This window comes from Palaemon carinicauda, chromosome 1, assembly GCF_036898095.1.
Source record: "Palaemon carinicauda isolate YSFRI2023 chromosome 1, ASM3689809v2, whole genome shotgun sequence".
Taxonomy (NCBI): Eukaryota; Metazoa; Arthropoda; class Malacostraca; order Decapoda; family Palaemonidae; genus Palaemon; species Palaemon carinicauda.
The window spans coordinates 249363673-249507851 of NC_090725.1; the positions used below are offsets into that span (position 1 = coordinate 249363673).

Here is a 144179-nt window from a genome sequence, read left to right on the forward strand (position 1 = left end):
GTCGACTTGGGGTGGCTGAGGAGTATATCTCTCACCCATAACTAATTTTTGAAAAAATTAAGGCCTTGTATAATGCCTAACAGGCGAGTGCCGAAAGGGGGACTTGCGAACTCCCAGAGAGAGACGTTCCCACGAGTCCTAGGGGCTCGTTCGGGCGAGTGACGCTGACGTGTCTGACGATCCCGCAGATTATCACGCCTCAAGTGAAGATCTCTCTGATACGAGAGATGATCACACATCACCTGATGAGGAGGTGACGATATTTCAGCCGAAGACGAGTGACAAGATGGCGTTGGGTCACGAGCAGGTGAAGTTTAGTGAACAGCTGACGCGTAGCAGGTCACTGGAGAGATATGCGCAGCTGTCAATAGAAGAGCAGTTGGTGAGTCACTCGTAGCTGTAGCATAGTGAGCAGCTGATGAGTCACGCACAACTGAAGCATGGTGAGCAGCTGGTGAGTTACATGTAACTGACGCTTGGCAAACTGCTGATGTATGACGAGAACCCGAAGGCTCAGCGTGGTGGGAACTCGAAGGCTTAGCGTGACGAAAATCCAAAGGAACATCGTGACGAGAGCCCAGAGGCTTAGGGTTTCGGTCCTTTGCAGGACTGAATAGGCGTCTCCTTAACGCAGAGGGAGGTGATCACCCATGGTGACAAGGAGTTAAAAACTTCTCAACCCGACGAACCCACAAAGGGGAACGTCGGCGCGGTTCCTCTGGATAGGGAACCTGTCCTAACTGAGTCAGAGAAGAAAATAGTTGGTCTCTTGAAGATTTCTGGATCCAAGTCTCTCTGGGGGGCCTCGCTTGCGGACGAGAGACGACCACCCACAGGAGAGACTCACCTCGGAGTTTGCTCCACCCCCATCGGAAGAGTTGGCACAGCATGGGGGTGAGTGTTGTCTTTGGTGACGAGATAGCAGCTGCTGATCTCCATCGAGCTGTCAACAATTCTCCCGGGAAGCGGGAAGGTTGCTAAACAGCTGATGAGGGGAAGTTCTCTCTCGGAAGGGAGAGCAGCCCAACACCCGGGAAGGATAACTCTCCCTCGGATGGGAAAGTTGTCCAACCCCTCGAGGCGGACCTCCGGGCAGTGCTCTCTTCTTCCCGTCAATAGGCATTCTTCAAGTTGAAGGTCGGCATCGAGCATTACCAGTGAAACATAGCCAAGGCTAGTTTCTGGCTTCACCCTGAAGGGATCCCCAAACTGGAACACTTGAAGGAACCCAGTATGCCACTGCCCTTGTTCATATGCTTGAGCATGAGGAACGAAGAAGTAGCAGTAGTGTGTTGCAGAGACTGTACTACTCTAAGCAGGGACCTCGTCCTCGAAAGGGAAAGGTTGTAGACAGCGTGCTGATCAGGAGCTGGAACAGGCACAGGACTGTGATGAGGCAGATACAGCAGATTCCACAGGAACAAACGGCTCTGCTCTTCTACGTCAGCTGACTTAGCAGAACGAAGAAGTAGACATCGCAAGTTGAGGAAATATAAAAATTATGAAAGAAAAACTACATCGGGAGGATCACCTAACCTGCGGACAGGAAAGGTGTCACCTAAGTAAACAGAAACATACTAAGGACTGCACACTCCCTTCGCTGGCCATCATAGTTGTGTGGAGGATAGCGGCAGCGTAAGAACTGTAAAAAATGAATTACAATTAATTAAGCCACTGATGAAATAAATTACCCAAGAGAACCACTCAACCCTCCAGTGGGAAAGGGGTTTCACAAGGGGGAGCGTACAAGCTAAAGATTATGCACTCCCTCCGTCGGCTAAGTACTGTATGGCCGTTGACCCATCACCTCATGAAGGAGTGCAGAGTCCAGAGCTGAAAATTATAAATTCATATATAATTTGTATTTTTCCTAAAGATACAAACCTTTAGCTATTTATTAGGGGTATTACTTTCGGTGAAAGTGAAAGGATGAGCCATTTATATTTTAGTGAGGGTTAACTACCCATCCTGTTAGTTAGCAGGGGGTAGCTTGCTACCTCTCCCACTCACCAGTGATTTAGCTCACTTTGCTTGGAGGTAGGACTTTAAGGGGGATAGGGTCGGTGGATAAGTTTATATAAATAGCTAAAGGTTTGTATCATTATGAAAAATAATGATGTTATGAACAGGACGCGATATCCCTGACTGATTACGGAAATCGTCCATGAATCGACCCCGAGTTGCTGCCACCTGTCTGCACAACTTTGAAGGCATCCCCCCACTGGTGGACATGCAGGGGGACTGCCAATCCTAGCGTTTGCGGCCTCGGCCGCTCCCTCTAAGATTCTTTCCTCCCCTGGAGGACTTTTTGCCTTTCCTGTCTTTGACAGGAAAGGGCTTCGACACCGTTGCCTTCGCTGCCACAGCCGGTTTCGTTGTCTTGGACGGGCGAGGTGTTGAGGTGCCGGAGGTTTATAGGGCTTCGATGTAAGAGCCCAATGAAGGAGGGAGTCATGGTTGGGCTTCCTCCATCTCTCGGCTGCCTGTTCCAAGTCTTTAGTCTTGAACAGATTCTTCCCTAGAAGGGAAGAATGTCTGAGCCTGCTGACCTCGACGGCTCGGACCTTCGCGTGGAACCTCTCTCCCACCGCATCACGACGTTTCAGGATTGAGTTGGCCCACAAGTTCAAGACTTGGTGGGCCAGAAACTCAATGGTGCGGGTGCCCGAGAGGAGGAAGGTCTCCAGGGCCTTCCTGGTGCTCTCCTTAGACAAATCTTCGGATCCCAACAGGATGGCAAGAGATCCCAGCCAGATGTCAAGCCACGAAGTAGCCTGCATGGCACACTTCGCAACCTTCTCCTGGCTTATGATCTCTGTCGCCGAGAAGGTCACTTGCCGGCTAGAGAGTCTCTCTAGCCGAGAAGGTCACTTGCCAGCTAGAGATTCTCTCAAGAGGGACTCCCTTGGTAAGCTCTTCCACAGAGTGGTGCAGGGGAAGAGCTAAACAAGCCTCCTCCGTGATCTCTAAGTACCTCTGTTGGACGCGACGAGGCGGGAGGAGTTTGTTGCCAGCCATGGAATGGCTGGAGGATGCGAGCTCAGAGAGCTGGCCCTCAACCTTATCCCTGGCACTCTTCACCCCTTGGGATCAGGGCAAAGCTGCACTGGCCTTAGCAGGTTTCTGAGTGCCAAAGACTCGGTCCAGGACCGTGTCCTTGCCCTCGCGAGGAGGAATCTCAGGATCGGGAATCCTGTTGAGAAGCCTCATCAGGGTCAGGACTTGCCAGAAGGCATGCTCTGACTCTTGTGGCTCCCCTCCTGGAGAACTGGCAGCGAAGTCTCCCGTCCCCAAAGGCTCTTCTTGGGGGGACACGTGGACGTTCTCCGCGGGTCTTATAGGTTCTGGACGGATCCTTGAGGATGACTTGGGGACTGTCTTGGAATCCTTGGGTTCCCTCCTGGGAGGAATACAGGACTCCAACAACGACGTCTGAGGGCTCTTCTCTGCTCCAACCTGGGACGATTCTCCAGCGCGAGGTGGGGTTTCTCCCATTGGTGCAATGGGAGAACGCCTCACCTCGTAAGACTCCCCTGAGGACGGAAAATGCTCGTCCATAGGAGAGGGAGAAAACATCTGGGGGGGAGAAGGAGCCTTCCCCAAGGATGTCCGAGGAGCCAGCTTGACCCTCGGAGTAGTTACCACAGTTTCTACTCCTCTCTTTCTCTTCAGTGGGGTCGGAGCCGCCATAGTTTTGTGACCCATCTCAGAGAAGGCAGGTTTGACAGCCTGCACGACAGCTCTGATGAGGGATCCAAACCATGGATGCTTACTAGAGACTCCCTCTGAAGGGAAGGGGAACGGGCGATCCTTTGGAGTAGACACGACTGCTGGACCTGCCTAGAAGGAAAGGGAAGAAGAGGAAGGTTGGTTCCTGGACCCATCTGATGATTTCCCTCCCTCCTGTGAGCGCGCTGGTCTGCGCTTGCGAGGGGGGGGAGACGTGAGGATGACCTGGCTGCTCTCGTTCCTGTAGGCTCGCGCAGTGGTTCGCGCGGTAGCTCGTGTTGTTCCTCCCGATGAGAAATGCGCTGGGGATCGCGCTGGCGTTCGCGCGATAGTACCCTACTAGGATCGCGCTCGGTCGATCGGTTGCACGCGCGCGTGCGGGGATGATGGCGAGGGCGCGCGGGCGAGCGATGGCGCGCAGGCGAGCGATGGCGCGCAGGCGAGCGATGGCGCGCAGGCGAGCGATGGCGCGCAGGCGAGCGATGGCGCGCAGGCGAACGATGGCGCGTAGGGTGTGTAGGTGAGCGACTGCGCACAGGAGAGGGTGCGCGTCGGTGCGTAGGAGATCTCAGACGCGCAGGCGATGGAGCGCGCAGGCGCTCAGGAGATCGATGGCGCGCAGATGCGTGATCTGAAGAAGCAGGAAGCGCAGGCGGGAGTGCAAGCGTTTGCACGCGTGGTGGAGATTGTTCGCGAGTACGTGGGCGCGCAGGATCTCGGCGAGCTCTAGGCGAGCGCCCACGCGCAGGGGTGTTACCCCTAGCGCGTGGGCGTGCAGGAGGGCGCACAGCAGGATCTGGTGTCTGCGCGCGATGGCACGTAGGCGATGGCTGACGAGCTGGCGGGGTTCTATGGCGCGTAGGCCAACGCTGAAGAGAAGGAGAAACTCGGTTCTTCCTTCTTGCGCCCAGATCCGGAGATCGTGGGCGCGCAGGCGAACGATGGCGCGCAGGTGAAGAGAGCTGGCGAGCAGGAGATCGTGGGCGCGCGGGGCGCGCAATTGTACGCTGGAAAAACGGAGACCGCTGGCGAACAGGAGAGAGCTGGTGAGCAGGAGAGCGCTGGCGTGCAGGTGAGCGCTGGCGAGCAGGAGAGCGATGGCGAGTAGGCTCAGCTGCAGAAGGTCTCAGGGGCGTTGTCTCCGAGGATGAAGGTCTGAGCAGAGAGGACTTCACCGCAGACGAGCGCTTGCGCGCAATTGCGTATGAGCGCGCAGGAGAACGTTGGAGCGCAGGGTATACCTGGCGCTTAAGGGACTTGCTCATATTGTGAGAAAGCCCCTTTTGCCCCAAAGGGACCGGTGCCTGTTGGAAAACGGGATGCGTGGGCGCCCAAAGCGCGTCAGCAGCCAGGAACGGAGACGGCAGGTCCGAAGGTCCGGCAGGCGAAGGAGAACGATCAGCAGAGAGGTCCAAGGATGCAACTGCAACGGTCGGTGCACAGCGAGGAGGATCCTCTGCGGGGGACTGCGACGGAGAAGAGCCAAAGAGGCGCCTCCTAACTCCCTTGTGAGGAGAAGGAAGGCCACTACAACGAAGAGGAGGGCGAGCCTTCCGACGGATACGTCCTCTGAGGGCAGCAGGCAGACCATCGTCAGTCCTCCGAAGAGGAGTCTCTATCAGTGAACTCCCCCGAGGGGGAGAATCACCTGCAGGAGAGACCGTAGGACTTAGCTCCTCCCTCGAAGGATGTTCGGAGGGAGGAACTAAGCCTTCAGCTGCAATGGGAACCAAGGCAGGGATTTGACCTAACTCGTCGGAGGGCCCTGCCACAACAACATCGACGATAGACAGAGGGTCAACCTCTGCTACCGCCGGCGACTGTTTGACAGCAGCCCCCAACTGGATTAAGTCAAACAGGGCTTCCCTGGAGGGCGAGCCCTTAAGCCCCAAGGAAGCCCAAAGCTGCAACAAATCATCATTAGCAACAGTGTTAAAAGATAAATCCTCCCTTGGGGAGGAGGAGGAGCTGCCTCGCTATGGGAGGCAACTCCCTCTCCCGAACCCCGAGGTCGGTCAACAAAAGAACGGCCTACGCTACCACTCGACGGCCTCTCGGAAGAGACCGCTCGAGCGGGAGCTTCGGAGGAGCTTCGGGCTACGGAAGAAGAGTCCTTGGAATTTTCTTTCTTCAAGGAAACCCTTGAAGAAGAAAGATCCCTTTTGGACTTCTTCTTCCGGCGCCGGGAAAACCTCTCCCACTGGGAAGTAGACCACTCCCTACACTCACTACACACTTTGTCTCTATCACACCGTTGGCCCCTGCAGAACGGACATAAGGTGTGAGGGTCCGTTTCGACCGCCAACATATAAGTACCACAAGGGCGGTCAGGTAATCCGGGGCACTTCCGCATGATGGTAGAGGCTAACTTCCAAGCACACACTGCAAAGAAAAAGCAAGAAAGATTAAGGCTGTCAATAAGCGCGGTGGGAGCAGACAAGTTTGTTCATCACCCGAGCCAAAAGCAAAGTGAGCTACTCACCGGTGTGTGAGGGGGGGAGGGGTAGCTAGCTACCCCTCCCCTACCCCCTCGCTAACTAGCGAGGGGGTAGTAAACCCTTGTTAGAAATCTAATGGCTCATCATTTCAGCTACGCCGAAAGTAATACCCTAATTAAATAGCGTGGTTTGTATTTCGGTTACGGAACAAATCCCGCTTCGACTTCTTCCGGCGCCGGGAAAACCTCTCCCACTGGGAGGTAGACCACGCCCTGCACTCACCACATACTTTATCTCTGTCACACTGTTGGCCCCTACAAAAAGGACATAAGGTGTGAGGATCTGTTTCGACTGCCGACATATAAGTCCCACAAGGGGGGTCAGGTAAGCCGGGACACTTCCGCATCTCAGAGGCCAACTTCAAAACACTCTGTCAAAAAGAAAAAGCAAACAAAGATTAATGGCTGTCAGTGTAGGCGAGGGTGATAGGGGACACGTCCGTCTAGCACCCGAGCCGATAGCAAAGTGGGCTCAGCACAGGTGTGTGAGGGGGGGGTGTAGTATACTACCCCTCCCTACCCCTAGCTAACTAGCGGTGGGGTAGTAAATCCTCGTTAAAATTCTAATGGCTCGTCATTTCAGCTACGCCGAAAGTAATTACCCATATTAAATAGCGTGGTTTGTATTTCAGTTACGGAACAAATAGTGATTTGCTACACTTTACAATTGGAACACATAGTGTATATGAATATACGACTAATACTAGAATTCCCAATATCGAAAAGAAACTAAACAACGATACCAAGACATGTTGGGACTGCATCGATTGTCATGAGAACTACGCAGCGTAAAATTAACAATACGCTAGTTCTATTTAATCTATGGAAATAGATAGATGATTTAAAGAACGAATACTAAAAGGACAAATTTCCTTAAAAAAATTTTTACATTAAAAGTTAAAAACTTATTGTAAGATAGAATTCCTTTTCATTCTTTACAAGAAAAAGCAAATAAAAGAATTTTGCAAGTCATACTACGTATGTACTATATAGAGTACGTCACATGACTGTGACGTCACAGAGTTGGCGGAACGTATCTCCGCCATCATGTTTTAAAAAAGTAGGTTCGTCAGTTTTACAGCAGGGGGAAAAAACTCCCAAACCTACTTCTTTCAAGATACGAACAAAATTAAAACACTAACACTCAGTGAAAATAAAACCCAACCAGCAAAGGCTAAAAGTAAATTGTACATCACCAAGATAACTGTAATATACAGATTACAGCGAGTGAAAATCCAACGATGTTGCCGCTACAGCGGCAGAGAAAATATGATGGAACAGGGGATGGTTCTAAGGTACCTTGCTAGGTTGCACAGGTAGTACACCTGGCTATCCAATCAGCGATTGGCGTAAGTTTTGAATTTTCTGCCGTGACGTCAGAGACGTAAGCTATATATATAACTACCAGGTTAGTCTTATGTTTAAAAATGACAAATTCGTAGATAATTTGTATTTTTCCTAACTATAAAAACCTTAGCTATTTACATAGGGTAATCACTTCGGCGTAGCTGAATGACGAGCCATAAGAATTTTAACGAGGGTTTACTACCTCACCGCTAGTTAGCGTGGGGGTAGGGAGGGGTAGCTTGCTACCCCTCCCCCTCACACACACAGTGAGTACTTTACTTTACTTAGAGGTAGGACTTATCCCGGGGGACAAGGCTGGCGGGCAAATATGTGTAAATAGCTAAGGTTTGTATAGTTAGGAAAAATACAAATTATCTACGATTTTGTCATTTGTTCCGTAACTGAAATACAAACCACGCTATTTACATAGGTTGACTTAATCCTTAGGAAGGGTGGTAAGTCCCTGCCATACTGGCTTTGGCTTGCCCGGGGACTCCATATTCGAGTATCTACGTACTCAGACAATATGGAGTCCCTGCTCCTCGCTAGCAGCTGTGAAACTGCTGCGGCCTACATAAGGTGTGTGCGAAGGTGAAAAGTGACTCGTCCTAGGAAGTTGACCTGGAGTTCCTCAGATGGAAATCTAGGCTAGTACTCTCCCAATACCAGCTCGTCAGGGTATAGGGACATGACAGTATTACACTTAATACTAGGAACACAAGGGAGCATAGTTTACCTGCAATGGTTTGAGGTCAGCTGTGCAGAGAACCCAGGATGCTGCTTTCTCCAAGGGAGGAGAGGATGAAGAAAAGAATAAGGGCCAGACATACCTTTTCATTCATGCAGACTAAGACCGGGTAACAATGCCCTCAACCTTCCATTAAGGAGCCTGAGGTTTAGACCAGCTGTTGTGCAGCCACCACAGGGCCGATAGAAAACGTATTGAGCCTCCTGTGGGTCACGTCTTGCAGGTAGTGGGCTGTGAAGGTGGTCTGACGCTTCCACACCCCAGCTTGCAGGACCTGCGTTTCCGAATAATTCTTCTTGAAGGCCAGGGACGTAGCTATGCCCCTGACATCATGCGCTCTAGGGCGACGTGACAGAGAAGGGTCAGGATTCAAGGCCAGGTGTATTACCTTACGAATCCAGGCTGAGATGGTATTCCAGGTGACCCTTCTCTTCGTTTTCCCAGTGCTCACGAACAAGGCTTGAACCTGGGGGCAGCTGTTCTCTTAAGATACAACCTCAGACTCCTTACTGGGCAAAGTAGGAGATGGTCTGGTTCATCTGTTACAGAACGTAGACTCGAAACCTGGAAAGAGTGGAACCGAGGGTCCGGCACTCCCGGGTTCTGAGTCTTGGCAACAAACTCAGGGACGAACCTGAACGTTACCTCCCCCCATCCCCTTGAATGGGCGATGTCGTATGAGAGACCATGTAGTTCGCTGACTCGCTTGGCCGAGGCCAAAGCTAGCAGGAACACCGTCTTCCAAGTAAGGTGGCGATCTGAAGCCTGGCGTAGTGGTTCGTAGGGAGGTCTCTTTAGAGACCTGAGAACTCGAACCAAGTTCCAAGGAGGGGGTCTCACTTCCGACTGAGGGCAGGTAAGTTCATAGCTTCGTATGAGGAGAAAGTTCCAGCGAGGAAGAAATGTCCATTCCTTTGAGCCTCAAGGCAAGACTAAAGGCTGAGCGATAGCATTTCACTGCCTAGACTGAAAGGCACATTTCCTCCCGCAAATACACGAGGAACTCCGCTATTGCTGGAATAGTGGCATCGAGTGGAGAGATACCCCTTCCACGACACCAACCACAGAAAACTCGCCACTTCGCCTGGTAGACAGATGCGGATGACTTGCGCAGGTGTCCAGACATCCTGTTCGCAACTTGTTGCGAAAATCCTCTCTCAGCGAGGAGATGCTGGATAGTCTCCAGGCGTGAAGTCGAAGCGAAGCTACGGCTTTGTGGAAGATGTTGGCATGTGGTTGTTTGAGTAGCTCGTGACGTGGAGGGAGTTCCCTTGGAGGCTCTGTAAGGAGTTGCAGAAGGTCCAGGAACCATTCTGCGTGATGCCATAGCGGAGCTATGAGGGTCATTGAAAGGTTGACCGATATTGTGGTCTTGTTGAGTACTCTTCTCATCAGACAGAACGGGGGAAAGGCGTACACATCGATGTTGTCCCACCGTTGTTGGAAGGCATCTTGCCAGAGAGCCTTGGGATCCGGGACTGGGGAGCAGTACAGCGGGAGCTTGTAGTTCAGCGCTGTAGCGAACAGGTCCACAGTCAGGGAACCCCACAAAGTCAGGACTTTGTTGGCTACTTGAGGATCCAAAGACAACTCGGTATTCACTATCTGTGTCGCTCTGCTCAGACTGTCGGCGAGCACATTCCTTTTGCCCAGAATGAAGCGAGATGCTAGTGTGATCGAGTGGACTTTGGACCATCTCAGTATCTCTACTGCAAGATGGGATAGCTGTTCTGAAAAGGTACCTCCCTGCTTGTTGATATAAACCACTACTGTGGTGTTGTCGCTCATCACTACCACAGAGTGGCCCGCCAGGACTTGGTGGAACTTCTGAAGTGCCAGGGATACGGCCTTCATTTCTAGCAGGTTTATGTGGAGGTACCTTTCTGATTCTGACCACAGGCCTGAGGTCCTGTGGTTCAGAACGTGGGGCCCCCACCCTTTCTTTGATGCGTCCGAAAACAACATCAAGTCCCGGGGGGAGGACGAGAAGATCCACTCCCTTTCGTAGGTTCTCGTCTGCCACCCACCACTGGAGATCCCGTCTGTTCCGGTTGCCCCATAGGGATCATGCCGTCCGGGGAATCGTGTCCTTGATTCCACCGCGACTTGAGTCGCCACTGGAGAGATCCCATTCTGAGGCGACTGTTGGGAACCAGACGGGCCAGGGAGGAGAGATGGCCGAGGAGACGTAACCACGTTTGGGCTGGAAGTTCTTCTCGTGTGAGGAAAGGTCTCTCGACCTTCCTCAGCCTTGCTATCCTGTCGTCTGATGGGAAGGCTTTGTGGAGATTGGTGTCTATGACCACGCCTAGGTATACCAGTCTCTGAGAGGGCTGCAGAGAGGATTTCTCGAGGTTTATCATGATCCCTAGATCTTGGCAAAGTTCGAGAAGCTTGTCTCGGTGGCGAAGAAGGGTTGTCTTCGAGTCTGCTAGGATCAGCCAGTCGTCCAGATAATGGAGGAGACAGATGCCGATCCTGTGAACCCATGATGAAATCAGGGTGAACACCTTGGTGAACACTTGGGGTGCTGTGGAGAGACCAAAACACAGCACCTTGAACTGGTAGATCTTGTCGTCTAGGCAAAATCTTAAGTACTTCCTTGAAGACAGATGGACTGGGATCTGGAAGTACGCGTCCTTCAGGTCCAGTGTACACATGAAGTCTTGTGGTCTCACTGCAAGCCTGACCGTGTCTGCCGTCTCCATACTGAACGGAGTCTGTTTGACAAACCCGTTCAGTGTCGAGAGGTCGATGACTGGTCTCCAGCCTCCAGACGCCTTTCTCACAAGAAAGAGTCGACTGTAGAAGCCTGGGGACCCGTCCACAACCTCTTGGAGAGCGTCCTTCTTCAACATGGTCTGGACTTCTGCCCGTAGTGCCTGTCCCTTTACCGATCCCATGGTAAGGGAGCTCAATGACACTGGATTCGCTGTCAGGGGAGGTAGACATGAGATGAATGGGACGTGATAACCCTGACCGATTACGGAGATCGTCCAGGTATCTGCCCCTAGTTACTGCCACCTTGTCGCGCAACTTTGTAGGCATCCCCCCACTGGTGGACATGCAGGGGGACTGCCAATCCTAGCGTTTACGGCCTCGGCCGTTCCCTCTAGGATTTTTACCTCCTCCCCTGGAGGACTTCTTGCCCCTTCTGCCCTTGGCAGGAAAGGGCTTAGACACCTTCTGCTTCGCTGCCGTTGTCGTTGTCTTCCTAGTGTCCTTAGCTGGACAGGGTTGCTGAGCTGCTGGAGGTTTGTAAGGCCTCGATGTCAGGGCTTTGTGGATGAGGGAATCCTGATTGGACTTCCTCCACCTCTCAGCGGCTAGCTCCATGTCCTTTGGCTCAAACAAGCTCTTACCGAGAACGGAAGAGTGTCTGAGCCTGCTAACATCTGAACTGGGGACCTTCTGGTGGAACCTCTCAGCCACTGCGTCCCGACGCTTGAGAATCGTGTTGGCCCACAAGCTCGAGACTTGATGGGCCAGAAACTCAATGGTTCGCGTGCCTGAGAGTAAGAATGTCTCCAGTGCCTTCCTGGTACTTTCTTTGGACAGGTCCTCAGAACGTACCAGGATGCCCAGAGATCCCAGCCAGATGTCCAGCCACGAAGTTGCCTGCATGGCACACTTCGCAACTTTCTCCTGGCTTAGGATCTCAGTTGCGGAATAGGACACTTGCCGGTTGGAGAGTCTCTCAAGAGGGACTCCCCCAGTGAGTTCTTCCACCGAATGGTGTACTGGAAGACTCAAACAAGTCTCCTCTAGGATTTCAAAGTACCTCCTCTGATGTACTCGAGGAGGAGGGAGGAGCTTGTTACCGGCACTGGATCTATTGGAGGAGGCAAGCTCAGAGAGCTGGCCCTCGACTTCGTCTCTGGCACTCTTCATCCCCTGAGACCAGGGCAAAGCTGCACTGGCCCTAGAGGGTTTCAGGGTGCCGTAGATTCGGTCCAGGACCGTATCTTTCCCTTTACGAGGAGGAATCTCTGGGTCTGGAATCCCATTGAGGTTCCTCATGAGGGTCAGGACCTGCCATAACGCATGTTCTGACTCCTGGTGCTCTCCTCCTGACGGACTGGCAGCGAAGTCTCCCATCCCCAGAGGCTCTTCCTGGGGAGACTCACGGACGTTCTCCAAAGGTCTATCTGATTCCTGTCGGGTCCTTGCGGAAGACTTGGGAACAGTCTTCGAGTCCTTCGGCTCCCTCCTAGGAGGGATACAGGACTCCAGCAATGAAGGATGTAAGGCCTTCGCCACCTCTATAGGAGGAGACTTCTCAGGAAGCGGCGGAGTTTCCCCCATTGGTGCGATGGGGGAACGGACCGGATCTTCCGACTCTCCTGAGGATGGGTAATACTCATCCGCAGGGGAGGGAGAAAAAGTTTGAGGTGGGGTAGGAGCCTTACGTAAGGACTTGCGAGGAGACAGGATAGTCCTTGGAGAAGTTACCACGTCTGGGACTCCTCTCTTCCTCTTCAGGGGGGAGGAAATTGCCACTGATTTGTGACCCAAGTCAGAAAGCACAGGCTTCATTGCCTGCATAATCGCTCTGACAATGGTACCAAACCAGGGCTGCTGGCTGACAGTCGCGCTGTCAGATACTCCCTCTGGAGGGAAGGGGATCGTTCGATCCCTTGGAGGAGTCGACACATGAGGGTTCGCCTGTTGAGAATCTGCAATGAAGGAAGAAGAAGAGTCCTTAAACCTGTCCGGAAACCTCCCCTCCTCCGGCGAGCGCGCTGTTCTGCGCTTGCGGGGAGGGGAGCGCGATGATGACCTGTCCGCCTGTACCCCTGATGTAACTCGGGCGTGATCGCGTTGGCGATCGGTGCGCCGATCACGCTGGTGATCGCGTGAAAAGCCCTGTTCTGGATCGCGCGTAAATGAATCATGCGCAGCAGGATATTCGCGCTCGCACGTGGGCGTGCGAGGTTGAGGGCGCGGGTGCGCAGGAGAGGGCGCGCGTAGGAGGTGGCGAGGGCGTGTGGCGCACAGGAGCTATCTTATGAGGCGGGGTAGAAGGCTGGATGCGAGGGCGCACCGTGGGCTGATAGGCTACTGATGAGCGCAAGTGCGCAGTAGCATGCTGGCGCGTGTCTGTCACGACCAGGCGTGGGCGTGATTGCGCAGCCTGGTGATAGCGCGAGGGCGAGTTCGCGCGTTGGCGTGCAGACGAGAGGTGCGCAGGTTGCGCAGTTGCCTTAGGCGATCGTGAGATAGCCGGGCGAGCAGCATGCGCAGGTGCCTTGGGGGATCGTGAGATCGCCGGGCGCACAGGGGATCATGGGTGCGCATCAGGATGTGGGCGCACAGGTGTGCGCTGTTGCAATGGGCGCGCAGCAGGAACTGACCGTGTAGGTGTGCGCTGTTGGGTTGGGCGTGCATCGCGCGCAACTGGAACTGGGCGCGCAGCTGGAACCTTGCACGCTACTGGAACATTGCACGCAGATTTTATATTGCGCGCAGTTAGCAGAGAGTCCAGGGGAACCCGTGAGCGCCCGTGCGCTATCTTGGGAACCTCCGGGACTGCGCGTTGTGATGTAGAAGCGCGCTGGTGTGTTGGCGAGCGCGTTTGGGCTATAACAAGAACAGCACGAGGTTGGCGCGCATCACTCTTAGTAATATAAGAGAGTTGGGGGTCTAGAGACACCTGTGAGCGCCTGTGCGCTAACTTAGGTTCCTCTTACACAGCGCGTTTATCAGGAACTGCCGAGTGCGTGTGCGCAGGCGAGCGTGTGTGCGCAGGTGGGCGCGGGTTATTTCAGGAACTGCTGATGGGCGCAGGCGCGCCGAAGGTTGTGGGAGCGCAGGGGAACCCTGGCGCGTAATTGGAACATTTGCGCGCACGCGCGCAGGTGAGCGCAGTGGCGCTAAATAAGGATCAACAGCAACAGCAGAAGGGCGCGCCAGTATAACCTGGCACGCAAGGGTTTGATGCGCAGTATTGCGCTCATTACCCTTTTGCCCCGAAGGGACCGGTGCCTGCGCAATGACAGGTTTAGATGGCACGTAGCGCGAATCATTCTTGAAAGGAGATGGCAGGTCAGCATGTCTGGAGGGTGACTGGATACAAAGTCCCGAAGGACGACCATCCTCCAACGGGGATCGCGAACGATCCCTGGAGAGGTCTAAGGTGGTAGCTGGCAGGAACGGTGATCGGCGAGTTGTCTCCTCCGCAGAGGACTGCGGGGATGACGAGCCGAAGAGGCGCCTCCTAACTCCCTTGTGAGGAGAAGGAAGGCCTCTACAGCGAAGGGGAGGACGAGCCTTCCACCTTATACGCCCACGAGGGGCCGTTGGATCAGAACTCTGACCTTCTTAGGGCCTCCGCAGAAGTCTCTCAGTTAGTGAACTCCCCCGGGGGGGGAGAATCACCGGCAGGAGAGACCGTAGAACTTAGTTCCACCCTCGAAGGATGTTCGGAGGGGGAACCCAAGCCTTCAGCTACCTCAGCAACAACAGGCACAGGTGTTTGAGCAGAAACACTCGATGCCTCCGTTACAACAACGTCAACGACCGACAGAGGATCTATCCCCGCTGTCGTCGGCGATTGTTTAACAGCTTCACCCAGTTTGATCATGTCAAACAGGGCTTCCCTGGAGGGCGAACCCTGAAGCCCCAAGGAAGCCCAAAGCTGTAATAAATCATTGTTATTAACAGACAATTGAAAATCAATATTCTCCTCCGGGGGAGGAGGGGCAGCTGCCTCGCTATGGGAGGCAACTATCTCTCCCGCACCCCGGGATCGGTTAACAGCAATACGGTCTACGCTACCACTCGCTGGCCTCTCGGAAGGGACCGATTGAGTGGGAGCTTCGGAGGAGGAAAGGGCTACGGAAGAAGAAGCCTTGGAATTTTCTCTCTTCAAAGAAACCTCTGAAGGAGAAAGATCCCTTTTAGCCTTCTTCTTGCGGCGCCGGGCAAACCTCTCCCACTGGGAGGTAGACCACTCCCTACACTCAATACATACGTTAGTCCTATCACACCGTTAGCCCCTACACTGAGGGCATAAGGAGTGAGGATCGGTGTCCAAGGCCGACATAAAGGTACCACAAGGGCGGCCGGCTTGTCCAGGGCACGTACGCATGATGAAAGAATAGAGGCCAACTTCAAACACACACTGAAAGAAAAAGCAAAACAAATTATGGCAGTCAAATCGGAGGAGAGCGCAGACAGGTCTGTCGTCTCTCCGAGCCAAAAGCAAAGTGAAGCACTCACCGTGTGTGAGGGGGGAGTGGTAGCATAGCAAGCTACCCCTCCCTACCCCCCCACTAACTAGCAGTGGGGTAGTAAACCCTCGTTAAAATTCTTATGGCTCGTCATTCAGCTACGCCGAAGTAATTACCCTATGTAAATAGCGTGGTTTGTATTTCAGTTACGGAACAAAGTTTCTTTATAGCTAATTGCCAGGAGCGTCGCACTACTAACTAAATAATTTGCATTTATGACGTGCGACACCGGTCTGAAAATGGCCGCCTCTGGGGTTGGCTGCGTTCCATTTAACACACTTAAATTATACAAATTCAACTGTGACAAGGGAGCTGTAAATTATACACAGGAAAGGTCAAATACTCAACTTTCCAGAGGATAAAGATGCTGGAGATTGCATGATAATAATCCAATAAACCGTAACAACACCGAGAGAAACGTGGGAGCGGACTTAGCTTAAATGCTACAGTTGAAAGGAATGATGGGCCGTAGTAGAACGGGGAGAGGGTCCACCGGGTACCTTGATAATGGCTCCCCTTTCGTTCGCCACTCTTCCCCCTCAAAGAGTTAAATCTACTCGGGTTGAATATTGCAATCTGTCGTATCAAAAAATTTGTCCCCTGATTTTATGCGATATCCTTAAAGATATATTAAGGATACTCACGCCAGGAGTTAGAATTCTGGATACCTATGGTTAATTCTCTGGGAGTATCACTGTAGCAAATATCCCTTAGAAAGCTACCTAACGGAACCTTCCATCAGGACGACATGGCCGAGCCCAAAAAGCAGGATTTTCCCATCCCATTTTCTATGGAGTCATTCGTAGCAGTATTCTATATTAACAAATACCTCCTTTCTTAATTGAGCTAATAGTTTATAAATTTTTGCTGTGACATAGCTCGCTTCGCTCGCGAGTAAACGTTATCTCACTGCTTCTAGTTCTGGCAAGCGGACTATGTTTTGCTATGTGCGTTAGCCACGCAGGCTAATATTTTGGCCATAATGGGGTGAATACACACTTAACAAAGGGGCGAGATGTAGCTTTGCACTTTAGCATATGTTCTAACATGGACTAGACTTCCATTTCCAATGATCAACCTAATTATATCAAACACACGTTTCTATCAAAACCTTTCACTACCAACATGATCAATAAAATAAGAGCTATGATCATATTGCCTTTCCCAACATTGAAAATAAATAATAAATATGGGTAATATTACGGTAGAGACCTACCCAGCGCGATTACTGCTTGCCACTACACAGGAGCTGTTTCTTTTTCTTTTTTCACGAGCACATGGCGGAGGAAAAACCATGGGGTGTATGTACGATAGCGGCCACCTGTATGTATTAATATGTCAAACTTAGAATATGACAGCGTAAAGGGATTGGCAGGGGGCGTTGGCCCAACCCCCCCCCCTTTACGTAAGTATGTAAGGACATGGCTTGTAGGTTAGGTTAGTTGATGTCCATTTTTAAATCAATGCGTGAGGAACTGGCCGCTGATATACAAAGGCTCCAAAACCATTACTCTATCAAAAGATTACCAAAATCTAAAGGTTTTTGCTCTGCCATGCGCTAGTGAATAAAGAAAAACATCAAGCCTCTGTGTACTGGAGAGCTGTAATGGCGCTGGGTGGGACTCTACTGTAATATTACCCAAATATGTTTTTAGAATATAAAACGTTGGGCCCTTTATTCTGTTGGAATAAGTAACTTACGACAGAAGCCCACTTCTCAGTGTTTGTCTGAACTACAGGGTGAAAAGAGGCGTGTGCTATAATGACAAAAGGAGCAAAACGGGTATTTTTTAATAAAACCACAAGTATATGGAATTCAAAATAACATATCTGCAAAGATCTATTCAATTATAAGAGTTTTAATGTTCTAACTAACATTTCGTCACTTTGTAATTGAACCGTTTACTCTAAGCTACTACTCAATACAATGGGCTATTCTAAGTAGAGGCAAGTGATACAAATAATCTCTCATGCCATGACAATAACTTAGAATTTTACTGGCTTGCTCCACAAGAAATACAAAATTACCAAATCCCCGTTCTTCCCAATCTACGGTAACCTTGAACTCTCTCTACATTACATCTAATGTTATGAGGGCGACGCCTCCCAAAACTCTTTTTGTTCCAAACCAAGCAATATTTCCTGCTTTTAAAAGCAATTGTCATATATTGCTTCCATAACTATGTCGCTAAGAACGGTCCAAAAACTTACCATGATAGCAAAGCTTATATTGAGTAAATTCCAGGCTATTATAAATAAGGAAAGACCTTGAGGGATTACACCAAGTTAACTTTCAACAGCTGACGAGATAAGTCTGACAAGTGACAACTGAGTGAGTAACAGGGTTGCCAGATTATTTCGACTGGACTATCGTACATGAGCCTTAATCTTATCTTTTTTTTCAGCCAAAATTGTCGTTCACAGTTTCAATATGATTGTTAAGGAGTTTAATTATTTCAAAATATTTTAGTATAATTGTTTAATTAAACGCACACACATATATGTATATACCCAAGGTATGTATCGTATATCGTACTGAACCTAAAATAATCGACATGTATGATAATTATCGTACGCATAATACCCCCTGGTGAGTACTGACAACAAAGCTTCTACCTTTTCATAGATATCTTATAAAAATAGATTATTTCTGTAAGGTTTCATTCTTCTGTCGCCAAGTTCTTTAGTCATTTGTTTAAAATAGAAAATAAGAGAGAATGGTGCAATCTAGCAAAATTTGTAAAAATTATAATGGAACAGTTTTAGTTATATATTAGTTTTTTATCTAGTCCATATGGGCTCATGTCCCCATTATACATGGCATATATGGGGATACGAATAAATGTGTAGTCATGTATAGATATGTGAACAGAAGTAGTTTTGCTTCTTTTTACTACCATCTTGTACTATTATTGTAAGTCAAATTATAATTTTGTATATTTTGTAATGTACTCCAAGAGTTGATGGGAGAAGTACAAGAGGAAGGCCAAGGTTTGGGTGGATGGATGGAGTGAAGAAAGCTCTGGGTGATAGGAGGATAGATGTGAGAGAGGCAAGAGAGCGTGCTAGAAATAGGAATGAATGGCAAGCGATTGTGACGAAGTTCCGGTAGGCCCTGCTGCTGCCTCCGATGCCTTAGATGACCGCAGAGGTAGCAGCAGTAGGGGATTCAGCATTATGAAGCTTCATCTGTGGTGGATAATGTGGGAGGGTGGGCTGTGGCACCCTAGCAGTACCAGCTGAACTCGGTTGAGTCCCTTATTAGGCTGGAGGAACGTAGAGAGTAGAGGTCCCCTTTTTTGTTTTGTTTCTTTCGTTGATGTCGGCTACCCCCCAAAATTGGGGGAAACGCCTTGGTAGGCCCTACATGTATGTATGTATGTACTCTCATACTCTGAAAGGGGTCGCTGGAGTTAATAAAAATCCTTAAAATTTCTTAGATCTTTTTGGTTAAATCTTGAAAATCATTACTAAAATTAGATACCAAACAAATCTTATAAATTTTATCATTTTCATTATACAAACATCATTATTCTTATCTTATATATACCATCTGACCTAACTGGGGATATTTTGCCCAAAATATTTTTCATACAGAAATGGTATCACATCACAAGATTGTATTTAGATGACTTTTTCATCTCCATTAGAGCGATGATTCAATGGTTATGTTTGCTGGACCTACAGGCACTTTGACATATCTTTCAAAGACTGTTTTTGAATATCTATGCTACTTAGTCATGAAGTAAAATTTTAAAATCATGGAACTTTCCTGGTTATTCAAAAAGCTAAATATTACATGGTAAAAGCTTAATCAAAAATATTTTTCTTGATAAATCATTAAATGACAAGATTGCTCACACTTCATAATTACCTGGAGTTCCTAAACTAAAATTCTATGTGATTTTTCCTTTTTTGTGTGATGATTATCTTAGGCAGACATTCGCGAATATCGTCCAACACCATTTACCAAAAGTTGCTATAGAATTGACCTCTAAAAATCTTTTCACAATTAGCTTGTTGTTTCGTTTCGAAGATCGATTGAGTCACGTGTGTCCTTTAATATGATGTGTAGACATAATTATCCAAATTAGAAATCTGGAACTTACGTACGATCTACCAGGAGTTGATTCCCATTACAGACCATGGTACATAGGCTACGGCGCTACATATACAGGTATATATATAGAGAGAGAGAGAGAGAGAGAGAGAGAGAGAGAGAGAGAGAGAGAGAGAGAGAGAGAGAGAGAGAGAGAGAGAGAGAGAGAGAGAGAGAGAGAGAGAGAGAGAGAGAGAGAGAGGATCCAATGTAGTACTGTCTGGCCAGTCAAAGGACCCAATAACAGTTGACCGACAGGTTAACATTTCCTGTCTCCAACCGTGGAAAAAGCTGGCCAATATTCACACAGCCGAGGTCAGACATATGACAAGACTTTACAAAGAATTGGAATGAAGGAAAGGATTTGGAGTGAATGAATGGGAATAAGCAATAAGTAATATTAAATGATTAATGAATAGGGCAAAATACTAATAATGCATTGTCTAGTTTGCGTACGTATCTGCCTCTGTTACTACGCCTCAACACAAATGGAAAAGTGGCCTCCAATCGTCAGACCAGCCATTTCATATTGAAATTAAAATAATCTTCCCATTGCTTGGTTATTTTGATACTGTCGGATGTCGCTGGTCTTTGTGAGTTCTATGAGTAATTATAATTTATAACCTAGTTATTATTATCATAAGCCAAGGTGAATATTTCTTTTTCCATTACGTATGTAAGCAACTGTGTTATGTATGTATATATGTCGTTATATATAAGATTTGTGTTTCATCATAACAGTAACTAGTATAAGCAAACCACGCTCTTCATGCCATAAAATACCTAAAGCACCCTTACAATTCCCTTTATAGATTTATAGAGCTGTATCAAACTCGCCTTTCCAATCATTTATCGATCGTTAACTTGACAGCAAGCTACATTATAACCTACTATCTGAAGCCACCTCTCCCATAGGTTAATAAGGATCGAAGGCTTGATTTCACTCCTGTAACCTGTCGAATTGTTAAGATTTTGAATATTATGGGAAAAAACATCCTATGTCGATAAGGTCTGGCTAATGTTTTACATGTTTTAAAATACATGTCTTAAAATACCCTACAAATAATAAAGATTGAAAGTCTAACCTAAAAGGTTGTCAGAAAAATGAAAAATATAATTGGTTCAATTTACTTTACCATAAGGGCTGCTTTTCTGGTCCTATACAGCAGGAGAACCCTAGCTACTCTCCACAGAACCTTCACAGTGATTTTATCATATGCATTCTACGGCATTTGGCATCTAACACCGCATATTGATCGTTTATTGTTAGTTCCACATCATCGAAGCACTTAGAGAACAAGAAAGTCTTCAGTTTCCTCTTGAAAGTCTTAATACCCCTTTTTCTTAATTAGATAAAGTATGAACCATAAGGACAGCAAGCTTAGTGTAAAATATCTAAATGGTAATTACTCGGAATAAGAATACTAATAGCCAATTGGAATTGCCCCAGCTTGGCAATCTATTGGACTCGGATTCGAGACCCACCCAAGCTCGATAGTTTCTTACAGTTCTTGCAACCTCACCATCATTGTGAGCTAAGGATGAGGGGCGGGGTTGGGATAGCCGATATGTCTACCTGTTGAATCATTAGCACCCATTGCATGGCCTTCCGTGGTCCTAGCTTGGGTGGAGAGGGGCTTGGGCGCTAATGATATGTATATATGGTCAGTCTCTAAGGGCATTATTATCACTCCTTGCCTCTGCCATTCATGACTAACCGTTGAGCTCGAATGAACTTTTGGTGAACTCTCATGATAAGAAATTGAACATAGTTAAATTAGAGGAAAAAAATATAAGCAATCATACAGAAAAATCTATAAAGATGAAATAATCTGAACTGTGTAGCTTGAAAAGCGAAAACTAAAGCAAAATACGTCAGAGATGTCAAAAAGCATGTAAATCTTGAGATATGTTTATCAAGTTTCTGCTGTCAATTACTTTCGATAAAAATGTGAATTGTCTTTTATTTTTTCTCATTATTAATCATAGACACAATAGTCTCACCTTTATTATTGTTTTCTTTTAACTCCCTTTATATACATCCCTTTTGCTACCTTTTTATTGCGTTTTGTTCTGCTTTGACGTAGCTGCTCTTCAAATCTATCACAAATGCTTAACCAGAGAAAAGGAAAAAAAATATCATGACTATGGTAGCATATAGCCATTGTCTCTCTATTCGGCCTAAAGCGATCTTTGTAAGTATTTTATATACAGTATTACGTAGAGTAAACTTATTGGGCGGTATTTTTTTCGTGTTCATGAGATACTTTATTCAACACAATGGAATTTTGTAATAATATTTAAGTAGTTAATACAGCAATACACCCCGATTAGTATGTTGTTATGCGAAACCTTTTTAAAGAGGGCAACAAAGAAGGTTAAATGGCCACCAAATCTTTATGAAAGACACAACAAAGCGAGTCGATTATAAAGATTTAAAAGGGAAAAATTATAATAACATTGACGTGATCAATACTTTTAAGATATTGATATGTAATTTCTAGCTAATTCCTGGATATTGCAAAAATCTACCGTCTTCCGCATCGATCTAATTATGATAAAAGATACCTATTTTTGTTGCATTTGCTAAAATTTGTCTAATAACGTGATTTCTTTACAATGTATTTTTCTTCTTTCTGGGATATTGCGTATTTTCCGCTTTTTACTATTTCTTTCTTCGCTGGTCTGACGGAAAGCCTTACTTAGAATGCGATGTGCAGTTACGTAATATCCCGACTCTTCCCATGATGAAATTAAAATATTCAATCCTACTAAATAATATTATAGTATGAATAAGACTACTAAGATAAATTTGAAACGTTTACCATGATACTCTTGTTTGTTTTATACTTAAATGAGTAGGCTACATACAGGACTAGGCCTATATGAAATGTTTCACATTTTACAGGAAAATATTCGAACAAAATATTACATAGCTTGTAATGTATTCATTCTTTACGCAGATAATATCGATTTTCATTAACATAATGAATGCAAAGTAAATTATGAGATTAATTAAATTTATCCTATCTCAACACAGATTTTTTCACTCTCAGTTTAGATTACTAGCAGCAGAACATTCAGAAAGAAAGGTCAGCCACTCAGCCCCAATGTTGCCAACTTAGCGCAAAATCCGCTAGTTCTAGTGCATTGGCCTATCAAACAGCGCATAGATTTTGTATTTTGAGCATAGTGCCGCATTCTCTAACGCAAATTTAATAGGTTTGGTGCATTTTCTAGTGCATTCCTGAAATTATATATATATATATATATATATATATATATATATATATATATATATATATATATATATATGTGTGTGTGTGTGTGTGTGTGTGTGTGTGTGTGTGTGTGTGTGTGTCTGAAGGTTAAGGTGCTATCAATTCTTTATAACGTGGAGAAGTTGAATATCCAAATTCAACTTGTTCTGATCTCTCTCTCTCTCTCTCTCTCTCTCTCTCTCTCTCTCTCTCTCTCTCTCTCTCTCTCTCTCTGGCAGTGATAACCAAATAAAGGGTTTACAAATATATAGATCAGACAGAACAAATAGGAATCGGGGTGGGGGGACGCAGTATATGGAAGAGACATAAATCAAGGAAAAGTCTGTGAAAAATACAGCAACACAGAATGTGAATTGATTGCAGTAGAATTTGAATATGAAAAATTAGTAAATATTGTAGTTTACAGACCCCCAAATACTAAGGAGTTTGACATAATAATAGAAAAAATAGATGATATATGTAGAAACCATAAAGACTGGAATATACTCCTATCCGGAGATTTTAACTTTCCTTGCGTGGATTGGAAAGAACGGATAGAAAAACAGGGTTAAAAGAATACAGAAAGTGGTTGTATATATACATATAAAAAAGGGTGTAATAGTAGCACAGAAGATAAGAGGCAATTTGAAAAGCTTCAAGATATACTATTAGAACATGATATGTAACAAAGAAACCAAATTCCAACAAGAAAGGACAATGTCCTAGATTTGGTATCTGTGAATGAGGTGAATTATGTTAAAGAAATAATTGTGTATAACACGGGAATTTCAGACCACAATGTCATAGAATTGATAGTTCATTCCAAAGCAAGTGATCACAGAATTAATAAAAGCACAAAACTTTGGGAAGGATATGGAAAATATAACTTTTACAGTAAGAATATAAAATGGTCAGAAATAAATGAAGAACTGAATAAAGAATGGAAAAATGTATTTATAAGTGATAATATACAGGTAAATACGGATATACTGTACAAAATACTGGAGAAAATTGTTGAAAAATATGTACCGAAAAAAAAACAATAAACAAAAGACGTGCATACCAAGAGACAGAAGAATCTTATTTCAGAAAATTAAAAAGTGGAAGAAAAATCTTGCAAAAGAAAAAAATGTGTGGAAAAAGAGGGAAATAAAATGTAAGATAGAAAATGCAGAACAAAAGATTATACAGTCGAAAGAAAATGAAAAAAGGGACTTAAAAGAAAGGACACTTCAAAATATAAAAAGAAACCCCAAAGTACTTTACTCCTATGCAAAAAAGATGAATAAAAGGAGAATAGAAATAGGCCCTCTAAGAATTGAAGGACGGCTAACGAATGAAAAAAAGGAAATATGCAACATATTAGCAGAAAAATATAAGAGTGAGTTCACGCCAAGAATTGCGAATGAGAATAATGAAACAGAAATGAGAGAAGAAAATGTTGAATATCTAACGGATATAGATATTAATGAAGCAGATATTGTCACGGCTATAAACGAAATTAAAAATGGATCGGCAGCCGGACCAGATGGAGTTCCAGCGATTTTGTTAAAAAAAACTGCAAACACTATCGCGAAGCCACTTGCAATACTGCTAAGACAGAGTATAGATATGAGCGAGATATATGTTAAACATAAATTAGCTTATATAACCCCTATCTTCAAAAGTGGATCAAGACTAGAGGCAAGCAATTATAGACCTGTTAGTCTAACATCACATATTATGAAAGTGTATGAGAGGGTAATAAAAAAGAAAATAATGAACCATTTGGTCAAAAATAATTTCATAGAATTAATAGTCCATTCCAAAGCAAGTGAACGCAGAGATAAATAAAGCACAAAACGATGGGAAGGATATGGAAAATAAAATTTTTACAGTAAGAATATAAAATGGTCAGAAATAAATGAAGAATTGAACAAAGATAAGAAAAATGTATTAGTAAGTGATAATATACAGGTAAATACGGATCTACTGTACAAAATACTGGAAAAAAATTGTTGAAAAATATGTACCGAAAAAAAAAATAAACATCAGACATGCATACCAAGAGACCGAGGGATCTTATTTCAAAAATTAGACAGTGGAAGAAAAATCTTGCAAAAGAAAAAAAATGTATGGAAAGTGATGGAAATAAAAAGTGAGATAGAAAATGCAGAACAAAAGATTATACAGTCGAAAGAAAATGAAAAAAAAGGGACTTAGAAGAAAGGACACTTCAAAATATCAAGAAAAACCCCAAAGTACTTTACTCCTATGCACAAAAGATGAATAAAGGGATATTATAAATAGGCCCTCTAAGAACTGAAGGACGGTTAATGAATAAAAAAAAAAAAAGGAAAAATGCAGCAGAAAAATATGAGTGAATTCACCCCAAGAATTGCGAATGAGAATAATGAAACGGAAATGAGAGAAGAAAATATTGAATATATAACGGAAATAGATATTAATGAAGCAGATATTGTACAGGCTATAAGCGAAATTAAAAATGGATCAGCGGCCGGGCCAGATGGAGTTCCAGCGACTTTGTTAAAAAAACAACTGCACACACTATCGCGAAGCTGCTTGCAATACTGCTAAGACGAAAGTGTAGATATGAGCGAGATATATGTTAAACATAAATTAGCTTATATAACCCCTATTTTCAAAAGTGGATCTAGGCTAGAGGCAAGCAATTATAGACCTGTTAGTCTAACATCACATATTATGAAAGTGTATGAAAGGGTAATAAAAAAAGAAAATAATGAGTAATCATTTGGTTAAAAATAATTTATTTAATATAGGTTAACACGGTTTTGTTCCCGGAAAAAGTACACAAAGCCAACTGATAGCACACTATGAAAACATATATAAAAATATGATAAATGAAAAAGACACAGATGTGGTCCATCTAGATTTTGCAAAAGCCTTTGACAAGGTAGACCATAATATATTAGAGAAAAAATGAAAAAGCATAATACTATGGGAAAGATAGGAAAATGGATAAAAGAATTTCTACAAAACAGAAAACAGATAATGGTTGCAAATGACAAGAAATCAGATGAAGCTCAGGTAATATCTGGCGTGCCACAGGGTACGGTATCAGCTGCACTTCTGTTTGTTATTATGATCTCAGACATAGACTGTAATGTTAAAGACTCTGTAGTGAGAAGTTTCGCCGATGACACAAGAATAAGTAGAAAAATTACTTGTGATGAAGATAGGAACTCATTACAAAGAGATCTAAACAAAATATATGAATAGGCGGAGATAAATAGGATGGTATTTAGCTCCGATAAATTTGAATCAATAGATTATGGAAACAGAGAAAGAATGGTATATGCATACAGGGGACCTAATAACGAGACAATCACAAATGAGGAAGCAGTTAAAGACCTTGGTGTAATGTTTTACAACGACCAAATAGCAACACTGTTGGCTAAATGTGAAGCAGAAAATGGGAATGCTATTCAGACACTTTAAAACAAGAAAAGCTGAACACATGATTATGCTGTACAAAACTTTTGTATGTAGTACACTCGAGTACTGCAATGTGATATGGTACCCACACTACCAAAAGGATATTGCACAAATAGAGAGTGTACAAAGGTCCTTTACTGCTAGAATAGGAGAAGTTAAGGACCTTGACTACTGGGAAAGACTGCAATTTTTAAAATTGTACAGTCTAGAAAGGAGAAGAGAACGCTATATGATAATACAAACATGGAAGCAAATCGATTGGAATTACTGAAAACATCATGGAGCTAAAAATATCAGAAAGAGCAAGCCGAGGTAGATTAGTAGTGCCCAAAACTACATCATGAAAATTATGGAAGGCATACAGGACATTAATGCACTACGCACCAGCACCAATAATGCAGCGGCTATTTAATGAGCTGCCAGCTCATCTAAGAAACATATCTGGAGTTAGCGTAGATGCGTTTAAGAATAAGCTCGATAAACACCTAAGATGCATCCCAGACCATCCAAGACTGGAAGATGCAAAATACACCGGAAGATGCAGTAGCAACTCTCTGGTGGATATAAGAGGTGCCTCACACTGAGGGGCCTGGGGGAACCCAAACATAGAATAAGGCAGGGATAAGGCTCTCTCTCTCTCTCTCTCTCTCTCTCTCTCTCTCTCTCTCTCTCTCTCTCTCTCTCTCTCTCTCTCAAACCATGGTTGTTACCAAAGACTATATACCTTCAGTATATAGTCTTTGGTTGTTACTCTACACAATGATTTTAGGGCTCCTAGTATTGTAATATTTACAGTAGTTTTACATAATATATAACTGTCGTTTATTTTTCATTACAAATTTTGACAAAGTATATTCTTCAAGTCCGTAGTTAATAAAGTTTGAACCTGTGTAGCAATTCTTCTACTAGGCAATAATTGTACCTGATTGCACTGTATATCATCTGTATCATTTGTATAACAAACCCGTATCCAACATTCGTAATACTTGCATTGTTGCAACTGACTTTATTGTTGTTCGTTCATCTCTTGTGCAAAGTATATACTCTATCATCACCAAAATCCATATACAGGGAGAAAACTCTTCCTAGCGCATTTCTAGCGCATCTCAGACCTTAATCTAGCTCATTTATGTATAATCTAGCTCATTTATGAGTAACTCAGTTGGCAACACTGCTCAGCACTGTCTGCGACATTGAGTGTCTGCCTTAAGCTCTGCTAGCAGTCCACAGAATCGGAAACAACATGGCCACCGTTGCAAGAAAAGTTGTTACATTTGGTGTAAAATCGGTGAGTAAAAGCTTCGAACTAAGTATCATATGCCTGAATATGAGAGATTTTTTATTTATTGTTGTTAGGCTCTTATAAGTTTAGTAAGAATTTGTGTTTGTGTTTTATAAATCTTAACTGAAAGATCCTCTTTGATGTCCTATGATGCAATCAGCAAACGGAACAGCTGATTTCCCCTGAAGGTGAAATGGGTTTATTATCATAAGATTGCTTATTATGTAGAACTGAAATGTTGTTATATTAGAATTATCACATTGTTTAGACTAAATACGTAATTTATGAGACTTTTCAAGGTCTAAAATGTCTTATTGACGTTGAGGCCTACATTATGCAAAACACCGGTACGCTAGGCCTAATTCATGTGGGTATTGTTCATAGATATAAGGCGAATATTTATAAAATCTAATGCATTTACGGCGTTCTTTTGGTATTTTACTGTATTACAGGGCAATGTAACCTAGTAAGAAATGTGCCTAAAATGTATGATATTTTAGGATAGTCGTTCCGGGGGTTAGATTGATTGATTGATGGATATAAAATTTTCCAGCATCCTGACCTGGGGTTAGAACCCTGTGATACCTGACGGTAATTCTCTTGTAATATCACTCGCAGAAATATTATACAGTAGGAAGCTGCCGGAAGGACCTTCCATCAGGTCAATCTGAGCAAGGAGACTCTGATAGCAGGCTCTAAATGGTCCCGGAGACAACAGATAGCCAACAGAGTTTGACTTTGTAAGGTTCGCCGACAATTGACCTGTTGCGTCGTCCCTAAACCAAAATCTGGTGTACTGCCCACCAGTACCCAGTGCCCAGGTAATCTAACAAGATGACTTTCAACATCCGTGGGACAGGACAGAAGTGTACATGTTCCCCTCCTTCGACACAGTAAGGAGGTTTCTAAACATTTAGGGCAAAGCAAAATCCCTCGATGACCTTAGAAGCTCAGTGGTGGCAATATGCAGAAGAATTTCAGGCCTTCTGCATCTGCTCACAGAGGCATCTAGAAAGCTCCCTACATTTACTGATCTACTCGGAAAACCATATGGAGACCTTGCATCAAGTTATTCAGCAACCCCTCGGAAAGAAAGGCTTTCGAGATTAGGGACAAAAGAGTGCAAGATACCTCCAGGGAAACATCTGCTTTAGTAGTCCAGGCAAAGAGGACTATCCTTTGTGGTTGATGTCATAGACAGAGTACCGCTCCCCTTAGTGCCACTATACCAACAATAGCAGAGAGGAAAACTATTTGATATTAGCAATGGAAGGCTATCACTTGGCCTTACCCTTCTTTTTAAACTGAATTGAGTTAGCGTTCCCTTTTCATTGGAAAGATCTCTACTCGTACAGAATTTTGAAGGCTTGTGGCCTTGGTCGGGAATGAGACATACTGCTCTCACTGAAAGGAGCACTGTCTTCATCAAGCATCAGATCGTGATTTGATCCAGAGGTTTTTCTCGTAGCTGTGTTCTCTGCAAAGAGAGTCTACAAGCTATATGGTCTGTCCTCTGACATATTCACTCGCGAGGATAGGGCCAAGTGACACTCGGATTCGTGCCAGAGTCATAGCCAGGACTCAAAATCTAGCTTTAGCGGATCTTAGGATCAGGCCCTTCCAAATTGCGAGACTCAATTCTGTAACAGGTAACCCAGATCAACTGTTACTCTGCCCTGTGAGGGGAAGGAGGAAATGCTTAAAAAGAACCACCTGAGCCCACCATCAGATCAGCTGGCTCTTGGTGAGTATGGGGGGAACCAGATGTAGATTACAAAGAACTTTATATCTTCTGGAAATAGAGAGAGCCATGCATCCAGGCTCCTCATCTTCCAATTGTCGTCCCCGTGCTCATGAAGCCAGGAGAGTCAGCACATTCCTAGTGTTCAAAAGAGTTTCTCTGTGACGCAGGTTTGTTCCGTAACTGACATACAAACCACGCTATTTAATAGGGGCTATTACTTTCGGCGTAGCTGAAATGACGAGCCATTAGAATTTTAACGAGGGTTTACTACCCCACCGCTAGTTAGCGGGGGTTAGGGAGGGTAGCTTGCTACCCCCCCTCACACACACCTGTGCTTGAGCTCACTTTGCTCTCGGCTCGGGTGGTAGTCGGATGTGTCCGCTTTCACCCTCTCCTTTCTGACAGCCATTAATGCTTTTTGCTTTTTCTTTTACAGGTGTGTTTGAAGTTGGCCTCTGCCATCATGCGAAAGTGTCCTGGATTACCCGACCGCCCTTGTGGTACGTTTATGTCGGCGGTCGATACGGACCTTCACACCCTTTGTCCTTATTGTAGGGGCCAACGGTGTGATAGAACTAATAAGTGTGGTGAGTGTAGGGAGTGGACTACCTCCCAGTGGGAGAGGTTTTCTCGGCGACGGAAGAAGTAGTCCAAGCGGGATATTTCTCCTTCGAAGGTTTCCTTGAAAGGAGAAAATCCCAAGGACTCTTCTTCCGTTGCCCAAACCTCCTCCGAAGCTCCCGCTCGATCGGTTTCTTCTGAGAAACTGCGGAGTGGTAGCGTAGGCCATAATTCTGTTGCGCGAACTCGGGGTTCGGGAGAGGGAGTTGCCTCTCATAGCGAGGCAGCTTGTCCTCCTTTCCCGGGGGAGGATTTGAATATTAATTTGTGTACTAATGATTTGTTTCAGGTTTGGTCTTCCTTGGGGCTTGAGGGTTCGCTCTCTAAGGAAGCCTTGTTTGACATGATCCGGTTGGGGGCCGCTGTCAAACAATCGCCGACTGCCAAAGTCGGCGATTGTTTGATCCTCTGTCTATCGTCGACGTTGTGGTGGCAGAGGCTTCCGATGCGGTATCTCCGACCTCTGCACCTGATCAACCTGCTGTAGCTGAAGGCTTAGTTTCTCCCTCTGCTCATCCTTCGAGGGAGGAACTAAGTCCAACAGTCTCTCCTGCCGTTGATTCTCCCCCTCGGGGGAGTTCACTCACAGAGACTCCTCTTCGGAGGACTGCTGACGGTCAGCTCGCTGACCCTACGGCCCCCAGAGGGCGCATACGGCGTAAACCTCGCCTTCCTCTTCGCCGGAGAGGCCTTCCTTCACCTCACAAGAGTGTTAGGAGGCGTCTCTTCGGTTCATCGTCTCCGCCGCAGAGGAGCCTCGCCATCGTTCTCCGACTCTCCCAGCTACAACCCTGGACCTCTCTGCGGATCGTTCGCGATCCCCTTCGGTGGAAGGTCGTCCTTACAAAGGACACGTCGACCTTCCACTCGTCAGACCTGCTGACTTGCCATCGCCGTTCCTGGCTGCTGATGCGCTGTGGGTGCCGACACATCCTGTTGTTGTGAGAGGCAACGGTCCCTTAGGGGCAACAAGGGTGTACAGTATGCGCAAATTGGCGCATACGTCCCTTACGCGCCAGTGCTCACCTGCGCGCCTGCGCTCTCCTGCACGCAAGCGCTCATCTACTGCCGATGATGTTCCTGCTAAAGCGTGGCAGCGCTCACCTGCGTGCCAGCGCTCACCTGTGCGTCATCGCTCACCTGCGCGCCAGCGCTCTCCTGATAACTAGCGCGCTACTGCGCGCTATTGTTTTCCTGTGCGCTAGCGCTCACCAATGCGCCAGCGCTCTCCTGCGCGCCAACGATCTCCTGCGTGCCCACGATCTTCTGATCTGGGCGCATTAGGAAAGTTGAATACTTCCCCTGCTTGTCAGCGCTCGCCAACGCGCCGTCGATCTCCACCTGCGCGCCATCCCTTGCCAGCACGTCTTCGCACACAGTCTCCCACTCGCTCCTACGAGGATGCGCGCCCACGCCCATTTCCCCAGCCTGATGTGCGTACTCATGCGCAAGAGATGTCTCTCCTGCGCGCGCGCCCAACGGTATCATCGCCCACATGGGCTCTTCAGCCTGACCCTGCGCGCCTGCGCGGGCGCGAACTTTCACCCTCGCGCTCGCGAGCGTGCAACCTTCCTTCTGCGCACCCTCTGCTGTCTCCGGCTCGCGCTCCTACGCGCCATCGCTTGCCCGCGCGCGACCCAGGGTAGTCCCCATCGCACGAGCGCCAGCGCGATCGCCAATACCACCCCACGCGCGAGGTTGCAGCACAGCGCGGCAAGGTCGTCATCGTCGCATTCCCCCCCCCTACAAGCGCAGAACAGCGCTCTCGCCGGCAGGGAGGAAGGTTCCAGAAAGGTCCAGGGACATTTCTTCTCTATCATCCTCTTCTTTTCAGGCGAACCCCCCTTTGGCAACTCCTCCCAGGGATCGGTCGATCCCTTTCCCTTCAGAGGGAGTATCTGACAACGCAGCCTTCAGCCAGCAGCCATGGTTTGGGACACTGGTCAGAGCGGTCATGCAGGCATTTAAGCCTGTTCTCTCTGACCTGGGCCACAAATCCTTGGCAGCTTCTACTCCCCTGAAGAGGAAAAGAGGAGTTTCTAACGTGGTAACTTCTCCGAGGGCAAAGCTGACTCCTCGTAAGTCCTTGAGGCAGGCCTCCTCACCCCCCCAGACTTTTTCTCCCTCCCCCTCGGACGAAGACTTCCCGTCCTCAGGGGAGTCACGTGAGGTGAGGCGTTCCCCCATCGCACCAATGAGGGAACCCCACCTCGCGCTGGAAAGTCTTCTCGGGTAGGGGTGGAGAAGAGCCTACCACCGTCGTTGTTGGAGTCTTGCATCCCTCCCAGGAGGGAGTTGAAGGACTCCAAGACTGTACCAAATTCTTCATCAAGGCTTAGACCGGAGCCAGCCAGTCACTCGGAGAATGTCCGCGAGTCCCCCCAAGAAGAACCTTTGGGGACAGGAGACTTCGCTGCTAGTCCTTCAGGAGGAGAGCTGCAGGAGTTAAAACACGCATTCTGGCAGGTTCTGACCCTTATGTGGGGTTCCCCGACTGTGGACCTGTTCGCGACAGCCTTGAACTTCAAGCTTCCGCTGTACTGTTCCCCAGTCCTGGACCCCAAGGCACTCTGGCAAGATGCCTTCCATCAACTGTGGGACAACATCGACGTTTACGCCTTCCCACCGTTCTCTCTGATGAGAAGGGTGCTCAACAAGACCAGACTATCGGTCAACCTGTCAATGACCTTAATAGCTCCGCTATGGCATCATGCAGAGTGGTTCCCGGATTTTTTGCAGCTCCTGACGGAACTCCCGAGAGAACTTCCTCCACGACACAAGCTACTCAAGCAACCACACTGCAACATCTTCCACAAAGCCGTAGCATCGCTTCGGCTTCACGCCTTGAGACTATCCAGCATCTCCTCACAGAGAGAGGCTTTTCGCAACAAGTTGCGGAAAGGATGTCGCGACACCTGCGAAAGTCATCTGCAGGGGTCTAACAGGCGAAGTGGAGAGTCTTCTGTGGTTGGTGTCGTGGAAGGGGTATTTCTCCCCTCGATGCCACTATTCCAGCAATAGCGGAATTTCTTGTGTATTTGCGGGAAGAAATGCGCCTTTCGGTCTCGTCGGTGAAAGGCTATCGCTCAGCCTTAAGCCTGGCCTTCAGGTTGAAAGGAATGGACATTTCCTCCTCGCTGGAACTTTCTCTACTCATACGAAGCTACGAGCTTACCTGCCCTCAGTTGGAAGTGAGGCCTCCTCCATGGAACGTGGTTCGTGTCCTCAGGTCTCTTAAGAGACCTCCGTTCGAACCATTACGCCAGGCTTCTGATCGTCACCTGACTTGGAAGACGGTGTTCCTGCTCGCTCTGGCCTCAGCCAAGCGAGTCAGAGAACTTCATGGTCTCACGTACAACGTCGCCCATTCAAGGGGATGTGGGGAGGTAACGTTCGGGTTCGTCCCTGAGTTTGTTGCTAAGACTCAAAATCCTGGAGTTCCGGACCCACGGTTCGACTCCTTCATGATTTCGAGTCTCCGTTCTGTAACAGGTGACCCAGACCATCTCCTACTGTGCCCAGTTAGGAGTCTGAGGCTCTATCTTAAGAGAACAGCTGCAGTTCGTCCTCGAGTGCAAGCCCTGTTTGTGAGCACAGGAAGGACGAAGAGGAGGGTCACTAAGAACACCATCTCAGCTTGGATTCGCAGGGTCATCCACCATTCCCTGAATCCAGACCCTCCTCCGTCACGTCGCCCTAGAGCACATGATGTCAGAGGCATCGCTACATCCTCAGTGACGCAGGTTCTACAAGCTGGGGTCTGGAAGCGTCAAACGACCTTCACAGCCCACTACCTGCAGGACGTGACCCACAGGAGGTTCGATACGTTCTCTATCGGCCCTGTGGTGGCTGCACAACAGCTGGTCTAACCTCAGGCTCCTTAATGGACAAGTAGCAGAAGGTTGAGGGCATTGTTACCCGGTTTTAGTCTGCTTGAATGAAAAAGTATGCCTGGCCCTTACTCTTTTCTTCATCCTCCCCTCTCTTGAGGAAAGCAGCATCCTGGGTTCTCTGCATAGCTGACTTCAAACCACTGCAGGTAAACCATGCTTCCTTGTGTTCCTAGTATTAAATAATACTGTCGCGTCCCCCATACCCTGACGAGGTGGTATTGGGAACATCCTAGCCTAGAATTCCATCTAAAGGACTTCAGGTCAACTTCCTAGGACGAGTCACACTTCATTCCTTCACACACAAGCTTATGTAGGCCGCACGTTCCTTGCGGAGCAAGAAACTTGCGAGGTGCAGGGACTCCTTATCTTGAGTGCTACACACTCGGATTCTGAGTCCCCGGGCAAAGCCAAAGCCAGTAAGGCTGGGATTTACCACCCTACCTAAGGGTTAAGTCACCCTATGTAAATAGCGTGGTTTGTATTTCGGTTACGGAACAAATGACAAATTCAGAGATAATTTGTATTTTTCCTAACCATACAAACCTTAGCTATTTACACATGCTTGCCCGCCAGCCCTGTCCCCCGTGAAGTCCTACCTCTAAGCGAAGTGAATCAGTTCACCGGTGTGTGAGGGGGGAGGGGTAGCTAGCTACCCCTCCCCTACTCCCATGCTAACTAGCGAGGGGGTAGTTAACCCTCGTTAAAAATCTAATGGCTCGTCATTCAGCTACGCCGAAAGTAATACCCTATGTAAATAGCTAAGGTTTTTATGGTTAGGAAAAATACAAATGATCTCCGAATTTGTCATTTTTAAGTGCTGTATTCCAGCCTTGCTGTTATCCATTCTCCTATGGTAAAAAGATTTGCGTTTGTATTGTTAGGAAAAGTGTAGATGGGTTTGTATGGTTAAGAAAAATACAAATTGGTTTGTATAGTTAAGAAATATACAAATTGGTTTGTATAGTCAAGAAAAATACTAAGTGGTTTTTATAATTAAGGAAAGAAAAAATTGGTTTGTATAATTAAAAAATTAATATAAAATATTTGTTTAGCATTTTGTAAAATTTTAGATAAAGTATTTACAATATTATAATTTCAGGTTCGGCCTTTAGTGACTGGAACACAGTTACAGGCTAGAAGTCTGCATGGAGTTGCACCTCTCACATCTGCACTCGTAAGTAGTTTATTGTAAATCTTTATATTAATTTGTTCCGTAACTGACATACAAACCACGCTATTTAATAGGGGTATTACATTCGGCGTAGCTGAAGTGATGAGCCATTAAAGTTTAACGAGGGTTTACTATCCACACCGCTAGTTAGTGGGAGTAGGGGAGGGTAGCTTGCCCCCCCCCCCCCCCCCCTCACACAATCCTGTGCTTGAGCTCACTTTGCTCTCGGCTCGGATGGTAGACGAACGTGTCCTCTCTCTTGGCAGCCATTAATGCTTTTTTGCTTTTTCTTTGACAGGTTTGTGTGTGAAGTTGGCCTCTGAAATTATGCGCACCTGTCCTGGATTACCCGACCGCCCCTGCGGAACATTCATGTAGGCGGTCGAGACAGACCCTCACACCCTTTGCCCTTACTGTAGAGGTCAACGGTGTGAAAGTGATAACAAGTGTGGTGAATGTAGGGAGTGGTGTACCTCCCAGTGGGAGAGGTTTTCTCGGCGACGTAAGAAGTCCGGACAAGCGGGATCTTTCTCCTTCGAAGGTTTCTTTGAAAGGAGAAAAACCTAAGGACTCTTCTTCTGTTGCTCAAACCTCCTCCGAAGCTCCCACTCTAGCGGTCTCTTTCGAGAGGTCGTCGAGTGGTAGCGTAGGCCATGGTTCTGTTTTCCAGACTCAGGTTTCGAGAAATGGCGTTGCCTCCCATAGCGAGGCAGCTCCACCTCTCCCCCCGGGGGAGGATGTGTCATTAACCAATCTTTTTCAGCTTTGGTCTTCCTTGGGGCTCGAGGGTTCGCCCTTCAAGGAAGCATTACTTAACTACATCCGATTGGGTGCCGCTGTCAAGCAATCGCCGACTTTGGCAGAGGTTGATCCTCTGTCAATTCTCGACGTTGTGGTGTCAGAGGTATCCAATGCGGTATCTCCTAATACCTCTGCCTCTTCACATCCCGCAGTAGCTGAAGGCTTAGTGTCTCCCGTTCCTGCGCAACCAATGAGGGAGAAACTAAGTCCAACAGTCTCTCCTGCTGGTGTTTCTTCCCCTCGGGGGAGTTCACTTACAGAGACTCCTCTTTGGAGGCCTGCAGAAGGTCAGCTTGCTGATCCAACGGCCCCCAGAGGGCGCATCCATCGCAAGGCTCGCCTTCCTCTTCGCCAGAGAGGCCTTCTTTCACCTGTGGTGAGGAGGCGCCTCTTTGGTTCACCATCTCCGTTGCATTCCGCCACAGAGGAGCCTCGTCAGCGTTCATCGACTGTTCCTGCTATGGTCCTGGACCTCTCAGCGGATCGTTCGCGATCCCCTTCAGTGGAAGGTCGTCCTTGCAAAGGACACGTCGACCTTCCACCCGACAGACCTGCTGACCTGCCGTCACCGTTCCTGAGAGCTGATGCGCGCTACGCGCCTACGAAACCTGACTTACATGCTCATCAGGCATCGAACCCTGTTACGGGGCATCAAGGTCGTATGCGCCATCGCGCGCATACGTCCCTTCCGCGCATGATGGACATGCGCCCCAACGTTCTCCTGCGCGCCAGGCTTTGCTTGAGGTAGCGCACCAGCGCTCACCTGCGCGTTAGCGCGCCACTGCGCGCCATCAACCTCCTGCGCGCCAGCACTCTCCTACGCGTCAGCGCTCTCCAACGCGCCAGTGCTCTCCTGCGCCCGCACGCCAGGGGTATCTCTCCTGCGCGCCCGCGCTCTACGACATCTACTAGGGCGCGCGAACTGTCGCCCGTACGCCCGCGTGTTCAACGACCAGATCCCACACGCCTATGCGCGTGCGAACATCTCTCTCCTACGCGCACGCCTTCGCAATCGCCCGCGCGTTCCATTAGTCTTCCGCATGCGACCCCTGGTATTCTCCATCGCGTGAGCACCATTACGCGCCCCGCGCGAGCGTCAATACCCTCCCGCGCGTGAGGCTGCTGGACAACGCACGGCAAGGTCGCCGTCGCCGCATACCCCTCCCCGCAAGCGCATAACACCGCGCACTACGGCGGAAGGGAAGCATCCAGAAAGGTCCAGGATCTCTTCTTCTTCTTTTCAGACGAACCCCCTATGGAAACTCCTCCCAGGGATCCGTCGATCCCTGTCCCTCCAGAGGGAGTGTCTGCAGTCAACAGCCATGGTTTGGGCCGCTAATCAGAGCAGTTATGCAGGCTTTCAAGCCTGTTCTTTCTGAGTTGGGGCACAGATCCTTGGCTGTCTCTACCCCTCTGAAGAGAAAAAGAGGAGTTCCGGACGCGGTGACTTCTCCGAGAGCTAAGTTGACTCCTCGCAGATCTTCGACTCAGGTTCCTACACCCCCTCCCAGACTTTTTCTCCTTCCCTGTCGGACGAGGACTTCCCGTCCTCGGGAGTCACGTGAGGTGAGATGTTCCCCCATCGCACCAATGAGGGAAACCCCACCTCGCGTTGAAAAGTCTTCCCGGGTAGGGGCTGAAAAGAACTTGCCACCGTCTATGTTAGAGTCCTACATCCCTCCCAGGAGGGAGTCGAAGGACTCGAAGACGGTACCAAAATCCTCGAAAAGACTTAGGACGGAGCCAGCTAGCCACTCGGAGAATGTCCGCGAATCTCCCCAAGAAGAGCCCTTGGGGACAGGAGACTTCGCTGCAAGTCCAACATCCGGAGGAGAACTACAAGAGTCAGAGCATGCATTTTGGCAGGTGCTGATTCTTATGAGGGCTCTCAATGGGTTTGCCGACTCAGAGATCCCCCCTCGAGAGGGCAAAGACAAGGTCTTGGACCGTGTACAGTGGAACCTCTACATACGATTGTTCTAACATACGAATTTTCCAACATACGAAGTAAAATTAGACCAAATTTCTGTCTCGATACCCGAAGTAATGCTCCAACATACGATGTAGATCTTGTTTACGCCGGTAGATGGCAGCACGTAAGAGGGACACCATTGAGTGTCGAGTGCTCTGTTCTCTGTTCTTGTGTGTATCGTGTGGTTGTCCTCAGTTTGGTCTGTTATTAACAGTGCTTATTTTCTTCCTTTTCTCACATTTCCTTTTTGATTTTACCTATAATCATGGTGCCTAAGAAGCTAAGTTTCAGTACAGGTAGTGTTGAGAAAAGGAAGAAGGCAATTCTTTCATTAGAATTGAAGCAAGAAGTCATAGAAAAACATGAGAGCAGTTTGCATGTGAGTGATATGGCTAAACAATAAGGCCGGAATAGGCCTATGATCTCGACGATCATCAAGCAGAAGGCAGCCATTAAAGCAGATAAACCATCGAAGGGGATCACCATTATTACAAGACATCGTAGCAATACCCTGGAAGAGAAAGAATGCCTTTTGTTGGTAGGGATAAAGGATAAAGAGATTGTTGGCAACGATCATTTGTGAGAAGGGCCAGCGTGATGAACAGAAAGAAGGAAAAAAGTGAAGCAAAGAAAACCAAGATAGTATTAACAAGCTCTTTTAAAATAGTCTTCTCTCTTTTTCCGTTTCTCTCTAAACAGCATTAACATGTAGTTAAATAAAATCTCTCTCTCTCTCTCTCTCTCTCTCTCTCTCTCTCTCTCTCTCTCTCTCTCTCTCTCTCGTTCTTCTTCGCTGTTATAGTGTTAGAGACGTCTATTATTTTTTTTCCGAGAGAGAGAGGGATTAAACAAAAATGTGTTTACCGTACATATGATTTTTAACAGCGTCAACGTGTTGAAAAACAATTAAATGTAACTAAGAAAGTAATAACAGCTAATCTGAATTCCTTTATTAACTAAAACAAATATTGATACAAACACACTCGTGTGCGTATGCACAAACACACACACAGGTGCAAGAATTGTTACGCAGTAAGAGACAGATGGTAGGGGAGGAGGTAGAGATGGTGACTGCTATAACGTACCGTAACTCGTCACTGAAAGTGATGAAAATTAAAAATCAAAAGAAAAAAAATGTAAAAAATATGAAATATAAAAATAAAAAAAAAAATAAATAAGCTAAGTTAGATTAAAGTTTCCGTAGTGTAAGTTACGGTACGTTATCGCAGTCACCATCTCTACCTCCTCTCCGATCGTATCTCCTCCTGCGTGTGTGTGTGTTTACGCATACGCACACGAGTGTGTTTGTTTTAGTTGATAAAGGAATTCAGATTCGCTGATATTGTTTTTTTAGTTACATTTAATTGTCTTTCAACTCGTTGACCCTGTTAAAAATCATATGTACACAACACATTTTTGTTTAATATCTCTCTCTCTCTCTCTCTCTCTCTCTCTCTCTCTCTCTCTCTCTCTCTCTCTCTCTCTCTCTCTCTCCTCTCTCTCTCCTCTCTCTCTCTCTCTCTCTCTCTCAAAACAATAATAGACGTCTCTAACACTAACAGTGAAGAAGAACGAGAGAGAGAGAGTATTTTTTTAAAGAACATGTTAACACCATACCATGTCTACTTTCTCGCCGATGGTCCATCTCCTCCTGGCGTAGCAAATCCTACACCTGCGTTGGCTTGTCTCTAAGGTAAAGTGACAATAAAACACATTTTTTATTTATTATTTCTTTATAATTATCTTTTTTACATGCTTCTTTCATTTTATGCAGTTATGTTATTGTTATGTGTAATTATATGAAGTAATTTATTAAGGAGTTAATATAGGTTTTTGGGGTGTGGAACGAATTATACAGATTACTGTGTATTCTTATGGGAATATTTGCTCCAACATACGATTGTTTTAACATACGAAGCAGTTTCTGGAACGAATTAAGATCGTACGTAGAGGTACCACTGTATTTGGCACTCAAAAATCCTCTAAGGCCAGTGCGGCTCTGCCTTGGTCTGAGGGGGTTAAGAGTACCAGGGACAAGATCGCTGTTGAGCTCTCTGAGTTGTCCTCCTCCAACCGGTCCAGTGCCGGCAACAAGCTTCTCCCACCTCCTCGCGTACAGCAAAGGAGGTACTTTGAGATCTTGGAGGAGCCTTGTTTAGCTCTTCCTCTCCACCATTTGTTGGAAGAGCTTACCTGGGGAGTCCCTCTTGAGAGGCTCTCCAACCGGCAGGTCTCGTTCTCGTGAACCAAGATCCTTAACCAGGAGAAGGTTGCGAAATGTGCTATGCACTCTGGTTAGGGAACTTAGGTATCCTGATATGCTCTGAGGACTTCTCCAAAGAACGTACCAGGGAAGCTATGGAGACGTTCCTCCTCTCAGGCACTCGCATGATCGAGTTTCTGGCCCATCAAGTCTCGAACTTGTGGGCAAACACCATCCTGAAACGTCGGGATGCGGTGGCTGAGAGGTTCCATCAGAAGGTCCCTAGCACTGAGATAAATAGGCTCAGGCATTCTTCTTTAGAAGGAACGAATTTGTTTGAGCCTAAGGATGTGAACAGGCCGCTGAGAGGTGGAGGAAGTCCCACCAAGACTCCCTCCTGCATAGGGCTTTGACATCCAAGCCCTATAAGCCTCCAGCACCCCAGCAGTCCCGTCCGATCAAGACCACAAAATTGACGGCAGCAGCGAAGACAGTGGTGTCTAAGCCCTTTCCTATCAAGGACAGGAAAGGCAAAAAGTCCTCCAGAGGAGGTAAGAATCCTAGAGGGAGCAGCCGAAGCCGCAAACGCTAGGATTGGCAGTCCCCTGCATGTCCACCAGTTGGGGGATACCTACAAAGTTGCGCAGACAGGTGGCAGCAACTCGGGGCCGATTCCTGGACGATTCCCGTAATCAGTCAGGGATATCGCGTCCCGTTCACAACATCTCTACCTCCCCTGACGACGAATCCAGTGTCATTGAGCTCCCTTGCCATGGGATCGGCAAAGGAGCAAGCCCTTCGGGCAGTAATCCAGACCCTGTTGAGGAAGGGCGCTCTCCAAGAGGTCCTCGACGGAACCCCAGGCTTCTTCAATCGACTCTTTCTTGTAAAGAAGGCGTCTGGAGGCTGGAGTCCAGTCATCGACCTCTCGGCTCTGAACAAGTTTTGTCAAACAAACTCCGTTCAGCATGGAGACCGCAGACACGGTCAGACTAGCAGTGAGACCGCAAGACTTCATGTGTACACTGGATCTGAAGGACGCGTACCTCCAGATCCCAGTCCATCCGTCTTCAAGGAAGTACTTAAGATTCAGCCTAGACAACAAGGAGTACCAGTTCAAGGTGCTGTGTTTCGGTCTCTCCACAGCACCGCAGGTTTTCACCAGTGTTCACCCTAATATCTTCGTGGGCACACAGGATCGGCATCCGTTTCCTCCGTTATCTGGTCGACTGGCTGATCCTAGCAGACTCGGTGTCATCCCTTCTTCAACACCAGGACAAACTTCTGGGAATTTGCCAGGATCTGGGGATCATGGTAAATCTCGAGAAGTCCTCTCTGCTTCCCACTCAAAGACTGGTATATCTAGGCATGGTTATAGACACCAATCTCCACAAAGCCTTCCCATCAGACGAGAGGATAGCAAGGCTAAGGAAGGTCGCAAGCCCTTTTCTCAGACGAGAAGAACTTCCAACCCAATCGTGGTTACGTCTCCTCGGTCACCTTTCTTCTTTGGCTCGTCTAGTTTCCAACGGTCGCCTCAGGATGAGATCCCTCCAGTGGCGGCTCAAGTCCCGGTGGAATCAAAGTTACGATTCCCCGGACATCATGATCCCTGTGGGACCTGCGGAAAGGACGGACCTCCAGTGGTGGGTGACAGACGAGAACCTACGAAGGGAAGTGGATCTTCACGTCCTCCCCCCGGATTTGATGCTGTTTTCGGACGCCTCAAAGGAAGGGGGGGGGGGGGGGGGGGCACGTACTGCACCACAGGACCTCAGGCCTATGGTCAGAATCAGAAAAGTGCCTCCATATAAATCTTCTAGAGATGAAGGCCGTCTTTCTGGCCCTTCAACAGTTCTAACAGTACCTGGCGGGTCACTCAGTGGTGGTGATGAGCGACAACACCACAGTAGTGGCTTACATCAACAAACAAAGAGGTATCTTTTCAAAGCAGCTATCCCATCTAGCAGTAGAGATGCTGAGATGGGCCGAAGTCCACTCGATTCCGCTATCGCCTCGTTTCATTCCAGGCAAGAGGAATGTGCTCGCCGATAATCTGAGCAGAGCGTCTCAGATAGTGAGTACCGAGTGTTCTTTGGATCATCTAATAGCCAACAAAGTCCTGACTTTGTGGGGTTTCCCGACTGTGGATCTGTTCGCAACAGCTCTGAACTTCAAGCTTTCGCTGTACTGCTCCCCAGTCCCAGACCCCAAGGCTCTGGCAAGATGCCTTCCAACAACGGTGGGACAACATCGACGTTTACGCCTTTCCCCCGTTCTGTCTGATGAGGAGGGTGCTCAACAAGACCAGAACATTGGTCAATCTTTCGATGACCCTGATAGCGGAGAATGCTTTCCGGACCTTCTGCAACTCCTAACGGAGCTACCGAGAGAGCTCCCTCCATGGCACAATCTACTCAAACAACCACATGCCAACATCTTCCACAAAGCCGTAGCTTCGCTACGACTTCACGCTTGGAGACTCTCCAGCATCTCCTCGCTGAAAGAGGATTTTCGCAACAAGTTGCAGTCAGGATGTCTGGACATCTGCGAAAGTCATCCGCAGCTGTCTACCAGGCAAAGTGGAAAGTCTTCTGTGGTTGGTGTCGTGGAAGGGGTATCTCTCCACTCGATGCCACTATTCCAACAATAGTGGAGTTCCTCGTGTACTTGTGGGAAGAAATGCGCCTTTCAGTCTCGGCAGTGAAAGGCTATCGCTCAGCTTTAAGTCTAGTCTTCAGGCTCAAAGGAATGGACATTTCTTCTTCGCTGGAACTTTCCCTACTCATACGAAGTTATGAACTTACCTGTCCTCAGTCGGAAGTGAGACCTCCTCCATGGAACGTGGTTCGAGTTCTCAGGTCTCTTAAGAGACCTCCCTATGAACCATTACGCCAGGCTTCAGATCGCCACCTAACCTGGAAGATGGTGTTCCTACTAGCTTTGGCTTCGGCCAAGCGTGTTAGTGAACTTCATGGTGTCTCGTATGACATCGCCCATTCAAGGGGATGGGGTGAGGTAACGTTCAGATTCGTCCCTGAGTTCATTGCTAAGACTCAGAATCCTGGAGTAGCGGATCCTCGATTCGACTCCTTCCGGATTTCTAGTCTCCGTTCTGTAACAGATGACCCAGACCATCTACTATGCCCAGTAAGGAGTTTGAGGCTATATCTTAAAAGAACAGCTGCAGTTCGTCTTCATGTGCCAGCCTTATTCGTTAGCACTGGGAGGACTAAGAGGAGGGTCACCAAGAACACCATCTCGTCATGGATTCGTAGGGTGATTCATCTGTCCCTAAATCCAGATCCTCCATCACGTCGCCCTAGAACGCATGATGTCAGGGGCATAGCTACATCCCTGGCCTTCAAAAAGAAGTTTTCAGTGACGCAGGTCCTTCAAGCTGGGGTGTGGAAGCGTCAGACAACCTTCACAGCCCACTACCTGCAAGACGTGACCTACAGGAGGCTCGATACGTTTTCTATCGGCCCTGTGGTGGCTGCACAACAGCTGGTTTAAAAAACCTCAGGCTCCTTATTGGACAAGTAGCAGAAGGTTGAGGGCATTGTTACCCGGTTTTAGTCTGCATGAATGAAAAGGTTTGACTGGCCCTTATTCTTTTCTTCATCATCCCCTCTCTTGGGGAAAGCAGCATCGTGGGTTCTCTGCATAGCTGACCTCAATCCACTCCAGGTAAATCATGTTTCCTTGTGTTCCTAGTTTCAAGTTAATACTGTCACGTCCCCATACCCTGACGAGGTGGTATTGGGAGAGTCCTAGTCTACAAGTTTCCATCTAAAGAACTTCAGATCAACTTCTTAGGACGAGTTAAACTTCGTTATGCCTTCACACACAGCTTGCGTAGGCCGCAGTCCTTGCGTAGCAAAGTTCTAGCGAGGTGCAGGGACTCCTTTTCTCTTGGGTGCTGACACACTCAAATAACGAGCCTCCGGGCAAAGCCAAAAAAGCCAGTACTGGCTGGGACGTCCACCCTTCCTAATGGGTGAGTCACCCCTATTAGATAGCGTGGTTTGTATGTCAGTTACGGAACAAATGACAAATTCATAGATAGTTTGTATTTTTCCTAACTATACAAACCTTAGCTATTTAATCAGACTTGCCCGCCAGCCTTTTCCCCCTTGAAGTCGTACCTCCAAGCAAAGTGAGCTCAAGCACAGGTGTGTGTGTGAGGGGTGGGGGGAGGGGGTAGCAAGCTACCCTCCCCTACCCCCGCAAACTAGCAGTGTCGGTAGTAAACCCTCGTTAAATTTTAGTGGCTCGTCATTTCAGCTACGCCGAAAGTAATACCCCTATTAAATAGCTAAGGTTTGTATAGTTGGGAAAAATACAAATTATCTACGAATTTGTCATTTTAAGTTGATAATTCTAGCATTTTATTAATTTTGAGTTTATAGTTCTAACATTTTATTGATTTTGAGTTGATAATTCTAACATTTATGGTGGTCAGTGGGCTAAGCCATATGCTCTAGGTAAATTAAGGATTGTAGCTACTATACTAAAGTACTGTATAGAAATTAATTTACAGTATTTATTTTATGTAAGTGAAGTTGTACATGTTTTACAAATGTTACCAACACAGTTTTTCTATGAGCCTAAGTTCATTGATTAATTTATAGGATTTATGCCACATTAAGGTGCTTTGCTGTATGTAGAATAGCTGGCTATATACATACTGTACTCTTACATTTTTAAATAAAGCATTTCTATCTTGAAGTAGTTTTAATGATATTTCTTCTCATAGGGCTATTGCATATTAAGGCTTTTGTTGAAGTAAATTATTTACAGGCACAGCTCTGTAGCTCAAAATTATTATTAATTGCATTTTAACGATAAGCATTGTAGATGAGCTTGAAAAATAACAAGTAAAGCCCTTACTGTAGTTTATATTTGCTCTCTTCTGTTCTATTCTTTGCAAAAATTCCATGCTTTAAAAATTTGCTACTTTTTCTTTCCTGCTTTTGGTTCCAAAAGGACTCAACTGGATGGGTAAGTTTGGCAAAGGACAACTTATGTAGCTTCGTGCCATATTCATCTTCTCGTGTGAAAAATCTATAATTAAGGGTGGTTCTTTTTTCTTAGTTCCACTTTAATAACCTCCTTATTTTTTAACAGTGTAGCTGTTCAGGAATTTTGTTGGATGTGGTATTTTTCTTAATACAGTAGATTAGTTGCATCAAATTGTAATTGTTCCTTCATGAATACAAACCCTCGTTCTTTACATAGGAGAATGATAGTAATTAAGCTGGAATGCGGCCATTAAGACTTTAGTAACAATGTGTCAGCGGGGGATTACTGCCCCCCGGGACACTCACTGATAAATCACTTTGATTTCAGCGGCTGGTGTGAACAAACGTTCTCACCTTGCTCTGGATTTACTTGTTATTATTAAACTTTTCTTTTTCTCTTTAGGTTTGTATGTTGTGTTTTTTGGTGAGGTATGCCGGACATGTAATCTTGCACTGGCGTATCGGGGTGGCACGTTCATTTTTAAGCCGGAGACTGACTCTCACCTTTGCCCTTTGTGTAGAGGGCACTCCTGCATGCAGGCATTCCCTTGCAATGAGTGTTGGGAGTAGCCATCCTCCCATTGGGAGTTGTATGATAGGAGAAGTCCAAAAGGGATTCTTTGCCTTCGGGGTCTTAATCAAAGTTGAAAAAGTCACAACATTTCTCCCTCTCCCCTGGTACTCTTCTATCTGGCTCTCCTCCTCCAGTTGGAAATATCTTCTTGTTTGTTTAGATATGCCACTATAGTTATGTTGTTGCTTATCAACACCAACGAGTGACCTGAAAGGAGTGTTTGAAATTGTTAGAGGACAAGAAATGTTGTCTTTAACTCTAGGAGGTTGATGTGGCATTGTCGATCTAATTCAGACCACAGTCCAACACCAACCGACATTTCATAGGGAGGTGGTTCTCTTCCAGAGAATTTTTAACAGTCGGACCAAAACAGGTTTACCCATTCTACAAAAAACTGTCTTGTTACCCAGGCTTTCACATTAGCCATTCACATCACTGGAAGCTTCTCCTTCGGTACTTTGCTGGACGTGAAGGGTTGAGGACTCTCTGAATGATGCACCAGTAGGTATTTAACCTTACAATCCCCACCGGCATTATCACAGAGTGCAAGGGTAAGCCTGTCCTTCATAGGCTTATGCCCGGATAGCTTCTTCTCTTCTGCTGTGATATAGGTCCGACGAGGCATTTATTTTAAAAAGAGCCCAGTTTCATCACAGTTTAAGACTTACTGGAGACTCAACTCATCAAATTTCTTAACAAAAGCTTTGTCAGCTTTCGTGCTCGAGCTGGCAGCCTCTCCAAGCCGCACCACCGAATGAATGCCAGTTCATCTCCTGAATTTTTCAAACCACCCGCGTGAATCCTTAAACTCTGGGTTTGCCTGTTGCATTGTCCCATCTTCTGCGTTGTCTTCGGTCTGAGCATGCACGAGATCTCCAAAAAGGACACTGACCTCGTGTCAGGTTACCGTCTCGTTGATCACGTCTTCAGTGATTTCATTGTTCTTAATCCAGAAGAGAAGTAGTATCTCGATCTCATGATGGATGTGGCTTCTCTTACTAGAAAGGAAAGTCATGCCCTTAGAAGGTGTTGCTGCTTTGATGGCTTTCATTTGCTTAAGGATGGTGCCTATCGTTGACGAATTGCGGCCATGCTCCTTAGAAATTACACTCAACCGCATGCCACCGTCATACTTATTATCTCCAGCTTCGTCTCCATAGAAACCATCCTCCTCTTCTTTCCTTGAACGTCAGCAACATTCTTGGGACCCATGGATGTAGAAATATGGGTTGAATAAAGCAACATGAAAACTAAAAGTACTAAATCAAAATCACCAACACGAATTCAGTCTGAATGATATCGGATGCTGAAATGAAATGGTCGATGGACGCCGCCAGATGCATGATGGGAAAGATGCGGAACAATAGGGGAGCAGCATCTTATGGTGGTAACTATTATCAGGGTAGGGAGATGAGCAATGGGAGAGCAGGCGATGGTGGCGAGTTTGAAGTCAGATGTGTGGCATGCAAATTTTAAAATTATCGGCTGCCGCACGAATTTCATTTCATATCCTGAGAATTTTTTTGTAATATTGAGGCAAAAAAAAACTTTCGTAAAATAAGTTTTTCGTATCTATACGTTTCACTGTACAGTATCCGTTTTATCTAGGCAGTTGCTACTTTTGTATCTTACTGCTCTCAATACCAGCTTCATAAGCCAGTGGATCACTGAAATATTCTGTAATTTTTCTAACTCTTCTTTAATTTTTACTTCATTTGTATACAGTAAATCCTTTTTGGCAAGCCCTAAAAGAATAGAAAATAATTGGAATCGTTGTAATGTTACGCTAATTTATAATAGCGTAATCATAATGGTAACATATGGGCTGTATCCATCTTTCTGGTCTTTTTATTGCTATAGTTTTTGCTTATAGTATATTAACTTTCACATCTTCTTTCCTAGGAACTCCCTTTACTCATTCGTTGTTTTCCTTGGTGGCTACCAACATATGTTTATATTTGATCTATTTGATATACTGTACTACCACTGTCTTCATCCTAGATCTTGTATTAAAGTGTGAAAATATCACCAGTTCATTGAGACATTGTGCATATTTTGGCACTTAGACATACTTTTTTTTTTTTATATGCACATCACCTTGTGGAAAATAAAACCTTCATTTTACCTTTGTGGTGCGGAGTAGCTATTGCTAAATGCATTTTGCCCCCTCTGACTGGCCCTCAGCAGTATGTCACTCATTCACTCATCAGTCCCTTTGGCATTTTCTGCCTAGTTGACAACCAATTCAACCTTATCTGTTTGTAATTTTTACCTTAAATTAAGAACAAGCTCTTTAGGCCAAGCTGTATGAAATTAGAAGTATGGTGATAATATTGCAAAACTATTATATATCCTCTTCATTTTAGCTATTCCAAATGTGTTCTTGCTTCCCGCTGTTGTCTTGAGAATACAAACAAAATTATCCTTTCTTTCATGTCTGCATTTGTTTCTTCAAGATTCCTGTCATCTTTATCCTGATGTTCATGTATTTTAGGTATTCACTAAATGTACTAATCATTCTTCATTCTTTTTCTAATTTTTTTTTATATCGTAACTACGTTTATTATTCCTCTTTAACCTTTAAGCCAGTGGTTTGAGTTTGATACAGTATTTAGCGCATGTTGTATTCAGCTGCTTGATAAGTGTTCACATTTTACATGACATACTTATTTAGTTAAAGCAAGGTCTTCTGACTATGAATAACTATTGGTGTTGGTAAAGCATGTATAAAGCTCATACAAGGATGTATATTATAGTTATTGTTTAATGTTATAATGGTTTGTAAGTAAATAGAATGAAATCCTGTGTCCAAATATTTATTAATCTATAATTGTGAAGCACATGACATACTGCACTGAATTTACTGGGTCAGGCTGTAAGCCATTTATCATAGATGTTTGTAACTACAGAATTATATATTTTATTAATACCAATAATTTTATCAAAGTTTTATGTGCTTTAATATATTTCATCAATTGCAGCAAGCCCCGGTAAGCAAACCGGAAGGCCGCACCACAGCGACATTGATCCCTGGCGATGGGGTGGGCCCAGAGCTCTGTCAGGTTGTCATTGATGTCTTCCAGAGTGCTGGGGTACCTGTCGACTTTGAGGAGCATTATCTAACTGAGCTTTATTCCAAGAGGTCTGAAAGTTTAGATGATGTTGTCCAGAGTATCAAGAGGAATGGGATATGTTTGAAGGGCATTTTAGCTACTCCAGACCATAGCTCTGATGGAGAACTCAAAACCTTGAATATGAAACTCAGGTAATATCTGTTATTTTATCGATATCTATTGGTGTTTTTCTTTTTGTTGGTATCTCTCATAGTTGAAGATAAGTATCACACATTAACTTGAGGTAATTTATGTTCTAGTAGATGGAAGGTAGAAATGTGTAGAACTTTTATTTAGATTGGTTTTCTTTTTAGGTTTTTTTGTGGTGGGTATATCAAGAATTGCTTTGATTTAATTTTAAATAAAATGGCTTTGTACAATTTTAGAATTTAAGCAGAGAGATTGAAGCTCAATAGAAAAAGTTATTTACTGTAATGCATTAGTTCATATTTTTTTGTTATTTTAAATATTTTTTTTTTTTTTTGTATTGTTAATTTACATGTATATTTGATCCTCCAACTTTACGGATATTAATAACATTACCTTAGGATAACTTATCTAGTCCTGAATCCCAAAAACCTCCCAAATTATTACCATATTAGCAACCCTGATACCTGCTATTCTGTCCTGTTGTTGATAATACTGACGGCTGGAATGATAGCTCAGACTATTCTTTAATCGGTTTACATTGCAGCAACGGTCGAATAACAACTGTTGCTCCTTCTTGAATTTCAATTTCCCATGAGAGTCTTTTCAACAGATTTTTGCCATGGTTCCTGCAAGCATTTGTGTGTTTGGGGTGCCTTGTATACCAACTCCAGTGTTAATGGCGCTTTGTTTATATTGTTTGATTGTCATTAGTCTGGTAATTCTATTTGTACAACCCATGGAATTTTGAGCTCTCAAGAATTACTGATAATTCACCTTCCAATTCTGTCAGACGCCATCAGGGATTAGGACAGTCATTACAGGATTCGCATAAGTTTTAAGGAAAATTGGGAAAATGCTCCTATGTAGAGGTGAGGGTTTTAATCATTTTTCCCTCGGGAATTGTGTTGCTATTGGCAAAAAATGAATGGCTTTGTAGTTTGATAATCATAAGTCATTGCAGCAGGAAGCGTTTTCAAAGATTAAAGTCCATAGTTAATGGGGAATTTTTGGTCATGAACTTTTCCGGTAATTGTTGGGTGTTCAGACCTATGCTTTCCCCTACCCCCTCCCCATTCAACCGCTTGTTTTTTCCTATAATTTCAATGGTTATGTGGTTAATTGTTAGTCTTGGGGATTTGGGATCCTCTATGACAAAGGTTCGATCCTTCACAACGCTAGCTTGAGAATCATTTCTTCAGATATTTCTTATTTATTATGCCGTGTAGATTTGGGATCCTCTATGATATAGATTTGATCCGTCACCACGCTAGCTCGAAAATCTTTTCAGCAGATATTTTGCTTATGTTGTTAAGTATTCATTGACTGGAAAGTTTGGATTTATCTTTATTATGAATGCTAATAATCAATCTCTTTCGGCTCCCTGTCAGGTATTGGTCGACGGTACCTAAGTTATAGGTCCGATAATACATAAGGTAAAGGTACGACTGAGTGCCCCTCTTGTGAACCCTGACATGGGGTAGGCCTAGGGGGGGATGCCTGATGGTAAATTACCTACCAATTCCCTTGTGTTCTATTAATGGTGCCATAGAGCTCCAAGGTGGGGATAGTGTGTTTTTTTTATTATATTACTATTAGACCTAAGAAAGTAGAAGGACTGGGAAGTACTCTTTTTAGGTCTGTTGGAATGGACGATGAGGTTAGAAAGATTTTGTGAATTATCAGAAGGTCCAGTTCCCCTCTTCTTTGTTTTCAGAAGGGATCTTCTCAGAAATTCCCTTTTCAATCGCTTATTAGTTATGTTTGTATTTATGCTCAATAGATACTTTGATCCAATGTATTAGAAATGATGATGTAATAGGACCATGAAATCAATCCTTAAACTAAGTAAAAGTAGTAAAGATCATTTATGGCTCAGTACAGTAGTAATGTGCTGGACACATTATCGCCATAAGTACGTCCCTCGTAGGTTCAATTCTCAATGGAATAATTATTTTTTTTATGTTCTAAGGGGCTTTATATTAATCGGGAATACAGCGAGTGTTTCTCTTAATTAAAATGGTAGGTGGGTTGCATTTAAGCAGTTAATCTCATATTTGTATGATTGATCTTTTTTCAGAGTACAGTAGTAACTAATATAAATAATATAGTTTCAAGTCCAGTCACAATGCCAGATAGATTGGTCATACTGTATTAACACAAGTCTTTTGTTTGCCTGTTCAACAGGAGACATCACTGCTAGTTTGATCTCTGAAGTTTTTCAGATTCAACTTCGTGATTAGGACGATAATTACCTTTCTGGTCTTAGCGGTCATTACATCTTGAGCTATGGTAATTAGTGTTTGTCTCTTGGCGACTTGGTCCTTAGGTCCGCTGGTTCAGCAATACAGGTTGTCAGATAGGAGACTATTTTCTTCCCTTTATGGGGTTAAATATTTTGTATTTCCGAGCTTGGTTTAGGATGTCATTCTCATGGTTTGGGTCGTTGGGTCCTAGTTTGACGTGGTTGAGTGATGGGATTGTTAGGTTATGTTCAAACCTAATTGTTGTTATCTATTTCAGAGCCAAACAGAGGTCAGTCGGATTTTACCTTTAGAACGATGAGTAGTGCTGTTGCTTGGTGAAGGAAGGAACTTTGAGCTGCGTTGTCTATACTTCCAGCGTCGCATAGCACCACACTAGCAAACTTACAAGGCGTTTTCATTGTCAAGCGAATTACTGCCTTCCGTTGCCAGATGTCGCTTGGTAACAGCTCCTCTGGGAGCCAGGCGGCAGATTTTCTCAGTCTGTGTTGGCAACCTCGGGTGGCGTATGCTGTAACTGCAAGTCGTTTAACGCTGCAAGATTCGGTCAGTCTAGGCGCTCAGATGTTCTCGGTCTGGGCTGGCAACCTTGGGTGTCATATGCTGTAATTCCAAGTTGTTTAACACTACGAAATTAGGTCTGTCTAGGTGCTCAAATGTTCTTGGTGAATTCCAAGTTGTTTAACACTCCGAATTTAGGTCTGTCTAGGCGCTCAGATGTTCTTGGCCTGTGTTGTTAACCTGTGGTGACATTTGTTGTAACTCCAAGTCGATTAATGCTACGAGATTTGGTCAGCCTTTAGACTCTCACTCGGTTGTTTAAGTTACATACTATCTGACCCTCCCTTTTTGGTGACAGAGTCTTTTCTGTGAGCCGACAGGTAGTTTACTGGTCGGTGTTGTCAACCTTTGCTAGCATTTGTAATAGGTCCTCCCTCTAAGTTGCCTAACACAGATGATTTTGATCAGTCTTACGTTCAGCGTTGCCAATAGATTTCCAGAAGTCGAGCATTTGACATATCTTACTCGGTCTTGGCTATGTCACCATCTAATTTTTTTCCCAGTTTCTCGTTATCAGCAGTCGCACGAGACAGCGGCAATTAGTTGTGTTGATTTTTTGGGGGTCGAAACATTGGGAATGATTGTACTGATTCGTCTTCCCCCCGATGTCTTTTTTTGACAGGCTCATCAGATGCTCATTCCGTAGGCTTGAGGTGTCTCCTACCCTTCCACTTGGTGGGAATGAGTCATCTCTTCCTTTTTCCTTCCACTTGGTGACCGAAAAGTCACCATGTAGCTGAAGCGACACTGGTTGTTGGTCGGGGATGGCTCCTTGGGATGCATTATCACCTTGTCTTTCTAACCCCCCTTTTTTGGGGGGAGGTCCCCCTTAATTCTGAACCAAGTGGTTAAGATACCGCACATGTAGGCTACTCAGGGTAGGCTGTCATTTTGCGAGACTGTTGGGTGTCTAGATTAGGTGGGTTTATTTCCCCGCTTGGCTCAGGGTATGTTCACTTTTTGAGTGACCTTTCTGCCTACGATAGCTAGTGTATGCTTTATATCTAATAGATCAAGCGTTCACATATTGCATGTATACTGGAACATTCCTTCTTGAGCAGACTCTTGGCTACAAGCCTTGAGAGAAGTGTTTGGGAGTATTATCTTTTACCTATGGTCTCTCGCTCTCGTAATATTACACTTAATTCAGGGTTTGCTGATTAGGATTCCTGAAACTTTCAGATGAATTGTCTGTGGGATTCAGAATTCAGTTATGGGGAAAATACATTTTGCTTTAGGTTTGTATATTTTTCTTCTCTTGAATACAAGATTACGATCAGGCATTCGGCTCGGTTTAGAGTAAACAACAAGAATTCAGGCATGCTAGTGTGAAGCACTTGTATTTCCTTAGTAAAAAAACTTGGATCTTAGCTCCTCCCTTGTACAGTGACATCACTAGCATTACCATGGCAGGAGTTTGATCCCACATAGGGATCGAGTGTTTTTCTTTCGTTTTCTTCTCTTTCTTCTCTCGCATTAAGTTTTCTTGAAAAGCTTTTGCATAGATTTGTTTATGTGGGCTTTAGTTCGTGCTTTGATTTTATCTGTTCAGGAAGGTACAGGTAGTCATCGACTTACGACATATGGGACTTATGGCTGTTCGACTTTACAACAATTTTTTCGGGTGATGACGCCACAAGTCTATCGAAAATACTATGCTAATAGGACAAGTATTTCCTTGGAAATAATCTATTTATTGTGTAAAAAATAAAGTGATTCATCTTGGTAAATTTGCATTTTCTCTTATTGATAATATACAGTATCCGTTTTCAGTAAAAAGTACGTAAGAAAAGTTTTAATATCTGTCGAGTTCATATCATATGTCTGGTGACATTATTACTGGCGGAAAGTGAGAGGGCAATAGAGCGATATCCTTCCAATAGGCTAACGATTAGTATTAGTATTCCCATTATAGAAATATCAAGTAACGATACAAAGTATTTTGTGGGTCTATCGGTTGTTATGAGTACTAATTAGCATAAATTTGACTCTGCGCTAGTTTTATTTAAGCTCTAATAAAAGATTGATAATCATCTAAAAGTACACTAATATGACAATTAGCTTCTTCAAAATAATATATTTCCTTTGACAATGTAAATGAAATACATTTGCTCAGTAAGTTAGTACAGTATTTTCTTTCTTCAACCAAAAATATGACGTCACAACCCTACAAAGAATGACTTGCAAAATATGTAAATCCCTTTTCTTTTTTCTTGCAAGAAATGAAAGAAAATGCTAACTTACCGAACAAAATTATTTCATTTTCATAATGTAAAAGGAAATATGTTTATTTTCAAGAAAATATTTATCCTGTTAGTGTACTTTCTTTAGATAAATATATATCTATTATCAGAAATAAAATAAAAACTAGCGCAGTGTCAAATTTACTCTAAGAAGTACTCATAACAACCGATAAAGATCCACAAAATACTTTGAATTGTTACTTAATTTTTCTATAATGGGAATATTAATACTAATTGTTAGCCTATTGGAAGGAAATCACTGTATTGGCCGGTCGCTTTTCGCTGGTAATATGACGTCACCAGGCATATATGAACTCGAGATATATTAAAACTTTTCTTAATGTACTTTTTACTGAAAACTGATACTGTATATTATCAATAAAAGAAAGTTAAAATTTACCAAGATAAATCAGTTTATTTTTGATATGAGAAAATAGATTATTTACAAGGAAATATTTGCCCTATTATCGTAGTATTTCCGATAGACTTGTGACGTCATCACCCTTAAAAAATTGTCGTAAAGTCAAATAGTCACAAGTCACATATGTCATGAGTCGACGACTACCTGTATTGTCTTTATAAAAATACAAAGAAAAATTTAAATTCTCGTATCTCAAAACTATACTTCAAGGGAGGCGATAGAATTTGAAAAACAATAATTTTCAGGATAAATTGCCCTGGCGTTGCAAAACCGAAGGTCAGAGGCAAAAATCCTTTGCAGTTTGGAGATGTCTTAAGTCACCTTATTAAGTGGTGTGAATATCAGAGTATTTTCCTTAGAAAACGGCATTAGCCGGCTGGCTCCCCTTAAGAAAGAACCGTTCAGTTGCCGAAGTCTTGAAGGCTGGTGTCCGGAAGAGACAGATTACCTTTGTAACACACTATCTTCTGGATTGCACTAAAAGATCCCTGGATATATTCTCCATAGGCCCTGTGGTGGCTTCCCAGTAAGTGTTGTATCAAGCCATGTTGCTTTTCAGGATAGAAGCATTGTGTCTAAGATAGCATTCACATCATGTTTTTAGGTTCAAGAGTGAGGATGGCTGGCCTTTCCTCTTTCCTTCTTTCTCTTTCTTATGATTAGGTAGTGTAACATTATGGAGCTGGAACAGACACTGATGCAAGTGAGTACACTAGTAACGGGTAGTCATTTTACTAAGAGTAAAAGTGTAGAATCCCCACACTTCTTTAGAGGAGTAGTGTGACATATAAGGCAACTCCATTACTTGTATATGCCTTAAAGGGAACTTTCTTCCCATTGAAGATAGGTTCTCGTATGAAAAATTTCCTAAGCTATGATGCATTAGGTCATTCATCACTGGGTCACATGATTCTTTCTTCTGATCTCTCCAGACTGAGCATTCCTCCTGCCTAAGATGACTCCCCTACTAAAGGATGATGGTTTGTATTTGTGTAGGAACTAATCATTAATTTTAAAAGTAATTTGTATTTTTCCTAACTTTACAAACCCAAGTCCTTTAGATTTCACTTCATGCTCTATCCACCCTGCAAATCATAGGCAGAATCTGAATGGAGGCTCAATGTGCTGGCAGACCCCGTCCACCAGTGATACTGGGATCCAGTAGCTACAACCTTGATAGATTTTCATAGGTCATTACCAGCTCTCACCAGAATCTACCCCTACTAAAGGACTTGGGTTTGTATAGCTAGAAAAAATACAAATTACTTTTGAAATTTGATATTTCTTGTGTTTTTCCAGACATTTCAATTGATGTGAACTTTAAAAACTAATATTATTGTAAAGTATACCTTTTTCTTCCAGAGATGAGCTTGATTTGTATGCAAATGTTGTTCATGTACAGTCACTCGCTGGTCTAAATGTCCGTCACAAGAATGTTGACATGATTGTTATTCGTGAGCAGACTGAAGGAGAGTATTCAGCTCTTGAACATGAAAGTGTAACTGGAGTTGTGGAGTGCTTGAAGATCATGACTCGTGAGAAGTGTCGAAGGATTGCTAAATTTGCATTTGATTATGCTACCAGGAATAACCGTAAGAGAGTTACTGCTGTACATAAAGCAAATATTATGAAGCTTGGAGATGGTCTGTTTCTCAAACAGTGCGAAGAGGTAAGTTATTTCTTTAAACAATATTTTTGGATCTACACCCCATATACTGTACTACCTTCTATATGTTTCATCACAAACCTCTCACTGATATAATTGCCTAACTTCCATTGTTCCTCATCCTTTACACCATTCCTTACTTGTATTCTAAAGGAAATTGTCTGCGGTGTGGTTGGCAGTAGTGGTCATGTGCTCATTTGAACTTTATTCCCAGCTAGGGAACAAGATCATTGCTGATATGAGGCTTAACCCTTTTTTTGCCTTTGCAAGGTTGTCAGGGTTATCTGCAGTGCAGTTGGATTTTACTTGAATAAATCTTGGGAACTATTCTTTTAAATTTACCTTGGTAGGAGTCAAACCAAAAGGTCAGTGCAATGAAGATTCAACAGCTTAAGTCAAGGTCTCAGTACCCATAGGGATCTGATGTATGTTTATAAAGCACTCCACCATGTGAGAAAGGAAAATTTTGTAGTTGTAGGCTTGCCAATGGTTTCAAACTTTTGTACTGCATTCCCCTTGTACGTTGAGAAAAGTTTTTATTTTTGCTGCTGTATGTAAATTTGGTATCAGAGGGTTACTATGACTTGAGGCAATTGTTGAGCATGATTTGAGGTTTATCTATTTTTATCACCCACTGTTACTCCAGTTTAGTTTCTTGTTAACCGAGTTTTAATTCTGGGTTGTTTTCTATTTCACTGCTATGATTATCAAGTAGGACCTGAAGCTTCTTAAAGTAATCCTTTAAAATTGTTTTTTCAGGGACTGAAACCATATTTGAGTGAAGGTCACCCAAAATTCAAGTGCTTTTGCAAATCTTGATTCTTTTAAAGTGACATGTCTTTAGTGGTGCTGGAATGACCATTTAATTGCTAACAAGGTAATTGGTCTAATACAGGTGATACAAGGGGGAACCCCATCCACTCCCCTGTCCCAGAAAAGCCACTTGTTTTTGGCCGCATCTGGTATAAGACATACCTTAGTGCTCCTATCTCAACTGTTGAAACTTTATTTGCATTAATTGTGATAAATTTTGTTTTTTAGCTTTGTGAGTGCTCTCGCTGTTAAGCAGAAGTATCCCGAAAGTTAAGCATGTGGTAAAGAGAATTTTGTTTCTTTGGGGATACAAACCTTTGAAATCCCAGGTGTTGTGTACCCTTGTTAAGGGGAGACTGTAAGCTCGGCAATCCCCTTCCCCTTTGGAGTGTTGTTCTCACTCTTCCAATCAGGTGAGTTTTTCCAGTGCTTTCCCTATGACAAAACCCCCAGTGTAGTGTTTGTGTAGCGGCATAGGAAGCTTTTGTAGATTCCTCCTCAGAGGGAGAGCAGTCACTTTTGGTTACCAGACAAACCAGATCGGCCGGCGAGAGATCTTGAATCTCCGTAATGCGTTGGTGAAGGGTCGCATTCATCAACTCTACTTCTCCTCAGATTTGACCACCAGCAACGTCATTGCCCTACAGCCAGGCATTGGCAAAGGACTTAGCCCTTCAGGCAGAAGATCAGGCCATGCTGGAGAAGAGCACTCTTCAAGAGGTCGACAATGGCTCCCCAGGCTTCTTCAGTCAACTTTTTCTTGTAGAAAAGGCGTCTGGAGACCAGTCATAAACCTCACAGCCCTAAATGAGTTTGTTATACAAACCTCGTTCAAGATGGAAACTCCAAGCACAGTTAGGGAGGCAATTAGGCCATTAGATATCATGATGACAATTGTTTGATTGACTTAAAGGATGGGTACTTACAGATCTCAATCCATCCTGACTCCAGAAAGTACCTCCATTTTGTCATAGCGAGCAGATTGCACCAATTCAAAGTTCTTGTCTTTGGTCTCTCAAGAGCTTTGCAAGTTTGCACCAGAATTTTTTACTCTGGTATCACTATGGGACATGCCAGTGGCATTCGTCATCTGTGTTACTTGAGTGATTGGTTGATTTTGGCAGACTCGGAGGAAGACTTTCTGCTCCACTGAGACAAGCATCTTTTGTTCTGTCGTAATTAGGGGATTATTATGATTATTACCTCTGCCAACGATGTTAGTAGGAAGTTATGTTTTACTCCCTGTTTGAGTGTTTGATTTTGTGTGTGTGTTTGTGAACATTTTCATGGCCACAATTTTAATTGTAGAGTAATGAAACTTGCAGGGATTAACTGTTATGTGAAAGGTTGGAAATGATTAAATTTTGTAAGGTCAAGGTCACGATCAAGCAAAATGTCCAATTTACGTAATCAGCTATAAGATTGAATATTGTTGTCACAGAGGCTTCAAACTTGGTTCATATTTGAGTTTATGAAAATCCACCCCAATTAATACATGTTTAGATCAAAGGTCAAGGTCGAGAAATAAGCGGTTGCAGCGGACGTCTGGGCTCTACTGAGTGCCTCTAGTTATTATTATTAGTTTGTTCCAACACAGAAACTTACCTCGAACTACTTTCTTAGGAGTTACCTGGAATCTCCTCTCAACCGTAGAGAGTTTTGTGTAGTCTACCCTACTTCCGTTTTCTGTGGGGGCTAACCCAGGCGTAAGGAGAACGTGCCCTGAGGGTAGTCCTGAGCTAGGTCGCCGTTAGCTTGGGTCTCGCTCATCAGTAAGTTCTCTGGTCGCGTCGTGATACCATCACGCCGCTCTCCATTCTCTTGCGACCCTTTGTGTCCCCGACTCGTGTGTCCCACGTGGTTACCGTGTAGTGTGTCTGTGCTCTCCCTTGTGTTCTCGCGCGTTTGCGTATTTCCCTTGTGTTTCCCAAGTGTTTTCCTTATCCCTTCCCTTCGTGCCTGTGTCTTGTGGTTGTGTTGTGATGGAGCAGACCCGCCGTTGTCTTGGGCCTAGAGCCGGGAAGTCGTGTGGAGCGTTCCTATCCAAGCCGGAGGTGGACCCGCATTCCCTTTGCTCTTCCTGTAGGGGTAGTGTGTGTTCTCCGACGGATACGTGCTCGGAGTGTGTTAGCTGGAATGAAATCCAGTGGGTGCGTTATAGCACAAAGAAGAAGAAATCCTCTTAACGATCCCCCAGGAAGGCAAGCATCTCTTCGCCATTGCCGTCGCCAGGTGGACAATCTGACGGGGCTTCTGTCCCTTCTTCACGAGGTAAGTCTGTTGCGGGGAAGGTGCCGATGGCTCTTCCCCAAGAGTCTAATATACATGATGTGGGGGTTGCTGGATCGTCACAAGCTAGTGGGGAGCCTGATAGTGCTTTGTCTGGGGGTCTTGGAGACTCTGCCCTTGTGATTGGGGGGCACGTCTCCTCCGATGACCCCATGTGGAGTAACACTGTTCCTGTCTCTTCGCCTGCGTCTTGGGCCTGTGTTTCAGGTACTTCAGCAGCTGATAGCGTCCAGGATAGGTTGGACTCGACGGTAGGGGAGCCCTTCGGGTGGAAGCTCCCGAAAACGCCAGGTAGGTCCCCGTTGCGGATGGAGGATGGCCTAGATTCCTGGTTCCCCAGCGTGGTGCGACCGACCTCCTTTCCAGCTCCTCTGACGGCGGTTCCTGACTCGTTTTTACAACCCTCGACCTCTGGAACTCAACAGATCGCGAAGACCTCCGTTGCCCCCGCTCCCGTCCGTCGGTCAGGTTATGCAGTATCGTCGGGATCTTCGGACGACGGCTCTTCGGTCGGTGAAGCGAGGAGGCGGCGCCGGCGGAGGAGGGAGAGATCCAGGAGCAGGGGCTCCCGCTCAAGGTATAGTAGAAGACGATCCAGGTCACCGAGGAGGAAGTACAGGAAGAGTAGGTCCCCCAATGGTGAATGGGTCTTCGTTCCCCGCAGGAGCGAGTTTCAGCGTTCTCCAAGCCGCCGGTCCAGAGACTATTCTCCACGGAGACCCTCGGCCAGCCACAAGTATGACCCTCGCAAGGAACAGAGTGAGAAGGCCTCTCCAGGTAGGCGTAAGGCCGCGAAGCTTCTGGCTCAACCCGCCCAGCGGGGGGAGCCGCGCTTTCGGAGGGACTGCCTGGTCGGGTCAGCACAGCTGACTCGGCCCTTGGACTCGCAGGAACGGCTTCCTCCGTCGGGCCAGCCCACGGAAGCCGCGTCCTCGTCCTCCAAAGACATTTTACGGACGGTAGTCCTCGCCGACACGGCGATTCCCGTCCCGACACCCGGGCCTAATGCGGAAGTTCCCGTCGACGCAGACCGTTACCACCGTAGGGAGGTGCTCGTTGAGCCTGAGCCACGACGACCGATGGGAGTGCCCGTTGACCCGGCACCTCGGAATCAGGTAGAGGGTATTGCTGACGACAGGGAAGGTTCCCCAACCGAGGACTCGGCATATCGTAGGGTGATAAGCCTTATACGCAGACATCACCGGATCGAAGAACCTGTTCCAGCCGAAGAGGACTCCTGGCGGTCCAGCCTAAATCGGCTGATGGAGGCCCCCGTGCAGCAGAAACCCTCCCTGGCGCTGCCTGTGGCCAGGGATTTGGTCCTGGGCCGTGCTCACGTAGACAAGATTGTGGCGGGCAATGCCGAAGCCCCCAAGTCACAGAGTTCCTCAAAGTTACTACAGGGACTCAGGTCCCAGAGTAAGTTTTATGTCCCAGAAGAACAGCGACTGGGAGCCTGCAAAATAGAGTCTTCCCTAGAAGTATTGAGCCAGGGTGCCCCAGAAGACAGAGCCGCATCAGCCCCGATTTGTTTTTCACAGTCGGAGGCTGCAATGATGGAGGAAATGTCCAAAGACTTGGTCCACGTCGCCTCCTGGTTGGACTGGTGGGCCTCCACTCTGGTAGGTGTGCAAGCCACCTACGACTTGACAGACCCGGCGAAACAAGACCTCCTGAAGGAACTCATCATCTCCGGGGGAAAGACCTTGAAGTTCCTAACTTATCAGTCTCTTGCCCTGTCAGCCAACTGGGTACTTCGGAAAAGGGATACGATCTTGGCCAAGCTTTCCCGGAAGATCCCTGACAGGGAAGCAAGGGCTTTGAGGAGCCTACCTGTGTGGGGTGACTCCCTGTTTCCGTTGAAACAGTTGGAGGAGCTCATGGAAAAGGTCTCGAAGAGGAAGGATGTGAGCACACCCAGACCCCACCCCGTGAGGAGACCCGCTTACAGGAGGTCAACGTCGGATGGACCCTCTACTTCTCATGCCTCTCCTAGCCTGACGAGGAGAGACGCCCCATCTACCTCTTGGGCTCAACCACCACTGCCCCCCCGTAGAGGAGCCCCAGCAGCGTCTGCCTCTTTTAGGATGGCATACTCAGCGTCCAGGTGAGGGCGTTCAGGCCGCTCCTCCAGGAGGAGATAGAGTGGGAGGCCCCCTACTCCTGCCCAAGCCTCAGGTTGGGGGATGCCTCAGACAATATTGGCAAGCATGGAGGGCTCACGGTGCTGAGCCCTGGACAGTATCCGTACTGAAAGAAGGGTACAGACTCCCGTTCTTAACGGAACCTCCACCTTCGATTCCAGCCAGTCTGGCGGATTGGCTGGCACCCAAGGACCCATTGAAGAGGGCAGCCCTTCAGGAAGAAGTTTCCACTATGATGGAGAAAGGTGCAATGGAAGTGGTCCTACATCCGGGCCCAGGCTTCTACAGCCGACTTTTTCTGGTGGAAAAGGCGACAGGGGGATGGAGACCGGTGATAGACCTGTCAGCCCTCAACAAGTTTGTTTGCAAGACGGACTTCAAAATGGACACCCCGAAGTCGGTCTTGCAGTCCTTGAGGGAAGGGGACTACATGATGACCATAGACCTCAAAGACGCATACTTTCAAATCCCGGTCCACCCCTCAAGCAGGAAGTTTCTCCGGGTGAAGTGGGGTGCCCAGATCCTACAGTTCAAGACTCTCTGCTTCGGTTTGTCAACAGCTCCCCAGGTATTCACGAGAGTCTTCACGACAGTTTCGGTGAGGGCTCACGAGAGGGGTATTCGCCTCATTCGATACCTGGACGACTGGTTGCTCCTTTCCTCCTCAGAGGGAGTTTTGAAGGAGCAAGGTGTAAAGCTACTTCAATTCTGCAAGGATCTGGGTATCACGATCAACCGGGAAAAATCGAATCTGTCGCCCTCCACCAGGATGACCTACTTGGGGATGACACTGGACTCCCGACTTGTGAAGGCCATTCCGTCAGAGGACCGGGTGAACAACCTGGAACGGATCCTCCTGCCTTTCCTTTCGAGACAACCCAGGAGAGCCAAAGACTGGCAAAGGCTGATAGGGCATCTAGTGTCCTTAGAGAAACTCGTTCCCCAAGGGAGGCTCAGGCTCAGGAGCATCCAATGGAACCTGAAGGGTCTCTGGAACCAAGTAGACTCGCCCTACAAATTAATCCCCGTTCTGCCGGAGACAATACCCTCCCTGGAGTGGTAGCAGTGTCGGTCGAATACTCTCAAGGGGATGCCCTTAGCAACCGAGCCTCCCGAGATGCTTCTGTTCACAGACGCCTCCAAAGAGGGGTGGGGAGCACATCTCCTCAACGAGACGATGAGAGGAACCTGGACGGACGAGGAGAAAGGGCAACACATCAACATCCTGGAGTTGAAGGCAGTCCGAGAAGATTGCCTACAGTTCGTCGATCTTCTAAGGGGAAACACGGTGGTGTTGATGTGCGACAACGCCACAGTAGTCGCGTACATAAAGAAACACGGAGGACTAAAATCAAAGGAGTTGTGCGATCTCGCTCTGGAGATCCTCGATTGGGCAGAGTCGAACCAGTTAGTGATTTCAGCAAGGTTCATTCCAGGCAAAAAGAACGTCCTAGCCGACAGCCTCAGCAGGATGGGACAAATAGTGGGAACAGATTGGTCCCTCCTCCCAGAAGTAGCCAGACTCATCATTCAAAAATGGGGATCGCCGGTGATGGATCTCTTTGCAACCAGGCTGAACGCACAACTCCCCGTGTTTTTTCTCCTGTCCCAGACCCAAAGACGGCCTTGGAAGATGCTTTTCAGCACAAATGGGATAACCTCGACGTGTACGCTTTTCCCCCCTTCACATTGATCAGGCAAGTGCTCAACAGAGTACGGACGGCCCGAAACTTAAAGATGACTTTGGTAGCGCCCTGGTGGCCGGAGAGGGAGTGGTTCTCGGATCTAAAGGACCTGGCATGTCTTCCTCCGTGGCCTCTACCCGACAGGCCAGATCTTCTACAGCAGCCACACTTTCTAAGGTTCCACGACAATCCTCAGTCTCTACGCCTTCACGCCTGGAGACTATCGAGCGGCTCCTGAGGAAGGAAGGATATTCAACAGGAACTGCAGAAAAGATGTCACGTTATCTCAGACGGTCTTCAGCAGCGGTCTACCAAGCAAAATGGGCCACTTTTACGAAATGGTGTGCCTCAAAGGACATCAAGCCTCTCAAAGCTTTGGTCCCAGATATCGCGGATTTTCTAGTGCATCTCAGAGACGAAGTGGGCATGTCAATTCCGGCTATCAAAGGGGTCCGTACAGCCTTGGGCCAAGTCTTCCTACTGAAGGGCATCGACCTGGGCACCTCTAGGCACATTTCTATGCTCATCAGGAGCTTCGAACAAGATTGCCCTCCTCAGGCCTCCAGGGTGCTGCAGTGGGTCTTGGCAAGGGTATTGAAAATGTTAAGTGGTCCCCCGTTCGAACCCCTGAAGGATTTAGTAGACAGGGATCTCACTCTCAAGACGGTCTTCTTGTTGGCCTTGGCCTCTGCTAAGAGAGTAGGAAAGATCCATGGGTTGTCTTACAACATCTCTCATTCGAAGGGGTGGAGAGAAATCTCCCTCAAGTTTGTCCCTTCTTTCGTGGCAAAAACTCAGAATCCAGCGGTCTGGGATCCGAAGTTCGAGGGATTTTCAATGCCGGCCATTCCTAAGGCAGGGAATCCAGAAGATTTGAAGTTGTGCCCCGTCCGTGCCGTTAGAAGAGAGGACTGCCCATCTCCGCCCTGGTATCAAAAATCTTTTCGTCTCCACGGGTGTTACGAAAAAGCAGGTATCTAAGAATACCATCTCCTTTTGGCTGAGACGGGTTATTGTCAGAGCCTATAATGAGGAGGGACTGCCCCTGCCAGGTACTCCCAGGCCCCATGACATTAGGGGTCTAAGTACTTCTCTAGCTTTTGAGAGGAACATGGTGGTGGGCCAGATCCTTCGAGCAGGCACCTGGTCGAATCAGTCGACCTTCACAGCACATTATCTCAAGGATTACTCGAGGAGATCTTTAGACGGTTTTTCTATTGGGACAGTCATCTCCGCACTCCAAGCGATTTAACGGTGAAGCCCCAGGTACAATCGCGGATAACAAAACCAAGAGACACAGGTTCGTTCCTTTTCACCCTAGTCCCCGTTTTCCCATCCTTGCTCGGAGATAACCCCACATACAAACCAAAGAAGACACGTCTCTACAACTTCGTCACAGGACTCAGCATCATGGAATTTTTTAAAGGGTGAGTACTTAGACACTAACATGAGCTCTTTGTGTAGTTTTCCCTACCTTTCGTTTTCCGTTATATTTTGCAACCTAGTTCACATCTAGGTTACGGGACGTCCGGTTAGCTTGGTCTGAAGTTCAAGAAGATATTCCCACCTCCTAAAGTGTAAGTCTCCTAAGAAAGTAGTTCGAGGTAAGTGTCTGTGTTGGAACAAATCACAAATTTTAAGTACTGTAATTTGTATTTTTCCTAACATACTTACCGAGAACTACTTTCGGGTAATGGCCCTCCCTACCTTCCCCGAGTGCCTTACTGACCTTTAAGACCTTTTGTACCATCCAGGAACTTACTGAGGAGCGAGACCCAAGCTAACTCCGACCTAGCTCAGGACTACCCTCAGGGCACGTTCTCCTTACGCCTGAGTTAGTCCCCACAGAAAACGGAAGTAGGGTAGACTACACAAAACTCTGGTCGGTTGAGAGGAGATTCCAGGTAACTCCTAAGAAAGTAGTTCTCGGTAAGTATGTTAGGAAAAATACAAATTACTTAAAATTTGTGATTTTATTTTTATTATTATTATTATTATTATTATTATTATTATTATTATTATTATTATTATTATCAGCTAAGCTACAACCCTAGTTGGAAAAGCAAGATAATATAAGCCTAAGGGTTCCAACAGGGAAAAATAACCCAGTGAGGAAAGGAAACAAGGAAATAAACAAACTAAAAGGGAATTAATGAACAATTAAAAAAAATATTTTAAGAACAGTAATACTGTATTAAAATAGATCTTCCATATATAAACTATAAAAACTTCATAAAAACCCAAGAGGAAGAGAAAGGAGATAAATTAGTGTACTCTCAAGCAAGAGAATTACCCCAGGACAGTAGAAGACCATGGTATAGAGGCTATGGCACTACCCAAAACTAGAGAACAGTGGTTTGATTTTGGAGTGTCCTTCTCTTAGAAGAGGTGCTTACCATAGCTAAAGAATCCATTCTACCCTTGCCAAGAAGAAATTAGCCACTGAACAATTACAGTGCAGTAGTTAGTCTCTTGAGTGAAAAAAAATATTTGGTTATTTCAGTGTTGTCAGGTGTATGAGGACAGAGGACAATGTGGAAAGAATAGGCCAGACTGTGCGGTGTATGTGTAGGCAAAGGGAAATGAGCCGTAACCAGAGAGAAGGATCCAATGTAGAACTGTCTGGCCAATCAAAGGACCCAATAACTGTAGCAATAGTATCTCAATGGGTGGCTGGTGCCGAGGCCAACCTACTACCTACATTGTAGTGAATCAAAAGAAGTCGATCCTAGTGCCCAAACAGACTTTGTCTTGGTATGGACATTGACATGGTTGTAGGAAAAGTCTTCCCATTTTGGGACAGACTGATACACTTCCAAGAGGTAGCTCTCCCTTTCTTTTAACAGCCCCATTTGCCAGCACAGCTTTAGCTGACATTGCTGGGACAACTAGTCTCCTTGGAATGTCTCATTCTGAACTGTCTACTCCACCTGTGGTCCCTTCAGTGGAAGCTTAAGAGACACTGGTCACAAGGCAGCAACCCTCCTCTGTCATTAGTTTTAATAGGGGATAGTTCAAGACTCAATCTGGAATGGTTGGTGGATGAGACAAACTGAAGAGGAAAGCTCTGCTTACGATCAGTAGTAAAAAGTTATTACTCAGCCTTGAGCCCGGTTTTTAGATTAAACGGAGTTATTTCCTTTTCGGCAGAACTCACTATGCTCATACAGAGTGTTGAGCAGGCTTGAAGTTGAAAATTGCTTGCTGGTCCATGGACTGGAGGAGAGGTGTGATGTTAAGCAGAAGGAATACTCTGCTAGGATATCTTCCTTGAGGCCAGGAGGGTGAGCAACACCAGTAGACATTTCAGAGGGAGGCGCTTCTCTTGTCCTTAATCCAAAGGAGAAGCAGTCTCGCCATCTCATCATGGACATGGCTCCTCTTGCTGGTAAAAAGTCATGCCATTATATGGTGTTGCTGCTTTGATGGCTTCCTTCTGTTTAAGGATGGTGCCTATTGTCGACTGATTTCGGCCATACCCACCTTGAAGGCATGCCAGCATCATTCTTCTTCACTATCTCCAACCTCATCTCCATAGAAAGCATCCTATTCTTCTTTCCCTGAACATCAACAACATTTTTGAGACCCATGGCTAATAATGTACAAGTTGTGAAAGGCAACACGATACAGTACAGTATAGTAAATAAAAGTACTAAAGTGAAATCAACTTGATACCGATGTGAACGATAGCGCTGCTGAAACGAAATGGTGGAGGAACTTGCATATGTAGATGCGTGATGGGATAGATGCTGACCAGTAGGAGAGCAGGATCTTACAGTGGTAACTAGCATCATAGTAGGGAGATAACCAATGGGAGATCGGGACGATGGTGGCAAGTTTACAGTTTGGCAGTGCAAATTTTAAAATTGTTGTCGGCGGCCAGGCCAATCATGTACTGTATCTCGTTTCGTATCATGAAATTTTTTTGCATTTTTTTTTGTATTGTGAAATTGTTGCATAAAGAAACTTTTGTATCAAGAGGCTACACTTACTGGTAGTCTTCAAAATAAGTCTATTTGGATGTATGTCGAACTTACAAAGTAAAGTTTCCCGTAGGTTTATTATGCTGGGTCATGATTTGGTAATTATTTAAGTCTTATTTCATCAATATTTTCTTACCGTATATTATTATTTCATTTGTGTGTTTCATAGGATATCATATGCTCTATTAAGGCCCGGATCACCTCCAAACACAAAAATATTAATTAAAAAAAACTATTTTACAGTACTTAGTGACTAGATATTTTCAGGGTACAGTTATATGACCTTTGCCAACACTATATGAGCATAAGAACTCAATATGTATGTTCTTTGTCCGTCCGTCATTCCGTATTTATGTCCGTCGTCACATGTGAATTGCGGTCTTATTGTTTTTTTCAGACTTCCCGTTTTTACATGGAAATAATCAAATATCATATAAACAACTTGTAATTGAGCTTACCCCAAAATCTCAAACAGATCAAAATATAAATAAATAAGTAGATGAATATCCATGACATCACGCTGAATTTTTTTTTTTAATTAAAGTCTCTCTAGCGATATTAATTATCACTATATAAAAAAGCTCAATTACACATTAAATACAAAACATAAGTTAACACATGTAGTTTCAAAATGATTAAATTATTTTCCAAGTATTAGCAAATATTTGAAGTGGAAAAAGATAGTTTTGAGTAATCACGCCTCAAAATTTTCAGTAACATGCGTGAACCTTTTATGGCACGATATTTTGGTTAATGATGCTATGATTGGTATTCTTTTTGCATGTGACTTCCTAAACAGTTATATATCAATAATATATTTAATGTCTTGCTTTATTGTTATGAATGAAAATAATCTCTCTCTCTCTCTCTCTCTCTCTCTCTCTCTCTCTCTCTCTCTCTCTCTCTCTCTCTCTCTCTCTCTCTCTCTCTCTCTCTCTCAGTTTTGTATCTGTGTGCCGGTAAGTGATTACACTTTTGTGATCCTATAAATATCATGATTTAACGCGGATAACAAAAGGCTATCGAGTGCAATATAGCTACAAGTTTTCGTGAATAGTCAGTGATTAGTTTGAGGTCGGAGAAGTGGGATAAAACGTCGGCTTAGAATAGTTATCTTGTGAATTACTAAAAATCTAATCAAGATGGCTATGTACAACACGGGCAAGGCTTGGAGAGACATCGCTGGACTCGGCAAAAATAAATTCCATGAGTTGGCGAAACAGGAGCTCGACCGTCTGATAACAGAGGTCACTAGTAACGTCAACCAATGTGATGGAAAAATATTCGCAGACATATTGAAACAATATGATCCAATAAACTGGAGCAAATCTGCGGAAAACATCAGCAAAATAATAGAAGAAATTCCAAAGAAAATCCAAGTGTTAAAGAGACTTATAAAGAAAGTCTACATCAATCAACACATTCCATCAAAGAACAATAAGAAGTCCAATATGGTGAATATGCTGATTGATGCAATGGGAAAAAGAATGCCAAAATGGTGTAATACATGTAAGATATGGTATTCCATTAATAATCCTCAACAATTGATTAGAAAATGTGATGCCTGTCATGTCCCAACACATCCCACATGTGCTGAAATACAGCAAAAAATAAAAAATAAAAGACACAAAGGTATTCTGCTCAACATGCTTAGTCTGGATAGAAAATATAATTAAGTCGAGACTAAATCTGCAAATAGTTGAAGATAAAGAAGAGGAAGAAGAAGAAACAGAAGAAGAAGAAGAAGAGAACAATGAACAGGATATGTGTAAGGATGCAGAAGAAATCATTGATATAACCTATGATGCCATCCAACAACATACTTATGAAGAAATAAATTACCAGATGGAAACAAATAATAGACCCAAGAGACTCTACCCGGACCTACATAATTTTAGGGAAGAGCAAGAACAAGAAAAAATAGAAAAGAAGGATATAGTCTGCAATATGCTGAAAAGAGGGAATTGCAGATTTGGCGAAAGATGCTACTACAAGCATCCAAAGATATGCCATAATTATGAAATATATGGTAAATGTGCGTATTTAGACGGATATGGAGACGAATGCAGAGATCTCCATCCAAAAATATGCAAAAACCTAAAAGAAGGAAAAGGATGCATTTACAACAAAAAATGTCGATATATGCATCCTGCAACCATGAATGAAAGTAAGAAAACTCAGCAAACTGAAAAGAAAAATGAAAGCAAAAAAGAAACAAAAAAAGAAACAAAAAAGCAGGCCGTGTATATACCGCGCTTTGAACCAAGAGCCCCAAGATATGAGGCCTTTCAACCCAAACCTGCACATTTAGAGCCCAACTACAAAGAATGCATCTATAATGCCAGGGGTTGGTGCAGATATGGGGACAGTTGCAGGTATACACACACAAATAAATATGAAGGCGAAAGAGCAAATATAATAGAAAAGTTGGATTTTTTAATGGCAGAATTCCGGGAAATGAAGAAAAGAACATCATATCAGAACAGGAAGGAAGCATGGGAGAATCCATATTATTACCAATATTAAATAATGGGGATGAAACACAAACCATAATAGTAATGAATGCACAGGGTTTAGTCACGAGTAACTCTAAAAGGAAAATAGAGTTCTTAGAAGAACTAACCCAAATTGAAAAAATAGATATATTAAATATAAGTGAAACATGGTATTCCCAAGAGACTGGCAGTGATGACCAGATAAAGGGTTTCCAAACTTATAGATCAGACAGAAAAAATAGGAATCAAGGGGGAACCGCAATATATGGAAGAGACATAAATCAAGGAAAAGTATGTGAAAAATACAGCAACACAGAATGTGAATTGATTGCGGTAGAATTTGAATTTGAAAAACTAATGAATATTGTAGTTTACAGACCCCCAAACACTAAGGAGTTTGACATAATAATAGAAAAAATAGATGATATATGTAGAAACCATAAAGACTGGAATATACTCCTATCCGGAGATTTTAACTTTCCTTTCGTGGATTGGAAAGAACGGATAAAAGAAAGTGGTTGTATGTATACATATAAAAAAGATAGTAATAGTAGCGCAGAAGATAAGAGGCAATTTGAAAAGCTTCAAGATATGCTATTAGAACATAATATGCAACAAATAAACCACATTCCAACAAGAAAGGAAAATGTCCTAGATCTAGTATTTGTGAATGAGGTGAATTATGTTAAAGAAATAATAGTGTATAACACGGGAATTTCAGACCACAATGTCATAGAATTGATAGTTCATTCCAAAGCAAGTGATCACAGAATTAATAAAAGCACAAAACTTTGGGAAGGATATGGAAAATATAACTTTTACAGTAAGAATATAAAATGGTCAGAAATAAATGAAGAACTGAATAAAGAATGGAAAAATGTATTTATAAGTGATAATATACAGGTAAATACGGATATACTGTACAAAATACTGGAGAAAATTGTTGAAAAATATGTACCGAAAAAAAACAATAAACAAAAGACGTGCATACCAAGAGACAGAAGAATCTTATTTCAGAAAATTAAAAAGTGGAAGAAAAATCTTGCAAAAGAAAAAAATGTGTGGAAAAAGAGGGAAATAAAATGTAAGATAGAAAATGCAGAACAAAAGATTATACAGTCGAAAGAAAATGAAAAAAGGGACTTAAAAGAAAGGACACTTCAAAATATAAAAAGAAACCCCAAAGTACTTTACTCCTATGCAAAAAAGATGAATAAAAGGAGAATAGAAATAGGCCCTCTAAGAATTGAAGGACGGCTAACGAATGAAAAAAAGGAAATATGCAACATATTAGCAGAAAAATATAAGAGTGAGTTCACGCCAAGAATTGCGAATGAGAATAATGAAACAGAAATGAGAGAAGAAAATGTTGAATATCTAACGGATATAGATATTAATGAAGCAGATATTGTCACGGCTATAAACGAAATTAAAAATGGATCGGCAGCCGGACCAGATGGAGTTCCAGCGATTTTGTTAAAAAAAACTGCAAACACTATCGCGAAGCCACTTGCAATACTGCTAAGACAGAGTATAGATATGAGCGAGATATATGTTAAACATAAATTAGCTTATATAACCCCTATCTTCAAAAGTGGATCAAGACTAGAGGCAAGCAATTATAGACCTGTTAGTCTAACATCACATATTATGAAAGTGTATGAGAGGGTAATAAAAAAGAAAATAATGAACCATTTGGTCAAAAATAATTTGTTTAATATGGGTCAACACGGTTTCGTACCTGGAAAAAGTACACAGACCCAACTGATAGCTCACTATGAAAACATATACAATAATATGATAAATGAAAAAGACACAGATGTGATCTATCTAGATTTTGCAAAAGCCTTTGACAAGGTAGACCATAACATATTGGAGAAAAAAATGAGAAAGCATAATATTGTGGGAAAGATAGGAAAATGGGTAAAAGAATTCCTGCAAAACAGAAAACAGATAGTGGTTGCAAATGACGAGAAATCAGATGAAGCCCAGGTAATATCTGGTGTGCCCCAAGGTACGGTATTAGCTGCACTGCTATTTGTTATTATGATCTCAGACATAGACTGTGATGTTGAAAACTCCGTAGTGAGAAGTTTCGCCGATGACACAAGAATAAGTAGAGAAATTACTTGTGATGAAGATAGGAACTCACTACAAAGAGATCTAAACAAAATATATGAATGGGCGGAGATAAATAGGATGGTATTTAACTCCGATAAATTCGAATCAATAAATTATGGAAACAGAGAAGGAATGGTGTATGCATACAAGGGACCCAATAATGAGACAATCACAAACAAGGAAGCAATTAAAGACCTTGGTGTAATTTTAAATAGGAATATGTTATGCAACGACCAAATAGCAACACTGTTGGCTAAATGTAAAGCAAAAATGGGAATGTTATTCAGACACTTTAAAACAAGAAAAGCTGAACACATGATTATGCTTTACAAAACTTATGTGCGTAGTACACTCGAGTACTGCAATGTGATATGGTACCCACACTACCAAAAGGATATTGCGCAAATAGAGAGTGTACAAAGGTCCTATACTGCTAGAATAGAAGAAGTTAAGGACCTTGATTACTGGGAAAGACTGCAATTTTTAAAACTATACAGTCTAGAAAGGAGAAGAGAACGCTACATGATAATACAAGCATGGAAGCAAATAGAAGGAATTGCTGAAAACATCATGGAGCTTAAAGTATCAGAAAGAGCAAGCCGAGGTAGATTAATAGTGCCAAAAAGCATTCCAGGTAAACTGAGAAAGGCGCACAGGACATTAATCCACTACGCACCAGCATCGATAATGCAGCGACTATTTAATGTGCTGCCAGCTCATCTAAGAAACATATCAGGAGTGAGCGTAGATGCGTTTAAAAATCAGCTCGATAAATACCTAAGATGCATCCCAGACCATCCAAGACTGGAAGATGCAAAATACACCGGAAGATGTATTAGCAACTCTCTGGTGGATATACGAGGTGCCTCACACTGAGGGACCTGGGGGAACCCAAACAAAAAATAAGGCCATAAGGTAAGGTAAGGCTCTCTCTCTCTCTCTCTCTCTCTCTCTCTCTCTCTCTCTCTCTCTCTCTCTCTCTCTCTCTCTCTCTCTCTCTCTCTCTCTAAATTGTGTTGTATGTTATGGTGAAAAACAATATAGCGGCTAGATGAAATTTCACATTTGAGATACAGATGCTAACAGCACACAGAAGAAACCACATAATTAGGAATTATAAGAGGTATGATACTTTCAGCAAATGAATTATCATCCGCATCTCCTCCTACGCCTATTGAATCAAAGGGCCTTTGTTAGATTTTGCCAATTATCTCTATCTTAAGCTTTTTATTCAATACTTCTCCATTCATCATCTCTTACTTCACGTTTCATAGTCCTCAGCCATATAGGTGTGGGTGTTCCAACTCTTCTAGTGCCGTGTGGAGCCCAGCTGAATGTTTGGTGAACTAATCTCTTTTGGGGAGTTCAAAGAGCATCCCTAAACCATCTCCATCTACCCCTCATCATTATCTCATCCACACATGGTACTTGAGTAATCTTTCTTGTTCACATTTCTAATTCTGTCCTGGCATTTAACTCCCAATATCCTTCTGAGGGTTTTGTTCTCAAATCCACGAAATCTGTTGGAGGTTATTTCATTGTCATACCATAACTCATGTCTATATAGTAATACCGATCTCAGTAAACTGATGTACATTCTGATTTTCTTATGTAATTTCAGGCAATTTGATTTCCAAATTGTACTTAACCTAGCCATTGTCTGACTTGCTTTTTTCAATCTTTAGCTAAACTCTAATTCTAAGATACTGTATTGGAGATCATTGTTCCTAAATATTTATGTAATTCTATCTCATTAATCCTTTCTCCTTCAAAGGATATTTCATCTTCCTTTGCATACAATGTTCTTATCATCGTGAGTCTTTCTTCTATTAATCTTGAGTCCAACCTAGTTTGATAAGTTTGATATTTCATGCATTCTGGTTAGCAAGCATTGCAAATCTTGTGGTGTTCTGCTAAGAAAGACAGCGTTATCAGCATACTCTAGGTCTGCTAATTTCCTATTGCTAATCCAGTCCAATCATCTCCACCATCTCCGACTATTTCACGCATTACAAAATCCATGAGGAGGATAAACAACATAGGTGACAACACATTCCCTTGGAGTATTCCGCTGTTCATTGGAAATTTGTTTGATAGGACTCTATTAACGTTAACCTTGCATTTGCTATGCTCATGAACAGACTTAATCAAATTAACATGCGAGTCTTTTAGTCGAGAAACATGCCAAGCGCTGTTTTTAAAATATCGCAGAAATCGCGATTGAAAATGTTCAATTGTGAGTTTCTCGGTAAATATAATAGCTAGGAGCTTCATGTTTGCTACAAGTAATAGAATACAACTAACATAAAATATTTTCAATACAATGTGTAGTTTTTTGGCATTTCTCTGAAAACTTAACCTAGCCCCTTAATTTTGTATGCATTTTCCCCTTTATTGACCATTGAATGAGTTATGAATGCATGTCTGTTGTATTAGATACCCTAACTATGCATTAAATATGTGTGTAATGTGATCAGTATTGTTTTAATATAAATATACTATGGTCAGTTGCCTGATGCAGCCTCAAATTTTCCATATTAACCCTTTTACCCCCAAAGGACGTACTGGTACGTTTCACAAAAGCCATCCCTTTACCCCCATGGACGTACCGGTACGTCCTTGCAAAAAAATGCTATAAAAATTAGTTTTTCATATTTTTTGATAATTTTTTGAGAAAATTCAGGCATTTTCCAAGAGAATGAGACCAACCTGACCTCTCTATGACAAAATTAAGGCTGTTAGAGCAATTTAAATAAAATATACTGCAAAATGTGCTTGGAAAAAAATAACCCCCTGGGGGTTAAGGGTGAGAAATTTCCAAATACCTCGGGGGTAAAAGGGTTAATAAATAATTTCAAAAGCATGATAAAATATTATTATAATCGGTTTTAATAATACAAACAATAATTGGCAGAAAATAATAGAAAGGTAAAAAGAAAATGTTATGAGAGGGGTCAGCCAACTGAGGCACCCTCAAAAAATTTCTACTAAAGAACATGGATGAGTTTTAATGCACTTTGATGGATATTGATGTAAAATAATGAATGAATGAATGGGGGAAAGTATTAATGTGCACACTCACCAGCACCATGCATCACGGGTATGAAGATAATCCAGTTGTCAACGATGGATCAGTGGGCAGAAAAACTACTGACCACTCAAACCAGGAGTGGAAGGATCAAGCTGAGCAAAATTATAAGACGTCATAGATCTGATCAGCATGATGGTCGTCAGGAATGGCCAGCTTAGGTTCAGGCTGCTTTACCCAAGAGTTTTACAGCTCCTTCTAACGTCTGATAAGATCTCGAACTCATATATCCTTCATAGAGCCAATATATTAATTTATGTCAACTAAGTCCTGCAACTTATCCTGTTCATACATTACTGGCAGCTCTATAAAGGATAGGTAAAAAGTAGTAGAGGTGCCACTTCTTGCCAGACTGACTTTAACTACATGATCATCAGGCATGTCATGAATTTCCTTGACAAGGTTCCCGTTGCAGTACTCTTAAGACATGGCAATGACTGAAGCATTACTCATTTTTTTTTTTCCTTCAAACACACCACGACATTTTACCGTCATATTGAGAATCTAATTAAATCCCCAACACTTATTGATCACTATTTTGTCAAAAATACTGTATAAGACGATCCCGCGATCATGTGCAACCGAGAGATTTGTTTACTAACAACTAACATGGCTGATGCTGTACTGCAAAGCTGATTGGTTTGACGCGCTGTGACATCATACACATCTTTCTCGACTTAACAAAACCTACCAGCCAAGTGCTGTAAGCAACCTGGGTCTGGAGGTGTCATGTTACTACACAGAACTACGTCCCATCTCTGGTGCTTTGAGAAAGTAGTCCAAGCAACATTGGTGAGAGGCAAAAATAGGGTGGGTTTGAACTATAAATAGACCATATTGAAGGGTGGCATGTCTCTCGACGGATATGGGAAGTACAAGAGTCAAACCAGGGAAAAAACAAATAAAACGATTTTGGCCCAGGATGGCGCTTGGCATGTTTATTGACTGAAAGGCTCATATTTAAGAGGAATTTCATAATAACGCAGGACTCTCAACAAAATTGCCTGGTGCACACTATCAAAGGCTTTTTCATAGTCCACAAATGCCATCAAAAGGTGATTTTTATATTCTATGATTTGCTGTACAACAAGTCTCAAAATGAAAATTTGGCCAGTGCAACTTTTACCTTTTCGAAATTCTGGTTTTTCATCTCACAGCTTTTCATGAATCTTTCTCACCAGTCTCTTCAGAATAAGCATAATGATTTATATGTTTTCATAACTGACGTAAGTGTTATGGCTTTGTAATAATTGCAATCAGTCAGGTCTCATTTTTTTGACATTTTCACCAACACTCCTAACTCCCATTTACCAGATTTTGCCTCTTCATGCCACATTCTACAAAATAATCTTGTAAGTATTCTGGGAGTTACTTCATTTTCAGCCAGTATCAAATCAGCACTTATTCCATCGTATCCAAGAATTCATAATAAAAATTTGGAAAGAACAAAAGCGCAGAAAGATCAAAAGCTATGTGAAAATGAGAGGCATAATGTTTAATCCAGCACAATACCAAACTTGATTCTAAGCTTAAATTTAACTTTCAAATGAAACAACACTTAATCATTTACTGTACACTCCTAATGAGGAACATAATCCTAAAATTATACCTGGAAAATTATAGATAACATTTGATAGTACCTTATGAAGAAAGTGTTTACCAAAATCTCTAGCAAGTGCTGAGGGGTAAACGAACTTGAATCAACTCTTTTGTTCCCATACTAATAAACCTTCCGTTATTTAATTGGATTATCTTTTGGCGAAGCTGGAAGGTAGTCATTAGACTTGAAGTGCGAGGTAGCAACCCTGCCTAACTGCGTGAACGGGTAGGCCAGGGGTGGCTGTGGGGTACCCAGCCACCTCTATATATACACTCACAGCTGTGAGCTACGCCACTTTTTCTTTGGCTCGGGAGAGAGTGGATGTCTCCTCTCTCTCCTCCCAGGGTTGTCATTGGTCAGCTTTAATTTCTTTTTCTTTTCAGGTGTGCATGCTTTCTTTGGATTGTCTTCATGCGGACCTGTCCTGGGTGGGAGTGCTGGGTGCGGTACCTTCATGTCATCGCAGGATACTGACCTACACTCTCTGTGTCTTTCGTGTAGAGGGCATCGTTGTGAACAGTGTTTGCCCTTTGCAGACTGTAGGGAGTGGTCTGCCTCCCAATGGGAGAAGTTTTGGGCGGCGCAGAAAGAAGAAGGCTAAGAGCGATCTTTCTCCCTCGGGCGAGGTTAGCGTGTTGTTGTTCTTCTCGCACCTCCAAATCTCTTTCAAAAGCTCCTCCTCGTTTGCGCTCTTCTCATGGACGATCGAGCAGGAGAGCAGACCAACTAACTTAACAATACCAGGGTACTGGGAGGGTAGTTGCATCCCCTAGAGGAGCAACTTCACCTCCAGCCCCCGGGGAGCCATTTTCCCTTGCAGATGTGTTGCAGGTACCGTATGGCCAACCTAAGGGGTTTCTGCATCCTCTTCGAAGTCCTGCCTACAATCAAAAGTGATGTAGCTCACAGATGTGAGAATATATATAGACGTGGTTGGGTATCCCCCAGCCACCCCCAGCTTATCCGCTAATGCAGTTAGGCAGTTTTGCCACCTCGCACTTTAAGTCTAATAGCTACCTTCTAGCTTCACTGAAAGATAATCCAAATAAATAACGAAAGGTTTGTATTAGTTAGGGAAAAATACAGATTTTCTCCGAATTTGTCATATTAATTTAACCAGGGAAAAAAGTAGCAGTTAAGGGGGCCGGCCGGCTAATGCCGATTTTTAATGACAGGACTTTGACATTCATACCACTTAATAAGGTGACTCAGGACATCTCTAAACTGCATAGGATTCTTGCCGCTGACCTTCGGTTTTGCAATTTATCCACAGAAATTAGTGTTTTTCAAATTCTATCTCTCCTCCCTTGATAATTATTACTAAGATCTGGGATTTCTACCCTATATAGACCTGATATCGACATCTAATAATATGAAGCATTTTTTTCTAAAAGTAATTTTTCTGCCACATATGAATTTTTTCATTATGGGAAAAAAATTAACCCTAAAAATCAGGGGAAAAAATTAAGAAAAAAAATATGAAACAGAAATTGGAAAAAAGGGCTTCATTTCATTGTTTTATAATGTATTTCTAAGTTATATACTAGAGGGGGACTATTGAATTTGAAGGTCAATAAGTATAGTTTTGAAATACGGGCGTTCAAAGGTTTTCTTTGTATTTTTACAAAGACAATATTAATAAATCATGATTATTATGAATTTTATGTTTTTTTTTGGATATTAATAAAAGAAAACGAAGTTATTTATCATAATTTAAACACAAATGAAGATCCTTTTGCTCAATATCTTGCTTCTTTTTTTTCATGTGAGGCAAGGTGGCCGCTCCTCTATCCACAACACTCCTCTCTCTCTCTCTCTCTATCTGCACTACTGATATTACCCTCTTCTGAACTCTTAATAGAGAAAATGTTCTTCTCCCTTATTCTAGCAAGATATTGAAATTGTCTTTTCCTCTTTGAAAAGATAAAATTCTTGCTGAAAACGAGAAAAACAAACTTAAAAATGAATGAAAGTTAGAGGTCAAACTCAGGCATGTACTCTCTATGAGGTTTGTGGTAGGACTGAAGGGCGAAGGGTGTAATTTACCGTGTAATACTGTACATCGTTTGTGACTTGTGGAAGCTTTACAGATGTCTTTGTTCACAATTTCTTTTACATAAGAATGTAATAATTATCAAAATTTAGGGTAAAAGAAATGCTGCATTTTCTTGTAGCGAACAATATTTATGGAGCGAACAATATTTATGGTTTATTGAGTTACTTTTACTAAGTACCCTGTAACTATGAAAGTAAGAGGAATTTTGACGAAGTATTTTGTATACGTATTCTTTGCCATACGAAACTCAGTGAATTTTTTCAGGATTTTGTGTTATTCTTCCTATGCCCCCATATATTGGCATTCTGGCCAGCCCCCTTAGGTAAATAAATCACCAGACATTCAGAAGAAAATTTAAAGCAAGTTAGCAGTGAAAGAAGGTAACTATTTTTGCCCTTGGTTATCTAAAATCCAGCAAGGAAAATTATTACAATGTAAGAAAAGGTTTGGTAGCTTATTGGAAACTTCCTTGCTTGGCAATCTGTTGGAAGGGAGTTGGAAACCCACTCAAGTGTTCTAGTATCTATCAATGTTTGCAACCTCACCATCCGTGTGAGCTATGGATGGAATGAGGGGTTTGGGAGAGCCTATAGGTCTACCTTATGAGTCATCAGCAGTCATTGCATGACCCTCCTAGGTCCTAGCTCATTGAAGAGGGGCCTTAGGAGTTGATCATATGTATATATGGTGGGTCTTTAGAGTATTGTTCTGTCCCTTGCCTCTGCCATTCATAAACAACCTTTAAAAGAGCAAAAGTACAGTATATAATTTTCCGAAAGGTTTCTGACTTGTTTAAATACACATCAAGAATGAAAATGAAATGATGGAAAGAAACGGTATGAAACTTTCCAAACACAGTCAAATAGTTTAAGAACAATGCAAGAAAAGCTGAAAACAGGTTTACAGACACAATGAGTGATCTTGGAAGTAATATAACACCTGGAAAAGACCTACTTGAATGCCACTTATAGGCAGCAGTCAATCTTTATCTTTATTTTTGTAAATACTGTATAGTTTGTATGGGATTTTGCAGGAAGGAGTTAAAACTAAGTGAAAGTACTGTAATAAGTTTGTAGTGGTGTAAGGTAAGTGAAAGTACTATAATGGTTTTGCAGTGAAGTAGATCATGCATACACCTAAGTATTTGCTATTAGATGAGGAATATCAAGTCAAGTTTTAAATATGTATTGTTTTCCCTAGGTGGCTGCGATGTACCCGAACATTGAATTCACCAATATGATAATTGATAATTGCACCATGCAAATGGTGTCCAATCCACATCAGTTTGATGTCTTAGTCTTGCCTAACTTATATGGCAACATTGTTGACAACTTAGCAGCAGGTCTGGTTGGAGGTGCTGGTGTTGTGGCTGGTTCATCATATTCCAACAATGCCGTTGTTTTTGAACCTGTGAGTTATTTGAAATTCTGTGGAAATATACATGCCTAAATTTGTTTATAAGTTTGTCTAATTGGATAAATATATTCCATGACACACATTTTATTTTGCTTCAAAGCTCTTGTATTTTAGATTTCTAATGACTAAAAATTTTATGACTCAAATAACTGTATAGTAATCAATCATGTATTATTCCTGTAATGTATTTGCTAATTATTTGTCTTTACAATGTCTGTAATCTTCATACATACTTCTAGGGTGCACGTCACACTTTCAGTGAGGCTGTAGGCAAGAATGTGGCCAATCCTACTGCTATGCTTTTAGCTTCTGCTAACATGTTACGACATGTCAATCTTCAGTATTATGGTGACATGATCAAGAATGCTGTTGATAGAGTGATTAGAGTTGGCAAGGTAAGAAGTGTACTTAATCTAATTTTGCATGTGCTATAAGCTTGAGATTTTACAAAAAGTAATTAAATATTGTACAGTATTTAAATATTGCACTATAGTAACTTAAGTTTATGTATGTAATAATAGTAAAGCAAGTCTGTACACAGTATTGTATAGTGGTTGGTCTGTAGGCAACCAAAGCACAATTTTGGAGCATTGGAATTGTTAGGTTATATTTTATTTTCTATTTTTCAATGAGTAGTGTGCACAAATAGTAGAATTTAAGTCTAACTGGTGTAGTTTATAATGCTACATTACACTACAGTATACATGTATTGTTTACTGTATATTTTCATTATAATACTGATTTGCAGATTATGTTTTAAAGAAAAAATGTATCTTATTGGATTTCTCATATCTCCTGTATTAATTCTATGAGAGTTAGTGGTTTTGATTAACTTTGTTATATGGTAACTGAAATTAATTCCTATGAATATACAAACTTAAGTCCTTTGAAAAAGGGAAAGTCTACAGTGGAACTGGAACGGCTGTTGAAATTGTTAACAAGGTAGTTAAAAACAAGCAGAGAGCCTGTCAAAGACACTTCACCTTTTATCTTCAGTTGCAATTAGTAGGGTTATATTGTTGCATCCTATCTAAGGCTGTTTAATCTTTTTACCTATTAGTTTGAGTGGTTGATAATGCGGTTTTGAGTTAATAATGGAACGAAGCAAGAATGCTTGTGTTTTTGACCTGCATTGGTTTATGGCTAAACCGGCAATAGACACAGACACTACTTGAGACCATAATTTTTGTAATTAATCACATTTTACAGTGTAGATCATTACCTCCCACTAATTGTCTCTCTTCATTAAGGTCCAGGAACACACATTGTTTTTAGTGTTATTCTGGCAAGCCAAGCTCATGAATCGCTGGAGAGAGAGTTAAATAGCACTTTGCTCTGCGCTTCGGGATGTCAATCGCTGAACCTTTATCTTATACATCCCTGTCTTAGACCATGGGAGTATGCTTCAGGAGTAGAGAGAACTCTGATCTTAGTTTTTCAATTTAATGGAGTGTGGGGTGATCGCTGCACTCAGTGTGCTGCAAACTCTTTTTAGCAGACTGCCAACGATGAATAACCGAATAACCTAAGAAGGCTTGGTTTTCCCAAGGCTTTGCTGGTAGGCCCTCAATGGCTTTTGGATTTTAAAACTGAAATTTCTTTTCCCCAGACACAATGAAACTTAGTATTCGTAAACTGCAATTCCTTTTCATCAAACCAGTGGTTCAGTGTTGATTCCAGTGCCAACATTGTCAATGACCCTAGTGGTGATCCTTGTATGCAGTGTTCCTTATGTGTCCTTGCCTGTCATCCCTACCTTATACATGTGACCTTGACCCGTGGGTCCGTCCTCCTCTACTTGTGAAACCAGGCCCTGTGTCTGTGTTGTGAGTGCCATTGAGTGTGCCTGCCAATTTCCCTATGACAGTGTCTATTGTTGGTGGTTCCTATAGTAGCAACCTGTGTGGATTTTCCTCTTTGGGGAGCTCTATTGGCAATGATCACTTTGTCTTTTATTAGCAACTTCTCTGCTTGCAGAATCTTGGGAGAAAGTTGGTAAGCATAAAAGCGATTCTTTTATCTTCTTTCTCATCATCCTTCTATCCCTCTCCGACACTACTTCTGAGAAGTAGTAGAAGTACAGGAAGGCGAGTCGCAGTCGCAAGATGGAGATTTATACAACATTGCCTTCAAGAGGATTGGAAAACACCAGTGCGGTTTATGGCCCCGTGACATAGCCTCCCAGGATTGATGCAGTGGAGTGGAACTGTTCCCCCTGGGGTCTTGACCCAGGACACCCAGTAACCAGGTGGGCAGAAGTCCACAGGCTAATGTTGTCCTGTGTTGAAAGAGCATGGGCTCTCCTTCACTGTTCCTACCTGTACGATAGAATTTGCTCATTTCTCTAAACTGGGTGTTGCTGTATCCCACGTTGAAAAGAGGGTATGCTTTGATGTTTTATCCATGTTTAGTTACTGACTCTAGAAGAAATAGCAATATTCCAAGACACAAGAACATTCCCCTTCTGGCTGTAAGAGTTCGCAATATCATACTGAAACTAACATCTGTACAGTATGTCCATCAGCCAATGTGCTGCCATCTCATTTGTCAAGAGGACAGATAGGAAAAGCAGATAGACTTGAAATAGATAAAAATCACTCACTAGTGCTACATGACACCAGCTCATGTCAAAAAGGCAAAATAAATAAAAACTGGTCATAAAGAAATAGAAAAGAACTTACTTGAAATTATATCTGTGATGATATAATTACCAAGTGAAACAAGCACCCAATGAAGAGTAAGAAGCAAACTACAGTAATACCTCGACATACAAGTGTTCCAACTTACAAGAAATTTGAGATACGAGGAAAGTTTTGAGATACGAGGATACGAGACGGTTCCCTAGGTGGCCGAGTGCGAGAGGCTGCTCACGAGGACAGCATCGCTCGGTCTCTTCCGTCGGATCTCCGTCGCGTAAAGTTATCTCCGAGCATCGGCTGTAGTGTTTGCCTTTTTTACGTGTTTTTTGCGTCAATCAGCAGAATTAAGTGAATAAGCAATGGGTCTAAAGCAAACGAGTGCAAACAAGGGTAGTGAAAAGAAAAAGTGTATGATGACAATCGAGATAAAGCATGAAATAATCGAAAAACATGAGAGTGGTGTACGAGTGACTGAGCTAGCTCGCCTATATGAGAGGAGTACATCAACAATATGTACCATCTTCAAGCATAAAGATGCTATAAAGAAGGAAATCAGAGACATGTTAGCGAAATGGCAGGAGTTTTCTGATTTTATACAAAAGAGGCACCCGGACAAGTTGGTGTGTGGTCGTGCGTTAGCCTTTTGTGACGACACTTGTGTACGTCATTTTCGAAACATTCTGAATGGGAGACAGAAGCAAACATCCCTAGATAGGTTTCATTTTAAAAGGCGGACAAAAAGTGAAGGTCAAAGGGAGTCAAAAAGCGAGGCAAAAAGAGCCAAGCCGGAAGAAGAAAAGTAAAAAAATGAAAATTAAAACAAAATTAGAATTAAGTTTAGTCTAATTTAAGATTAACATTTATTTTTAAGTGTGTTTACCGTAAGCTAATTTCATTCAAGTTAAATTTAAAGTTTGTTAAGTTGTGTTAAAAAAGGGTAGCGTACCGAACGTGTTGCCGCCAAGTCTCTGTCCTCCTCTTTCTCTCTCTCTCCTCCTCCGCACACACCGCTGTTAGCTGCTACCGTTTGTCTAGAAGGTAAGAACTCCATAATAATGTCACATTTTATTGCAGATCATAACCAGTACATTGGTATTTGTTATTTTATGAGCGTGTGTTGTGAATTAGAACAATTAAGAATTTGTTTTTCCACTATAATATACTGTTTTTAGGTGTTTTTTCAGAGGGTGGGAACAGATTAATTTTTAGTTATTTTATATGGGAAAAATTGATCCGAGATACAAGCGGAATGACGTACAAGCTTGAGTCCCGGAATGCATTAAACTCGTATCTCAAGGTATTACTGTAATGGGAGTCTGAATACCTTAATAATAAATAAAAAATTAATAGCAAAAATAACTTTTACAATAGGCAATTGCAAAAATCAAAACTAGAATTATTTGTGAAACAGTGCCTCCTAATCGTCATCATAGACGTTTTTACACCAGATTTTTTCCTTGATTGGGTAAGAAGTTGGAAAAAAGTAACTCCTATCAGGTACAAGTCTTCCAAATGCATATACTTATGAATTGTTCCTAACAATCCTAAGTAGTCTCAGTGGGGTGTGCATCGGACCCGTTTGGGGTGAATTTTTCTGGAAGACAGTGCATCAGCTGCCCTGATATCTCGTGTTGTCCACTTTCCCAAAAGTTATTTTGTCGCGAGCTGTATTCCTGCACCGACAACTGTACTTCGTGGACTTTTTTGATGACATTATCATCTTGTTCCCAGAAGAAGCAGAAGAGAAAGAGGAGGATGTAGATTTGGATGAGGAAGGGGAATGAATTGCTTCTTCCTCTTACCATCTTTCTCCTCAGATTTTGCAAGCAGAAATCACAGACGATAACTAAATTTGCGTTTAAGTTTAAAATTTGGCCAAAAAATATGCGGACAAAAATATATTATGCTAGCATGGTCTTACTCGTGTGGGCATTTGGCACATGTAGCGTATATAATTTTAGAGAAGGGCTCACCACTGTTTTGTAAATAACCCTGAAATATAAAGATTATGTCCATACGACCTCCAGTGTTGAGGGAAATTACTTCTTAAAGTTGATACAGTACTTATGCATACTAAAATATAATCAACGGATCTCTACCATGAAGAAATGGAAGGCCTTAATTCTTTGTCTGCTCCTTTATATATTTATAATTTTTATTTTATGGTCCTGCAGAAAGATGCATAAAGTGTTGGACGATAACTAAATATGCCAAAAGTGTAAAATTTGGCCAGAAAGTAAGTAGACGAGAATACATTTTTCTAGCTACGTCTTACCCGTGGACATTTGGTACAAGTAGTGTATACAGTATAATTTTGGATTTAAGGGAAAGGGCTCACCACTGCTTAGTAAGTAACACTGAAATATAATGAAAATACCCTTATGATCCCCAGTGGTGGGGAAAATTACCATTGAGATACTACTGCTAGATGGTACTACATTGGATCCTTCTCTTTGGTTATGGTTCATTTTCCCTTTGCATACTGACATCCACACTGAATAGTCTGGCCTATTCTTTAATATTCTCCTCTGCCCTCATACACCAGACAACACAGATTACCAAACAATTCTTCTTCACTCAAGGGGTTACTGTACTAATTGTTCAGTGGCCACTTTCCTCTTGGTAAGGGTAGAGGAGAGACTTCAGCTATGGTAAGCAGCTCTTCTAGGAGAAGGACACTCCAAAATTAAACCATTGTTCTCTAGTCTTGTGTAGTGCCATAGCCTCTGTACCATGGTCTTCCACTGTCTCGGGTTAGAGTTCTCTTGCTTGAGGAAACACTCAAGCACACTATTCTACCTTATTTCTCTTCCTCTTGTTTTATTAAAGTTTTTATAGTTTATATTGGAGATATTTATTTTATTTACTCTTAAAATATTCTATTTTCCTTTTTTCCTTTCTTCACTGGGCTATTTATCCTGTTGGAGCCTCTGGGTTTATAGCTTCCTGCTTTCCCAACTAGGGTTGTAGTTTAGCTAGTAATAATAATAATAATAATATAATAATAATAATAATGATGAAAAGCCTATACTTATGTATAATAAAGTAAAACATACAAATCTCTGCAAAGAAAAGAAATTGAAGCCTAATTTCTGAAAACATGAAATTTTCTGAGAAAAATGGCTACTACTTTCTAGAATATTAATAGGTGTTCCTGTGCAAAATACACACCTTATGCTCTTTACTGTGGAGTATTATTTCAACAAAGCTGTAACCAGCCGATAAGCTTTTTGTCAGGGTGTAACTACCCACTCTAGTTAGCGGAGGCGGGAGCGGGGTAGGTTAACCCCTACTGCTCACACCAGCACTAGCGACTAACAGTTACTTTATTTCAGCTCGGTAGAGTAAAGACGTAGTCTTTTTCTCCTGTCAACCATTTTAACCGGTTAAGGTTAAATGCAACTGGCCTAATACTTAATAAATTTCCTTTTGAGCTGTCATCCTTACACGTGTTCCCCGTGCAAGTGGCCTAATGCTTAATAAATTTCCTTTTGAGCTGCCTTCCTTACATGAGTTCCGTGTGCAAGGAAGGTAGCAAGAGGTCTTTGGCCTCCACCTCTGCTGCTCACCCACCGTTGGTTCTGCTTCGGCAGTCGGGCGTTCGCAGTGGCTGACAGGAACTCCTCGAGTCCTTGGAGTGACTTGTCACGGGACTGCAATGTCTCTGGAACGAGTTTCGACTTCGTTCCGGAGGTTGTACGGGTTGCTGTTCCTCTAGCCGGGTTTGCCCGAAGGGAGGAAATGCAACCAACCTCTATGACAGAGAGGTTCACCTCCAAGTGTTGCGAAGTCCAACCTGCCAAGGAAGGACGATGCAACACCCTTCCAAGCTGCAGTTCCCTTATCAGTGAGACAATGCACTATGGGAAGGAGGAGTTGATCGATCCTCTCTTTTGCGAGAGGAGAGATCTTCTCCAGCATTCCTTTCTGAGCGGCAGCTCCCTCCTCTGCGAGGTGATGCGCCATCGGAAGGAGGAGTTGATCGATCCTCTCTTTTACGAGAGAAGAAATCTTCTCCAACACCCATCTGAATGACAGTTCCTGTGTTCGCGAAGCGATGGGCCTTTGGAAGGAGTTGATCTATACTCTCTTGCGAGAGGAGAGATCTTCCCCAACACTCCCTTCTGAATGGCCCCTCCACGAGGATCCCGCTGAAAGGTATTGGACTCGTGACGGAACTTAAATTCGTCCATGCCCCGTCCTTGTTCTTTGGAACTTGTCGATAATTGACTTGGGTGAATGCTTACAATTCCTACTCACCCCCTCTGTACCCTCAAGGTACGAAATGAGTCTAGTTCCATTTCCCTCTGGGATATTTTCCGCAGGTGGAGATGACTGCTGGCCACTTGCGGCCACCTCCTTCCCCATCGATGAGTCTCGTAGGTCTTAACTCTTCTGGGTTATTGCCACATTGTACTTTTGCCTCATAGTTTCTAACTCTAACGAGGAAGGAACAGCCGATCTTCAAATCTAGCACAGCCTTTTTTGTTCCCTTCCCAGGGGATGATATAAAACTACACACCACCCCCCTTTTTTTTTTGGGTGGTAGGAGTATTAAGAGGAGAGGCGAGGGAAATTCTCTCCTCTTGCGAAACTCTTGCATTGTGTGAAACCCTCGCTCTAGTAACCATCGCAAGTTTGCCCGAGGCGAGGGTTTGCAAGACGCAAGCCTTTGTACCCGGCCATGGCGAGTTTGTCAAACCCTTCTTGCCATAGCTAGAGTAGTGAACGCTACTGGGTCTAGCCGGAAAAGAGATTGCTGGTGGTTTATAATTCTTGTTCATTGATTCTCGCCGGCGTTCGTGGGCGATTGCCAGTGCTATGTGGACGCTCACCAGCGTTCGCTGGCCACCTTATATGAATTTGCCTAGTGTTTGTGTTCTTTGCATTCTGGGACAACAAACCTTTTATGCAAGACTTTGCTTCTGCATGGGTGTCTCTTGAAGCATGGGTCTCTCGGCCCTGAGAAGTTTTACATAACTACAGATGTTTGTTAAACCTCTACGCTTTACTACTGACAGGACTCTTACAGTCCCTGTAGCTAATCCTACTGACGGATCACACAGGACCCCTCGCCAAACTCCCGTGGTAGATTTGGGGATTGACTTAAATGGATCTCCGGCTCATGAACAAGTGATCCAAGTTGAACAAAGAGCGTTCTTCTCCCAGGGGTTTCACAAATGCAAGTTGTTTGCCAACCCCTCCGAGTGACCGAGGTCATCTACAGGGGCAGAGAATTCACAGTTCAGCTACAAAGAGCATGCACATCATCACATCTCATCCTTGGTGGGTCTTTATGATCTACGCGAATCCGAACATACATCCGGACTCGGGCGTTACGTCATCATTGCACGACTATGTTTCTCATCAAAGAACTTCCGAGCTTCTATAGTCAGCTTTCCTATAGAATTCTCCAGTATTCGACCTCTCCTGGAATAAGTTTGTTAAAACAAACTCCATTCAGCAGGGAGACAGCAGTATGGTCAAACAAGTGGTAAGACCACAGGACTCCTTATGCATGCTGGACCCCTAGGATACATACTTCCAGAGACCAGTACATCCATCACCAAGGAAGTACCTGAGGATCATTGAGGCAATACCAGTTCAAGGTGCGATGCTTTGGTCTTTCAACAGCACCTCAGGTCTTCTCGAGAGTTTTTACCCTACTGTTAACCTAAGCCTACAGGATCGGCATCCATCTCCTAAGACTCCAGGACGATTGGCTGATCCTAGCAGACTCGGCGGCTACCCTTTTTCAATACCGAGATGAACTCCCTGAATTTGCTGCGATCTGAAGATTGTGGTAAATCTCAATAAGTAATCCCAGTTTCCTTAATGGAAACAGGTATTCCTAGGTATGATCATCAACACCATCCTGCATGAAGTCTTCCCCCAGATGACGGGATCCAGAGGCGGAAGGAGGTGGCAAGTCTCTTCCCAAAACGATGCGCTCCCAGCCAGCAGTGGTTAAGTCTCGTAGGTCACAGTTTGACTTTGGTTTGTCTAGTCTGCAACTACTCCTACGAATCCAATCTCTTCAGTGGCAGCCAGATTCCACATGGTTCAGCACGAGGAATCTCCAAATACTCTGGAACCTATGGAACCCGAGCAGAAGATGAACCCGAGATGGAGGGTGACGGAGGAGATTCTCTGCCGAGGGGTCAACCTCCTCGTCCCTTCCCCTGAATTGATGTACAGTATCCTTTCAGATGCATCAAAAGAAATCGGGAGGACCACATGCTGCACCACACACCCTCTGGGCTCTGGTCAGAGTCCAAAACGTCCCATCGCATAAATCTCCTCTAGGTGAGGGCAGCCTTCCTAGCTTTACAGTAGTTCCTTCAGTTCCGGGGGGGGGGGGGGCCTCACTCGGTCGTGTTAACAAGAGACAACATGGCTTACATAGAACAAACAAGGTAGGGCACCAGCCACGTTGAGATACTACCACGAGAGTATCTATTACATTGCACCCTTCTCTCTGGTTACGGTTCATTTTTCCTTTGCCCACACATACACCGAATAGTCTGGCCTATTCCTTACAGATTCTCCTCTGTCCTCATACACCTGACAACACTGACATTACCAAACAATTCCTCTTCATCCAAAGGGTTAACTACTGAGGGTAGAAGAGACTCTTTAGGTATGGTAAGCAGATCTTCTAGGAGAGGGACACTCCAAAATCAAACCATTGCTCTCTAGTCTTGGGTAGTGCCATAGCCTCTGTACCATGGTCTTCCACTGTCTTGGGTTAGAGTTCTCTTGCTCGAGGGTACACACGGGCACACTATTCTATCTTATTTCTCTTCCTCCTGTTTTGTTAAAGTTTTTATAGTTTATATAGGAAATATTTATTTTGGTAATGTTGCTGTTCTTAAAATATTTTATTTTTCCTTGTTTCCTTTCCTCACTGGGCTACTTTTCCCTGTTGGAGCCCTTGGGCTTATAGCATCTTGCTTTTCCAACTAGAATTGTAGCTTAGCTAATAATAATAATAATGATAATAATAATAATACCTTTTTTGTAGCATCTTTGCTGTCTAGCAGTGGGAATGTTGAAATGGGCAAAAGACAACCTGGTGTCCCTATCAGCTTGCCTCATTCCAGACAAAAGGAATGTACTCTTGGACATCTGAGCAAAAGCGACTCAAATAGGAGCATCCGAGTGGTCTTTTAATCATCCAGTAGCCAATAAAATCCTGTCTTCATGGGGTTCCACGGCTGTGGATTTGTTTGTGATGTTCTTGAACAACAGGCTCCCACTCTACTGCTCCCTGGTTCTGGATCCTAAGGCTATCTGGCAAGATGCATTCCTGCAATGGTGGGACAATATTGATGTCTACGCCTTTCCCCCTTTCTTTCTGATAAGAAGCGTACTCAACAACACCAGATCATCTAAGAACCTGTCAATGACCCTCACAGCTCTGCTTTGACATGCTGCTGAATGGTTTCTGGACCTTTTTCAGCTCCTGACGGAAGTCCCGAGAGAACTTCCTCCACGACACGACTTATCCAGACAGCTACATGTGAACATCTTTCACAAAGCAGTAGTATCCTTACGAATTCATGCCTGGAGACTATCCAGCATCTCTCTCAGAGAAGCTTTTCACAGCAAGTTGTGAATAGGATGTTCCGGATTTCTCTGGAAAATCTTCAGCTACCGTTTATCAGGCTAAGTGGACTGCCTTCTGTGGTTGGTGTCATGGATGGGGGTATCTCTCCCTTCGATGCCAGTTTCTAGAAATTGCGGAGTTCTTATGATGCCTTCATGAGGAAAAACTCCTCTTGGTCTCGGCGGTGGAAAGCTACCACTGGGTCTTGAGCCATGCCTTTACTCTGGAAGGAGTTAACATTTCCTCTTCCTTGGTATTGAATCTAATCATACGGAGTCTTGAGCCTACCTGTCCTCAGTCAGATTTAAACCTCCATGGATTGTAGCTTTTGTCCTTCGGGTACTGAAGGGTGCCCCCAACGATCCAGGATGCAAGCATCAGATCTTCACCTGACCTTAAAGACGGTTTTCCTGTTCACGTTGTCTTTGGCTAAGAGAGTTGGCGAACTCCATGGTCTTTTCATTAACCTCTCCCATTCAAGGCGATTGGAAGAGGTAATACTTAACTTCGTCCTTGTGTCTCTCTCCAGAGCTAAAAACTCGGCAGCTATGGATCCAAGATTTGAACTCTTGCTGATTGAGAGTCTTTGTAGTGTAACCAATGATCCAGATCTACTGCAACTTTGCCAGGGAGGAGCGTGAGGTGCTACCTCAAGAGAACTAAAGGAGCTCACCCCCGAGTGGCAGTGTACTGTAGTGGTTTGCAAACTTTGGCCAGATAGCACAAACTTGCCTAGTATCCGAATGCTGACCACACCCCAACTTCTCACTACACAAAAAATACGTAGGAAAACTCAGAGATCTGGGCAAAAGGTAAATAGTCAAGAGTGAACTGGGCCCTTGGCACCATCCCTTGATTTTATACTGGGCAAGGGGACCCAGCTAGAACCTCAGAACTTCTTAATAACTTTTTCTAGTGTACACAGTTCTTCAGAACAATGGCATAGCTCTATTTACTGAAGGTAAGATTTTTTTTTCAAGTTTAAGTGAACATAAGGAATATCAGGAGAGAAAAAACTTAATAAAATAATTTGTAGGCTGGAATGTATTGAAAAAGATTATTAAAAAAGTTTATCAATATAAAAATGAAAAATAAAGGTACAGTAACTATAAATGAAAGTCTTACAATAATTAGACTAAAAAATTATATATAAAAAGAAACTGCCTGGACGTTGGACACTCCCATAACAATTAATAATTTAAAGATAATCTATATATACCAATAATAGCTTCTGGACAGTACTATAATGAAGTTACTACTGGTTATCCTATAATAGAATATACGTTTTTTTTCCAGTACCACCTCTTCCAACTACCTATTGATAAAGTAAACATCACCGTATGGCTTATTTCACTAAACTGTACAGTGTACTAGTATCCTTAGAATCCTCCACAGTAAAAAAAACTCAATTCTGATCACAATCTTGAACACTACACATCTATCATTAATGCACTCTTTACATGGCAATTCCTGACAAGTCACTTCACAAATTTTGTAAAATCTCTACTGGATGACTTCCTTGCATCATTGCAAATACCTTATCAAATGTGGTAATTTCAGTTCACGTAACTCTAATCTCCGAAAGGTTGCACTTCATATTATAGGTTGACAGGTATTAATCAAATGGTTTTATGCTATGAATATGTCATCTTAATGCACTTAATGAATAATAATGATAAGGGAATCAACCATTGTACGTAACTTACAAGTTGTCCAGGTAACATACTACAATATTTACAGTGACTTTATAAAGCAATACCTGATAAAAGGCAGAAAATGTTTCTTGTCGTTGATCTAGCACTTCATCCCACTGGTAGCAGTATTAGTTACGGTCACTGTTATGGTAAGAGGGGGATACCAGAGCAACACATCTCAAAGATGTCTCGTTCCAGTCTCCATGTTCACACTCTATGGAAACAGTACACCATCCTCCTTCTGTGGACATCAGGTAAGACAAAGAAAAATAATGCTTAATTGCAAACACCAAGGAACATGGCTGCATCCCTGTTCTACTGCAGAGCAAACCGCCTTGTGCTTAGCAGCTACCTGAATCCCTACTGAATGTAGAGCGCAATGTTAATTGCCTATTAAGAAAATAGAAAAACATACTACAATATTTTGTTAGATGGGCTCGAGGATCTTTAAACAAAAGGTCAAGAGAAGGATCACCAAGAATAGGTTCTCGGCTTGGATTCGCAAGGTCATAAAACGAGGCATTGAATCCTGTTCCTTCTCCTTAGTCGAAGAGACCTAGAGCTCTTGACATTAGGGCCATAGGTACATCTCTAGCGTTTAAGAAGAACTTCTCTGTGGTACAGGTCCTAGAAGCCAGTGTGTGTAAGCATCAAACGACCTTCACCGCCCACTTCTTTGGAAGATGTGACCCACAGGTACATGGAGACGTTCTCCATTGGCCGTGTGGTGATTACACAATAAATGGTTAAAACACCTTAGGCTCCTTGATGAACAAGTAGCAGATGGTGGAGGGTAGAGTTTACCCGGGATCAAGTCTGGGATGAATGATAAGGACTGGCTCTTGCTTTCATGTTACCTTTTTGTGGGGAACAGCACTTATAGTACTCTGCAAACTGGCCTCCACTGTCTGCAGGTAAAAACATTTCCCTTGCTTAATGTGGTAAAATATATGTATACATCTTGCGTCCCCATACCCCCTGGCAAGGTGGGATTGGGTAATGGCTATGGCTGATTCAAAGATTCGTATATTTCTGAGAATTTTTACCTAGACTAATCACACTGCTAGTATCACACAATCACACAGATTGCTCAGGCCGCTAGCCATGCTTTACACAGAATGTAGCGAGGTGTCAGGGTTTTCTCCCTGCTACGTACTGAGCATGTAAGGGAAAACCCTGGGTCAAGAACCAGCCAGTTGTTTCGGACTTCCACCCACCTAAAGGATGAGTCTTCCCTAATAAAGAGGTAAGTTTTCTATTCCGGTGTTGGAACAAATGACAAATTTTGGTGTAATTTGTATTTTTTCCAATCATACGAACTTGTAGCTCTTTATACACAAGGGTCCACCATCACCGATCCCCAGTATGTCTTGCCTGCAAGTAAAGTAAAAGTGAAGATAGAACACAGGTGTGTGTGTACAGGGTAGACAGTACTACCCGTTAAACCCCCCCTCCCCCCAGCTAACTAGCGGTGGGTTAGTTACACCTTCCTAAAAGTCTTATGGCTTGATTCAGTTTTGCTGAAAGTATATCCCTAATAAAGAGCTACAGATTTGTATGGTTAGGAAAAATACAAGGTACTTCCAAATTTGTCATTTCATGCTACAGTCAACCTTATTATCATCAAGTATACTACTACTACTACAAGACAAGCTGTAACCCTAGTGGGTAAAGCAATACTGTAAGCCCAACGATGGTATGGGGATACCTTTGTGGTCCACAGGCAGAGTTGTGGATTTGAGTTTGGTTGGAACCATGGGGCATGATAAAGTCCTAAACCCTGATGGTAGTTCAGGAAAAGTACAGGATAAAAGTGAAGGAAAAGAACTTCGTTTCTCATTTAACCTTCTTAGGGAAGTTGGAGGGTGTAAATGTTGAATTCCTCTTGAGGGAGGAGCCTTACCCATCATGCATGAGTAATCATTGCCAGGGCTCTTATCATCCATTGTAACTCAAGTGTTAAGCACAAGTAAAAGGAAGAGGTTTGTGTCTGTGTGAACTACAAAGATTACCCTAGAATTTTTAAAATGTCACTTGCATGATTATTGAATTATGCTCTTAAGTTTTGATAGAAAAGTGAGAGGGCCTTTAGCAGGAAGTTGTTATTTAGCAGTTTATTTATATCACAGGCTTAATTTAAAAGCTCTAAGTGAGGTAAAAGAGTTTTCATAAATTGAGCTAAAAATGGAGTAGGAAAAGGAGGCTGTAGGAAGAGCAGAGTTGGATGTCAAGTAGAGGACAGAAAAATTGCAGCTTGATCTACAATATGTTTCATCTATGTGTTCAAAGATTGCACGTTTGCTTTTTATCGGTGTTCATAGCTTAATGGTTTTCACTAAATGACATGTATACACTGAGAATTACTTAAGTATCTTATCGTGGTGTACAGTACTGAAAACTGCTATTCATATTTGGCTGTGAAGTCTTGCAATATCATGAAAATGAGAGTGCTTTTTTACATCAGGACTTGAAATGTCATTGCCCATTAATTGTATACTCTTAGTCTTCTAATATTTCTCCCTTACTTCTTGCCTACTATGTGGTAACAATTAGGTAAGGACGAAGGACATGGGAGGCTTTGCCACAACCACAGGGTTTGCTAATGCTGTCATCGCCAACCTCAGCCATTGAGAAAGGAAATTTCAAATTTGATCTCAGTTTGCTTAAGATGCTAGTCACAATAACAAAGTTGTTAGAAAACTACAATACATTTTATGTTTTGGTCATATTTCATAACATAGACAACTGCTACTTCATAGTTATGTATCAGTGTATATTACTAGCAAAATGACCTTTTGTAGATATGTCCTACGATTATTTTCTCATTTAATAACAGTTCCAACTTTCAAGCCCAAAAAGTTCTGCTGTTTTTCTAGACATTTGTCTTGTGTGAATAATATTGTATGTCTAGGAACTTGTAGGAGTTTGCTTAAATTCAGTCAACTTAATGTGGATGTTTAGATTGCCTGTTTTAGAATTTGCCATTTGCCAAATTCCTCTAAAGTGTGGAATTTATTTTTTATTTCATTTATAGGCATTACTTGAGTGCATGGAAAATATTTAACCTAAATTTCCAGGGTTACGATTTCTGCAAGCATGTTATATTGCAAAATTAGCCTGGCACTCAATTTTTGTGAATCATATGCTACAGATAGTGATTCTTTTTAGTCATCAATTTTCTTTACAAAATTATGCAGCTGGACTTCATAATTGCTGTTACCTGATTGTAAATGCCATGGATTGATTCACTGAAAGTTAGCTATCACAAGGTTATTTAGTGCATGGTAAATTCAATTTCTCATTTTGTTTAAGATACTCAAGTCATTAGCACTAAATACTATAGTCATTAGCACTGATATTTTTGCATGATAATTTTTATTTACTGTGTGTATTAACCTTGTAAAGTATAATGCATGCTAATAGAGCAGATGTAACCTCAGTTTGTTTTCACCTTTTTCCATGTAGGTTCGTACGAAGGATATGGGAGGCCACTCTACTACATTCGACTTTTCACGAGCGGTTATTTCCAACTTACGTTACTAATTTTAAAAAGTGGTCTGGGTAACTCCTTTATGTAATTTTGTTTTATTAAGAAATCTCAGATATTATTATAGACAGAACTTTGTTTTCCTGCAGGTATACCATAACCAAAATTCATGTCTTGAATTAACTCAGGTTTTCTGGATATGGTTTTGGTATGGTGTATTATTTTCTATGGAACCAAACACTCAAAGTCTACCTAATACATAATTACAGTATTTGAGAGATACACTTATACTGAAGACTTAGCAAGGATATTTAGTTTAATTTTTACAAATTGTTTAAATCTTGTTTTAATAGATTTTTAAGGTTATTGACCAGTACCGTATTGGGCTTGTCAAAAGCATTATTGCTTAATATTTTTAGAAAGATTTTTTTTAAAATCATGGACTAGCTTCTAAAGCACTGTAGTAGCAGAGTTGATTTTTGTAGTCAAGTAGTACTTGAAGACTGTAGAAGTATCAAATGATAAAAAAGAAATGTGTAGAAGTATTAAAGGATGAAAAAAATTGTTATTTTGTGAAAGGTTGAACCATTTTACAAAACATATTTTTTAAATTTATTTATGATGTATGTATATAAGATGTAAATAAAGCACTGTAATACACTGGTTATACACAAAACATTTTTCTTTCTTTTAAATCCTCCATTTGCTGAGTGGAAATTAATTAAACTAATCATTTCTAGGTGTCCAGAAGTATTGCAAATGGTTATCCTGAATTTGATGGCCAGATGGTGAAAATTAAGGTAAATTCCTATATACTCTCTTGGGTAATTTGATAACTTTTCTTTACATTTTCTTATACTGTTTTTCAATGCAAAAGAAGTACTCTGGTTTTAGAACAACTGTTATCTAATTTATAAGTTTTTTATGATAACCTACTTGTGACTAATTTTAGTATTTTCAAATTGTCAGGGGGTTATAATTTCAGGCATTCTATAGTCTTCATACAATACTAGCAAAACCATCCATGTGACCATTATTTGTGTGATAAAAACAAATAAGGCAAAGAAGTCAGGTTATTGATAAATGTTTCTTAGATCTGCGACCCATTATTGGAAAAAGCTGTTTATTCTTCTTTCACCATACCATAAAAGTGAGAGGATACTGATTGAGGTAATTCTCTATGACACTGATTTGCTATTAACAGAGACAAGATCAAGGAACAGGATATGTTGATTTAATTGTTACCCAGAGTAGCTTAGTGCCATGTTGTTAAGTTTGTTACCAGATGATAGAAATACTGGCTAAAGAATCCATTTATCAACTACAGTGCAATATTCACTTTGGTTAGTGCATATACAGTAAAGGGTACAGTATTATTATTATTATTATTATTATTATTGTTATTATTATTATTATTATTATTATTATTATTATTAGTTAAACTGCAACCCTAGTTGGAAAAGCACAGTACTACAAGTCCAAGTGCTTCAACAGGGAAAATAATCAGTGAGGAAATGAAATTGGTAATAAACTGTAAATGAGAGCTAATGATTAAAGAATATAAAATATCTTAAGATTAGTGACATCATTAAAATAGATTTGTCATCCATAAACTCTTGAGAGAATTATGTCAACCTGTTCAACACTAAAACATTCGCTGCAAATTTGAACTTCTAGGGTTCCACTGATTCAACTGCCTGATGAGGAAGATCATTCCATAATCTGGTCATAGCTGGAATTAAACTTTTAGAATACAGTATTTTTTTAGTGTTGAGCCTTATGATGGAGAGGGAAATACTGTTAGAATTAACTGCATACTTAGTACTATGTACAGGATGGGAAAGTCTAAATGTAAAGAATGGTCAGAATTATAAAAAATCTTAGGTAACAGGCATAAAGAACTACTTGATTGATGGTGCCAGTGACTAATATCAAGACCAGGAATAAGAAATTTAATAGACTGTAAGTTGTTGTTCAATAGATTAAGATGAGAGTCAGCACCTGAAGATCAGACAAGGGAACAGTTCTTGAAGCAAGGTACAATGAAAGACTTAAAACATTTTCCAGGATAGATTTATCATTGAAAACCTTAAAAATTACTCGATAAGCAAGTTTTTGTGCTATTGAATAAGAAATGGAGTGAATGTGTTTCTCAAAAGTAAATTTGCAAATAAGAATCACACCTACAATTTTAAGAGTTGTATATAATTAAGGAAGAAACATTAGGGCACAGATCTGGATTTTGAGGAACCCCCAATCACATTGAGTTTTGTTAGGATTCAACTTTATGTCCCATAGTTTGCACCATGCATTAATTTTAGCTCTTACTCTATTAAGGGATTCAACAATCCCAGATCTACATTCAGGAGATGGAATAGATGCAAAGGGAGTAGCATCATCTGCATAAGCAATGGGCTTGTTTTCTTGGCCAAACTCAGAAGAACACCATATATTATGTTCCAATGCTCACTATGGTGCCCATCAACAGTTACTCATTGCAACCTATTAATTAAAAATTCAATAATGGTACCAAGAAAAGGCCCACCTACTCTCAACTGTTTGAGTTTGAAAACATGAGCATCATGATTAACACAGTCAAAGGAAGCACTAATATCAAGATCAATGATATGAACTTCCTGACCAAAATCAAGGGATTTCTGTACAGCATTGGAAGTTGTAAGAAGGGTATCACGTGCTTCAAGGCCGTCGGGAAAACCAAATTACTAACTAGGGAACAGATCATTGCCTACAGCATAGCTATTTAGATGTTTTGCTAAAAGACATTTAAAAAAACTAGATAATATGGGAGCTATGGTAATTGGGTCGTCGTCGGCGCCCACTCGTGTCCGAGTATTGGGTTCTGTCGTTAGCCATCAGCCTCCTATAGAAAGAGATGAAGAAGGGTGGAGGAAACGACAGAATGCCAGTAGCTAGGTATATTGTTTTGGGTGGTCGTGGCTTTGCAACGGCCACGCACACACACTTGGCCCACATCATTTTCACCGCGGCTCAAGACATATGAGACAGGCGGCTTCTCCGATGTTGGTTGCATCGGGCTGCCGGGTTCTTGTTATGTCAAGGCCCGCCTTGTTGCCTGCCCGACAGGCATTGCCCTCTTCCGCCGGTGCTGGGAAGCTCCGCCGTTGGGGTCTTGTTTGGTTTGATTTTGGAGTTTTCCTTCTCCTAGCCTTTGCCTATCTTAAAATAAAGGAGAAGGCCTATAGGGGTCCAGTCTTGGTCTGGTCTCTCAGAACTGGCCTTAGCGGTATGGTTGAGCCTGCCAGGGTGGATAAACTACCCCTCCGCCATTGCCCAGCCCATCATTGGGACACTCAAGCCCCTCTACTGCAGCAAAGTGCTGGACCTTGGTGGAAGACTGTGGGCATGGGTAGAGCTGCCACAAACACATTGCCCTAATGGAGTAACATTACCAATTTTCTAATATGTGCAAAAAGAATCTATTCATGCTAAATTTTGAGAAAATTCAGACATCTTAGGAACTAAGAGATCAGCAGTTTTTATAAACATCAAAGGAAAAAAACACTTTGTCTACATGTCCATAAACATCAAGGTCCAAAGGAAAATAGGAATGAGAAAGATTAAGTTTCTTATTACAGTTCTCTGCTTACTGTCAAACACATCAGCCAAAAGGGTTGCCGTTTCCTTTGGACAGTGAGTGACAGCCATTTGGTTTAAGTAAAGGAGGAATTGTTAAGCTTACACCAAAGAGTGCAGATTCAATGGTAGCCCAACACTTATTTAACTGGATTGTACCTGAGAAGGTTTCTTTTGTGGTCAAATTGTATTGAAAGTGCTCATATGCCTCGTGATGTAATTATTTACAGAATAAGTGAAGCGTATGTATTTCATAGCGCATGGTTATGTTTGATTTTAGTGTATAAAAACATTTTAAAGCAATTATGAAGAAGTGAATTTGGAGCAAAGTGTGATGGGATATGAGATTGTTGATGTCGAGAGGAAAATAGTTTTCCTTACTCAAATCAACAAGGAATGTTTGGTCCCTTCCTGTCATTGTCAATACTAAATCAATCTGCCGTAGATCAGAAATGATAATACAGCTCATGATGGAAAGAATGTTAATGATTAGATCATAAACTTCTACCCCACCTGTGTACCATATTCTTTAAAGGAAGTTTACAAAGATCAAAATTGAGAAGTACCACATAATCATAAACAGAATTGGTAGGTTGATTAGATCAGTTGTGTTTTTTTATTTAAGTAATAAAAGGAAAGGATAATAAATGGAACATTACCATTGGTCTATTAATACTTTATATAATCAGTTATTGTTGTCAGGTACAGTAGGCACCAAAATTGATGCTACAAAGTGCAAAATTTATTGTATGTACTTCTTTTGAACTTCTGGTGGGGTTGCCAGTTAATATATTTTATTTCAATTATTGTCATCCTCGTAATCTGATAATAAGTATCGGTGATTATCTGTAGTCACAGAAGGTATTTCCTTAGTGAATGGTGAATGTTAGTTCAATAATTGTTTATTAAAGGAAAAAAATTAATTTCCCCGTAGATCTTCTGTGGCTCTATGTGTGTGTTATTATTATTATTATTATTATTATTATTATTATTATTATTATTATTACTTGCTAAACTACAACCCTAATTAGAAAAGCAGGATGCTATAAGCCGGGGGGCTCCAACAGGGAAAACAGCCCAGTGAGGAAAGGAAACAGGAAAAATAAGGTATTCTAAGGAAAGCAACATCAAAACAAATATTTATATATTAACTATAAAAACTGTAACAAAACAAGTGGAAGAGAAACAAGACAGAACAGTGTGCCCGAGTGTACCCTCAAACAAGTGAACCCTAACCCAAGACAGTGAAAGACCATGGTACAGAGGCTATGGCACTAACCAAGACTAGATAACAATGGTTTGATTTTGGAGTGTCCTTCTCCTAGAAGAGCTGCTTACCAAAGCTGAACAATCTCTTCAACCCTTACCAAGAGGAAAGTGGCCACTGAACAATAACAGCGCAGTAGTTAACCCCTTGATAGAGGAATTGTTTGGTAATCTCAGTGTTGTCAGGTGTATGAGGGCAGAGGAAAATCTGTAAAGAATAGGCCAGAGAGAAGGATCCAATGTAGCACTGTCTGTCCAGTTAAAGGACCCCATAACTCTCTAGCGGTAGTATCTCAATGGGTGGCTGGTGCCCTGTCCAACCTACTACCTCGAAGAGTATTTAACATTGAATTGCTGCAGGAACGACACATAAGCATTGGCCTTATGTGATTTGGAAATTAACTTTCTACTTCCATAACGTTGCATCAAAAGTTACGATTTTTATAGATAAAATACAACGAAGTTTAGCAACTGAATATTGAAATGTAAATGACACAAGTTGGTGTGAACAAAAAATCTAAGTTATATGCGCATTTAGCATTGCTATATGGTTATACCTATTTCAATAATAAAGAAAATATATTTTCCAGGGTGTTATTAACAAAAATGAGTTACTTGGATATCTGCATGATTGTAAGCATTATTTTCCATTAATTAGGTTTTATTATCATGAGTTCTATAAATATGAGCTTGGTTTACCACAAGACACTGAAGAAGAAAGAGAGGTAATGTGATAAGATTTCAGAGCATGAATATGTGTGATTGCTTCAAACTGTGTTCTACTAGACATCTGCTCTACAACTTTAGTGGTCCGACATGCATTTAAAATTTGCCTCAAAATAGAAGACAAAATCAGGGAGTGCTTCTGAGCATCTGAGGCCACCCCAATCAAAGAAGAACATGACTGTTTCCTACTTTTTGCCACAAAATTAGCACAACCTGTAGCCTCTAGCATATTATCCAATACTGATTTATTCAAATTACCTAAGAAATCCAGAAACTTCTCTTCAATAATATCTGATAAAACCCTTTCTCAGAATCTACAAGACAGTTTCTACATGTTCAAACTAAAAAATTGTAACATTGTTAATTTACATAAACATATAACTATATGTCACATTAATATTAACTATAATTCAGAAATAAAGTAGCCATTCCTACCCATGAAACCATGTGTTTTAATTTTCATTGCTGGAAAATATTCAGCCTCCTACAATTCCTGAGATTTTATTTACTAGGTCTCTAGTAGGACCAAATATAGCATTCTTAGTTTTACATCAAGAGAAAACAAGGGTAATACACTTCATTATAAACTACAGCTCATAAAAGTTGATCATACTTGTATGGTTCTGAAGTGGTAGTCAAAAGAACTGGGTAATGCATATGGTGTCCCGTATCTTGCATTCCAATTGTAGAATACAGGAGTCATAATCCAAATTTAGTCTTGACATTGTTTATGGCACTAAACTTGCCAAATTCTTGCAAATTGAATTTTTATGTTTTAACCCTTTGTTCAGAAATGGTAGTCATGGAGCTTGGAAGTGCATCTACTGTCCTAACCCACTTTTCTATCATTTACTAATTGCATTTGACATTAGCTGGATTCCATTCTTTGACTTGCCTTCTTTTAAGACTATATAATTTGTCAAAATTAATCAAATTAAATATTCACGGCAAGGTTCCTGACATTTACAGAGCCTATAGTTTACCCTCTGTTATTCTGAATCCCAAGCCTATCGTAGAAATGCCTGGACAGTGATTTCTTTTAATCATATTTTTTTCAATGACTTACCCTTTCAGATTTGAAGAAAAATTTGTTTTATCACCCCTGTTATATATAATTGATGATTATTGCCACAATATTTAACATATACTCACTCATAGCCAGCATCTCTAGTCAGCCAACCTGAATTTAATAACCTCTTATTTGCATTGACTATTAGCCTAAGCAAATTTGGCTGATCTGTTGAAATAGCAGCTTTATTGACTTAAGCAAATTTGCTCTACTGACTTGTCAATAAACCCTTAACTGCATTGACATTAGGAGAGATGTTGCTACTGCCTGCCATATCATGATGCAACCATTTGATAGGCTGTGCAGATGCTGCTAGAGGCACATTTTATTTGGTGTGGCATTAGAAGCATAATACAACACACCATATTATTGAATATGACACAGTATGGTTGCATATCAACGCTTGGTTCAGCAGAATGATGGATATAAGGACCCACACTGCTGTTCTGTTTTTCTATCTCGGAATCTTATTGTCTAATTGGAAATCGATCTACCTCTGAATCCAGTTGTCTCAATGGAAATCAAGATTGTAGAAGAGCAAAGGTTTTCCAATAGAGGGACTGGGAGCAATTTAAGGAAGCATTCAACTATATATTGCACTGAGTACTGTTGGAACACTACCAGATAGTAACAAGAACCATCCAATTTTCTGGAATGCTGACTAGCCTCCGGGCATGGCAGCAGATCAATCCCCACCCGGGACCGCAAGTTTAAGCTGTTTACTGGGGAGGCCACTGCTGTGGTAGGGCACCACAGTGGGTGGTTGGGCTTGCCTGGCTGATGTTCTAGTGAGCATCTATTCAGATGGAACTGGAACTGAAACCAGACACCTTTAACCTTAACCTTTAAAGCAAGCTCCTGCTTGTTGTTAAAGTTTCAATTAGGGGCAAAGATATTGGCCATTTATGGGACAAGATGGTTGCCTAACCTCACCATTTCAACAGAAGTGTAGTTTGCTAGAAGCATTAGTCAGTGTTAATAGAAGGTGTTTCTTAAATACAGGATAATCAGATTGACTGACCAAATAGATGTTGGCTATTTGTGAAAATGTTAATTGTTCCCGCACCAACGAACCTTCTGTTGTTTACATAAGATATATCTTTTGGTGAATCTGGAAGGCAGTCAATAGACTGAAAAAAGTATGAGGTGGCAACCCTACCTTCCCATTGTTGTGGGTCAGTAGTGGGTGGCTGGGGGCTACCCCAGCCACCTATCTCTACTCGCAGCTTACAGAGCTACCTCACTTTCTTCTTTATGCTGGTTGAGATTGGACATGTCCGTTCTCCACCTCTTCACAAGGCTTAGCCATTAGACTTGCAATCAGTGTTTTTTTCATTTCTGGTCTGAGTGTGCTCCTCCTTCTGACGCTCCCATGCGAACCTTTCCTGGTCGCGAAGGTCACCCTTGTGGCACCCTCATTTCCTCGGTGGACACAGACCCCCATCTGCTGTGTCCTGCCTCCCGGAGGCGTTGCTACAAGCAGCTTTACCCTGCGATAAGTGTTGGGAGTGGCCTGCCTCCCAGTGGAAGTTCGGGCTGCGCTAGAAGTAAGCCAAGTGAGATCTTTCTTCCCCGGGGTCCAACTCCGCAGGGAAAAGAGCTCGGGCTTCATCTTCCATCATCCCGGGATTGCTTCCCAAAGCTCTTCCTCTGGGAGTTGGTTGAGTAGGAGCACAGACTGACTTACTTCCTTGGCAACCTAGAGGTACTGGAGGTGTTGATGCTTCCCCCTAGTGAAGGATCTTCACATTTGCCTGCAGCAAATGTGCTGCAGGCCTGGCCGTCCTTGGAGGTTTCTGCTCCCCCTTCGAAGGAGACTCTTCTGCAACTCCTTCAGCTTGGCACGAGGAGAGAAGCGTCCCCTGTGGCAACTCCATCCATTGCCCTCGCTGTCTGTGAAGTCTACCTTTCTCCCTCTCCTGGCCCTTCCACTAGTGGATAAAATTGCTCTCATGCACCCCTCCTGCTGACGATGTCCCCACTCGCCATCCTAGGGCGACATTGCCGCCTAAACCTAATTTAAACCTCTTTATGTTCCTACAGAGATGGTTCCAGCAAGCTGACGAGGTTAGGTAGAATGATTCTGGTGAGCCCAGTGATCTTCCCTCAACGAGCGCTCCACCTGCTCGCCCTTCCCCTGGGCAAGAGACAACATCTTGTCCTGTAGCAGGATCACCTTTGTGAGCTTTATACTCCTCCGAACCCCATTTACGAGGTTGAAGGAATTGTTCACGATCAATTCATTTGTCCTTGGGCGTTCGCATTCTAGTGCTATGCGCTCACGCCTTAAAGACTGTAGGTCATTACGGTCTAGGCGTAGGTCTTCTAGGAGACACCCTTGATCTAGGGCGCAACGCTCCAGATCAAGAGCTTCACACTCAAACGCAAGTTCAACTTTGTGCTCCACCTCTAGAGACACGCGATCACGAGCCTCATGTTCACATTCACAATCACGGGCTTCACGCTAACAGTCTTGATCACGGGCTTCGTGCTCACAATCCCGATCATGGCTTCGTACTCACGATCACGAGCTTCACGCTCAAAATCTCACCCTAAGCACTCGCAATCTAGACGATCAGGATCACAAGGCAAGCACTCTAGATCGCGAGGGAAGCGCTCATGATTAAAAGACCGTCACTCCCGACGATCACGATCTAAGGGCTCTCAATGTTTTAGATCAAGGAGACCCTCTCCCAGAGGACAACATAGACGCGCGCGCTCCATCCATCCACAGTGCTACACCTCTTGACCCTCACCCTAATTGACCTCAGACCGGACAAGGAAACGTGTAAGACTAACACTCAGATTAGCCTTTGCCAAGACTAGGTCGAGCACCTTTCAAAGCCTGGGGTATTTTTACTAAGCGTTCGCCTACGCAACACCCCTCTACCAGCTCTTCTGCAACTAAATGCTCTCCCATCCAGGGTGTTGCCCCCACTTGGAGGCTCCAAGTCCTCCCATCTTCAAGCGTGCAGAGTGCTCCTTTGGCGCAAGAGCTCCAGAGGCCTTCTACTCCTTGCTTGCTTTCATTTACTTGTGAAAAGATGACCTGCTCCCTATTCACGCAGCATTGAGCGCGAATCTCATGGTCACACGCGATCCACACTTTATGAGTAAAGTGCCTCCTCCAGCTAAACAGGCGAGTGTCTTGTGGGCCGAGGCCACAGTTTCACGAGCTAGCGACGACCCAAATCCTCTAATAATATTCTCTGCTACTGACAGCTCTACCGGCAGGCCAGACCCCTTTCCAGAGGGTTTTAAGGAACCACCCAATAAGTACACGAAGGTTCCTATTCCTCCTGATCACCCAGTGCGCATCACCAATGAGTATCTCATGATGCCTAAGAAGCTTCCTTCACAGAAACTGGGCCTTCTAAACACCATCCTTTGAGGCAGTCTCCTCCTCCAGGACTCCCTAAGGAAACTCCAGCCATTTCTGTTGCCGGAGAACTTCCTTCCAGGTTTGACACCTTGGTGTCATCTCTGCAGAAGTCGATGGGATTCCCCATTTCATCTGTCCAACTCCCTCCTCGTCCATGAGCTACTCCTCTTATACCTCTGGACAAGTCATCCTCGTCCTCTGCGGATGCTCCTTCTGACCCGAGGAGGTCTGCTCAGAGTTCTGTTTCTTCGATGTTTAGATCAACACCACCTCGACCTAGTGCCAAGGAAACACAGGAAAATGCAGCTAGCCCACCTACAGGACCTTTTTCTTTAAAACTGGTCGAATCGGGTTATGGTTGGGGTGGCCGATGTGGTAACATCCCTGACTGGTGAACGCCAGACTGGGGTTCGAGTCCTGCTCAAACTCGTTAGTTTCTTTGGTCGCTGCAACCTCACCATCCTTGTGAGCTAAGGATGGGGCATTTGGGGGTGCCTCTAGGTCTATCTACTGAGTCATTAGCAGCCATTGCCTGGCCCTCCTTGGTCCTAGCTTGGGTGGAGAGGGGGCTTAGGCATTGGTCATATGTGTATATGGTCAGTCTCTAGGGCATTGTCCTGCTCGATAGGGCAATGTCACTGTCCCTTGACCCTGCCATTCATGAACGGCCTTTAAACCTTAAAACAGGATGACGACTAAGCAGAGAAGGAAGATGAAGCATGTCACACCACCAACACAAATCATCCATCCCCATACAAGTAAGAACATAGGTTCTCCTCGGGAGATCGCCATTCCCCCCTTCGTCCCCAAACCTATCGAAGTTGTTCCCCCAGATCGACGTCCTGTATCTCTCCCCTTTGAAGAGGAGGAAGTCATGGCTCCTTAACCACAGAAGACTAAGGAACCACAAGTTTCTTCGGAAACAACGGTCCTGTATAAAGACTTCCCCTCCAGGAAGGAATCTAAAGATTCCAAAACTGTTCCAAAGAATTCTAAGACTAGGGAAGCATGAAGACAGGAACAGGCGAAGGAGTCTTCCATGGCGGCGGGACGATCTCAGGTTCCCGATAATGACATTGACCTACTTCAGGCTTTCTCACACGAGAGTCCGGAGGTAGGTGAGCTCAGGAACATGGACAAAGAATTCCTCCCTAAAGCGTAGAGTCCATAGTTGCACTCTGAAGCCGAGTGCAAAGAGTCAGCACATGCCTTGTGTGCATGAGGACCTTCAACAAGTTGTCAGATCCTCTGCACCACAAGAAGGCAAGGACATGGTTCTGAATCAAATCCTTGGATTTTAGAAACCATTTAAGACCAGTGCATCTCTTCCCTGGTCAAAGGGACTCAAGTTAGCCAGAAGGAAAGCTATCTCCAAGATAGCAGGTGTCTCTAGCTCTCTTAGAGCAGTTTCCTCCCCCCAATCTCTGCCATTTCCTTTTATACATATATATACCAAAGCACTTCCCCCAATTTTGGGGGGTAGCCAACATCAAACAAATGAAAAAAAAAAAAAGTCACCTTTCCTCTCTACTTTCCCCTCAGCCTGACAAGTGACTCAACTGAGTTCGGCTGGTACTGCTAGGATGCCACAACCTACCCTCCCCCGTTATCCACCACAGATGAAGCTTCATAACGCTGAATCCCCTACTGCTGCTACCTCCACGGTCATCCAAGACACCGGAGGAAGCAGCAGGGCCTACCGGAACTGCGTCACAATCGCTCACCATTCATTCCTATTATTAGCATGCTCTCTTGCCTCTCACATCTATCCTTCTATCACCTAGAGCTTTCTTCACTCCATCCATCCACCCAAACCTTGGCCTTCCTCTTGTACTTCTCCCATCAACTCTTACATTCATCACCTTCTTTAGCAGACAGCCATTTTCCATTCTCTCAACATGGCCAAACCACATCAACACATTTATATCCACTCTAACTGCTAACTCGTTTTTTACACCCGTTCTCTTCCTCACTACTTCGTTCCTAACCCTATCTACTTGAGATACACCAGCCATACTCCTTAAACACGTCATCTCAAACACATTCAATTTCTGTCTCTCCGTCACTTTCATTCCCCACATCTCCGATCCATACATCACAGTTGGTACAATCACTTTCTCATACAGAACTCTCTTTACATTCATGCCCAATCCTCGATTTTTTTGTTACTCCGTTAAGTTCCCCCAACACTTTGCATCCTTCATTCACTCTCTGACGTACATCTGCTTCCTGTCCACCATTTGCTGCAACAACAGATCCCAAGTACTTAAACTGACCCACCTCCTAAAGTAACTCTCCATTCAACATGACATTCAACCTCTCACCACCTTCCCCTCCCGTACATCTCATAACCTTACTCTTACCCACATTAACTCTCAACTTCCTTCTCTCACACACCCTTCCAAATTCTGTCACTAATTGGCCAAGCTTCTCTTCCTTGTCTGCAACCAGTACAGTATCATCCGCAAACAACAACTGATTTACCTCCCATTCATGGTCATTCTCGTCTACCAGTTTCAATCCACGTCCAAGCACTTGTGCATTTGTAATGATTAGAATAGTAATACAGTATTACATGTTTAAAACAAATGACGTAATATGTCATGTTGGTTGGAAGAGCTAACCCTGGGATTTGCTGTAGTCATTCAAATTATAAACAGGATGTATAATGCAAACCTCGGCAAATTGACATTCTTTCTTAACGTCAACACATTGTCTCCTCGTGTGAAAGTTTGTGACGTCACCGGATGCAGGTGTCTTCCGATTCCGTCACGTGGCTAAATTAAAGCAAGCATACGATATCTGTGATATCGATAATTTATTCAGTTCATATCTAAACTTCACCAGAATTGGTCGTCTGGACCAACACAGCTTCCTCCAGTGATGGAGATGTTTAACTCTGTTGTTTTATAGAATAAAACTTAAAAACCATTAAGATATATTCAGTTAATCCATTTAAATACATCTGAAAACAACTCATACTCAAATGTGTGCTTAAGACAGTAGCACACCAATAAATGGTGGCAGCGATTAAACTCTAAGACAGCGATTAAACTCTAAGACAGCGGTTAAACTCTAAGAATTAGAGAAATATCTTCAAGACTTCAAAATAAATAGCTGTAAAACCAGAGAAATATCTTCAAGACTTCAACATAAAAGCTGTAAAACCAGAGAAATATCTTCAAGACTTCAAAATAAAAGCTGTAAAACCTGATAAAGATCTTCAAGAACTCAACATTATCTACAAGAATCTACAGTTTTGACTAAGTCCAACGGAAAAGCTAACATCAACATATGTTAGTATACAACTTGAATCTTCAATCAACATCCTAGGAAACCCAAGGACTGGCGTTCAACAATTGCAAGACATATCCAGGAAGAACTACATTCAACAAGAAACTAGAACGAGACATCGCTAACAAAACATCAAGAGAGAGAGAGAGAGAGAGAGAGGACGTGTCGACTTCATATATGAGCTAAGTACAGACGTTTTTGTATTCATTTCAGTTTGGGCAGTGAAGTGTAGTTATCACAAGTCGTTAGTCAATTATTACTGGGGTGAGTGAGTTCCTAAACTTTGTTATAAGAAACTCCGAATTCTCATTTAGAATTTTTCTTTCTTTGTGCTAATTCCTTTTTCTTTCAGAAACTCTTGGGGGGAAATGTTTTGGGATTAGTAACATTGTTGGGGGAATTTTATTATACATATGCGTTTACGCAGTGGGCGTCTGTACTCATATAGATATTTTGATAGGATTGAAAGGGGTCAAAGAGATAGAAAAAAAAAAAAATACAGCAGTCATGGCTCCTCCTGTCAGCCCTACCCCTGGACCTAGTGGTGTAGGCCAGGCTAATCCTCCTCCAATTGTGACGCTTGTAAATGCCAGGTCAGCAATCCTTCCTTTTCAAGGTCGTGTCAACGGGTTCTTGCCACAAAATGTGGAGTCATGGATTTCATCCGTTGATGCCCATTTAAATGCCAAACAAATCGTAGATCCTTTTGTACAATTACAAGAAGCTAAAAGTTTTATAGATTTTTCTAAGGGGGATGCGAGTGCGTATTTAAGAGGTGTTTCATTTCAGGAAGCAGTTACTTGGGATGATTTCAAAGTTAGGTTACATGCGATTTATGGGGGTGAGGAAGCCTTAGATGTAGTGTTAACGTTACGAAATACACTTAATCAAGCCACTATGAATCGGCTTAATGTTGTTGAGAGAGCAGCTCTCATAGCTGATAGGCTTAACGAATATCAGGACATTTTAGGTAATTCCACTTGGGTTACTAACGATAATATCTCCGTGAAAGATTTTTTACGATTAATGTATTTAACTTGCGTGACACTTTTGTTGCCTGAAGCTTTAGTGCGGTGCTTTGATAAGAAGTTAATGCCTGCAAGTACGGAATTGGATGTCTATAAACAGATAAAGAAACACATGTCCAAGTGTCCAGATCTCGATCCCGTGTTAACTCAAGTTTTTGCTAAGAATGAAACAAAACCACAAACAGTGAACGTAATTAACAGTCCAGTAGCGGGAGTGACGTGTTACAACTGCAAACGTCAAGGTCACATAAGCGCAGACTGTAGAACGAAATTTTGCTCAGTTCACAACACAGCATCACATTCTTATAGTCAATGTTACGCGCGTAAGACACAACAATATCCTAGAAATACACAGTCAATTCCACAGTCAGTTCCATATGGAAATAAAAAGAAAAATCCTCATTTTAACAATAAGAAGAAACAACAAAATGTCAATGCAGTTCAGAGTCCGAAACAAACAAACACTTCTTCAAATATCGCTGAGCCTGGGCCGTCAAACCAGACCTCGCAAAGTCAGCCTAATTTTCAGAATGTGCAGAGCAAAGCAAATACCACATAGTTAACTCTAGAGGGGAAGAGAGTGATGTTGGGTCAAGGTCATTCATGTCAACATCAATAGTATTGAATAATCAATTTAATGTTTTATCAGATAATTGTGAGACAATAGATTTTCCTATGAAACACACGGCCGAATTAAGTAAAACAGTGCATGCTCCCGTAGATTTGCAACGAATTCATACAATAATAAGCCAAAATGAGTTACGGCCAACCTTATATGCTGTAAATTTAGAACACAAATCCTTTACGTTATTTTTTGACTCTGGTAGTCCACGTAATATTATGGATTTGAAGACGCATCATTTGTTGTTTTCGAACTTTCCGATTGAAAAATCAGGAATTAGACTTTCAGGTATAGGAAATAATGAATTAAACGTCATAGGCATAACTCATATTCAGTTCAGAGTCGGTAATCGCACGTTTGCCGATACATTTGTTGTAGTAAAAAACATTAATATGTATCCAGCTGTAATTATAGGATACCCATCTATGGGAAATCAAAACATTATCTTAGCTCCTGCCAAGCACGGCGTGTATATCAAAGGGAAATTCTATAAGTCTTCTAATACCTTAAAGTCAGTTTTGGATAAAAAGGAGACGACAAATGTAACCGTAACGTACGTTGAAGAACCAATAACTTGTCTCACTAATAAAGAAATAATATACGCGACCCAGCAGAATTCTCGTTCACCCGTAATATCATCTTGCACGCAATATATCGAACCAAACATACCTTCGAATTTAATAGTGCAAATAAAGAAAACACTACCGGGATCTGAAATATTAATCCTTTCCGATACTTTGAAAACTAACGGATTGTCTGTCACACAAGCTATTTATACAGTAGGCTCACATCAGCAATGTAATATCGAAGTCTGTAATCATTTAAATAACACTTTAGTAATTCACAAAAATCAACATATCTTGGATGTAGAAGTTTATAAACATCGTATTCTTACCGTTGCTGAAATCAATCACTCTCAATCAGTTGCGGATGAATCCCTTTTGCGATCTATTAAAAATAAAATCAGTAAGGACATTCAAGACGAAGAAATTCAGCAGAAAATTTTTGAACTTTTAACTAAATATACAGATGTCTTTTCCACTACGGATGGATCCTTAGGAAAAACAGATGTGATCGAGCATCAAATAAGGTTAAAAGACAAGCAGAAAATTATATATGTACCCTCGTACAGACTCCCTATGAAATTCCAGAATGAAATAAATGATGAAGTAGGTAAAATGTTAGAGGAAGGAGTCATTAGAAAATCAAATAGCCCTTATAATTTTCCTTTAATAGTTGTACCGAAAAAAGATCGAACATGGCGTATCTGCATCGACTTTCGTCGTCTAAACGAGGAAACGATCCCTGATCGATTCCCAGTGCCATGTACTGACGATATTTTGTCTTTGTTAGGTCAGAATAAATATTTTACCAGTTTGGACTTACTTAAAGGCTTTCACCAGATATCATTAGAAGAAGATAGTATCCCATACACAGCCTTCAGCACAGCCAGGGGACATTATGAATTTTTGCGGATGCCTTTTGGTTTACGTTGTGCTCCTATAACATTTACAAGAATGATTAACATAGTGTTTGGAGACTTGTTGGGGGATATATTGCATGCCTATATGGATGATCTTGTAATCTTTTCCAACACCTTAGAAGAACATCTACGTAAGTTAGAACTAGTACTACAGAGATTAAGACAACATAACTTAAGGGTAAAGATTAGTAAGTGTGAATTTTTCAAAACAGAATTGATATATTTGGGTTTCATGGTGTCAAGCCAAGATCTTAAAGTAGTCCATGATAAGGTGTCGGCTATACGTAATTTTCCCATACCTACTAATGTCAAGGGAATACAGCAATTTCTGGGTTGTAGTGGATATTACAGGCGTTTTATACGCAACTATTCAATAATAGCCGCTCCTTTAACTGATCTTACGAAGAAGGGCGTAGATTTCATATGGTCTGAGCAACATCAACAGGCGTTTAATACTTTGAAAGATGAACTGTGTAGTTCTCCTATCTTAAAATTTCCTGACTTCGGTAAGGAATTCTTCATTGCAACAGACGCCTCAGACTTAGGAGTAGGAGGGGTATTGCTTCAGCAATATGATAAACAGTTTTTCCCGATAGCTTTCTATTCTCGAAAATTGAGAACTTCCGAAAGTAAGTATGCAGTAATAGACAAGGAAGGACTAGCTATTGTTAATTCGCTAGTGCATTTTAAGTTCATAATTTACGGTTATCCCGTTAAGGTTCTTACTGACCATAAACCACTAACAGAGTTCTTTAAAGGCTTCAATCACAGCCCTAAACGAACTCGGTGGCATTTAATCATTCAAGATTTTGGCGCAAGAATCGGGTATTTACCTGGGAAAGCAAATATCATTGCGGATGCATTATCACGCAACCCCGTGTCATCTTGTACGGAGCCTTTAGCTGAATTAATAGATATATCAACATCCATGCCTATTGTAAAAACAATATCTGAACAAGAAGATTTAGGCTGGAGTGCTGAATTGTTACAGACTGAGCAAAGAAAAGATCAGAAAATAGAAACAATTATAAATGCTTTGAAAGGCAATCATAAAGAAAAGGAATATATAAAGTATAAGCAGCAGAATTATGTAATCAAAGATAATATTCTGTGTAGGACTGTGACAAGGAAAACCCGCAATACACCACATGTAACTAACGACCAGGTAGTAGTACCAAACTCACTTATTTCCACTGTCCTGAATTGGTTGCATTCAAATCCATTACATGGACACCCTGGGTTCTCATTAATGTCACAGAAAGCCAAATCATTGTTTTATTGGCATACAATGCTTACAGATATAAAAAGACACATAGCTAATTGTCGCACATGTCAGGAAAACAAAGGGCATACGAAAACACCTGTCAGCCTAGGAGCTTATCCTGTTCCCAATCAACCCTTTGAAAGAATACATTTAGATTTGTTAACAGGATTTTACGAGTCAGACAGAGGAAATAAGCACCTCTTAGTAATTATAGATGCTTTAACTCGATATACAGAACTAATAGCGCTTAAAACTAAAACTGCGATTGAATGCGCTAGGAAGTTTTACGAGTGTTACATTTGTAAACATGGAATTCCACACATGATAATCTCAGACTCGGGTGGTGAATTTGATAATCACTTTCTTACCTCATTGTGTGAATTCCTCAACATAAAGAAGATTAATACCATGATATATCACCCAGAGTCGAATGGGCTAGTGGAAAGAGCAAATAGGAAGATATTAAATATATTGAGGGTAACACTAGGGGGATCAGACCCCAACTGGGATATTGCAATACCGGCGGCACTGAGTACTCTGAATCATTCATATCATATATCAATTAAAATGTCACCGCATGAAGCATTGTATGGTACCCCAGTTAGAACACCTTTCCATGTATTAACGCCTACAACTAATCTATCAAATCCTTTAAAAGAATGTATAAATGCAAGTATAAGTCGATATGATATCCTTCGAAAGAATTTAGAAGAATCACAAATCATAATGAAAAGGAATCATGATAAAATAGCGAAACCAACTAAAACATATACCGTGGGTGATAACATCTATATTCAAATCAATGTCAGAAAAGGGCTCAACTATAAACTAACACCTAAGTTTGAAGGCCCATTTAACATTTTGGAAATATTAACGGCCAATAGGTTTAGAATTCAAAACGTAGCCCAACCCACGGATGAGAGAATAGTACCATTGTCTCACATAAGAAATTAAAAAGAAAAGAGAGGAAAAGAAGTGAGGAAAAATTTTATTTTGTGTGACTAAAAGTTTTCTTTTTAATACAGGAGTAATTACATATATTTTTTCTCGTTACAGGTTTCCAAGATGAATTTTTTGTTGTTGGGAGTGATATTGTTCGCTCAGACATTTTTCTCGTATGGGATGAGTTCTAAGACTAAAAATATATATTTTAAATATGGCAATATAGTTGAAAGACAAGAAGACATTTTTGTTACATCAACCAACGTAATTGTCGAAGTGCATATGCAAGCAATTTTTCTTCAAGAGAATGATGTCACTAGCTTAAGAACCGCCATTTCAAGGTTTTCTGCATCATTGGATGAGTTGCATAGAAGACATTTTCATTTGACTACTAAGAGTTTGCTTGGATCAACATTAAAAGTTGCAGAGATGCTATCTGATGACTTGAAAAATAAGACTGGCGAGACAGGATCTTTGGCTTATGACCTTTTGATGTGGACTGTAGGAAACGAACATAAAGAAAGACGGAATCCGTTCATTTATGCTGCATTAAGCATCTTTGGGTCTGTTGCAAGTTTAGGTTTAGGAATTTCCAATCGTCTTAAAATTAGTAATCAAAATAAGAAAATTGAGTTCTTGACTCATAAAGATGAATTGATTATGTCAGAACTAAGGGATCAGTTAGCTTCAATCAATAAAATTATGGATTTGTTAAATGAACATTCAGATAATATCGTTCAAATTATGGAAGTACAGGATTTGTTGGCAACATTAACGTATTATGATTCAAAGATAGATCACATACATAACAGAATTGCACATTTCATTGAGAAATCCAAGGATTATGTAGAAGCTATCACGTTAGCAACTAAAGGTGTATTGTCGCCCCATTTGTTGCCTATACGTTACTTAAAATTAGTTCTGGAGAACGGAAGGGATAAACTAGGCTATGTTCCTTTGTTAGACGAACATAGGTTAGAATTTTATTACAGCCTAATTACAGTAAACGTAGATAATAACAAGATTAGGATTACAATTCCCTTTGATTCTTCTGATGCCTGGCAATCTTACAGGATATCACCATTTCCGACTTTCATGACGAATCACTCAAATCCAGTAATGTCTAGTTTGACAGGACACGTATTGATTTCCCCAGACAAGGAAACATATACGGTCATTAAAGACTTAAATCAATTAACTCACTGTTCAGACGCAATGGATAGAAAAATATGTACAGCTGACTCATTTGAATTCCGTAAAAACTTAATGGATTCATGCGAGTTAGGAATAGTGCTAGACGGTGCTCTCTCCCATACAAGTGAAAATTGTCTGGATAAGCTTTATCCCTTTGACAATAAAGAATTCAATTGCAGACTAAATAATGGCTCGTGGATACGATACGACAAGGACGGCTTCAATGTATCATGCCCTGACGGATCCACATCCTTCACCCACATCTTCGTCGCAGCAGATGGTTGTATCGGGACTTCCCCGAATTCCATGGTGACTGGCCTACGGACAATCATCAGAGAACGAGCCTACTTCGCGAACTTCACGTGGACCTCTACAATGCCAGCACTTCCTCTCCCATACAACGGCCGTGTGGCAAAGCGGTTGATGAAACTTACCGAAAAGGACCACCTGTCACCGACTTATGAAGAAATTCTTCACCCCATAATACTGGCTAGTTTGTGTTTCACGGTGATGATATTTATCGCCGTGAACATCCTTGTTTGGCGTAGGTTACGGCACAGCAAGCAGCTACAAAGGAATGAGTTGCATAGCCCTGACAATACCCCCTATTTAATCCAGTTCAAAGCTGTATGAGTGGCCACCTCATTCGCTAAGGGAGTAATTTGTCGGGAAGATGTTTGTATGAAAAGCTGATTAGTACGCTAGTAATATGTAATTAAAGAAATTCTCTACATTTGCATTGTTAAAAATACATTTTAAAACAACATTTAAAAAATAAATAAAATTAAAAAGGATATAAATCATTTTTCTCTCGGCATCTAATAAAAATATATAAGCCGGAATGTTAAAAAAGAAAAGAGAAAAAAAAAATAAAATAAAATATATAACTGAATCTATGGGCATCTAATAAAATATATCAGCCCTATATATAAATATATATATATGTACGAAACCGTGGTACGTGTACGTACCAGGAATTCTTGTTTGTGCACTAAAAATTGAGTATCTTGTTTCTGACAAAGGTAACAATTATTCTTTATCAAGTTACCGAATCATATGTAAGTCAGAATTTATTGTTTTTTGGTACCATGTAATCATTTGCTAGCAATGTACCATATATATGATCTTGGTTTTATCATGCATTTTTCTTTTTGCTATGGTAATATCTTTTTTGTATGCATTATTGTTATTATTTTTATTGTGCCTATTTGGACATTCGTCCTCAGTTGATTATGGCTAAAGTTAAACAAAGAATAATACGTATGTCCAGTCACACCTAATAACCATGTTTCGGCTTTTTGTTAAATTTTTGTAAAAAAATTGAGATAGCTGGCCGAGCTTATGTAATGATTAGAATAGTAATATTACATGTTTAAAACAAATGACGTAATATGTCATGTTGGTTGGAAGAGCTAACCCTGGGATTTGCTGTAGTCATTCAAATTATAAACAGGATGTATAATGCAAACCTCGGCAAATTGACATTCTTTCTTAACGTCAACACATTGTCTCCTCGTGTGAAAGTTTGTGACGTCACCGGATGCAGGTGTCTTCCGATTCCGTCACGTGGCTAAATTAAAGCAAGCATACGATATCTGTGATATCGATAATTTATTCAGTTCATATCTAAACCACCAGAATTGGTCGTCTGGACCAACACAGCTTCCTCCAGTGATGGAGATGTTTAACTCTGTTGTTTTATAGAATAAAACTTAAAAACCATTAAGATGTATTCAGTTAATCCATTTAAATACATCTGAAAACAACTCATACTCAAATGTGTGCTTAAGACAGTAGCACACCAATACATTCACCACCTCTCTCACCACTCCATCAACATACAAGTTAAACACTCCAAAGGAATTACTACGAGATCCAAAACAATCCTTGTCCTATCTTGACTCTTGACCCGTCGGTGGAATCTCTCCCACCAAACGTTCCACTACAGGGACTAGCCTCCTTGAGAGCCTCCTTTCCTACCTCTGAGCTACTCAACATGGAACGAGGTGCAAGGTATGCCATACATACTGCCTCGTAGCTTGACCTTTGGTTCGGGTCTCTGGACCACATTGTTCGCTCCAAGGAGACGATCAAGCAGTCCTTGGAATCCTTCCTTCTTTTCCGGTATCTGGACCTTGGAATTCTTTTCGCACCACGAGATCAACTTGTGGGCGAATGTGATTCTAAAGCAAAGCCAAGGGATACAGTCATAGGAAGGTTCCACAGGCAGGTGCCAAAAGTGGATGTGATGCGCCTTCGGAACTTGACCCTTGAGGGACCTTCCCTCTTCAACCCTGAAGAGGTGGAAAGAGCATCTGGCAGCTGGAGAAAATCCTCTTAGGATTCTCTCCTCCACAGAGCTATGACACAGGGACATCAATCTTGGCCTTATGGGAAGGCTCCTCTACCCCCCAAAGATCAGTCCAGCTCTTTCCGTCCCCCAACATCAAAGACAAAGGTGTCTAAAAAGCCCTTTCAGTCCAAGGACCAGAAAGGCAGAAAGTCCTTCAGAGGAAGGAAAGGTGGTAGAGGAAGCGGTCGAGGTGGCTGCTTCCGTTAGGGAGGACAATCCTCTCATCAGACCACCAGTGGGAGGATGCCTGCAACACCTCAGGCAGTGGTGGCAGCATCACGGGGCCTATCCCTGGATGATCACAGTGGTCAGTACAGGGTAACGCATCCCTTTCTTACAATCTCTTGCTCCTCTGACTCGGAATCCAATTCCTCTAAGCTCCTATGCGAAGGGATCAGCAAAGAAGCTGGTCCGAAATCCAGACCATGATGCAAAAGAGATCTCTCGAAGAGGTATCTGACGGATCTCCAGGCTTCTAGTTGACTTTTTCTGGTGAAAAAGCAGACTGGAAGATGGAGACCAGTCATAGATCTCTCGCTCCTGAACAACTTTGTCCTTCAAACTCCGTTCAGGATGGAGATGGCAGACACGGTCATTCAAGCAGTAAGACCGAAGGACTTTATATGCACGTTGGATCTCTAGGACGCATACCTCAAGATACCGATCCATCCGTCTTCAAGGGAGTATCTCAAGTTCATACACAAGGAAAGACACTTCAGTTCAAGGTTCTGTGTTTCAGTCTCTCAACAACACCCCAGGTCTTCACCAGGGTGTTATCCCTAATGTCAGCATGGGCTCACAAGAACGGCATTCGTCTCCTAAGATACCTCGACGACTGGCTAGTTCTAGCGGACTTGAAAATGACCATTCTTCATCAACGAGACATGTTTTTTGAGTTTTGTCAGGATCTGGGGATTTTGATAAATCTCAAGAAGTCATCACTGCTCCCATCACAGAGACTAGTGCACCTCAGTGTGATAATAAAGACCGTCATACAAAAAGCCTTTCCATCAGACGACAGAGTACGCAGGTTGAGAGAAGTGGCTTGTCCCTTCCTCAGACAGGAAGATATGCCAGCCCATCAGTGGTTGTGCCTCCTAGCCCATATAACCTCGCTGATTTGTCTTGTTCCAAATGGTCGCCTCAAGATAAGATCTCTCCAATGGCATCCAAAGTCTTTGTGGGACCAGCACACCAGGTTCCCAGACACCTTAGTGCCAATAGGTGAGGAACAAGTAATGGATTGACAATGGTGGGTGGCAGAGGAGAATCTCCTCAAGGGTCAAGATCTCATCCCTCCTCCTGGTTTGTGGCTCTTCAGAGACGCATCAAAACAAGAGTGGTAACCCACTTGCTGCACCACACGATGTCAGGCCTTTGGTTCAAATCCGAAAGATACCTGCACATAAATCTCTTAGAGATGAGAGCAGCCTTCCTAGCTCTCCAATAGTTCCAATAGTTGCTGACGTGCCACTCTGTAATGTTGATGAGCGACAACACCACAGTAGTGACTTACGTAAAGAAAGAGACGGTACCTTTTCACAGCAACTATGCCATCTAGCAGTAGAGATACTAAGATGGGCAGAAGATCATTTGGTAGCACTGTCAGGTCGCTTCATTGTGGACAAGAGGAATGTGCTCACAGACAATCTGAGCAAAGTGACTCAGATAGTGGGTTCTGAATAGTCTTTGAATCCTGTAATAGCCAACAGAGTGCTGACTTGTGGGGTTCCCGACTGTGAACCTATTTACAATGTCCCTGAACTTCAGGCTCCCGCTGTACTGTTCCCCAGTCCTGGACCCTCAGCTATGGCAAGATGCATTCCAACAACAATGGGACAACATCTATGTGTATGCCTTTCCCCCCGTTTTGTCTGATGAGAGGCTTGCTCAGCAAGACCAAAACATCCAAAAATCTAATGATGACCCTTATAGCTCTGCTATGGCATCATGCAGAGTGGTTTTTGGACCTCCTGCAGTTGGTAGTAGATCACCCGAGAGAACTTCCTTCACGTTCAGATTTACTCAGACAACCACACGCCAATATCTATCACAGGAATGTTCAGCAGCTTCGGCTTCACGCCTAGAGACTATCCAGCTTCTCTTCTCACAGAAAGGCTTTTCGCAGCAAGCTGGAAAATGAATGTAAAAGCACCTGTGTAAGTTCTCCACAGCAGTGTACCAGGCCAAGTGGACAGTCTTCTGTGGTTGGTGTCGTGGAAGTGGTATCTCTCCTCGATGCGGCGATGCCACTATTCCTGTAATAGCAGAGTTCCTTATTTACCTTCAAGAGGAAAAACTCCTTTCAGTGTCGGCAGTGAAAGGCTGTTGCTCAGCCTTATGCCTAGCCTTTAAATTGAATGGAGTAGATCTTTTTTCTTCGTCGGAGCTTTCTTTACTCATACGGAAATATAAGATCACTTAACACCAGTCGGAGATTTGACTCCCTCCTTGGAACGTGGTTTGGGTCCTGAGGTCCTTTAAGGGCCCTCCTTACGAACCACCACGCCATGCCACTGACAGTAATCTCATATTGAAGACAGAGTTCCTACTCATTTTAGCATCAGCAAAGAGACCCGGCGAACTACATGGTCTCTCGTACGACCTCACCCATTCAAGGGGAGGGAGAGAAGTGACACTTGGCTTCGTCCCTGAGTTTATTGCTGACTCAAAATCCATCAGTCACAGACCCTAGATACGGGGCCTTCCGGATAGCGAGGCTCCGTTCTGTAACCAATGCACCAGACCAGTTGTTACTTTGCCCAGTAAGGAGTTTGAGATATCTTAAACGCCCTGCAGCACCAAGACCCCAGCTTTCAGCCTTATTTGTCTGCTCAGGCAGACCGAAGAGCACGGTCACCAAGAACACAATCTCTTCCTGGATTCGCAAAATCACAGAGTTTGCTCTCCCACAAGACCCACCTCCAGCTTGACGACCTAGAGCTCATGATTTCAGGGGCATCAGTACATCCCATGGATTGAAACGAAACTACTCAGTTTCTCAAGTTTTTCAAGCAGACTTATGGAAGTTTCAAACAACCTTCACTGCCCACTACCGCAAAGACGTGACCCACAGAAGGCTCGATACGTTTACTACCGTCCCTGTGGTGGCTGCACAACAAGTGGTTTAAGATGACCTCAGGCTCCTTGTTGGACAAGTAGCAGCTGGTTGAAGGCATTTGTTACCTGGGATATGTCTGGAATGAATGAGAGCAAGTCTGGCATTTTCCCTCTCTTCATTTTCCCCTCTCTTGAGGTACAGCTTCTTGGGTCCTCTGTAAGCTGGCTTCTACCTTTGCAGGTAAGAATCATGTCCCTTGTGTATCCTTGTACAGAATAGATAATAATTATACTGTTCACGTCCCCAATGTTTTCTTGCGAGGGATCATTGGGAACGTCTATGTTTTTAGAACTCGGCTTACCTAGACGTTCAGATGCTATTTTTATAACCACTTTTTCTTTTGCTCAGGCCACAATAACACTCACTATGATTTATTTGCGAGGTGTCAAGGTTTATCCTCGGATACAATCTAACATTGTTCTAGGACAACCTGGGTCAATGGCTAAGCCAGAAGCCAGATTTTCACCCACATAAAAGTCAGTCATTCTATGTAAACAACGGAAGGTTTGTTAGTGCGGGAACAAAAGACAAATTTGGAAACAATTTGTATTTTTCCCTATTACAAACCTGTAGTTGTATACAAAATTTGTCCCGCCATTACGTCCCCCTGAAGTCCTGCCTGCAATCGAAAGTGAGGCAGATTTGCAAGCTGTGAGTAGAGATAAGTGGCTGGGATACCCCCAAGCCATCCCCTACTGACTCACAATAGTGGGAAGGTAAAGTTGCCACCTTGCACCTTTTTCAGTCAATTGGCGGCCTTCCAGCTTCGCAAAAGATATATTCTATGTAAACAACCACAGGTTTGTATTGGTTAGGGAGAAATACAAATTGTTTCCAGAGTTGTCATATTAGTGGAAATGTTTGCTTTTGCTGAATCTATGGTAGGGGTTTATCTTCTCCTATTAAAAAAAAAAAGTTATAGCCAATCCTGATTTTTACCTATTTCTTAAGTTTTGAGTTGTATACATAAAACTATTACGGATGGTATGCAAAAGATAGCTGGTTTATTTATTCATGTAATCCTGAAACGTAGGGAATGATTATGTTCCTGTCTTACTTGGCTGGTCTTAAATTTGCAGAAACATACACTGATGTATTCTTGGCCCTATTTTGTATTGGTAGCAAGGTAGAGCATATTTTGTTCAGGATGAAATTTTAAGTCTTGCGCAGACCATTTTTTTTTTCTTTTGTTTCTACCTCTTGATCTTCTTTACAGAAATATAATTGCCTCCTGGGAGTAGGAATGATAGTATTGGCAATGATGGGTACTCTGGGTTTTGTACAAACTTGAGAGCAAACAGGTATTATATATATATATATATATATATATATATATATATATATATATATATATATATATATATACTGTATATATATATATATATATATATATATATATATATATATATATATATATATATATATATATATATACAGTATATATATATATATATATATATATATATATATATATATATATATATATATATATATATATATATATATATATATATATATATATAGAGGTATATGTATATATACTGTATATACATACATACATATATATATATATATATATATATATATATATATATATATATATACACAGTATGTATATATATATATATATATATATATATTATATATATATATATATATACATAAATGTATGTATATACAGTATATATACATATGTATGTATATAAATATACAGTGGAACCTCTACATCCGAACGTATCTACATCCGAATTTTCCAACATCCGAAGTAAAATTCGAGCAAATTTTTTACTCTACACCCGAATTTTATTTCGACACACGAAGTAAGCAATTTTCGTCGTACCTGTTGTATCCGAATTTTTCGACACGCGAAGTACAATTCGAACACGTTCTGACTCTACACCCGAATGTTTTTTTCGACACCCGAAGTAAACAATACTCGTACGCGTAGTCGGTGCTCATAGCGCCTGAAGTGTTTTTTATTTCCGCCGATAGAAGGCAGCACATCGACCTCGGAGGGACGCTCAATTAGCGCGGCTTGGGTCAGTCCTCTGTTCTCGTCGGCTTCTTGCGGTTGTGCTCTGTGCGTTCTGATATTAACTCTGTTTTAATCGTTATTTTTTACGTGCATCCTTTAACGGTAATTTACGTAAAGTATGGGTCCTAAAAGGCTTAGTTTTGCCAGTGGTAGTGGTAGTGGTGACAAAAGGAAGAAGGAAATGCTTTCTATAGAAATTAAGCAGGAAATTATTGAAAAACATGAGCGTGGCATCCGCGTGAGTGAACTTGCTAAACAGTATGGCCGTAATATGTCGACGATCTCGACAATCCTTAAACAGAAGGAAGCTATTAAAGTAGTGAAACCTTCTAAGGGGATCACTATAATTTCCAAACGCCGTACCCCTATCGTAGAAGAGATGGAACGACTTCTACTAGTGTGGATTAAGGATAGAGAGATCGTTGGCGACACCATCACCGAGACCGTTATCTGCGAGAAGGCGCACGCCATCTTTACGGACTTGAAGGAGGAGAGCTCTGGGGGTGATGCTGGGGAGAGTTCAACCGAGCCTTCCTCAGATGATTTCAAGGCATCTCGTGGCTGGTTCGAGAAATTTAAGAAACGGTCCGGGATTCATTCAGTTGTTCGCCACGGAGAGGCTGCTAGTGCGGACACAAAGGCTGCAGCTGACTTTGTCAAGAACTTTGAAAAGATCGTGAAGGAAGAAGGCTACGTAGAGCAGCAGGTGTTTAATTGTGATGAAACCGGGCTGTTTTGGAAGAAGATGCCGAGTCGAACCTACATCACTGCCGAAGAGAAGAAATTGCCTGGGCATAAGCCAATGAAGGATCGGTTGACTCTTGCCCTATGTGCCAACGCTAGCAGGGACTTTAAAGTCAAGCCCTTACTTGTTTACCATTCAGAGAACCCTAGGGCCTTTAAAGCACACAGCGTCGATAAGGATCAGCTTCATGTTTTCTGGCGATCCAACTTGAAGGCCTGGGTCACTAGGCAATTCTTTGTGCAATGGGTAAACCAAGTTTTCGGCCCTTCTGTGAAGAAGTATCTTCATGAACAGAAATTGCCTTTAAAGTGCCTGCTATGCCTTGACAATGCACCCGCTCACCCCCCCGGACTTGAAGATGATATCTTCGATGAATTCAAGTTCATAAAGGTGCTGTATCTTCCACCGAATACCACCTCTATCCTCCAGCCCATGGACCAGCAAGTCATCTCTAATTTTAAGAAGCTGTACACCAAGCACTTATTTAAGCAGTGCTTTAATGTCACGCAAAGCACCAACTTAACTTTGCGTGAATTTTGGAGGGGCCACTTCAACATCGTGCACTGCTTGAAGATCATAGATCAGGCTTGGGTGGGATTAACTCGACGGACCCTGAATTCCGCTTGGAAGAAGCTTTGGCCTGATGCTGTTGCTCCCCGAGATTTCGAGGGTTTTGACCCCTAAACTGATCCCGTGGTCGGTGCAGCGGAAGCCGTAGAGGAAATCGTCTCCCTTGGCAAGTCCATGGGTCTGGAGGTCAACGCAGATGACGTTACGGAACTCGTCGCCGAACATCACGACGAACTGACGACGGATGAGCTCAAGGAACTCCATGCTATGTCGGAGCACATGAGTGATGACGAGGAAGAGAGCGAGGAGGTAGAACATGTGTTAGGTTCAGCGCAAATAAAAGAGGTGTTAGGAAAATATCAAGACGTGGTCGACTTCATCGACAAATACCATCCAAAGAAATTGCAGGTTTGTCGTGTAGTTTCTCAATTCGATGATGTTTGCCTAACTCACTTTCGAAACATTCTGAAAAGCCGTACCAAGCAATTATCTATCGATGCTTTCTTTAAAAAAACTGCGAAGCGAACTCGCGATGAAGAGGATGTAAGTGAACCGAAGAAAACGGCAGAGTGAAGCGGAAGAAAGTGAAACACAGAAAACGGAAAAGAGTGAAGCAAAAGAAATTCAGTCAATTTTAAATGTAAGTGATAGTGATTAAAATTACGTAATCATCAAAAAGAAAAAAAGAAAATGTAAAAAAAAAATATAAAATAAAAAAATAAAAAAAAATAAGCTAAGTTATGTTAAAGTTCACTTAGTGTAAGTTAGAATAAGTTACGGTAGTGTTACGTTTATCGTAGTTAACCTCTCTACCTCCTCGCCGTCCGTCCGTCTCCTCTCTCCTCTCTGCGTAGCGAAGACGAACAACACCTGCGCTGGAGTTTCTAAGGTAAAGTGACACTAAAAACCCGTTTCTTATTTATCATTTTTTGCTAATTCTTCTTATTTACATGTCTATTCTTCTTATTTACATGTCTATTATCTAATTTAGTGTTCATTATTCTCATGGGAAAATTATGTGTAGTAGTTTATTAAGAAGTTATCATAGGTTTTTGGGCTCAACCACGGATTAATCCTATTTCAATGTATTCTTATGGGAAAATTCGTTTCTACATCCGAACAATTTCTACATCCGAAGTTGGTTCTGGAACGGATTAAATTCGTATGTAGAGGTTCCACTGTGTATATATATATATATATATATATATATATATATATATATATATATATATATATATATATAGGTATATGCATACATATGTATATATACTGTATATACATACACATATGTATATATATATATATATATATATATATATAATATATATATATATATATATATATATATATATATATATATATATATATATATATATATATATATACTATAAATATATATATATATATATATATATATATATATATATATATATATATATATATATAAATTTCTACCTCATACTTGGGATCGAACGCTAGCCCCTTCTAATGAAAGGCCAGGTCGAAACCAACCATGCCACGAGAGGCCATAAAAGAAATCGGAACCTGACGCTACCCAGCTGTCAGAGGATTTACCTGGCGAGACATCAGTCTCTCACCAGCGAGTTTTACCCGATTTCCCGGCCCACCACGTGACACAATTGGTAGTAATTCATTCAAATTACCCCTAATGAGTCAATATGGATAAATATCAACACAACATCGTGTTCAAATAGAAATAAATTTTTACCTCATACTTGGGATCGAACGCTAGCCCCTTCTAATGAAAGGCCAGGTCGAAACCAACCATGCCACGAGAGGCCATAAAAGAAATCGGAACCTGACGCTACCCAGCTGTCCGAGAATTTACCTGGCGAGACATCAGTCTCTTACCAGCGAGTTTTACCCGATTTCCCGGCCCACCACGTGACACAATTGGTAGTAATTCATTCAAATTACCCCTAATGAGTCAATTTGGATAAATATTAACACAACATCGGGTAAAACTCGCTGGTAAGAGACTGATATCTCGCCAGGTAAATCCTCGGACAGCTGGGTAGCGTCAGGTTCCGATTTCTTTTATGGCCTCTCGTGGCATGGTTGGTTTCGACCTGGCCTTTCATTAGAAGGGGCTAGCGTTCGTTTTTGCCGACCGGCAGAGCACTGAGCCAGTCCCACATCCTAACCTACTCTAGGTACAGATATAGAACGACGGCCAAGAGTTGTAATAGCTAGGCTATTACTAAGGATAGGGGGAAAAGGGAAAAAGGGTCCTGCAAAATTTGCTCTAGTATGAGATTAACCCCAACGGCTAAGGAAGCTCATCCTAGCCTAGGGTTTATCTATAGGGAGGGAGGTCAGCAATACTTTTCACCTTCCTCAATACCAAAACAAAGTTTGATGTTGCTAATCACTAGGAAATGGAGAATCTTATCCTCCAATCCAAGATTAACAACACTGGATGAGTCTGCTAGATCACTAGAAGAAGGAATCATCTCGTACAGAAACCTTTGGATGTGGTCTAGGGAGGCTAAGCCTCCTATGTCTGTACCTAACCTAGCAAAAGAATCTCATTCTCTATGCCAGGAAGATACAGACCCCGGACTAATTACTCTGATGTTCTGCCCAAACCTGAAACCAGTCACTCTGGTTACAGGATTAGGACAGAAACACCCTAGTATAGTTATACCTGAATACTATTCAGTTAAAACCACTAGAATTAAGCCTAAGGCTTAACTCAGAGGGAAAAAGGGATTGAACTAAATCTCCAGGGGAGAAAAGAACAACCGGGGAAGTGTGTGAAAGTATACTAAAGCCCCATAGGCTACTAGCCTAGGCGCGGTGAGAATCTATTACCTAAATCACCGAAACTCTCGTATACAATTTTAGAAGATAAATATTCAACAATATCTTATATGTATAAATATGCCTATAGCTTCAGTAAATTTAAAACACTCAGAAATCTGTAGATCATGCATGAAAGTACTAGGGCCAAGCGCTTAGGCTACGAAGCCTAGCGTAGGCCAGGATCGGTTACCTCAATCGCCGAAACTGAATTTACTAACGGCATCATATAAAGAATTCCTATTCGTAAAGCTAAATAACTAGATTTATTAATGCATAAGGATCGGGAACGTCGCTCTGGCTAACCAAATGACTCATGCATAGCGAGCGACAGCGTCCAGGACGCCTCCGGTAAGCAACAGCTGTTGTTTACGTTAATATCACTTTCGATTTAATTCAAAACACCAAGAGCTTACATTTATACATGTTAAAGATAATACTCAACTTTCCAGAGGCAGAAGAGGCTGGAGAAAGCATTATAATGTTGAAATAAATCCAAGATAACGAGGGAATCACAAGGGAAACACCGAGTAGTTGAGCTACGCGATAAGAAATAGAGATGGCGCCGTCGGCGGCATTGTGTACACACTCGAAGCGGGATAGGAGAGGTACCTTTAAACGGCTCTCCTTTCATTCTCGTTTTTCGTTTTCTTGCCACTTTGACCCCTTGAAGTGTTAACTCTGTTCGGAGTGAAGATAGCTGTGGCGTGTCAAGAATACGTCCTCTGATATTACGCGATATCCCATTTAGATTTATTTAGGGATATTCGCTCCAGGAGTTAGAACTCTGGATACCTTAAGGTAAAATTCTCTGGGAATATCACCGTAGTCAAATATACCCTAGGAAGCTCCCCTAAAGGAACTTCCATCAGGACAACATGGCCTGAGCCCAAAAATTATATTTGATACACGGATCTGGCTTGATAATTGATTTTCATATAGCTAAACTGTCTTAGACTGGACCTAAAGTATTAGAAACTACAATCCTGCCTATTTACAAGCCAGTTGGACTGTCTTTACGTATCCACTTGTGACTTTTATTCATATCTACGTGTACTTGTAACTGTCATAGAGAGAGTGAATACCTCTCAATGAAGACTTCCCCCCCCCCACCTAAGGAAGACTCCCATTTACATGACTCTGAAGTTTGTATTCGCATAGGAATAAACTACAAAATTTTAAGAAAATTCTGTATTTTTCCTAGCCATACAAACCTGAGTCATTTAAGCAGAGGTCCCATCTCAACCGTCTCACAAGACTTTGACTAGAGTGAAGCATACCAGCAGCTATGCATGTTGCTATGGTAACCAACCATGGTGGAAGAAAGCCCATTTCTTATATTATTGTCTGGTCATAGAAAACGGAATTAGGTGTGATCCATTTAAATGACTCGGGTGTCAGTACTGTGTGTAGTTAATATTTTTATTCTAGTGGAGATTATTTCTCGTGTTCTTCCAGCCACACTGTAAACATCTGTCCTGGCCATTTTTCTGCTTGTGAAGGGACTTGGCTAAAGATGATCATCCTTATGGGAGTCAGAGGTGAGGATTTCACACCGAAACTCATTGCCCTGGACGCTTCAGCTTCATTCATCTCCATGGTCAAGTAATGTCGCTCCTATGTGGTCGCATGGACAGCCACCACTGCCATATGTGCCCCTCTTTTTACAGTAAATGTCTCTACCTACAGAAAAAACCAAAGGTCATGGCAGAAGAGGTGCTTCTTCACACCCAACCACTAACAGACACACCTTATGCCCATCCAGCACAAGAATCATATCTGCAGAAAAGCATCCAGCCACCAGCAGTGTATGTTAAAACTTCCTGCAAATGTTAATGGCACAGAATCCCGAAGTGTTCTGCCAGCAAGACCACAAGCAGACACTGGCTGAGTGAACCACTACAGGTGCTGCCAACAACAGATGAGCTCCAAGTATTGTGGCTTTTCTAATGTCGTGCCCTCTTCTAGCAAGCCCTCCAACTGTCGCAAAGTCAAGATTCTTTCCACAGTAATTTGCCCCTCACCAGCAGCCATATCCCTCGCCCTCACCTACAAGGCTAAGATCTCTAAGGTTATGATGCTGCTTGACACGGGAGATGATGTATCACTGATGGGCCCCCAGCACTTGGAACTTCTTCAAATGCCCTGGAATGAGCTGCAGCCTCCTGCTACCTCAGCGACGCTCACGGTAGTTGGTTGAGATGACACTGGCTTTAGGACCTTTAGGGCCACCCTGTCCTTGCCCAAGCCATACTGCCTCACCAGGATCCAAGTCCACGCAGGTCTACAGATGTCACTTATGTCTATGCACACTGCAATGAGTTGGTTATCATCCTGTTAGGCTTTCCATGGTCCATCCTATAGATCATATTAATCGATGGAAGGACCTACCCCTCCATGCCAACACAAACCTTGCCAAGGCCTGGGAATATTTCCTTCCCCACACAGTCTAACCTGAAGGATCTATGTTCATTCAACAGGTTAATAATCAATTGACGATTTGTTCCAGATATCTCCTTGGCTGCACAGCTCATTCGCCAACTCATGAGCCCCAAGTGCTCTTTTATATGGTCACCAGACCACAACCAGGCCTTCAAACTCGTGAACCTTGCATTGTCAAGCTTGCCTGTTCTTATGCCTTTTGACCCAAGTCTGGTGACTCTACCCCACTGATATATCTTGTCTCTATGGGATAGGCTATGCCGTCTACCAGGACCATGACTCCCTATGTCTCCGAGTAGTTGTATGTGGATCCCGCTTTCTCATATACACTGAGACAAGATATGAAACTAAAGAGCTGGAAATGCTTGCAGTATCTTGGGTCCTCTCAAAGTGAGGCCTATACCACCAAGTAATGCCAGTCTTCGCTCTGCAAACTGACCTTCTTCTGGTGTTCCATCATCAACACCTACATGCTGGATATGGTAAGAAATCCATAGCCTTAGCGAATGATGAGTGCATGTCCCAATACCAATTAACTGAAATGTGGCACACTAGCCAGTCTTTATGCATAGCAGATACTTTTTCCCACACACCAGTGAACTACCCCACGTCCTAGGACATAACCGACTTCACTTAGGTAATGTCACAGTTTAGATCCATCATCAAAGTTGTAATAGCTTCCCAGGAAGATGTCCCAACCATCAATGCTGACTGTACCCTGCTTGAAATGTTGACAGCAACACAGGCCGACCCAACGTATGTTTGCCTTCATGACTGCATCACATCCAGGTTCCCGACAAATCAGTATGACTTGCTTGCTTCTTTACTACTGTACTGGAAGCTGCAAGAGGTCCTCTCTGTTGATGGCAATCTCGTGTTCTATGTAGCAGGATACAGAGCAAGAATATTGGTTTTTGTAGTTCTACATCGCCACACAGTTATCAGACTCCATGACAGCCACGGAGGTGTTCAGACTACCAAATGTTGGGCTCAACAAACTCTTCTGGCCAGGGTTGGATACTGTTATTGCTAACACCGTTGCTGCCTACTAGCCTTGACAGGTTCTGCATCTCAGCCAACAGCACAAGCCTTTTCATAATTACAACCTCCTATCAGGACCCTGCAAGTCAGTATCGGCAAACTTCTTCCATGTAGCTGAGAAGTTCTTACTTGTGGTCACCAACCAGCTCCCCGTCTGCAAAGGGTGACACCACTGACTGCTCAACCATATGGCACTTCTCCCACTACTTTACCTCTGCCTATGCATTAATAAAGGACCCCAGTTTACTAGCAAAGAATTTGCCAACTTCACAAAGCATTGCGGTGTACACCACGTAACATCATCGCTATACTACCCCAAGTCTAACTGACATATCTTAGGCCTCTATCAAGGCTATCAAGCACTTGATTCTCAAAACAACCCTTTGAGAAAATATTGACAGCGAGGCCTTTGTGGCCTCAATTTATGAAACCCGCCCAACCATTAAGGTCACTCTTCTTCCCAGGTACTGTATGACCCTCTCCGTACAGTTATGCCCTCCCATCCTCAGTCGTTTATGTAATGTTAGCAAGAAAAGGCCCATTATTGTGACCGTTGAGCCGCCATCAGAGCTGCTCGAGTGCAAAGCAACTGTAATGTTCATGAATGCCTCCCCGTTAGGCTGAATATGCGCCAACATGTCCGCCTCCAGGACCCGACATCCCACCAATAGGACAGAGTTTATGTCATGGGTGGTGTCATTGGAACTGTTTTGCTTCCTATACAGTATCCAGTGCCTTGTCCTAGTTAAGTTAATAATTCTAATATCCATGTGGTTCCTAGACCTCATATGGAAAAGTCATTAATTCACTTCAAAACTACTTGCAAGTCTCCAATATTAAACAATTGTACATAGTGTACAAAGCTCACTAGTACCATATACACAACTTGCTTCGTACCTTCATACTTGATAAATTCACTGTATGTTATTGGCTTTACACACATACCTTGATAGGTCATTGTAAGTAATTTACTTTTTATGTTAAAGATACCTCGTTGAATGTAAGAGAGGAGGGGAGGTATGGATAACAGTATATATTACCTTGCAAACAGTATATACTGTACATACTATATATTTCATGAATATTATCTGTTACAAAGGCATGAGTATGCGTCATACTGTCTGCACTCGGTGCATGCACACCATCACTTTCCTCACTTCTCTTGGCATGAGCTGTCCACCTTGCAGAGCTCCCCTGTATATACCCTTGTTGCTGTATGGTATAAAACAATCTATGACTCTGGATCTTGTATCTCCATCCCTGCAATCATCTTTCTTCTCTTACAAGACTTTCCTCATATCACCATGTCCCACCTCCACTATCTTCCACTGTTTTGGGCTAGAGTTCTCTTGCTTGAGGGTACACTCTTACATACTGTACGATTCTGTTTCTTTATTTGCTTTCCTTATTGGGCTATTTTCCCTGTTGGAGCCCTTGGAATTATAGCATTGTGCTTTTCCAACTATGGGTGTAGCTTAGCTAATAATAATGATAATATCAACATCAGAGTAGGTTCATAGAAATAAATGGAGTTTTAATAAAATAAAAAACATGCCTATACTCATTTGATGTTCACATACTGTACATGCTCACCCTCCTCCTCGCTGACTTGTGATGTCAAAAGGACAGAGAATAGTTTGATTTCAAAACAGAAATAACAAAGGCCCTGGTGCTTTGCTTTTTGTCATTAACTGCTTCTGTGTCCCATTACTTTACAAGGCATGTCTATGAAAAGGAAAGAAAAGGGGAAATTTGTTTTATGAATTTCTGTGATGTGTCGATAAACTGAGATTTTGTAGAAGAAAAAACATGAACATCAGGTGAGTAAAAAAATAGAAATTCTTCTCTTAAAATTCTTTTTGTTCCGGCACTATATACAAACCTTGCGCTCTTTATGTAGCAGTGTTATTTAGGTTATAGCTGAAACTAGCCGTGGAAGCTTTTGCGTGGTGTAGCTACCCTCTGCTAGTTAGCGTGGGTAGACCAGGACCCTGATCACACCAGCACTTGTGAACAATCGTCCCTTTTTATTTTGGCCTGAAGAAGTACACACAGTTTCTTACTGCTCCGTTAAAACCAAATAGAAATATCCCTAATTTACTGGCCTAAAAAGCCAAAAATTTCATTTTAATCTTTTTCTCTTTCTGTGACTACCAGTGGGGATATTAATCCTTTGAGTTTGTCCCAGCAATGAGGGGCGGCGTTGCAGCACTTTCATGTCGGTAGAGGAGTTGGTTCCTTACTCTGTCTGTCCTGCGTGTAGAGGTCACTCCTGCATGCAGGAATCTCCATGCTAGGTGTGTCGGAAGTACTCATCCTCCCTGTGATCAAGGTTTAACAGGCGAAGGAAGAAGAAGGATAAGAAGGATTCTTCGCCTTCGAGGTCAGCCTCAAAAGGGAAGAAACGTCACCATTGATCTCCATCGGTTTGACCTCACCATGATGATTCTACTCGATCGGCTTCTCCTGGGAGTCAGTCAAGTATGAATGGCGCTCATGTGACTCTTGAACAACCCTATGTGTCGGGGGCCTCCATTACTTCCCACAGCGAAAAGGCGCTGACCGCCGCCGTAAGGAGTTGCTCTCAGATGAAGCAGTTCGTCTAAGATGGCCTTCCTTTGGTCTCACAGGTTCCCCGTGCATGGAAAGGTTACATGAAGTCTTGCAGTTAGGTGTGCAATGGGAGCAGACATTCACCTCAGTGGTTGATACCCATCTTTGCCCTCGAGTCTCCAGATGTCGAGGACCAAAAGTGTCTCGCGCCCACTTGGCCATCTTGACCTCAGCACCTGCTTGCCCCAACGTTTGCTCTGCTTCGGTGGGTGGGTGTAAGCAGTTGCTGACAAGTATTCCTCGGGATGACTTGTCGGGGGATCCCTTCGGTGGGAACCCTGGGACTAGCTACAGCCATGTCCCAAGGGCAGTTCATGATGTTGATATTCTTGCTGGGTTTACTCAGAAAGAATGAAACAGAGTGAGCTACCCATAGGTCCTCCTCCAGGTGTTGGACAACCTTCCCTTTCGAGGGAAAATCATCCCCCACCAGATGCTAGGCAGCCTTCCCTTCCGAGTGAGAGCTTCCCTTCGCCTACTCTCATTTAGCAGTCTTCTCGCCAGCAAGAAGATTTACTGACAGTAGCAAAAGGGGTTGATTGTCCCTCCCACCTACGGTAAAGATGATGATCTGAGTGGTTTCCATTCCCCGGGGATTCTGTCGAATGGCACTGGATTCGTCCATTGGATCACAGCTTTTTAGAGCTGGATGATGTTGGTGGGAGGCGATTGTTTGCAATTTCTCCCTCTCATAGTGCAGCCATACGTTTGGCCAAACTCTCGCGAGCATGGGCCTGCAGTTTCTTCCTTTAGCTAGGTAGAACCTGTTTCGTTGAATGTATGCAAATGCTTAGCAGATGCCTGATCTGCCTAACCCTTGCGGGAAAGGTAGACACTGCACCTTTCTCCTGTTGGGGATTAGGCACATGGGAGAGTTTCTCTCCTTGACATGCTAGCGAGCGCACTAACCGGAATCTAGAAAACGAGTCTTGCGCATCATTGTGCACCCCACCTCTTAGCAAAGTGGAAGGGCGAGTTCCTCTGCCTGTTGAAGGTGCATGCGTTACCCATGTTGTGTGCAGTGCTCTCTTTGGCGAGTCTTCCCATAAAGACTTGCATGCACGAGAAGCATTGGGCGGTATTCATAAAAAAAAGGATATGTTTATACTTGCAAAATATGAAGGAAATCCTTCTACTTGTATTCATAAACATTTCAAGCAAAAGCTTCTACTTTTAGAGCAAAAGCATATCCTTATGATCACATAAAAGTAAATGGTTATACATAAAGAAGACCCTTTACTTCATATAAAGAGCATATGCTTCGAAAAAACTGAGTCTGGTCAGTAGCAGACTGCAGTTCGAAGAGAAAGGTTGTTCTGTCCGATTCTCAGCACGATGGCAGATTTTGTGGATGTGAGGCATGTTAAACAATACATGCCCCGTTTACCCACACTTGATCGTGATTTCAAGATGTTATTCCATTTTGAAGAACAAAATGTACAGTGGGTTGCAGACAGATATCTTGTCCACACCTGGAATCTCGATGAAATATCAAGGTTAAGCCATAACTTTGTGATATGCATTTTACATTTGCTTTTGCATGTATAAACAGTTGGGAGAATACGAAGGCTGCTGTATTTAGGGATGTATGTATGTACAACAGTATATGTATGCATATATGTATATATATATATATATATATATATATATATATATATATATATATATTGTGTATATATATATATATATATATATATATATATATATATATATATATATATATATATATGTGTGTGTGTGTGTGTGTGTGTGTGTGTGTGTACAGTACATGCAAATATACTGTATTCATATAATATATAAATAAAGTTTATATATATATATATATATATGTATATATATGTATGTATATATATGTATGTATATATATGTATATATATACATCGTATAAATATACATATGTTCACAAAATATTCATATACTGCAAAAGCTTATATACATGCATGTATATACACATATATAAACTATATATGTGTGTATATATATATATATATATATATATATATATATATATATATATATATATATATATATATATATTGTTCTAAATCCCAAACCTGAAATAATTTAGCTGAAATCAACTTTCAATTCGGTTTGCTTTAAACCTCAATTACCTTTCGCCCTTCGTTCGGGTATCTTAAAGTTTCCTTCAAACTGCAAAGTTGAGTGTTTAGCGTCTTCAAAACTTTTCAACTCAAATCCATAAATCAAATCACGTAGTTTATTATTATTATTATTATTATTATTATTATTAATATTATTATTATTCATTATCATTATTATTATTGTTGTTGTTGTTGTTATAAAACAAGAATGGATTTTTCGCGAGTCCTAAAAGAATTCGGAAGAAAATCTTCTCGGATTTCCGAATGGCTTCAGAAGAAATAGCCATAGATTTAGCATGGAATTCTGAATGCCTCCAGAACAGAATCTCAGAACGGTATCGGAAGAAAACTTTCCCGGATTTCCAAATGGCTTCAGAAAAAATAGCCATAGACTTAGCATGGAATTCTGAATGCCTCCAGAACGGAATCTCAGAACGGTTTAGGAAGAAAACCTTCCAGATTTTCCAAAAGTCTTCAAAGGACATAGCTGTATACTTAACATGGATTTCTGAATGACTCCAGAACTGAAATTTCCAGGAGCAGGCCTGAACAACTCCTCCCCAAGCTTCAAATGACTTCTGAAGACCTGATCTTCATTTTTTTAAACGTAGCCTGCAACACCTCACATGATCTGTATGTAACTGGCGAAATCTAACCAAGGAATTGCGCGTCAATAGGAGTAAGAGGAAATGAGTTGATGACTGGGAGAAGGATTTCACTTAACTCACAGAGATTGCGTTCTGGCGGAATAGGAAGCTGTCGGTAAGAATTATGTGTTACGTCTTCGGAACACCATTAACTACCTATGGTTTTGGTTGCTGCCGAAGTTGCCGATCGTTCGTTTTATATCGCCTGATCTATAGAAAGACACGGGATCTTCCGTTGGCAGCTGAGCCTTGAAGATCATAATGTATGCACCTTGAAGGATCCTTTACTTGGGCTTTTGCGACGATGTCTTATTAAAGGAGACTCTTGGAAAAAGTACGAGGCTTTGTATCGGTGCAAAAACGGATTGCGGGGAATGAGGATGGAGGCAGAATGGTTCAACTGAACCGTGAGGGACGTGTAGTTCTTCAACAGGATTGTCCCAAAATTCGCCATTGAAGTAAGGACACATCTAGACGACATTGATAAATATATCATGTTGCTCGTCATTTACTTTGGCATGATAGTGTATGCGGAGAAATCGATAGTATTCATCTCTCTACTCATTGCCCAGATAGGTAAAGAATAAATGCCTTCGATTTCCCTGAGGAATCTGACGAAGTGAGAACTCTCGGCACTGAAATCTCTTTTGAAATCTAGAAGGACACTGACGAACTAAGGAAAAGAGACAATGAAATCTCGAAAGAAACAGATAATCTAATGAAAGAAGATCTTGAAAACTAGAAGACAGGAGAGAACAGCGAAGATGAGCCTCTAATGCCAGAGGTAAGACACCTAAAAATAGAGAGCCTCTAATGCTAGAAGTAAGGCACCTCGAAATATAGATCGAAGACCCTCTAATGCTAAAAGTATGGAACCTAGAAATATATGTCAAAGAACTTCTAATGCTAGAAGTGTGGGAGCTAAAGAGAGAGGTCAAAGAACTTCTAATGTTAGAGGTGTGGGAGCTGAAAAGAGGTCAAAGAACTTCTAATGCTAGAGGTGAGAGAGCTAAAAAGAAGTCAAAGAACTTCTAATGCTAGAGGTGTGGGAGCTAAAAAGAGGTCAAAGAACTTCTAATGCTAGAGGTGTGGGAGCTAAAAAGAGGTCAAAGAACTTCTAATGCTAGAGGTGTGGGAGCTAAAAAAAAGTCAAAGAACTTCTAATGCTAGAGGTGTGGGAGCTAAAAGAGGTCAAAGAACTTCTAATGCTAGAGGTGTGGGAGCTAAAAAGAGGTCAAAGAACTTCTAATGCTAGAGGTGTGGGAGCTAAAAAGAAGTCAAAGAACTTCTAATGCTAGAGGTGTGGGAGCTAAAAAGAGGTCAAAGAACTTCTAATGCTAGAGGTGTGGGAGCTAAAAAGAGGTCAAAGAACTTCTAATGCTAGAGGTTTGGGAGCTAAAAAGAGGTCAAAGAACCTCTAATGCTAGAGGTGTGGGAGCTGAAAAGAGGTCAAAGAATCTTCTAATGCAAGGGGTGGGGAGCTAAAAAGAGGTCAAAGAACTTTTAATGCAAGGGGTGTGGGAGCTGAAAAGAGGTCAAGGATCTTCTAATGCAAGGGGTGGGGAAGCTAAAAAGAGGTCAAAGAACTTCTAATGCAAGGGGTTTCGGAGCTGAAAAGAGGTCAAAGAACTTCTAATGCAAAGGGTGTGGGAGCTAAAAAGTGGTCAAAGAACTTCCAATGCAAGGGATGTGGGAGCTAAAAAGAGGTCAAAGAACTTCTAATGCAAGGGGTGTGAGAGTTAAAAAGAGGTCAAAGAACTTCTAATGCAAGGGGTGGGGAAGCTAAAACAAGGTCAAAGAACTTCTAATACAAGGGGTGTGGAAGCTAAAAAGAGGTCAAAGAACTTCTAATGCAAGGGGTGGGGAAGCTAAAAAGAGGTCAAAGAACTTCTAATGCAAGGGGTGTGGGAGGTAAAAAGAGGTCAAAGAACTTCTAATGCAAAGGGTGTGGGAGCTAAAAAGAGGTCAAACAACTTCTAATGCAAGAGGTGTGGGAGCTAGAAAGAGGTCAAAGAACTTCTAATGGTACAGGTGTGGGAGCTAAAAAGAGGTCAAAGAACCTAATGCTAGAGGTGTAGGAGCTAGAAAGAGGTCAAAGAACTTCTAATGCAAGGGATGTGGGAGCTAAAAAGAGGTCGAAGAACTAATGCAAGGGGTGTGGGAGCTAAAAAGAGGTCAGAGATCATCTAATGCAAGGGGTGTGGGAGCTAAAAAGGGGTCAGAGAACTTCTAATGCAAGGGGTGTGGGAGCTAAAAAGAGGTCAAAGAACTTCTAATGCAAGGGGTGTGGGAGCTAAAAAGAGGTCAAAGAACTTCTAATGCAAGGGGTGGGGAGCTAAAAAGAGGTCAAAGAACTTCTAATGCAATGGGTGTGGGAGCTAAAAAGAGGTCAAAGAACTTTACTGCAAGGGGTGTGGGAGCTAAAAAGAGGTCAAAGAACTTCTAATGCAAGGGGTGGGGAAGCTAAAAAGAGGTCAAAGAACTTCTACTGCAAGGGGTGTGGGAGCTAAAAAGAGGTCAAAGAACTACTAAGCAAGGGGTGTGGGAGCTAAAAAGAGGTCAAAGAACTTCTAATGCAAGGGGTGTGGGAGCTAAAAAAGGTCAAAGAACTTCTAATGCAAGGGGTGTGGGAGCTAAAAAGAGGTCAAAGAACTTCTAATGCAAGGGGTGTGGGAGCTGAAAAGAGGTCAAAGAACTTCTACTAAAAGGGGTGTGGGAGCTAAAAAGAGGTCAAAGAACTTCTACTGCAAGGGGTGTGGGAGCTAAAAGAGGTCAAAGAACTTCTAATGCAAGGGGTGGGGGAGCTAAAAAGAGGTCAAAGAACTTCTAATGCTAGAGGTGTGGGAGCTAAAAAGAGGTCAAAGAACTTCTAATGCTAGAGGTGTGGGAGCTAAAAAGAAGTCAAAGAACTTCTAATGCTAGAGGTGTGGGAGCTAAAAAGAGGTCAAAGAACTTCTAATGCTAGAGGTGTGGAAGCTAAAAAGAGGTCAAAGAACTTCTAATGCTAGAGGTGTGGGAGCTAACAAAAAGGTCAAAGAACTTCTAATGCTAGAGGTGTGGGACTAAAAAGAGGTCAAAGAACTTCTAATGCTACAGGTGTGGGAGCTAAAAAGGGGTCAAAGAACTTCTAATGCTAGAGGTGTGGGAGCTAAAAAGGAGGTCAAAGAACCTTCTAATGCTAGAGGTGTTGGAGCAAAAAAGAGGTCAAAGATCTAATGCAAGGGGTGTGGGAGCTAAAAAGAGGTCAAAGAACTTTCTAATGAAAGGGGTGGGGGGAGCTAAAAAGAGGTCAAAGATCTTCTAATGCAAGGGGTGGGGAAGCTAAAAAGAGGTCAAAGACCTTCTAATGCAAGGGGTTTCGGAGCTAAAAAGAGGTCAAAGAACTTCAATGCAAGGGGTGTGGGAGCTAAAAAGAAGGTCAAAGAACTTCTAATGCAAGGGGTGTGGGAGCTAAAAAGACGTCAAAGAACTTCTAATGCAAGGGGTGGGGAAGCTAAAAAAGGTCAAAGAACTTCTAATGCAAGGGGCGTGGAAGCTAAAAAGAGGTCAAAGAACTTCTAATGCAAGGGGTGGGAGCTAAAAAGAGGTCAAAGAACTTCTAATGCAAGGGGTGGGGAGCTAAAAAGAGGTCAAAGAACTTCTAATGCAAGGGGTGTGGGAGCTAAAAAGAGGTCAAAGAACTTCTAATGCAAGGGGTGTGGGAGCTAAAAAGAGGTCAAAGAACTTCTAATGCAAGGGGTGTGGGAGCTAAAAAGAGGTCAAAGAACTTCTAATGCTAGGGTGTAGGAGCTAAAAAGAGGTCAAAGAACTTCTAATGCAAGGGATGTGGGAGCAAAAAGAGGTCAAAGAACTTCTAATGCAAGGGGCGTGGGAGCTAAAAAGAGGTCAAAGAATCATCTAATGCAAGGGGTGTGGGAGCTGAAAGAGGTCAAACAACTTCTAATGCAAGGGGTGTGGGAGCTGAAAAGAGGTCAAAGAACTTCTAATGCAAGGGGTGTGGGAGCTAAAAAGAGGTCAAAGAACTTCTAATGCAAGGGTGTGGAGCTAAAAATAGGTCAAAGAAATTCTAATGCAAGGGGGGGGGAGCTAAAAAGAGGTCAAAGAACTTCTAATGCAAGGGGTGTGGGAGCTAAAAAGAGGTCAAAGAACTTCTACTGCAAGGGGTGTGGGAGCTAAAAAAGGTCAAAGAACTTCTAATGCAAGGGGTGGGGAGCTAAAAAGAGGTCAAAGAACTTCTAATGCAAGGGGTGTGGGAGCTAAAAAGAGGTCAAAGAACTACTAATGCAAGGGGTGTGGGAGCTAAAAAGAGGTCAAAGAACTTCTAATGCAAGGGGTGTTGGAGCTAAAAAAAGGTCAAGAACTTCTAATGCAAGGTGTGTGGGAGCTAAAAAGAGGTCAAAGAACTTCTAATGCAAGGGGTGTGGGAGCTAAAAAAGAGGTCAAAGAACTTCTACTGCAAGGGTTGTGGGAGCTAAAAAGAGGTCAAAGAACTTCTAATGCAAGGGTGTGGGAGCTAAAAAGAGGTCAAAGAACTTCTAATGCAAGGGGTGTGGGAGCTAAAAAGAGGTCAAAGAACTTCTATGCAAGGGTTGTGGGAGCTAAAAAGAGGTCAAAGAACTTCTAATGCAAGGGGTGTGGGAGCTAAAAAGAGGTCAAAGAACTTCTAATGCAAGGGGTGGGGAGCTAAAAAGAGGTCAAAGAACTTCTAATGCAAGGGGTGTGGGAGCTAAAAAGAGGTCAAAGAACTTCTAATGCAAGGGGTATGGGAGCTAAAAAGAGGTCAAAGAACTTCTAATGCAAGGGGTATGGGAGCTAAAAAGAGGTCAAAGAACTTTCTAATGCAAGGGGTGTGGAGCTAAAAAGAGGTCAAAGAACTTCTAATGCAAGGGGTGTGGGAGCTAAAAAGAGGTCAAAGAACTTCTAATGCAAGGGGTGTGGGAGCTAAAAAGAGGTCAAAGAACTTCTAATGCAAGGGGTGTGGGAGCTAAAAAGAGGTCAAAGAACTTCTAATGCAAGGGTGTGGGAGCTAAAAAGAGGTCAAAGAACTTCTAATGCAAGGGGTGGGGAGCTAAAAAGAGGTCAAAGAACTTCTAATGCAAGGGGTGTGGGAGCTAAAAAGAGGTCAAAGAACTTCTAATGCAAGGGGTGTGGGAGCTAAAAAGAGGTCAAAGAACTTCTAATGCAAGGGGTGGGGAGCTAAAAAGAGGTCAAAGAACTTCTAATGCAAGGGGTGGGGAAGCTAAAAAGAGGTCAAAGAACTTCTAATGCAAGGGGTGTGGGAGCTAAAAAGAGGTCAAAGAACTTCTAATGCTAGGGTGTGGGAGCTAAAAGAGGTCAAAGAACTTCTAATTCAAGGGGTGTGAGAGCTAGAAAGAGGTCAAAGAACTTCTAATGCAAGGGGTGGGGAAGCTAAAAAGAGGTCAAAGAACTTCTAATGCAAGGGGTGTGGGAGCTAAAAAAGAGGTCAAAGAACTTCTAATAAGGGGTGGGGAGCTAAAAAGAGGTCAAAGAACTTCTACTGCAAGGGGTGTGGGAGCTAAAAAGAGGTCAAAGAACTACTAATGCAAGGGGTGTGGGAGCTAAAAAGAGGTCAAAGAACTTCTAATGCAAGGGGTGTGGGAGCTAAAAAAAGGTCAAAGAACTTCTAATGCAAGGGGTGTGGGAGCTAAAAAGAGGTCAAAGAACTTCTAATGCAAGGGGTGTGGGAGCTTAAAAAGAGGTCAAAGAACTTTTACTGCAAGGGGTGTGGGAGATAAAAGAGGTCAAAGAACTTCTAATGCAAGGTGTGGGGGAGCTAAAAAAGAGGTCGAAGAACTTCTAATGCTAGAGGTTTGGGAGCTAAAAAGAGGTCAAAGAACTTCTAATGCTAGAGGTGTGGAAGCTAAAAAGAAGTCAAAGAACTTCTAATGCCTGAGGTGTGGAAGCTAAAAAGAGGTCAAAGAATTTCTAATGCTAGAGGTGTGGGAGCTAAAAAGAGGTCAAAGAACTTCTAATGCTAGAGGTGTGGGAGCTAAAAAGAAGTCAAAGAACTTCTAATGCTAGAGGTGTGGGAGCTAAAAAGAGGTCAAAGAACTTCTAATGCTACAGGTGTGGGAGCTAAAAAGGGGTCAAAGAACTTCTAATGCTAGAGGTTTGGGAGCTAAAAAGAGGTCAAAGAACCCCTAATGCTAGAGGTGTGGGAGCTAAAAAGAGGTCAAAGATCTTCTAATGCAAGGGGTGTGGGAGCTAAAAAGAGGTCAAAGAACTTTTAATGCAAGGGATGTGGGAGCTAAAAAGAGGTCAAAGATGTTCTAATGCAAGGGGTGGGGAAGCTAAAAAGAGGTCAAAGAACTTCTAATGCAAGGGGTTTCGGAGCTAAAAAGAGGCCAAAGAATTTCTAATGCAAAGGGTGTGGGAGCTAAAAAGAGGTCAAAGAACTTCCAATGCAAGGGGTGTGGGAGCTAAAAAGAGGTCAAAGAACTTCTAATGCAAGGGGTGTGGGAGCTAAAAAGAGGTCAAAGAACTTCTAATGCAAGGGGAGGGATAGCTAAAACAAGGTCAAAGAACTTCTAATGCAAGGGGTGTGGGAGCTAAAAAGAGGTCAAAGAACTTCTAATGCAAGGGGTGGGGGAGCTAAAAAAGAGGTCAAAGAACTTCTAATGCAAGGGGTGGGGAGCTAAAAAGAGGTCAAAGAACTTCTACTGCTAGGGGTGTGGGAGCTAAAAAGAGGTCAAAGAACTACTAAAGCAAGGGGTGTGGGAGCTAAAAAGAGGTCAAAGAACTTCTAATGCAAGGGGTGTGGGAGCTAAAAAAAGGTCAAAGAACTTCTAATGCAAGGGGTGTGGGAGCTAAAAAGAGGTCAAAGAACTTCTAATGCAAGGGGTGTGGGAGCTAAAAAGAGGTCAAAGAACTTCTACTAAAAGGGGTGTGGGAGCTAAAAAAAGGTCAAAGAACTTCTACTGCAAGAGGTGTGGGAGCTAAAAGAGGTCAAAGAACTTCTAATGCAAGGGGTGGGGGAGCTAAAAAGAGGTCAAAGAACTTCTAATGCTAGAGGTGTGGGAGCTAAAAAGAGGTCAAAGAACTTCTAATGCTAGAGGTGTGGGAGCTAAAAAGAAGTCAAAGAACTTCTAATGCTAGAGGTGTGGAAGCTAAAAAGAGGTCAAAGAACTTCTAATGCTATAGGTGTGGGAGCTAAAAAGAGGTCAAAGAACTTCTAATGCTAGAGGTGTGGGAGCTAACAAAAAGTCAAAGAACTTCTAATGCTAGAGGTGTGGGAGCTAAAAAGAGGTCAAAGAACTTCTAATGCTACAGGTGTGGGAGCTAAAAAGAGGTCAAAGAACTTCTAATGCTAGAGGTTTGGGAGCTAAAAAGGAGGTCAAAGAACTCTAATGCTAGAGGTGTGGGAGCAAAAAAGAGGTCAAAGATCTAATGCAAGGGGTGTGGGAGCTAAAAAGAGGTCAAAGAACTTTCTAATGCAAGGGGTGGTGGGAGCTAAAAAGAGGTCAAAGAATCTTCTAATGCAAGGGGTGGGGAGCTAAAAAGAGGTCAAAGACCTTCTAATGCAAGGGGTTTCGGAGCTAAAAAGAGGTCAAAGAACTTCTAATGCAAGGGGTGTGGGAGCTAAAAAGAGGTCAAAGAACTTCTAATGCAAGGGGTGTGGGAGCTAAAAAGACGTCAAAGAACTTCTAATGCAAGGGGTGTGGGAGCTAAAAAAGGTCAAAGAACTTCTAATGCAAGGGGCGTGGAAGCTAAAAAGAGGTCAAAGAACTTCTAATGCAAGGGTGGGGAGCTAAAAAGAGGTCAAAGAACTTCTAATGCAAGGGGTGGGGGAGCTAAAAAGAGGTCAAAGAACTTCTAATGCAAGGGGTGTGGGAGCTAAAAAGAGGTCAAACAACTTCTAATGCAAGGGGTGTGGGAGCTAAAAAGAGGTCAAAGAACTTCTAATGCAAGGGGTGTGGGAGCTAAAAAGAGTCAAAGAACTCTAATGCTAGAGGTGTAGGAGCTAAAAAGAGGTCAAAGAACTTCTAATGCAAGGGTGTGGGAGCAAAAAGAGGTCAAAGAACTTCTAATGCAAGGGGCGTGGGAGCTAAAAAAGAGGTCAAAGAACTTCTAATGCAAGGGGTGTGGGAGCTAAAAAGAGGTCAAAGAACTTCTAATGCAAGGGGTGTGGGAGCTGAAAAGAGGTCAAAGAACTTCTAATGCAAGGGGTGTGGGAGCTAAAAAGAGGTCAAAGAACTTCTAATGCAAGGGGTTGGGAGCTAAAAAGAGGTCAAAGAACTTCTAATGCAAGGGGTGTGGGAGCTAAAAAGAGGTCAAAGAACTTCTAATGCAAGGGGTGTGGGAGCTAAAAAGAGGTCAAAGAACTTCTAATGCAAGGGGTGTGGGAGCTAAAAAGAGGTCAAAGAACTTCTAATGCAAGGGGTGGGGAAGCTAAAAAGAGGTCAAAGAACTTCTAATGCAAGGGGTGTGGGAGCTAAAAAGAGGTCAAAGAACTTCTAATGTAAGGGGTGTGGGAGCTAAAAAGAGGTCAAAGAACTTCTAATGCAAGGGGTGTGGAGCTAAAAAGAGGTCAATGAACTTCTAATGCAAGGGGTGTGGGAGCTAAAAAGAGGTCAAAGAACTTCTAATGCAAGGGG

General features: G+C 42.6%; 2 protein-coding genes across 3 annotated transcripts in view; one reads left to right on the forward strand and one right to left on the reverse strand.

Moving 5' to 3' along the window:
* GMF (Glia maturation factor) overlaps positions 1–17902 on the reverse strand; it is a 109761-nt gene extending 91859 nt beyond the window's left edge. The window contains exon 1 of the mRNA XM_068388878.1: positions 17765–17902. Coding sequence (XP_068244979.1) covers positions 17765–17767 — 3 coding nt within the window. The 5' untranslated portion in view covers positions 17768–17902. The remainder of the gene's footprint in view (positions 1–17764) is intronic.
* Positions 17903–27513: 9611 nt separating this feature from the next.
* Idh3b (isocitrate dehydrogenase [NAD] subunit beta, mitochondrial) lies at positions 27514–95863 on the forward strand. 2 transcript variants are annotated; one of them, XM_068388912.1, is made up of 7 exons: positions 27514–27656; positions 35008–35082; positions 48635–48918; positions 55765–56071; positions 79543–79752; positions 79998–80153; positions 94254–95159. In XM_068388912.1, exons 1-7 carry the CDS (start codon positions 27612–27614, stop codon positions 94329–94331), a joined length of 1155 nt encoding a protein of 384 aa, XP_068245013.1. In that variant the 5' UTR covers positions 27514–27611; the 3' UTR covers positions 94332–95159. The 2 variants fall into 2 exon arrangements, with proteins under 2 accessions (XP_068245013.1, XP_068245006.1); XM_068388905.1 differs by lacking the exon at positions 94254–95159 and adding an exon at positions 95166–95863 and having other exon boundaries at positions 27515–27656.
* The last annotated feature ends 48316 nt before the right edge of the window (positions 95864–144179 follow it).

Excerpts from the sequence above, each read along its gene's own strand:
- Idh3b (XM_068388912.1), top strand. The coding sequence starts at position 27,612 with ATGGCCACCGTTGCAAGAAAAGTTGTTACATTTGGTGTAAAATCG. Across the intron at positions 56,072-79,542 it reads TTCTCAAACAGTGCGAAGAG|GTGGCTGCGATGTACCCGAA; the intron begins GTAAGTTATTTC and ends TGTTTTCCCTAG. Across the intron at positions 79,753-79,997 it reads ATGCCGTTGTTTTTGAACCT|GGTGCACGTCACACTTTCAG; the intron begins GTGAGTTATTTG and ends ACATACTTCTAG.